This window comes from Lepus europaeus, chromosome 23 (assembly GCF_033115175.1).
Source record: "Lepus europaeus isolate LE1 chromosome 23, mLepTim1.pri, whole genome shotgun sequence".
NCBI lineage: Eukaryota > Metazoa > Chordata > Mammalia > Lagomorpha > Leporidae > Lepus > Lepus europaeus.
In genome coordinates, this window is record NC_084849.1 from 17,336,305 (window position 1) to 17,458,557 (window position 122,253).

A 122,253-nucleotide genomic window follows, 5' to 3' on the forward strand; every position below is an offset into this window, starting at 1 on the left:
GAGAGACAGAGAGAAAGGTCTTCCTTTTTGCCGTTGGTTCACCCTCCAATGGCCACTGCGGCCGGCGCATCGCGCTGATCCGAAGCCAGGAGCCAGGTGCTTCTCCTGGTCTCCCATGGGGTGCAGGGCCCAAGCACTTGGGCCATCCTCCACTGCACTCCCTGGCCACAGCAGAGAGCTGGACTGGAAGAGGGGCAACCGGGACAGAGTCTGGCGCCCTGACCGGGACTAGAACCCGGTGTGCTGCAAGGCGGAGGATTAGCCTGTTGAGCCACGGCGCCGGCCTTTTCACAGTTTCTAAAATGAAGATTTAGCCTAGTGCCACAGATACCGGCTAAGACGCCTGCATCCCCTAGCGGAGCACCTGGCTTCCATGCCCGGCTCCTGGCCCTCACCCCGGCTTCCTGCTGTGCACACCCTAGGAGGCAGTGGTGACGGCTCCTCCGGTGCCTGGGTCCCTGCCACCCACCTGGGGTCCTGGGCTGTTTCCAGCTCCTAGTCTCAGTCCCCGCCAGCTGCTGCAGACATTTGGAGAGTGAAGCAGCGAATGAGATCTCTCTCTGCCCACCCCCACACCCCACCCACCACTTGCTAATATATAAATTTAAAAATGCTTTCATTTAAACAAAATAGTTGAAAAATGCTCATGACCCAGTTAGGGCTCAGGTGGCAAGGGTGCAGTGTGACCGCACGCAGCCCCACGCGCTGCTGTGGGTGGACTGGGCGTGGCGGCTCTCCCGTCGCCAGGGCAGCGGGCAACCTTGTAATGAAAACACCTACCGCTTCCTGAGCCGCCGGTCCGGCAGCCCCAGAGCGGAGGGCTTGGTGTTTATCAGCTCGTGAAACCCGCACAGAAGTCTCGGCAAAGGAAGAAGCTGAGAGTCACAGAGAGCACAACGTGGCGGAGCCCAAGGCTCCCAGGCCGGCCCCAGCCAGACGAGGAGCAAGGTTCTAGAATCTTCCGTGGCATCCTGGGTCGGGCATGCCAGTGACTCTCCCACACGCGAGCGGCAGGTGAGCCGTTTCCAGGCAAGACTTGAGAGGGGCTGGGTTTGCTCACTAGAGCAGCAACGATTGCTGAATGGATGGCGGTTTGTGTCGTCTGTGTGGGTGACCGTGAAACCACAGCTCGCTGCACCTGACACCTGTGCGAGGCAAGCGTGCAAAGTGTGCAGGGGCCTGATTCTAGGAATCCTGCTGGGGAAGCGTGAGGGCTCAGACCAGGCCCAGCATGAACGACGGACGCGTGGCTGTCAAAATGAATGGCGATTGGAGGATGGCCCAAGTCCTTGGGCCCTGCACCTGCAAGGGAGACCAGGAGAAGCACCTGGCTCCTGGCTTCGGATCAGAGAGATGCGCCATCCGCAGCAGCCATTGGAGGGTGAACCAACGGCAAAAAGGAAGACCTTTCTCCCTGTCTCTCTCTCTCTCACTGTCCACTCTGCCTGTCAAAAAAAAAAAAAAAAGATTGGTGATAGCGCGTGGGCCTTGTGGCCCAGCAGGTTCGGCTGCCCCTCGGGGTGCCCACGGCCTGTAGCCCAGTGCCAGCTTGAGTCCCAGCTCCTCCGCTTCCCACCCAGCTCCCTGCGAAGGCAGCAAAACCATGGCTCAAGTCCCTGAGCCCCTGCCAGCCGCGTGGGAGACCGGATGGCGTTCCAGGCTCCGGGCTTTGGCCCCGGCTGTTGTGGGCATCTGGGGAGTGAATCATCAGATGGAGGGCCTCTCTCCCTCTCCCTGTCTCTCCTTCTCCCTCTGTCTCTCCGCTTTCCAAATACATAAAATAACTCTACAGAGAGAGAAGCCATGCCCCCGCGCCTGCCTGGGTGGTGGCTTAGTATCTGTTTTTTATCCAGGCCTGTCACAGTGGTGTGAATGCAGCCAGAGTCCGTGCGTTCATGAATGGGTGTGCCTGGGTACCAATTAGACTTTATTTACTAAACAAGTGGAGGGCCACGTTTGGCTCTTGGGCTACATAAGAAGGAGCAATGATGGATGCCACTGACGGGCAGAAGGGGATCCAGGGCAGCTCAAGGCTGACCCTGGGGCCGCGGGGTCAGCCACAGCCTGCAACGCCCATGTTCCGTGTCACAGGCCCAGCTTAAGACCCAGCTGCTCCGCTTCCAATCCAGCTCCCTGCTAATGCGCCTGGGAGACCTGGATGGAGCTCCAGGCTCCTGGCTTCGGCTTGGCCCAGCCCCGGCTATTGTGGCCATCTGAGGAGTGAACCAGTGGATGGATGCTCTCTCTCTCTCTCTCTGTCACTATGCCTTTCAAATAAAATAAATCTGAAGTAAACAAGACGGTGACACAGGCTTTCTCAGCACAGCACGGTTGCTGAGCCCGGACCAGGGCCAGGTGCCGGGTGAAGCCACAGACAGGCCGGACGCCACCCCTGCCCTCGTGGTTCAGCCCCCACGGCTCAGTGGCCAGGTCTAACGCCCCCAGCCGGGGCTCCTGAGTGGAAAACACAGGCTTGGGAATCAATTCACTTCTAGCTTCGAGTGTGCCGTGTGGCTCTGGGGTATCCACAGGGGTTCTCCGAGCTTGCATCGTATGGAAAACGAAGCTTTGACTACTCAGTGCCAAACAACACAGCAGTTGATGAAGGTGTGAGTGCAGGCTGGGATACGGACGTGGCCGCCGGCTCGTGGCTGCACTTCTGACTCCCTGGGGCAATCCCACCCCCGTGATGATGCAGAGACACTCATTTCTTTCTTTGAAAGTCAGAGCTATGGAGAGGGAGGGAGGAGAGGAGAGACAGATCTTCCACCTGCTGGTTCGCTCCGCCAGTGGCCAGAATGGCCAGGCGCCAGTTAGTTAGAGCTCCTTCCTGGTCTCCCAGGTGGGTGCAGGGGCCCAAGCACTTGGTCCCTCTGGCTGCACGGTGCTGCTTCTGAGTGGGGAGTGGGGTGGGACAAGTGCAGCTCTGATAAAACACCAGTGGGGCTGCAACCCGGTGTCACTGGACTTGGGCGGGTTGGCTGCCTCTTCTGTTACTGAGAAAACACGGGTGGTGGTGGTGGGGGGACACAAATTGAAGCCCTGTGGAATCCTGGAGATAAATGTGTATTTGACAGGCGGGGCTCAGCTTGACAGCTTCAAATCTATTAGCAGGTTCCCAGGACTACCTGTTGCCCCTCCCCCACAAGACACGAACAGGATCCCACCTGCCTCAGCAAGTGATCATGGCTCGGAGGACGCTGCGCTCGGTAAGGGGCTGTGGATTCCTGCCTCTCCTGTCACAGGGCCCACCGGTCAGCTGAGCAGACCTGGGAGGGAGCAGGGGCGGCACACCCAACTGCCTGGCCTCGCTGGCCCCCTTTGAGGCTAGGGGTTTGCCCACAGGATCGTCTAAAAGGGAAATGGACGCTCTGGGGCCCGTTGCAGCCAGGATTCAATTCCCCTTCTATGGGGATGGAGTTACGGGGAGGGGGGTAGGTTCTGGGCTGGAGATGGCAGCAGGAAGCTGCTTCCGTGGGGTCAGGGAGAGCAGGGTGCCCGCAGCTCACCTGGCCAGCCGGGGTGCAGGAGGGTGGCCCCAGACCTGGAGGACCAGAGGGCACACGAGGGGCAGCATGCTCCTGACCAGCAGTTTTGCATGGAGGGCTCACTGCCCCGGTGGCCACCCCCAAGCACCTGGCCCAGGCCCGGGCCTGGCCGTCCAGACCCGAACTCTGGACCTTGGATCTCAAGGGCTCCCAGGTCTGCTGAGGGAGCCAGCCCCTGGGCCCAGGACACGCAAGGCGTCTTGGTTGCAGACGGCTCCAGCACGAAGTTCAAGGTCAGAGACGCGCTGAACCTTGGGCGTGAACTCAACAAATATTCGACAGACAGTGCCAGATCTGGGAAATCTGCAGAAGGGAGTGAACTGGTGTCCCCGTGGAGTTGCCAGTCGATCTGGGGAGACAAACCAGGCTCAGTGAGCTGTTAGGTCAGGGGTAGCGTGTCATGGGGGGAAGACCACAGGGTCAGGATGCAGGATGGAGGGTGGAAGGGAGAACGGCCCAGAGAGGGCAGCAATTGCAGAAGCGGGAGGCCACCCAGGCGAGGGGTCTCAGGAGCGAGGCAGCAGGGCTGCTGCGAGGGTCTTAGCTTTTGTTCCGAGTCAGAATAAAGGGCTTGAACCTATGTGCTCAGGTCAACAAGCTCTATTTATTTATTTATTTGAAAGGCAGAGTTACAGAGATAGAGAGACAGAGAGAGTAGTGAGAGATAGGAGAGACAGAGAGAGGAATGTGAGAGAGATCTTCCATCAGCTGGTTCATTCCCCAAACGGTTCCAGCAGCCAGGAATGAGCCAGGCCGAAGCCAGGAGCTTCTTCCGGGTCTCCCACGTGGGTGCAGGGGCCCAAGGACTTGGATCATCTTCTACTGCTTTCCCAGGCCATAGCAGAGAGCTGGATTGGAAGTGGAGCAGCTGGGACTCAAACCAGTGCCCACATATGATTTGGGTGTTGCAGGCTGGGGCTTTAACCTGCTGAACTACAGCGCAGGCCCCAGTTAATTTTTTTTTTTTTTTTTTAAAGGCAGAGTTACAGATAGCGGGAGAGACAGAGAGACAGAGAGAGAGAGAGATCTTCCACCTGCTAGTTCACTCTTCCACATGGGTGCAGGAGCCGCAGGACCCGGGCCATCTTCTGCTTCTGTCCCAGGTCATCAGCAGTGAGCTGGATTGTCAATGGAGCAGCCGGGACTCATGACTTTACCCCCTACACCACAGTGCCAGCCCCAACAAGCTCTTTCTTTCTTTCTTTTTCAAGATTTATTCATTTATTTGAAAGTCAGAGTTACACAGAGAGAGAGACGGGTTGGGGGAGGTCTTCCATCTTCTGGTTCACTCCCCAGATGGTCACAACAGCCAGAGCAGTGCAGATCCGAAGCCAGGAGCCAGGAGCTTCTCCCGGGTCTCCCACGCGGGTGCAGGGGCCCAAGGACTTGGGCCATCTTCTACTGCTTTTCCAGGCCACAGCAGAGAGCTGTGAAGCAGCTGGGACTCGAACTGGTGCCCATAAGGGATGCCGGCACTGCAGGGCGGCAGCTTTACCTGCTATGCCACAGCGCCGGCCCCAAGAAACTCTTCTTTACGGGCTCTAAATATTCTATGCCCTGTGGCCAAGCAGCCTCCACTGCAACTACTTAAACATATAGCAAAGGCAGCCACAAGGCCCACGTTGAAATGCACTTTGCTGTGGACACAAAACTGTCAGATACACTTACTCTTCTTCAGGTTCTCCCCCACCACTTAAAAATGTAACACGCACCCTCGGCTTGGGCGCCTGTGGCTTTAGTTCTCCCCAACTTTACGTCTGAGAGTGTCACTCAGGGCCCAGGCTTGTGGCGCAGTGGGTTAAGCTGCTGCTTGTGACGCTGGCGTCCCCTATGGGAGCACCAGGTGGAGCCCCCCGCTGCTCCACTTCTGATCCGGCTCCCTGCTAATGCATCTAGTACTTGGGCCCCCCCCCACCCACCTGGGAGACCCGGATGAAGTTCCGGTCTCCTGGCTTTGGTCCGGACCAACCCAGCCATGGTGACCATTTGGGAAAGGAAGCAGTGGATGGACGCTCTGTCATTCTGCCTGCCAAGTAAGTAACTCCATCTTTATAAAGATTGTGATAGACTTGGGCTGCTGCCAGGCTGCGACACTCAGGCGAGGCGAGGCGGTGTGGGGAGGACGCTGGAGTGGCTCCTTCTGTCTGGCAACCTGGATGAGCGAGGAGCTCAGCTCTCGGCTAGGTGTTATCCTGGGTGTGTCTGCTCAAACGAACATGGACGGGCGTGGGCCACGGGCAGCAGAGCGCTCCCGGAACGAGGAGGCCGTGTCGGGACTTGGGGATTTTGCTGCCTTCGGACCTGACAGGAGAAGCAGCTCCTCTGTGCGGCCTGCAGACTCCCTGCCCCTAGGGGCCACTTCCTTATTATGCTCACAGATCGGCCTCCACCCTCCCCAGCCCCGCATTCCACGAGCACCCGGTCAGGTCTGTCTCTGACACAGAAGCTCTGCCCAGGCAGATGGGGACACACACGAGGAGGTCATGGCTGAGAGAAGAGCTGGGACATGGCGGAGTGTGCAGCCACAGCCAACACGCACGCGGCTGGCAGCCTGGGTGTGGGAGGCAGGGCTCTCATGAGGGTGCAGAGCGTGGGCGGCACCCTGTAGGCCAGGGGACACCCACTTGTCTCTCCTCTCAGAAAGGGGGCAGGGGGCTGTGCAGGTGAGGCTCTGCTTCCTGCACAATGGGAGGTCCCTGGCAGGTGCATGTCCCACCTCAGCACCCTTCACCGGGAAGACACTGGCCAGGGTGACAGTGCGCTGGTCCCTGGGAGCCTGTACCGAGGACGGTGACCTGCGGCCCAGGAGTCTGTCGTAATCATGAGGCACTTCTATCTGCCTTCCTCGAACCAAACACCGCCCTGGCACACAGATGAACCTGCAACCACTTCCGGTTGTCAGTGAGGCAACTGCCCGCTCCCAGACCTCAGCGCTATGGCCCACGCTTAGACCTGGGTGTCAGAATCCTGCCCCTGGGCTCTCAGCCCTCGAGACATGGAGCCTGGGCCTGAACATCTGCCTGTCAGAGCCTGGGCGCTGGGCCCGCTGGGGTCCTGCAGGCCCTTCTCCGTCCGGTGTCAGGACGAGCGTTCACTGGGGAATGCCTGCACGAACACTGGGTACCGGGGGACGACAATGCTGCTGTGAAGGCAGGGAAGTGATACACACGGCACCTGGGGCCAGGGGTGCTCCTTGCCCTTCCCCTTTGAAATACCGAGGGCTGCGGCCACCCAGAGCTTCCTCCGAAGCAGCGACCGTGTGCACAGCCTCCTTGTGAGCCATTCCTCCCTCCCTAGTGCTGCTGCCCACAGCCCCTTCCCGGGGCCAGTGCTGCGGCCTAGTAGGCTAAGCTCCACCTGCGGTGCCAGCGTCCCATATGGGCACCGGGTCGTGTCCTGGCTGCTTCACTACCGATCCAGATCCCAGCTGATGCGCCAGGTAAGCAGTGGAGGATGGCCCAGGTGCTAAGGCCCTGCACCCACATGGCAGACCAAGAAGCTCCTGGCTTTTGGCTGGCCTGGCCCAGCCCCGGCTGTTGTGGCCTCTCTGTCTCTCTCCCTTTAACTTTGCCTATCAAATAAATGAACCTTGAAAAAAAAATACCCTATAGTGCTATGACACCCAGAATTATTTATTCTACACCCAAGTACACATAGTATATGTATATATCCCTGAAAAGGTTTGCCGAAACCTTCTGTTCTGGGTGGTCCCAGGGCTAAGAACCCTCGACTTCCGGCTAGAAACTGCTCGGGTTTCAACTGAGTTCAATTTACTTGAAAGCCAGAGCGAGCGAGCATGCTCCCATCCACTGGTTCACGTCCCAGACGCCTGGGCCAGGCTGTAGCCAGAGCGTGGCAGCTCCGCCCAGGTCTCCCGCGTGGCGGCGGGGACTCAGCCACGGGCGCCGTCACGGCTGCCTCCCAGGTGCTGCACCAGCAGGAACCTGGGTCAGGACTGGAGCTGACACTCAAGCCCGGGCACTCTGGTGTGGCAGCCTAGCCACTGTCCCACACAGCCGCACCTTCTCTGGTGACATTAACCAAACAGTTCGCTGTGGGGCACATGGAGAATCCAGGTGGTGACGGATATCCAACACCCGGAAATCGTACACTTGGTGCTGAGGACTTAGGACGCCCCTGCCAGGCTGTCCCCTGTGCTTTCTCTCGCACAAACTCCTGCCAGGGGCTGAAGAAAGGACTCACCACCCCTGCATGCTCTGGGAGAGAGGGCCTTCCTTCTTCCTGTCTTTTAAAGATTTATTTATCTATTTGAAAGGCAGAGTTACAGAGCGAGAGGAAGAGAGACACCTTCCATCCTCTGGTTCTCTCCCCAAACCACCAGAGCTGGGCCAATCCAAAGCCAGGTGTCAGGAGCCACTTCCAGGTCTCCCACACGGGTGCAGGGCCCAAGCACTTGGGCCATCCTCCACTGCCCTCCCAGGTGCATGAGCAGGGAGCTGCACTGGAAGTGGAGCAGCGGGGACTGGACCCGGCACTGGCCCCTCTGGGGGAAGGGGGTGCCCTTGGTGGCGACTCCCACCGGGGACCAGGGATGACTTCGGGGGTTTTCTTGTGTCAGTAGTAAGAGAAAGGTCCACTGAGGGTTAACAGACCCTAGGAGCCAACTACGAGGTTTTCTGGACATGGAACATCAACTACAGCACGGGAAGTAACCTTAAAAAAAACCTGCAAGTTCTCCCTAGACAAGGTCTGGCCGGCTGGCTGGGGACAGCACAAGGACTGCTGGGTCTCCTGGCACAGACTCAAGGCGGCCCAAGCCGGAGCCCCGGTCCACTGTAAACAGACCACCACGCGCCTCCTGGCTGCCCACAGGCCTCGGCCAACTTCTGCTTCCTGTAACCTCGGGCACCCCAGGAACCCATTGCTGTTGTTCGCAGACGAAAACAACTTTAGGTTACGGTATTCGAGACGGGGGAACTCTGTGGTGATTACTCATCGTATTTATAAATGTAGTCAAAGTCAAAATGGAGTAAGTGTGACTAAATGCTAACTGCATTCCAGGGACTGAGGTATGGGGCCAATTCCAGGAACCGAGAAAAGGCCCAGCCCAGCGCTCTGCCTAAGATTAAAGAAATGTGCCTTGGGGCCTGCGCTGTGACGTGGCAAGTAAAGCCGCCACCTGCAGTGCCGGCATCCCATATGGACGCTGGTTCGAGTCCTGGCTGCTCCACTTCCGATCCAGCTCTCTGCTATGGCCTGGGAAAGCAGTGGAAGATGGCCCAGGTCCTTGGGCCCCTGCACCCATGTGGGAGACCTGGAAGAAGCTCCTGGCTCCTGGCTTCAGATCAGCACAGCTCCAGCCATTGCGGCCAACTGGGGATGGATGGAAGACTCTTCTCTCCCTCTCTCTGTGCAACTCTGACTTTCAAATAAATAAATCAATCTAAAAAAAAAAAAAAAAAAAGAAAAAAGAAAAAAGAAACATGCCTTGTCACATTTATCTTACAACCACATCCTGGTTCTGGTAACTGCGTGACAAGAGTCTCAAAATTGTAGCCCTAGTGGACAGAATTCCATAAAAGCGGTGTAACTCGCTGTAGGGGGCCGCACCCTGGTAAGGGTGTCGGTCCCGATCGGTTGCCTTGCCTCTCAAATAAAATTCTAGCGCGTGACTGTCACTGGCCTCTGTTTCAGTGAATGAGTGGATGTGACAATAAACACTCAGAAGAGGCAAACAGCAGATTCTTTGCTAGGACCACTTGAGTGTCGTGCGGCCTTGCCGTAACGCAAAACGGGAAGTGGAGAGGGGGCCGTGCAATCCACTGACGCTGGCGTAAAAACCACAGCCAGGCCCACGGAATTCCACTTCTACCGAAGAGAAAGCACTGGCAAAGGCCGTGCAGGGCATGACAGCAGCAACTGCGTGTGTGGCCACACACAGGTAGCTCTCGTCTGCCAAGGACAGGAGAGGGACCAGAGAGCTTAGGAGCCCCGCCCCGTCTCGCACTGCCGGCACAGGCCCGAGGCAGGACCCACACATCCGGGTACGCTGGGATCTGGAACGCAGCCCAGGCCTCTGCGGGGCCCCGGCCCGTTTCCCCTTTGCTGCAGCCAAGCGCCCGCCCACCCTGTACCACTTCCCTTGTGCTCGCCCACAGAAGGGGCCGAGGCGGAGCGGCTGTGTCCGGCAGAGCCGGCAGCTGTCTGACACAGCTGACGTGGGAAGGAGACACACACACCGACTTGTAATCAACGGTCTTTATCTTTGAAACACGGAAGCAAGTGTTCTGACAGAAAGCTACGGCCGCTCTATAAGAGCCGATCAGGAGTAATTCACTGTCCTCCTCAGGATGTCATCACTTTAATATAAGAAAACAAAACAAAACGAAACACAGAACAGGAAGAGCAACGCACAGCACTTGGTCGGGACCGACTCCCCGTGCCTTCCTTCCCCCCGGTGTTTCACCACCGTCAGCGACAACCGTGATTGCTTCGCGAACTGGACGTCAGAACCTTCACACGTTTCCGAGTTTGGAAACGAAGGCCCTCAGCAGGTTCCACGGATAGAGACATGCACCGGTCTGAATGAAAGTCACTCTACCGCTCATTATCCACTTCAGTGTCAGAAACACTGACAAACCACACCAGACACTCATATGCCTTCAAACTGTACACACGGCGACCCCAGCACTGCTGGCTGGCCGTGGCGCCTTCTCCTGGTGGACAGTACCCTGAGCCGGGCTGCGCGCAGCAAGGCGCTGTCACCACACCTGGTCCCTGTGCCTGTGCCCGTCGGCAGACACGTCCAGCCAGCCACGCCAGCACGGGCCTGGGCAGAGGACTCCCCTCGCGGCCCCAGGGGCACCATGCGTCCCACGTGCAATCACAGGCTCTCCGCCCTCCCCCCAGAGGCGCCGGACACCTTGGCTCTTAAGCAGGCAGTCTGAGGAAGGGGAGCCGGGTGGAGCTCTAAGCAGGCCTAGGAAGGAGCAGGGGACCAGAGCTCCGCGTCTGCCCCCTCCAGAACCAGGGAGCCTGTGCTTGGCGGCCTCGGTGCAGGCCGGAGAGGCAGAGCAGGCGGTCCCAGGGCGCCGAGGGCTGGCCTGTGTGTACTAAAGCGCCGGCAGGCTCTGCGCACCTGTGTGCTTGCCTCTGAACCACTCCCTTTCGTCTCCACGATGAGCAGCGCCCTCTGGCCTCCACTCAGCTGCGTGTGACTAGGACTGAAAGGCAAGAAGGACAGGAGCCCTGAGAGAGGTCGCGGCGCACAGCAGGAAGAGGCGAGGCAGGCGCTTGGCTGCTGCAAGTAGAGCCGCTGCTTCCCCCGCACACTCGGGGACAGCAGGGGCCACACAGGGCAACAGGATCCTCAGGGGCAGAGGCTCCCTTCCAAGTCCCCACCACGGCACTCGCGCACAAGGCCAGCCGCTGAGACGGCAAGAACGCGACAGCAGACAGTGTGCCTTCTCGTCCCAGACACCCTTCTCAAGTATCGACCAAGACCTGAAACACCGCGTTCGAAGTGACGAACGCGCAGACCCTACGCGTGTAACAAAACTGCAGAAACACGTGCTAGTTTGGGTTAGATTATAATCGTCTGAAGCACAGGATAACCAAGAAGCAAAATTCCATCCGGTACGACCACCCGGTTTTTAGAGAAGAGAAAGGAAAGGAAGGAAGAGATCCGGTGTGAGCTTTTTTGATCAGAAGACTCAGTGAAGCGAGAGGGGTGGTGCACGAACCCACGTGGTTTTTCAAGTCTTCCGTTTGTACAGTCATCAGATGACCGGGTTTGTGCTGTAAAGGAGCCAGCACCAAGTGGCTACTACTCTTGATTGTTCTCAGATGAATGTTTATACAAAATAATATCTTCATTTAGTTTATAAACATACACAGTGCTGTCCCTTTCAAATGAAGGAGAAAAAGGAAACCACACACAAATACTGCAAAGTAGCAAAATACAAAGGAGAAAAAGCTACTTTTGGTTTTGGCAACATTAAAAAAGAAAGAAATATAAAAAGCAATGTGGCATTGGTCCCTATTCATAAAAATAAAAAAAAAAAGGTACTTGGGCACGACATTGAATCGGAATTGGTTTGTTTTGTAAAATTCGGAATATCTGGGATTTTAAAAGTAGCACTTTTGTCTTTTAAAAGTTCAACAAGTCACGGAACACTTAAAACATCAAAAAGGCTTTCTGATAAAAAGCTCAGCTTTTGTTTTTGCAAATTTGGGAGACAAATTGAGTGGAATGCGGCCTAAGCTGGCTGACAGGTCTGGATGGAAGGTCTCCAGCGGCGGAGCCCGGGGCAGCCCTCCCTGGGACCACACCAACAACCAGCTCCCAAGCACAGGTTCTTGCTCCCGATTCTGGAGGGGCGGGGGTGGGACCTTCAGGCGGCGATCTTTGCCATCTGCTGTTCTAGCTTGGAAATGCGCTCATCTTGATTGCAGATTGTGTCTTTTATAGATTTGATCTCTTTTAAAATCTCATCCAACTTGGCTTCATTTTGCTACAAAAACAAAAAGGGGAGCCGTGATTAAAACGCAGCAAACAAACTTCATCACTGTGCAGAACTGGTGATACATCAAACTTCATCACTGTGCGGAACTGGTGATACATCAAATGCAATGTTCTATCTTCCACTGGCAAGTCTTAGCCACCAAGTGGAAGAGGAGGCAAAGCTCAGGCCTCTGGCCTGGGAGTGCAGCTGCAGCTGCTCCATCCACGTGAACCCAGCAGCAGGACGCCAGGGAGACCGGCCTGCCCACTTCTGGTCCCCAGGCCTGGGCACCCACCTGGGGCCAGCCGGGCTCCTTCAAGGCTGCCCTACAGCCCCACTCTGCCAGCTAGTGCACCTTCTATCTGCCCAGGGTGCCCGAGGAGTGACTCCGTGCAGAGGCCATGGAGCTGCCGCTGCCCAGCAGGAGTCAGGTCCCCCGTGCTGTCTACCACATCTTCCACGCAGGCCAGGGTCACGTGGCTCCCTCCACCACAGCCCCAGTGGTCAGCTCCTCTGGGCACTCTGCACCTCCACTCCTCTTCCTGTCTCAGGGATAACCCAGCACCTCCCTTCTCCCCTGGAGTCCCGTCCCATAGCCCACACGCCCCCTCCCTGGGGCCAGGCAGGACTGCACAGGCAGGCTCCTTCCCACCCCTCTGCCAGATCCCCTGTGCTGCCTGTTCCAGCCACTGCCAGTTCTGTCACTCTGCTACTCCCTCCTCCAGGGCTCTCCCTTCCTGGGCCTGCATCCCTCCACTCATACCCCTTCGTTTCTACCCAAGTCAGAGATGAGTTTAACCAGTTTGGGGAAAGACAGTTAAGAAAACCCCAAGAGACTCTTGTTCATTCTCAGAGGTGGAGATCAACGCCCACCAGACACCATGAAACACAGAGCGCGGCTCGGACTCGTCACGGCCACGAGCTCTAGGGCTCTCTCACGTACCACCATTTGCTGAACGCCCCCAGGTGGCCATGGCTGAGACAGAGCTTGCCAAGGCCCCTGACCACAAAGGGATTGCCAGTGGACAGGGCCCAGGCGTGGCCCCAGCTCCTGCTGCCCTTACCACACTGGCAGGGTCCGTGGTCTTCTTGGGGGTGTTGATTAGGTCGCACTTCTTGTTCGCACTGGGCTTGCTGTCCAGAATGTTCTTCTTGACCACCTTGAGGTCCCTGTTTTTGCCTGGAATATATCCGTGCTTCAAGGAGATGAGGATGGGGTCTGCGTCCTTCCCCTCGAACCACTCTTCGGCCTCCAGCGCGGCTTCCGGTCCTGCCGTGTCGGGATACAGGTCATCCTGGAAAAGGTCGGACTGCAAGAGACATTCAGGGGAAGCCTCGGGTGAGGAAGAGGAAGGTTCAGGGTTCGTTTTGTCTTAAATGTTGACTGCTAGAAAACCGGGCACTCACCTTCCTGGGGACAGTCATGATAATGGGCTCACACTTTCTCTCATGGAGCTTGAAGAATCTTCAGAGGGGAAACAAAGGGAAAGTTCCATTGAGTCAACCAGGAGGCTGCGTCGGAGAATTCGCTGTGGCCCGCAGTGCTACACGGCTAGCAAGTGCGGCTCCACCCTCACCTCGCCGACCCGCCCACTGCACAGAGAACACAGCTGCGAGGAAGCGTGCTCGGGCACGGCGGACTGGAGCCAAGCAGGGGGCGAGATCTGTGAATTACGGACAGCCTGCAGCACCACAGGGGCAGAAGCTGCCACGCCACAGGACAGCGAGCACACAGCTACACGCTGAGCGCACCTACGGCCCGTGCCGGGCTTTGCCAGCTTCAAATGGTCCAACGATTGTAAGCACAAATATGATTTTTACAACGGAAAAGAAACAATCCTGAGAACTGAGATCTTTATGTCCACGCAAAGCGCACCATGCGTGTACAAGTCAAAAACTGGCAGGATCCGAACAGCGGGAAGAGTGGGAATGGAAAGCAGCTTCTTACAGCAGAGGAGAGGGAGATGGATCCCCTCGGTTTAGAAAAAGGGACAGCGTTTTCTCATGCATCCTCAATAAGACAAAACAACCAAGCCAGAAATGTCTTCTCTTCCAAAAACCCTGATAAGGGGAAGGCCATTTTCCCCCAGCAAGAATGGAATCCAGAGTTCTTCCTAAAGGGCGGGCCTTGTGGCCCAGTGGGTTAAGCTGCCGGCTGCTTCAAGTCCTGGCTGCTCTGCTTCTGGTCCAGCTCCCTGCTGATGCGCCTGGGGAAGCAGGGGCTCCTGCCACGCAGATGGGAGACCTGGATGGAGTTCCAGTCTCCTGACCCAGTCCTGGCTGTTGTGGCCATTTGGGGAATGAACCAGCGGATGACAACTCTCTCTCTCTGTTACTCTGCATTTCTTTTTTTTAAAGAGTCCTTTCTAAAGCTCCTGCCAAGAGCGTGCAGTGAGCATTCTGACCAGAGTGGCAGACCCAGCCCGGCCATGGGTGAAGGGCAGCATTCAGCGGAGCTGCGGGAAGTGCACCCCTGTTCTGTCACACTTGCCTGTTGACTATTTGAACGAGAAAGTTCCACAGATAAAACAAAAAAAAATTTTTTTTAAAGAATTATTTATTTGAAAGACAGAGCTACAGGGCCAGCACCGTGGCGCAGTAGGTTAATCCTCCACCTGCAGCGCTGGCATCCCATATGGGCACGGCTTCTAGTCCTGGCTGCTCCTCTTCCAATCCAGCTCTCTGCTATGGCCTGGGAAAGCAGTACAAGATGGCCCAAGTGCTTGGGTCCTTGCACCCACATGGGAGACCTGGAAGAAGCTCCTGGCTTCGAATCAGTGCAGCGCTGGCCGTGGCGGCCATTTGGGGGGTGAAACAATGGAAGGAAGATCTTTGTCTCTCCCTCTTACTGTCTGTATTTCTTTATTTGAAAGGTAGAGTTACAATCTTAAAAAAAAAAAAAAGAGTTACAGATAGAAGTAGAGCCAGAGAGAGAGGTCTTCCATTCCATTCTGCTGATTCACTCCCTAAATGACCGTAACGGCCAGAGCTGAGCTGATCCAAAGCCAGGAGCCAGGAGTCTCTTCTGGGTCTCCCGTGAGAATGCAGGGGCCCAAGGAGCTGGACCATCCTCCACTGCTTTCCCAGGCCATAGCACAGAGCTGGATCAGAAGTGGAGCAGCTGGGACTCGAACCAGTGCCCACATGGGATGCTGGCACTGCAGGCCGGGGCTTGAACCTGTTGTGCCACAGCGTCAGCCCCAACAAAAATATTTCTTCAAGACTAATTTAATGAAAACTCTGCGGGAAGCATACTGGGGAAAAGACTGGCCTGAGTTTGAGTACCGTAACCTTTGAGGGCACAGCAATTCGTCAAGCCTCAAGTTCCTCGTCAGCAAAATGGGGATAAAAATGGCACTTTTCACACGCAGGATATGTAGGAGAAGTAAAGTAATTCAGGTATCATGTTTAGCACCCAATATATGAGGGTACTTCAAAATGAATTCTGCGTACTTTTAAAAAACTATGCATGGATTTCAAAATTTTTGCACCAAAATATACTTGTCTTGGGGCAGGCATTTGGCATAGTAGTTGTAGGCCATGTGGGATGGCCACATTCCACACAGGAGAGCCTGGTTTGAGTCCAGGTTTCACTGCTTCCAGTCAGCTCTCTCCTAGTGCGCACCACGGGAGGCACAGGTGAGGGCTCAAGCACGTGGGTCCCTGCCACCCACCTGGGTGACCCAGGTTGAGTTTTCAGCCCGGTCCAGTCTCAGCTGTTGGAAGTGTTTGGAGAGTGAATAACAGATGGAGGATCTCTGCTTATCTTTCTGCCTTTCAAATAAATAAAATTTTCAAATAAATAAAATTTGTGACACATTTATTTTATTTAAAAAATTGTTTATTTGGCCGGTGCCGTGGCTCACTTGGTTAATCTTCCGCCTGCAGCGCTGGCATCCCATGTGGGTGCCGGGTTCTAGTCCTGGTTGCTCCTCTTCCAGTCCATCTCTCTGCTGTGTCCCGGGAAGGCAGTGGAGGATGGCCCAGGTGCTTGGGTCCCTGCACCCACATGGGAGACCAGGAGGAGGCACCTGGCTCCTGGCTTTGGATTGGCGCAGCGCCGGCTATGGCGGCCATTTGGGGAATGAACCAATGGAGGGAAGACCTTTCTCTCTGTCTGTCTGTCTGTCTCTCTCTGTAACTCTACCTATCAAATAAATGAAAAAATAATAATTGTTTATTTACATTTCATTTGAAAGGTAGACATAGTCCAAATGTCCACAGTAGCCAGGGTGGGACCCAGAATGGACTAGGTCGAAGTCAGGGGCCCACACTCAACCCAGGTCTCCTAAGTGGGTGGCGGGGACCCAACCTGAGCTGTTACCTGCTGCACCCAGGATACACATTAGCAAGAGGCTGGAATCAGGAGTCAGAGGAGGGTACTGAAGCCAGGCCCTCTGATATGGACGCAGGCATCCCAAGCGGCCTCTTAATGACTGTACCTTAGTCGCTCCTTCAATTCCATTTTCCCAAACTTTCTGAGGTCCCTTGAATAATCAGTGCTCCAAAACAGAAAAAGGAGGTGTCCTGAATAACCATGCTTAGTCTTTTAAACTTCAGATGACAGTAAAATAAATGTTCCCAAGGACTGGAAATGATCTTAAGTTCAGATTCAATCCATTGTGCTATCTGTGACAGCTTTCCTTCATTACTCCAGTATTACACACAAAAAATGTATCATTTTTTAAACCATGTGATCAGAATACAGTGTCACATAAATATGTACAATGATCTTACATCTGATGACGTGGGACTGCTCTTTCTCCCTTTTTGAATATGTATTTATTTATTTGAAAAGCAGAGTTACAAGGAGAGACAGAAAGAGCTTCTATCCACTGGTTCACTCCCCAGATGACTGCCTCCGCCAGGGCGGGGCCAGGCTGAAGTCGGGAGTCGGGAGCTTCACCTGGGTCTCCCACGTGCATTAGCAGGGAGCCGGATTGGAAGTGGTTTAACCTGCTGTGCCACAGCACCAGCTCCAGTGTAGGAGTACTGTTGTTTAAATGCCCAGTGGTCACTGAGTCTCAGTATCTTTTGTTTACTAGGATGAGAAAAATGCCCGCCAGAAACTCCCTAGCCTCACAGGATGAAATCTAAACATCAGAGGTAGTACAGGCAGATGTAAGGTAGCACAGCTGGGCCTCCCCAGTGAGCTTAACCTAGTACCCCGGGTGGGCTCTTCGCCTCTGGGCTAGGACCAGCGGGGTCCCCCACTCAGTGTGGAACCCGGTTCTTCCTCTAAAGGGCATCCAAGGGCCAGGCGCTCCCCTGTCTGCCTTCTCAGCTAGAAGACAGGACACAGGGTCTCATTATTTCAGTGAGTGTGCAGTGCACCTCAGCCATGCCACTTAGCTGCTACGTTTCCAGCTGTGAGGGCAAAACTGATCGTCATGTCCCAGCACACCCCAGGGCAGAGGGACTTGGGCACTGCAGCATGACCTGTTGCGGTGCGCTGTACACAAGGACGGCGGGAACAAACGCAGTACTTTGTGACACCCACGCTTTACCTGGCAATCTCGCATTTGTTAACGTCAAGTCCCCTCTTGGGCATGTACCCCATGCCTCTCTGAGGCTCCTTGCTGCTGAATGTGTTGAGGTAGTGGACGTACGGGGATTCATCCGTGATCTCAAAATAGCGAATACTGCTGTCGCCCTGCAAAACATCAGAGACAAGCTTGTGTTTAATATCAACCGAAACGCTCGGCCTTGCCTCCCCTTCTACACACCCAGCAACAGCTGGGGCCGCGTGCTAGTGGCTGACCTGTTTCTCCCCACAAGGAAGCTCACCAAAGCATTCGACAGCTGCTCTGCCTGGTGGAGGAAGCCCCCACTTACCAAACACTAGCCTGCTCTTTAGGTGGTCTCCTCTGCCTCCCAAGCAGGTTGAGCCTGGACATCTGGCCAGAGTTAGGGTAAGAATCTTAATTCCTCTGCCAGACAACCACATTGCCACTCAAGTTCAAAAACCAAAGAGTAGAGGCTCGCTGAGAGCGCCATGACTGCTGTGAGGTTCACGCACTAGCGCAGGGCAGGGCGCCGTCGCCAGGCAGTGAGGAGATGAGAAGGGAGAGGCATCAATTTTAGCGAGTGTCCTGTAACTGCAGCAGGCCGCACCGTCCCATCACATCGTGTCAGCTTCCCTCATCTTGTTTAGAGCGGTCAGGGTTGAGATCTGCAGCCTGCAGCGTATGCAAGTCTAAATCCAAGTCACCGCTAACAGTGCCACCAGCGTGAATCCTGACGGCAATACTGTCTGTGGTGAGGACACACACGTCACATGCATGCACGCACAGGGAAGACAACACAATGGCGACATGGCATTATGCCCTGATATCACTTGCCATATTTTCCTTTTGTTTTATGATTTAGATCTCAAAGTAATGGAAAAACAGCTAAGCACTTATTAGTCATTTTCTAACCAAACTAATTTTCCATCTAGAGTTAATAACATCTGGGTCATTGCTCATTTTGTTCCAGGCTGCAGCAGCAGCAGCTGTTAACATCTGCACAGTGTCTGTCAAGGAAACACATGGACCTCCGTCTCCCTGAACAACCCCTGAAGTGGAGCACAAACAGCCGCCTGTGAGAAGTGAAACCGCGCCTGTGCGGGACCAGCTAACAGATCTGGGGATACAGAAACAATCCCCTTTCGTTTCTATCGACTACATAGAGTTCTAAGGAGAAAATTAAACCGATAAAGGAAAATGCGATTTGGAGGTTACCACCCCTAAAAAGTAAAGCAGTAGCAATGGAGCCACCGAGCGTGTAGTCAGGCGGAAGGGCTTTCAGCTCAGTGTGGGTCTTCCTGTCACGGCCATCACTCTCTGAACCTTCAGTCGGGCCCCAGCACTGAGCCCCGGGGACAGAAGCCTCCAGAGTCTTTGAGGACCTCACAAACTCACACCCACAAAGTTCTGTTTTCTTCCTAAGTCCAGGGTGGAGTAACTCACACCCTCGTGCCAATCTAGGGCTATCTGGTAAGACTGCAGCATCCTGGCAACAATGCAGCTAAATCTGAAATCACCAATCAGCCAGCGCTCATGGATGGAAGCCAAAGACCAGCAAGTCAAGTCCTCTCTCCCCTGAGAGGGCCTGTGTGACGGCCCCGTCAGCATCTGCCCCAGCGCCCCAGCGCCCCAGCCCAGGCCCCGTCCAGGAACAACAGCAAACACAGCATGTTGTGTTACCTGACAACTGGCCGGTCTCAGGGCCTAATCCATACCAAAACCACCTGTCGTCATCTTAGCTTAAGACACACAGACACACAAATTGGACAAGTCAAAATGACACAAGACATTCCCCATCCTCTAACGCCCTGAAGGGTAGACTTTCTTCTTAATTAAATTGATCAGGATTAAATTCACCTGAACCAAACATCCCAGTTACTGATTACCTTTCCGCATAAGTAAATGATACTGGTGTCAGGATCGTAGAAAGGCAGCAACACCCCATTGCTAGTATCCATTTCATGAAGAGCGATTGGTTCCTGCATATTTTTCTGGAAGAAAAAATAAATATATGTATGTGTGTGTGTGTGAGAGTGTATGCATTTTGTAAAGCTGGATTTTTTAAAGATATATATATTTATTTATTTATTTGAAAGTTGGAGTTACAGCAAGAGAGGGAAAGAGACAGAGACAGAGAGGAGAGAGATCTCCCATCCTTTGGTCCGCATGACCAGGGCTGGGCCAGGCCAAAGCCAGGAGCCAGAAGCTGCATCCGGGTCTCCCACATGGGTACAGGGGCCGAAGCACTTGGGCCGTCTTCTGCGCCTTTCCCAGGCCACAGCAGGGAACCAGCTTGGAAGTGGAGCAACTGGGACTCTTATCAGCACTGCAGACAGTGGCTTAACCTGCTGCACCACAGCGCCAGCCGCTATTATACATTCTTCTAACTTTCCTTAAGTGAGCCATTTTCCTGGAACCATAACACTTTGAGTGGCAGAAACTCTGCTTTGCCTGTTTCCCTACAATATACACACAGGTTGGGGCCACACCACAAATGCAAATGAGGTTTTCTCCACTTAGATTAAACATTATATTCTTCGTACATGCTTTGGAAAACAAACAAAAAAGCCAAGAGTCTCCTCGGGAGATCAAGCATGCATTTTTGAAATACAGGAAGTCTCCAGTGATGACATTCAAGTTCAGACAAGCTGGAGTTTAGAGATCTACAAGAAGAATCTAGAATCTACTTACCAACCCAAAGACCCATTCAGAACAGAGAGAAAGCCCAAGGGAAAGCGAGCGAAAAGGCGAGGTGGGGGGGAGCATACCGGATTCCAGAGCGCCAGCTGCCGTTCACTCATGCGGCTGAAGCCGGTGGTGAAGACGTTGCCGTCGGCCAGGAAGATGGCCCTCATGGGCCTTGCACCTTCGTGTGCTTTCTCCTTCTCCTGGGAGGGAGGGCAAAAAGGCACACCATGACACTTAAGCGGCAGGCAGTAACGTGCACTGCGAAACTCACCTGGAGCCCAACCTCACCCTAAGCCACGCTCTGAGGACACAGGGGTGGGGGCAGTCAGTGTGAACCACGCCCCCGCCCCATGAGGAAACAAGACACTCCCCTAGCTGGCCAGAACACCAGGACTGGACTCATCCTGCTTCCATCCCAAGTCCAGGCACCACAATTAAAACACACGAAAGGATTCCCCGGATGCCTGCTTCTCAAGAGGATAACGACCTGAGGGTTTGGTGTCACTGCCACTTCTGCAAAATCACGAGACAGAAAAGTCTGGTCCAGCCGCCGCCGGCTCAAACATCCACCCTGGAAGAGCCCGGGTGGAGAAGCACTCTGCCCAAGCCCAGGAAGTCCCCGGGGCTCGACAAGAACCAGTGCGACCACTGCTGTCAGCCCATGGCCTCCAAGTGCAGCCCCAGCCCTGCCTGAGGACACGAATGTCCCCTTTTGTCAGGACCTGGGATCTCGCTGGGGCCCAGTCTGGGCTGATGTAAGAGCCTGGGGCTTCTCTGTGAGACACCTAAGCAAACTGCTGGGATGGAGGGAGGGCAACAGTTAACTCGTATTTGGTGCTCGGCCCGAGACCTGGAACGTGTCTGCCTTCCCTGATGCAGGCTCATAAACTCCGAAGGACTCTAGTGAACCAATAAAAACTATTTCCTTGTGAAAAGGGACCACCGAGTGAGACCGAGAGTTGAGGGAAGGCTGGGAACATTCAGCTCTGCGAGAAGCGTGACTGGAGGCGGTGAGAGCCTGTGCGAGCCTCCCCTTATTCTCAGCTGGAGCCTGCACAGAGCGAGGCCCCCGACCAACACTGCCACCTGCCTCCCAGAGCAGCGCCCGCCTACGGGGGTCCTGGCCGCGTGCACACTCACAGCAACGATCTCCTGCTTCCTGGGATCGATCACTCTGACTTTCTTGTCTTTGGAGGCTGTGCAGATGAGGCTGCCGTTCCTGTTCCAGCTCACGTTGTAAATCATGTCCGAGTGCATCTCGTCCAGGTTTATGAGGGCTTCCCCCGTCCCCACGTTCCAGATGATGATGGCATTATCACAGCCTAGAACCAACAAAACCAAGCCCTCCAAGGTTAGAAACTCCTAGAGAACGACAGACAGGAAAACTAAAAATACAGTGAGGATAGCTGGAAATGCAAAGAAAGGGGCTGGTTATAAGATGCTCTGCCTACTGGGAGTTTAAAAAACTGAAAAGAAATTGGTGTGAGAAATAAATGTGTTGGGGCTGGTGCTGTGGTGCAGTGGGTTAACGCCCTGGCCTGAAGCGTCGGCATCCCATATGGACGTTGATTCCCGTGAGACCTAGCTGCTCCACTTCCTGTCCAGCTCTCTGCTATGGCCTGGGAAAGCAGTAGAAGACGGTCTAAGTCCTTGGGCCCTGCACCCGCGTGGGAGACCCAGAAGAAGCTCCTGGCTTCGGATCGGCACAGCTCCGGTCGTTGCAGCCATCTGAGGCGTGAACCATCAGATGGAAGACCTCTCCTCTCTCTGCCTCTCCTTTCTCTGTGTAACTCTGACTTTCAAATAAAGGAAGGAAGGAAGGAAGGAAGGAAGGAAGGAAGGAAGGAAGGAAGGAAGGAAGGAAGGAAGGAAGGAGAAAGAAATGTGTTGGGGCCGGCATCCCATATGAGTGCTGGTTCAAGTCCTGGCTGCTCAACTTCCAATCCAGCTCTGCTGTGGCCTGGGAAAGCACTAGAAGTCGGCCCAAGTCCTTGGGCCCCCGCACCCATGTGGGAGACCTGGAAGAAGCTCTGGCCGTTGTAGCCAATTGGGGAGTGAACCGGCGGATGGAAGACCTCTCTCTCTCTCTCTCTCTCTCTGCCTCTCCTTCTCTCTGTGCAATTCTGACTTTCACATAAATGAATAAATCTTTACAAAAAAAAAAAAGTGTTAAAAGAAAAGCACAGCTTGTTAGGTTTGGATTCATATGGAATAGCCAAACAAACACAACACCAAAGCACTGTACTCTTTTAGAATCCTGGGTTGTTGTTTTTAAATTAACTGGGTTGGTGAACCTGAGTCATTCAAGTTTCCTTTTCTAGAACAAGTATCAGAATGAATGTAGCCCAGTTCTTTCCCAAGGGGACTGTGAGTGACAGATTATTCAAATCGGTGATGCTGGAAGACATGGGCTCAGTACACGAGAACATGGTAAACTCTAACAACAGAGGGAAACGTAAGGGCTGGCCTGATGCTCACAACAGATCTTTAGAGGAGGAGGAAAATGGGCCAAGAGTGGCCAGGGCAAGGACCCAAGCATACTTGGTTCAGAAACTGCTTCCCAAGAGGCCCCAGCCCTGGCTCACCACAGCCCCCAGCTCTCCAGTGCTGCCCTTCCTTCCAAGGTCTGCTCCAAGCCCCCAGAGCCCCTTACAAAAGACAAAAAGTGCTATATGTTGTTTCAAAGTCATTGGTTCAAAGAGAAAGCAAATAAGGAAAAGCAGCCTACAAGTGAATTCTTGCCAATAAAGCTACTGTCTACGTGCTTTAGAAAAACTAGCCACTGTGTTTGGCGCGGCGGTTAAGACGCTGCTTGGGGTTCCTGCATCCTGTGTTGGGGGTGCCTGGTTCCACATCTGGCTCATCTGCTTCTATTCCAACTTCCTGCTGATGCGCACCCTGGGAGACAGCAGGTGACGGCTCCAGTACTCTGGTCCCTGCCACCCACATGGGAGACCCAGGCTCAGTCTGGGCTCCTGGCTTTGGCCTGGCCCTACCCCTGCTATTGCAGGCATTTGGGGAGTGAACCAACAGACAGATCTGTCTCTCTGCCTTTCAAACAAAATTAAAATAATAAATAATAATAAATTTAAAATAATAAAATAATAATAATAAAATTAAACACAAAATCCCAAGATATACAAGTTACCTAAAGATCAAAAGTCAGAAATTGGTGGGGGAAAACCTGCATAATGACATCAAAAGCTGAAGCTAAACTGTGGGACACAGGTGACCTTTCTCTGCCTTGCTCCCTGCAGCCAGACAGGTACTCCAGGCACGGCGGGCAGACCACACGGTCTTGAGCTTGAACCAGGGAGAATGGGGAGCCACAAGGGAGAGACCTTCGCCCATTCTACCCCAACATTAGTACTGCTTTTCTACAAGCCAACGGTCGGGGCAGGATTCACAATTAAGTCTGGACAGACAAGTATGAGTACACACAGTGAAGACCCAGCACCACGATGGAGACACTACACATGCTCACCACCTAACAGCGCCGTGTGGCTTTTGTACAAGAAAACAAAATGTCATGTCTTGGACAAAGGAAAAAGCTCCTGTAAGATGGAAACACTCAAGTGAGAAACCAGTAAGAACGGGAAGGTGCAGGCGCTAGGGTTCAGTACGGCACCGTTGAACATCAGAGACAGGGGACTAACAACCCAGCAGAGGCTGCCCGGGGCATGCTCACGAACACCTTAGCAAGGCCGCTCAGTGGCCCAGGGCAAGGCCACGACCCCAGATCACTGACGGACGTGCTCGTCCCAGGTCTCCCGGTGATCTGCTTCAGAACTGCACGCCCACAACCACGACGCGCTGCTGGGCCCTTCCTCACCCAGGGTGTGAGAAGTGAAGGCAAGGAGCAAGGGGGCACCATGAGGCTCCTACCTGCACTAAGAAGCACGTTGCGGGCCGTCGGATGCCAGGCCACGATGCCAACTCTCTTGGAGTGACCTTCTAAAACCACCACAGGTTCGGTCAGGGACAGGGTGAGTCCATTCTCAGGGATCTGCCACACCTGTTGGAAAGGGAAGAGAGATGACTCAGCTGAAAGCCACGGCCTCTCGCAGTCACACTGACTGCCTACCAGGTCTGAAAGCTCGCTCTGTCCGCACAGAACACACGACCACACTGGCTGAAAGGCCTCGGCCACTGCGCCGCGCCGCGCCATGCAGCAGTGTGGTCAGAACTCCAATGCGGCCTACACTCAGCTCCTGAAGCTCCTTGTCAAGTTCTGCACTGGCTGCTTAGAAGCAGGCAAAGGACCGAAGCAGTCGTGAAAAGACAGCCTGCAGTCAAGACACTGAGCCAAGCCCGTGTTCTTCCGGGGACGGTGCAGTTCATAAACGAATCGTCAAGTAACTTTCCACTTGGAAAACGAAAATACATGTCACATACATTATTACACAGAGCAAATTTTACAAAAGGAAAATAGCTAAACAGGATTTCACCAAAATAAAAGGCTTGTGATTTAAAGGGCCTATCAAGAAAGTTAAGGAGTGGGCACTGTCATAGAATAGACGGGTTGGGGCCGGCGCCGTGGCTCAACAGGCTAATCCTCCACCTTGCGGCGCCGGCACACCGGGTTCTAGTCCCATTTGGGGCGCCGGATTCTATCCCGGTTGCCCCTCTTCCAGGCCAGCTCTCTGCTATGGCCTGGGAATGCAATGGAGGATGGCCCAAGTCCTTGGGCCCTGCACCCCATGGGAGACCAGGAGAAGCACCTGGCTCCTGGCTTTGGATCAGCGTGATGCGCCGGCCGCAGCGGCCATTGGAGGGTGAACCAACGGCAAAAAGGAAGACCTTTCTCTCTGTCTCTCTCTCTCTCACTGTCCACTCTGCCTGTCAATAAAATAAAATAAAATAAAGAATAGACGGGTTGGAATACCACATCCCGTGTCAGATCAAGTTCTGGCTATTCCTCCCAATCCAGCTCCCTACTGATGCATCCTGGAAGACAGCAGATCTTAGCTTCAGTGCTTGGGCCTCTGCAAACCATGTGGGAGACCCACGTGGAGTTCTGGGTTCAGAACTTCAGCCTGGCCCAGTCTTAGCTGTTATAGGCATCTGGGGAGTGAACCAATTGTTCTGCCTTTCAGATAGATAACAATAAATAAAAACATTTGTTAAAAAGATTTATTTATTTGAAAAGAGTGAGAGACCTTCCAGCTACTGGTTTATTTCCCAAACAGCTGGAAGGTCCAGCCAAAGCCAGAAGCCAGGAAGGACTCCATCCTGATCTCCCATGTGGGTGGCAGGGGCCAAGGCCAGCCGCCGCCTTCCTAGGCACATTGGCAGGGAGCTGGATCAGCAGTAAACAGCCAGGGCTTCAGCCAGGGCTTCCACATGGGATTCCAGAGTTGCAAGCAGTGGCTTAACCCCCTGTACCACATTGCCAGCTCAGATAAAAATATTTTGTGAGAAAGAAAGTGAAAACATGCAAAATGGGAGAGAATAATCTGCCAGCCGTAAACCTGATAAGGCACTTGTACCGGAATGTATGAAGAACGCTTACACCGCAGCAGGACAAACAACCCAGTTTACAAATGGGCAGCGGGGAGTGGGTGGGCAGTGGTCTGGTGCCCACATCCTATACCTGAGCACTGAGTTCAAGTCCCTGCTCCACTCCTGATTCCAGCTTCCTGCCAATGCACACCCTGGGAGGCAGCAGGTGATGGCTTAAGTACTTGGGTCCCTGCCATTTCACTTAGACCTGGATGGAGCCCCAGGCTCCCAGCTTCTGACTAGCCCAGCCCTGGTCATTGTGGGCATTCAGGGCATGAACCAGCAAATGGGAATTGTGTCTCTTGCTCTGTTTCTCAGCCTCTCAATAAATTTAGGGGGAAAAGAAAGGTTAATGGGCAAGGAATCTAAATAGACATTTCTAGAGAAAGATATATAAGTGGGGGTGGGGAGAAACCCATATGAAAGGATGCTTGACATTATTAGCCAAAAGGTGGAAGCAAAACCCAGCTAGGGCTCAATGGCTGTCCCACGTGTGACACATCCATACGATGGAGTACTGCAACCCCGAGACAACACTGGGGAAGCCTGCAGAAAAATGCTGAGTGAAAGAAGCCAGGCCCCAAAGACCACCTCCTCTAGGATGCCATGTCTGAGACGTTCAGAACAGGAAATGACAGCGGGACAAGTGGTTGGCAGTTGCTTAGTGTTGAGGAGCAGGGGAGGCGGTGATAGACAGGAGGTGGGATTTCTTTCTGAGGTGATGAAAGCATTGTACAACTGCCTGTGGTGACGGCTGTCCACATCCGGGACTATCCCCAAAGTCACCGGACCATGCATGTGACACGTGTGACCCCGGTGTGAGCTAGGGCTCAGCAGGCTGTTTTACAAATCTGCTTACAGGTGAAGGCACGCGGGGGTGGGAAAGGTGTCAGCCTGGGAGGGGCAGGAGACGCCTTAACCACGGAGGACCAAGCAGATGGAAGGCTAAGAAACAGAAACAGCCGCCCAGGTAAAAGGAGCGATTACTAGGGAGCCGGGCAGCACCAGGGCTCTATGGAAGACGGCCATACTGAATAATATGTATGTTTATGAAAAGGCTGAGTCTGAGATAACTGTCTTCTTTAATAGGAAGCTTAGAGTGCATTTACTGTCACACGCAGATTTTAAGGAACCAGCTCATGAGAGATTTAGAAACTGCCAGAGAAAAATCACATTTAGCAGTGGAACAAGTGAGAGAATTTTCCTTGTGGGGATTTTTCGAAGGAGACAAACAACTGCCTGTTTTCCATCCCTGGGCGGAAGGGAGAGACGTGGCTCACAGGGGTGTTGAAAGCTTAGCTCAGCTCTGCATCTCGTGCAAACGAGGACAGAGGCTGCCATCCCCAAGAGTGGGAAGAAGTCGTGAGCCGAGTGAGTCACTCCTTTTACAGCCAAATGCTGCCCAAGCTAAATATCACCTCTTATGCAAATCATGGCAAAATAAACCTGCCTTCTGGGGGTCTCAGCCTAGCTGCCACGGAATTTCCCACGGACACGCCCGGCCCCTGCCCACCCCTCGGCAGGTTGCACATGCGCAAGGTGGGAACCTCCCCCTGTGCAGCCAGCCTTCCCTCCGCCGGGGGACGTGGCCACTGCTTCCCCCAGAAGTGTAAGCTTGCGTTCACCCTGCCATGCGTTCTTTTTATTCAAGGGTTTACAATTAGTAAAACATCTCCAAACTGAACTTGGCTATTTGAATTTAAAGCAGGTTTGAAATCTTACACAGAACAACACAGAAAGCAATGGCTACTGACTTGAGCAGAATGAAGCTGACAGAGAAACAATTATGAAATGGGGTCTTAGCCATTCAAGAGGAAATGCATTTTGTAGGATAAAGTCTGACCCATGCGTAGAACGGAAAGAAAAGCAATACCACCCACCGCCTTCAGGTGGCAGCCTAACCACACACTGCTGGGTTTTCTCCCAACTGAAAACTGCCTACCTCAGACCAGGACTGAACAGTGCATTTTGAGAGCCCTGCAGAGGTGCGAAGGCATGGGAGACTTTGCTTATAATCAGCATTCCAACTTTAATTACCAGGGCAGAAGCAGAGCTTCTCCATCCACCTTTTTCTTGGACTGAAACCAAATTTTAATGGAATAAAACATTCATTGTATAACTGTTAAAATGAGGAAACTCTCTTCCTTTCTCACCTAACTTCTGGTGGCTCTAAGGATCCCCTCAACTAGGTTCATGCATTGGACACAGCACCTCAGCCATGTCACTCTCCTAGCCACACACTCACGACTGAATGCCAGCACAAGAGCAGTCTAGTGTGGTGCTGAGACACGGGCCCTGCTCGGGAGGAGTTAAAAGCTAACAGCAAACACAGGGCTTCTATTAGACTGAAGATCAAAGAGAGCAAATATACATGTGATGGCAGAGGGGTGGCCAATCCTGCCTGGCCCTGGGCAAACAACCCAGCAACCGTGCACATCACCATGTACACATCCCAGGGTTGCTGTGGGGATTACAGGAGTTGTTAAAACCCTTGGAACTGAGCCTGGCACACAAACAGTGCTTCCAAAATGTGGAGTCAGTATAGCCAAACTGATGGCTCAGTCCCCAAGGCCGCCACTTATTAGCAGTGTGGCCTGGGGCACTCACCTGACTGTTGGGCCTCATCTAGGAAACAGGGATACTCGTGAACTTGCCCATGGCTTGGTGGCTGGAGGAATCCAAGACCCTCACTCAGCAAGAATTGGCTACTCTCATTATTTGTATTATTTGCCAGGAAACCATACAGCGTAAGCCATGCCATGCTGGCAAAGCCAGATGCTAAATAAGAACGCAAATGTCCTGGGGTTACCTCCTTGCTAATAACCCAGAGGGGTCCAGCCAGGAGGGTTCCTTGAGGACAGAACCTCTAAGGACAAACAGGAGTTAAAGGAAAGAAAAGAAAGGAAGAAAATCGAGTACCCAGTCTCAGAACACAGATGCACAAGGCAGTTTGCTGAAAAGTGCACGGAGCATCTAACAATGCCACGAGACGACTGGCTGAGGAGCCACAGGGAACAGCACCAGACTGACAAAGACAACGCCACAGGCAGGGACACGGCTGTGGGAGGAGGAAGTGATGGAGACCATCTGCGGGGCAGACTGAAGAGAAGACAAGCCTCGGGGGCGCTGGCCGTGAGAGGTGCATGGCTCTGCGGAGGGCAATGAGAGGTGCGTGGCTCCGCGGAGGGCCGCGAGAGGTGCGTGGCTCCGCGGAGGGCAGCGGGAGGTGCGTGGCTCCGCGGAGGGCCGCGGGAGGTGCGTGGCTCCGCGGAGGGCCGCGGGAGGTGCGTGGCTCCGCGGAGGGCCGCGGGAGGTGCGAGGCTCCGCGGAGGGCCGCGGGAGGTGCGTGGCTCCGCGGAGGGCCGCGGGAGGTGCGAGGTTCCGCGGAGGGCCAGGACGGCGTGGGGGAGGATCTCGGAGTCCTCCACACGGGGACCACCCTCCTCTCGGGCCCGCAGCATGTGGCTCACTGCCCTTTCTGGTCTGCCCTGCTGGGGAAGCCCACCAGCTTGGACTGAAGGTCGTGTTTGCTGCAGCTCAGAGACAGAGCAGAGGCGCCACTGGGGGGGTGCAGGCTTGGTTCCGAGTGAATCTGGGCACTGGTCCTGGTGTCAGATGGCCCAGGCTCCTGTGAGAGCTGGGAGACAGACGAGCCCCAGGGGTGCTCACATGGTGCTGGAAGAGCAGCAGGCTGTGCTTGGGTGAGGGTTACCGGAAGGATCAAACGGCAGGAAACATTTCACATAGCGCTACCCTAATGGCAAACCCTGCCGATACAAGGGTCTGGCCGTGCCCCTCACCAGCTATGCAACCCCTGACAACACTGCCATTCCAGGCCTGTGTTTCCTGCTCACGGGGCTGTTTCAACGGCAAGACCTAATCATACGCACAAAGGCTCAGAACAGCGAAAACAAGTGTCCCGGCCAAGCTCATGCTTGCTCTCTGGCTGTTACTACAGCCACATGACCCCACACGTATGTTTAGGTCTGATCATCAAGGTCTCTTGGGCTGAGTCTTCAGGTGTGAAAGCTCTGGTTTACACCAAGGCCAATGAGCACAGCGAGGACGGATCTGATCTCTGAATGGGCCCGTTAGTGCTTTCTCTGCTGTGGCCACAGGCTGGCGTGCTAATACAATCAGCTTTCTCAGAAACATATGTGGCGGGGCTGGCACTGTGGTGTAGCAGGTAAACCCGCTGCCTGTAGTGCCAGCATCCCATATGGGTGCCGGTTCAAGTCCCAGCTGCTCCACTTCTGATCCAGCTCTCTGCTATGGCCTGGGAAAGCAGTAGAAGATGGCCCAACTCCCTGGGCCTCTGCCCACGTGGGAGACCCAGGGGAAGCTCCTGGTTCCTGGCTTCAGATCGGCGCAGCTCTGGCAGTTGCAGCCAATTGGGGAGTGAACCAGCGGATGGAAGACCTCTCTCTCTGCCTCTCCTCCTTTCTCTGTGTAACTCTGATTTTCAAGTAAATAAATAAATCTTAAAAAAATATTAGGTGGTAGAGCTGGTATTATGGCACAGTGGGCTAAGCTATTGCCTGTAACACCAGCATCCCATAAAGACACCAGTTCAAGTCCCAGCTATTCCGCTTCTGATCCAGCTCCCTGCTGATGCATCTGGGAAAGCAGAGGAAGATGGCCCCAGTGCTTGGCCTCTGCTACCCACGTGAGAGACCAGATGAAATTCCTGGGGAGTGAAGCAGCAAATGGAAGATCTCTGTCTCTCCCTCTATCTCTGTGACTGCCTTTCAAATATATAAGTAAATCTTTAAAAAAAGAAAAAAGTACGCGGCGAATAGAACAGGGACCAACATCCTCTGCATGCCACAGCGGCCATCTCAGCACAGCACAACTACGAGCTCTCCCCTCCCACTGTGTTTCCGCACGTCCCGCGCGGACCCCACATTACTATGGCAATGCTCTGCTGTTTGGAAAGGCTGGAAAGGCAATCGGTCCCAAGGGATCCCAGATGAAAAGGTGAATCAGTCTGTGAAAAAAACAACTGGAAGCGCGTGTCTGGGACGACTGTGTCACTGGCATCCCTTTCATGTGTGCAGCTCGGGATACGGAGAGACAGCTTGACGGCACATTCCAACAAGAAAAGAGGAGAGGACAATTAAGACACTTGGATCCTCTCCAGCAGCAATTTTGAAGTACAATTCATTTCCAAACACCATGACAATTTAAAGCACACACCAAGGGCTTCCACACCCTGCTCCTCTGTTTTTAATCACCATCGTGAACTTGCTACTGGGACGGACAGCAGAGTCACAGCCATAAAAGGGGCGGTTCTCCAGAGAGGTCACGTGCTTGGAAGGTAAGGCGACCTCAGGAAACACAGGACAGGCACACAGCTCCCGGCAGCGGCTGCAGAGCAGCACAATCCGCCCAGAAACCCCCCAGGGAGTGTGCCCCGCACTGGGACAGTTCTCTGGGCTCTGGGCTCGGCAAAGTCAAGCATCAGGTACAGCATCCACTGACAAAGCGTCCTCAGGCACTCTGCATAAAGTGGGAGCGACAAGAAGCCCTGCTGGAGGACCCAGAGGAACCACACACCACCTCTACATTCATTTCAAGGCAAAACAATTTCAAGAAAATTTAAAATAGTAAGTGAGTAACACAGGGAGTTCACTCTTGCTGTTTGCTGCAGGAGAACAAACTAATTTGGGAGAAGGGAAAGTGTTCATTCCAACCTAATTAACTGGGGACCATTCAGGACACAAAGCTGGAAGCCGTGAAGGGGATCATGCTTGTGAGACCTTTCCCTCTCCCAGATTCTAGAAGAAATAAGTATGCAATCGCAGCTTCTGAATTTTTTAGCCAATTTTTCTGTAAGGCGGAAAGAAAGAGAGAGACACATAGAAACCAGTAGCCCAGAATTCCATCCAGGTCTCCCTTGAGGGTGGCAGGGACTCAAGGACTTGAGTCATCACCTGCTGCCTCCCAGGGTGTGCATCAACAGGAAGCTGGAACTGGGAGCACAGGCAGGACTCGAACCCAGGCACTGCGCTGTGGGATGTGCGTGTTCCAAGTGGTGTCTTAACCCCTGTACCAGATGTCTTCCCTGAACCAGTCATTTTTTGCTTTTGTGTTTGATCACTGCCCTACAGATAACGAACAATGTTGAATCAATAACATTCGCTAAACTTAAGTTGGCTGTTCTCTGGACTATTATTTTCTTAAAGTTTAAATTTCCCCAAATAAAATACTTGGTAGTCACAATTTTTAAAGCTCTATGTGACAATATCATCCAACAAATGAACTCAAACTTCAAAAAAACAAAATTTTGGAAAATCTAGGAGCAAAATGTAGTTCCTGGGAATAGAGTTCACATAATTGCTCTTTGCTGATGCCAAACGTTGCTTTAAATGGTAGCACCTGAGAGGTGCCACTTCTAAAAGTCTGAGAAATAGCCATGCAGATTGGCAGCCCCTCTCCTAAAACCGCAGCTCAAAGAGACACTGCTGTCACCGAATAAACGCTCACGTTAACAAATCAATGCTTAACTGCTCTGGACTTAAGGGACTTAAAAGTCACTCAAAAAGCAGTTCGTAAAATTAATTTTATTCTCTCACACAGTTCATTGGATGCACTGGTTCTACTGTATTTTTCTACCATACGCCTGTTAAAGGTGTTCGTGCTGCACTACAGACACATGTCAAAGCTCATCCCACACGTGCATCTGCTGTTCGAGTCTCAGCAGGCATTGTGAGCATCGAGCCTCGGGCTCTCCTTGGTACCCTTCCTTTACTGGGCCTGGGCCTTGCTACTCCTCCTTCCCCTTTCAGCTCCCGAGTTAGCACCAACAGCCTCAGCTTGCGAAACTACACAGAACGTTTCTGGTACCAGCAACAACAAAAAGTGTCGCTGGAAACCACTTGATCTGTGGTACAGTGTTCGTTTACCTTCAAGAGAGCAAAGTGGAAAATGAGGTACTACAAAACAAGTAGGGTAGGAGAAGATCAAATATTTCTTTAAAATTTCATTTCAACTGCTAAGCTATAAGTTTAAATTACCTTAATAATAACATGATTTGGGAGACACTGTAAATGATTAATGAGTGATAAAGTAAATATCAGCTCCATACTTAAGGATTTTTTTTAAATAAAAGAATTTACCCCAATATATTATTTAATCAACAAAAGATTCACTCCAGAAAGACCAAGAAAAGGGGTGACACTGGAGGGTTCTGTGAGGCCTCAGGGCAGCACAGTTCTGGGATTTCCCCAAATCCTTCCATAAAAACTCAGAGCAAATAACAAGATCCAGGGATAATACTTCTACAAAACTAGGCATTTCCCAAAAATCAAGTGGGTATTTTCACACTGATTCTGCTGTATGAGCAAGAACACTTCCAAACAGTCATGGAAAATGGAATTAAAAGATACACTTATTTTGGAGCAAAAAATTTGAGATACAAAACCCTTTTTCAGGATACACATTTCCATGAACTTTCTAAAGCACCCTCATCTAACGCAATGAACCACTGAGACAGCTCAGGCTATTCTAATTCATCTAACTCATCTGCATCCTGGAGCACCAGGGTTACTAGTAAGGAAGAACATGGAGATATAATTTTTAAAAAAAGATTTACTGATTTGAGAGGCAGAGTTACAGAGGTCTTCTATCTGCAGGTTCACTCCCCAAATGGCCTCAGCAGCCAGAGCTGGGACCATGCAAAGCCAGGAGCCAGCAGCTTCTTTTTGGTCTCCCATGTGGGTGCAAGGTCCAAGGACTTGGGCCAACTTCTACTGCTTTCCCAGGCCATAGCAGAGAGCTGGACTGGAAGTGGAGCAGCCAGGGCTCAAACCGGTGCCCATATGGGATGCCGACACCACAGGCGGAGGCTTAACCCACTATATCACAGTGCTGGCCCAAGAGATGAAACATTAAAGAGGCCAGGTAACCATTCCTCAGTCCTGAATTTGAACTGGAAATACAAGGATGAAATCTCTTTCTTTAAATACGCACATATTTTCCAGCCCCACTTACTTGATCATTAAAAATAATGATCAGAGGCGTGGGTAGTGTGGCACAGCAGGTTAAGCTGCCACGTTGGACAGCCACATTCCATATCAGAGGACCAGTCTGAGTTCTGGCTACTGTTTCTGATCCAGCTCCTTGCTAATGCACACAGGAAGCTCCAATACTTGGGCCCCTGTGACCCACATGAAGGACCAGAATGGAGCTCTTGTCTCCCTGGTTTCAGCCTGGCCAAGCCCTCACTGTTTGAGCCATTTGGGAAGTGGACCAGCAGATGGAAGATAACTGTCTCTCTGTGTCACTCTACCTTTCAACTAAATAAGTCAGTTTAAAAAATAATAATAATCAGGAGTACGTGTTTAGCCCAGTGGTTAGGTCACCATTTGAGATGTCCATATTACATATCGGACAGCTACCTTCTGATCCATACCCTAGGAGGCAGCAGAGGATGGTTTAAGTGTTTGGGTCCCTGCAACCCAAAGGGGAAACCTGGCTTGAGTTGTGCTTCCTGGCTTTGGCCTGGTCCAGCCCAGGCTATTGCAGGCATTTGGAGAGTGAACCAGCAGATGGAAGACCTCTCTCCATCTGTTTCTCTGCCTTTCAAATAAAAATAAAAATTTTAAAATAATGATGACTATCCTTAGCACCCAGACTGTGATCTAGAAATATCATTTTCCCAAAGAAACCAGAACACTGAAAGAAATGGCTGGCTCAAGTCTGGGCAGAGAGGCCCAAGGTGAGCACCACACCTCTTAACATATGGGACAGCAAGGAAGCTATAGGCTACACGGGTCATTTCAAAAGGACTTGGCAATCTCAAAGAGGTTCCCACGGCAAAGACAGGACAACGTGAGCTTTGGGAAAGGAACTTTAATGACTAGAACCCATCAAATATGTTCAAATCCAAGAGATCAAAATGAAATGAAGGGGCTTGGCACTGTGATGCAGCAGCCTGCAACAACAGTGTCCCTTATGAGTGCTGGTTTGATTCCTCGCTGCTTTACTTTCCAGCTCCCTGATGATGGCCTGGGAAGAGCAGTGGACAATGGCCCAGATGCTTAGGCCCCTGCACCCAGGGGAGACCTGGAAAAAGGCTCCCAACTCCTGGCTTTGTAATGGCCCAGCCCTGGCCATTGCGGACATCTGGGGAGTGAGCCAGGGGACGGAAGATCTCTGTCTTTCTGACTTTCAAATAAATAAATAAATACATCTTTTTTAAAAAAAAAAAAAAAAGAAAGAAAGAAAAAGAAAGTTGAGGAGTGGGAGGTTACTGAGAGAGGGGAGGAAGGAGGTTAATGACAGGAATGCGGCACACAGAGGGCTCTGGGGAGACCAGGAGAACCCTACTTCATGACCTGGAAGGTGGCTGCAGGCTGTTCACTGCATTGTAAACCACTCAATTCACTCAATCCACTTTTTCACTTAACTCACTTTGCTTTTCACATAACTCATGATTTTGTGTTTTCTAATACAAAAGCATTTTGAAAAGGCAGCATGGCCTGTAAGGCTGACCAACAGCTAGAGCCAGGTCAGAAAGGACGGACTATATCCGCTTCTTCAGAAGAGGCCAGCCGTAATCTCATCTTCTCACGCCTGTATAACGCTCCTTTTCCGTAACAACGTGTGCCCGTAGCCGCTGAGATGACCAATCTAGCACGCACAGTACACAAAACCATTCCTGCAAACAGCAGTATTTCTTTAATACGCTTTGGCTGCCAAAATTATGAGATCACAGGAGGAATCATCCTCCGCCAGAAGCCCATGCGGAAAAGCGGTCAATGTTTAAATGGCACAGTTTAGGAATCAATCTGTGTTCATGAAAAAGACTAATTAAGCAAGCATTCCAAACAACGTTCCAGTCCACAGACCACAACAGGAAAATAGAAGTGGCAAGGCTCTCCTAGCTCTCCTCCTGAGGTACCTGAGACTGCTAATAAATTCACTAAGGATCACCTGTCCTTGTTTCAGGGGCACCCACACCTCCAGTCTGGTTTGCGCCTGAACTTTCCAACACACGTTGGGTTCATATGATAAATGGATCCAAGCCAATCATAATTTAAAGCTAGAGATCGTAATCAAGGAACAAGATCTTTACATTAAAAAGTTTCACACAAAACCTACTTTAGGAATCTCAATGAGAGAAATAAAGCACCCGATCTTTCAAGTCTCTGTGCAACTTCATGAAATGGACTTTCCTAACCAGCGCCCACTGAACAGAACATACCTTCTGACGTCAGCTTGGGAACAAGCACTTGCTAAAACTCTTACTAACTCTCAATACCTGTTACCCATCCCTTTTAATCTGTAAAACCATTGGCATCTCATTTCACCATAATTTGTGCCAGTAGTTTTTCCTCTGCTTAGAGAGGGGGCATCATGTGGTCAGGGGGTACTCACAGAATTACTGGAAAGTTGTTTACTTTCCCTACAATCTTCCCACATAGCAGATGTCAACTGTCTGTAAGCATGCACACACACACATTCACATGACAGGAGAAGATGCCAATACACAGTCTCTTTTTATGGGGTTTTAAAAAGCTTATCTGCAGTTAAACGTTAACGAAGTTAAAACCTTGTACAGTCTGCTGGGCAAAGCTGCTATGATTGTCAAGCCTCCGTGCACACACACGTGCACACACGCACGGACGCATGCACACATACACACACACACTTATGAAAGAATTGAGACCCACTGGGCTGTCTGCCTGTGGTGCCCCTGTGAGCTTACCATAACCGTGCAGTCCTCTGACCCGCTGGCAATGACCTGATCGTTATGTGGGCACCAGTCTATATCCAGCACTGGTCCTGTGTGGCCACATACTGTAGGGTAGGATTTGTCAATTCGACCAGTCTGAAAGAAGAGAGAGACAAAGATATCATGTAACATAAACACCACAGTCATCACATGCTTTCTTAGGCCTATTTTTCCTCGACAGCCTCCACCTAAGATTCGCAACTGTTTGTGTAACCTGACATTCATGAGTCAGTGCCAACCCAAGAACTGTCAATTCTCCTCAGAAACAGCTATTCCAAAGGACACGCCATCAAATCACCAAGATCCACATTTCTAGAAATTTCTAAAACCACAGAGATTTTGTTTACTCAAGTCCATTAGTAGACTTAAGATAACAGAAACATCTTTTTACTAAAATACAGTACTATAATAGCCAAAATAGCCAAGTCTAGGTATGTTTTTATTGGGGGGAAAACATTATTTAAGATGTGAAATATAACTCAATAATACACTTGATTATACAAATTAACAATTCTAGAAATGAATGGCACTGTTAAAAGTAAAAAAAGTTATAGTAAAAAACAAAAAAGAAAAGCTTTAGTTATTGATTAGGAGCTATATTTTTTCTTTCTTTTCTTTTTTTTAAAGATTATTTAGTTGAGAGACAGAGACAGAGCAAGGCAGCAAACTGTTATCTATAGATATACTCCCCAGAAAAATGCAACAGCTGGGATTGGGCCAGGCCAAAGCAGGGAGCTGGGAACTCAATCCAGGTCTCCCACATGGGTATCAAGAACTTAGTTACTTGAATAGCAAGTCATCCAGGAAGCTTGATTTAGGAGCTAGACCCAGGAACTGTACTCCAACATGTGATGTGAGCACCTTAACAGCTAAGCTGGCCCACCCTACACACTGCATTTTAATGTCTCGATCTCTGCTGTCTTTAACCAATAGACATGCTAGTCAGTCTAATTAACACCAACTTGGACCATTAAGAATAAAATGTTGTTAATATTGTTCATAAATAATCACCGCAGGGGCCGGCGCTGTGGCATAGTGGGTAAAGCCGCTGCCTGCAGTGCCAGCATCCCATATGGGTGCTGGTTCGGGTCCCAGCTGCTCCACTTCTGATCCAACTCTCTGCTATGGCCTGGGAAAGCAGTAGAAGCTGGCCCAGGTCCTTGGGACCCTGAATTCACATGGGAGACTGGAGGAAGCTCCTGCCTTCGGATCAGCACAACTCCAGCCATTGCAGCCACCTAGGAGTGAACCAGTGGATGGAAGACCTCTCTCTTTCTCTCTCTCTCTCTCTCTCTGCCTTTCAAAGAAATTTCTTAAAAAAGAAATCACCACAATTTGTTCATGTACACATCTGAACAAGCCAGCCTGGCTTATCAGATCATTTGTGCGTCAACTAAGATAACTGCTATTGTAACATCAGGTGTAAAGAACTATTTCCTTTTTAAAACAGGTTAGTATCAGCCCATGTTAAGGCTGTAAATGTTCTGAGAGCAGATGTGCAAAAATTGCTGTAATGTGTAACGGAACCCAGTTTCTGCTGTTATTCTCTTAATATGGCAAACTGTCCCAATACTGGGGCAGGCTTCTGGGCAGTTTTTCAAGATCAGTAAATCCTATGATTTCTCCAATTCGGCTCCGCCATGGTAATCTCAAAAAGTAGTATGCTGATGTGCTAAGACCACAGGCTCTAGGGCTTAAACAGTGGATGACCTTAGACAAGTCATGTAATCTCTCTAAGCTCTAGCTCATCATCTATGAAACATGGGAACAACTCTTATCTTCCAGGATTATGGTGGGTATTAAATGGTATTGTCCCAGCACCTGACATGCTCAATAACATTACCTAAAACTTAACAAATGTCAGAATATTCTCTGACATCTCCAATGTGTCTCATTTAAAAGAAGGAAGCTTTAAAAAATCATGTGAGGGGGTTGGCACTGTGGCATAGCAGATAAAGTTGACACCTATATTGCCAGCATCCTGTGTGGATGCCGGTTCAGGTCCCGGCAGCTCCAATTCCAATCCAGCTCTCTGCTAGTGTGCCTGGGAAAGCTGTGGAGGATGATCCAGGTCCTTGGGCCCCTGCACCCAAGTGGGGGACCTGGAGGAAGCTCCAGGCTCCTGACTTCAGATTGGCCCAGCTCCAGCCATTGCGGCCATCTGGGGAGTGAGCCAGCAGATGGAAGACCTCTCTCTGTCTCTCGCTCTGCCTCTCTGTAGCTCTGCCTTTCAAATGAATAAATCAATCTTAAAAATCATGTGTGATGGTTATTTCCTTTAATAATTTTATTTATTTATTTATTTATTGGAAGGCAGAGTGACAGAGACAGAGAGAGACAGAAAGAGATCTTCCATCTGCTGGTTTACTCCCTAAATGGCTGCAACAGCTGGGGCTAAGCCAGGCCAAAAGCAGGAACCAGGAACTCCATCCCAGTCTCCCATGCAGATGGCAGGAACTCATGTACTTCAGCTATCATCAGCTGCTTCCCAGGCACTTTAGCAGGAAGCTCGACAAAAAGAGGAGCAGCCAGGACTCCAACCAGCTCTCCAATAGGGGATGCGGGCATCCCAAGCGGCAGCTTCACCTGCAGCGCCACAATGCCAGCCCCTAGATGGTTATTCCACTGGTTCACCTGGAGTTACTACGCCAGCTAATGTTCTGTTGCTCAAGTTGGGAGGTGATGGTCTCAAGGATTCATTTAATGTAATTATTCATTATATTATTATTCAAACTGCAGATACAGTTACTGTTGAATATGTGATATCTCATAATTTATTTATTCATTTATTTATTTATTTGACAGGTAGAGTCACAGACAGTGAGAGAGAGAGAGAGAGAAAGGTCTTCCTTCTGTTGGTTCACTCCCCAAATGGCCGCTATGGCCAGCACTGCGCCGATCCGAAGCCAGGAGCCAGGTGCCTCCTCCTGGTCTCCCATGTGGTGCAGGGGCCCAAGCACTCAGGCCATCCTCCACTGCCCTCCTGGACCACAGCAGAGAGCTGGCCTGGAAGAGGAGCAACCAGGACTAGAACACGGCGCCCATATGGGATGCCAGTGCTGCAGGCGGAGGATTAACCAAGTGAGCCATAGCACCGGCCCCTGATATCTCATAATTTTTTAACAATCTAAGACAGGAAGGTCTGACATACATTTAAATAGGCATTCCAGAAAGAGAGAATAAAAAGAATGGAACAGAGGCAAAAATTTTATTTTTATTTTATTTTTTAATTCATAAATGTGAATTTACAAAGTGCAACTTTTGTATTGTTGTGGCTTCCCCCCCAACCTCCCTCCCTCCTGTGGCCCTCCCCTCTCCCTCTCCCATCCCGCCCTTTATCGAGTTTCATTTTCAATTACCTTCATATACTGAAGATCAACTTAGTATATACTAAGCAAGGATTTCAACAGGCTGCATTCACACAACCGCACAAGGTATAGGGTATTGTTCGACTAGTAGTGTTTTTAAGTTACATAGTAAAACACATTAAGGACAGAGATCCTACGTGGGGAGCATGTACCCAGTGACTCCCGTTGTTGATTTAACAATTGGCACTTTTATATATGATGTCAACAATCACCCGAGACTCTTGCTATGAGCTGTCTAGGCTATGGAAGTCCCTTGAGTTCACCGACTCTGAACTTGTTTAGTCAAGGCCGTGTCACAGTGGAGGTTCCTTCCTCCCTTCAGAGAAAGGCGGGAACAGAGGCAAAAATTAAAGCAATAATGGCCAAAGTTTTCCAAGCTTAGTTAAGGGCATATGGCTTAAGAGACACAAATCTCAAGTAGTATAAGTGAAAATAAATGCCTATCTATTCACACACTAGCACAATTTAATACCTAACACAAACAGAGAATCTCAAAGCAATCCACAGAAAGGACAGGCTCCCTACAGAGTGTGTAATTAGACTGTGAGCAGACTTCTCAAAAGCAATTATAGAAACAAAGAAACAGGGACATATCTTGCAAATACCAAGAAAAACAATCAATAACCCCTAAATTCTATACCCAGATAAACTATCACCTAAGAGTGATGACATTAAAAAAAAAAAAACAGCAAACTAACAAGAGACACTTTACCATGTATCATGTATAGATATTTATTAAAAGAATTAAACTATTGGATTTATCACAAAGATTTCAAAATTAATCTCAAAGAATTGTATTCAAGGAGTTCAGGAAAAGAAAGTGAGCTAGGAGAGGACTGGGCTACAAAGCAACAGTGAGCTCCCGAGGGGTAAATACAAATAGATACTGACTGTGAAACATCAGTAACAGTGACCAGCTGGGGCACAGGTGAAAACAGCAGAAATGTCACACAGCAAGAATGCGCGCCACAAAAGGGCGAGGATTAGAGTCAAAGGCTTCAGGACCCTTCTCAAGAGAAAAGCAGCAAAATCGGCTCATTTTAGACTTTAAAAGCATTTTAAAGTTAAGGGCAAACACTAAAAGGAAAGAAAGTGTGTAGCTTCCAAAAAGGCAAACAGGGAGAGAAGATGGGGAGAGCATTAGAATAAATTTAAAAAACTCATTAAATCAAAAGGGGGGGCATAAGAAAAAAGAAAGAAAGAAAACTAGAAAGCACAAAATAAGATGAAAATAAAACCAGTCATCAATCATGACTGTAGCAAATGCAAATGGATTAAACATAGGAGAACACAAAACATATCTCAAAATATACCAAGGAATCAATATCATGTTGAGTATGTTCTGAGTAGAATGCAATACTACTTTTAATAGAAAGATATAAATTCCAAATTCCAAAACATTCTAAAGTTTTAAAATTTATTAAATAATTCAGACTGAAAAAAAATCACAATGGATAACAGAAAAGCTAAAAGTGAACAATAAATTCATGACATCAGAATGTACGGGATACAGGAGTGGGCAATGAGGCACAGCGGGTTAAGCTGCCACTTGGGAAATCCACAACACACATCAGAGTCCCTCATTTGAGTCTTGGCTATTCCATGATTCTTTAAAAAAAAGAATTATTTATTCTGAAAGTCGGAGTTACAGAGAGAGAGACAGAGAGATCTTCCATCTGCTGGTTCACTCCCCAGATGGCCACAATGGCTAGCGCTGGGCTAGGCCAAAGTCAGGAGCCAGGAGCTTCATTTGGGTCTCCCACATAGGTGGCAGGGACCCAAACACTTGGGCCATCTTCCACTGCTTTTCTCAGGCCATTAGCAGGGAGCTGGATCAGAAGTGGAGCAGCCCAGATATGAACAGGCATCTATATGGAACACTGGATTGCAGGCAACAGCTTAACCTGCTATTCCACAAAAAAATGCAGCCTCTACCCCATGGGTTTTTTTTTGTTGTTCGTTTGTTTGTTTTTTGTTTTTTGGTTTTTTTTGACAGGCAGAGTTAGACAGTGAGAGAGAGAGACAGAGAGAAAAGTCTTTCTTTTCCGTTGGTTCACCCCGCAATGGCTGCTGCTACTGGCATGCTGCACCGATCCAAAGCCAGGAGCCAGGTGCTTCCTCCTGGTCTCCCATGGGAGTGCAGAACCCAAGCACTTGGGCCATCCTCCACTGCTTTCTCAGGCCACAGCAGAGAGCTGGCCTGGAAGAGGAGCAACTGGGACAGAATCCGGTGCCCCAACCAGGACTAGAACCCAGGGTGCCAGTGCCACAGGCGGAGGATTAGCCAAGTGAGCCGCGGCGCCGGCCTCTCCCATGCTTCTGATTCAGCTTCCTGCTAATGCGCCTGGGAAAGCAGTAGATAACGGCTCAATTGCTTGGGCCCCTGCACCCACATGGGAGACCCAGAAGAAGCTCCTGGCTCCTGACTTTGGCTTGGCCCAGCCCCAGCCATTTATTTGAGGACTGAACCAGCGGATGGAAGACCTCCCTGTTGTCTCTCCCTCTCTCTCTGTAACTCAGCCTTTCAAATAAATAAAATAAATATTTAGAAAAAAATTATCACCCTGATAAAAAGTAGTTTGAGAGAAAATTTTAAGCTCATAAGGTTTACAAATATCGATGCAAACTCCTTTTAAAAAAGAAAAAAAGGTAAACCAAATTCACCAATGTGAGTTGCTCTCTAAAAACATAAGCAAAGTGAAAAGGCAAGTTACAAACTGTGAGAAGATACACGCACCAAACACACCCAACAAAGCCAACAATAAACCTGACAGAATAGAGGCCATAGGACATGAGCCGGGAATTTATTTGCAAGAAAGAGATCTAGGAAGCCAACAGATGTAGAAAAAGACACAAATCTCACTGGGCAATTAAACACATGCGCTGGCAAAGGTGTCAGGCAGAGGAACTCACGCCAGCTGCTTGCAGGAGACTAGCTCATTACAACTTCCTGGGAGGGCAATTTGGTAGCAGGCAGAGGTGGGGGCGTTGACCCCAGCGGCACCACTTCTGGGTGCTCTGCATGAGGGAGATGCGCCCATATTTTGCACAGGAAGAATACTGCAGCATTGTTGGGAACAGTGGCAAAAGCAAATGCAATTTCACAGCCCTTCAGTATAGGAATACATATCTCGTAAAAGCTTGACACAGAATAAAAATGTAAAAGATACACACATCATAAAAACATGACACCTGTTTGAGGAAATGATGACCCTTAGGGAAGGAAAAGGGGACGTGCTCTTTTAGGTACGTCTGTTATGCTTTACTTTTTTTCAAAACAGGGATATGAAACAAACGTGGCAAAATGTTAACAACCTCTGTTTAATCTTGTGAGACGTGGGTGCCCTATTATTTGATATGCTTATTTTGAAAAAAGGGGTAACTATATAATAAAGAAGAGAAACATACCAATGAACTGTCTGCCGACTTTACCTTTAAAAGTATTTTGCTTCCAGGAAAACAAGTGCTCCTAGCCATCTCAGGGTCTCTGCATTCTTAGGCTCTCCAGAAAGCCACGTTTGGCAGCCTGGATGGCAAACGGTTGTGCTGAACTCTGAACTTCGGACAACAACAAGCGGGCTTTTTCTGTCTGAGCTAGGAGTTTCTGCTCAGATACAAAGCAATTTTGAGGGGAATCTGGAAGTCCTAGGACTAGTTGTTCTTAATTACATACTAACAAGCTTACTGAGTGACTTTTTTTCCAAGTCAAAGCTAAACAACCCTAGCTAAAAGTTAATGGCCATTCACTGGTATTCTTCAGTTGAGTAAGATGTTTGAAAATCATAAAGAATACTTCTGTGTCCCCACCTTAGCTTAGACAATTCTACCATGTAAAGCACTTCAGTACATCATTTTCCCAGGAACATGAATGTCATTAAATGGGCAACCCAGTTCCATCCTTTCTATCAAAACCAGCAATAACAAGAGCTAACACTTTCAGACTACTTTTTTTAAGATTTATTTTATTTACTTGAAAGGCAGAGTTAGAGAGAGAGGTAGAGCCAGAGAGAGAGAAGTCTTCCATCTGCTGGTTCATTCCCCAAATGACCGCTACAGCCGGAATTGAGCTGATCCGAAGCCAGGAGCTTCTTCTGGATCTCCCACATGGGCGCAGGGGCCTAACGACTTGGGCCATCTTCCACTGCTTTCCTGAGCCATAGCACAGAGCTAGATCGGATGTGGAGCAGCCGGGACTCGAACTGGCACCCATATGGGATGCCGGCACTACAAGCCGGGGCTTTACCCCACTGTGCCACAGCGCCAGCCCCTCAGAGTACTTACATTACATGCCAGGAGCTGTCTGAAGACATGTATCTGTGTTGTCACAACTCTCTATGAAACAAGAACTTTATTACTCCCATTTTCTAAACAGAGAAACTGAGGCACAAGAAGTCAAGACTCAAAGCTCTGAAACATCATTGATCATCTGGACTAGATTTGGATAGGGAGAGAAAATTTCCACCATGCCATGGGTTGTGAACAAGGCACAAGAGCATTGTGGAAACTCTTGGCAGCTGGCCATCAGAAACACAGAGTTAGTAAAAAAATGACACTGTGCGAGCAGCTGCTTCCTCTGGTGGTGACGTCACCATAACATCTTACAGCAAATCACAGTGGCTTTGTATTGCAGCATGGAAGAAAGGGAACTGAGCACGCCTCTGACTGTGATAAAGGAACAAAAGTGAGGAGAAAGTCGGAGGGGAGAATGGCTTTTACGTGGACACTGATCATTTGACAAACACCGCTGGGCGTTTGTCCTGCTTTCAAGGGCTGTACCTCTGAACAGCTTCTTATCCACAGCAAAATCACCAAAATAAAAACACAACACCACATTCCACCAAGCACGGATGACTGGAGATGTGGAGCTGCGCACTATATACTGTCGAGAGCTGAGCTCGAGCACATGGAGACGGAAGAAAACCATACTAACGTCGGCCTTATAAGGTCAAGATGAGGAGACAGCATTCTGAACGCATCGCACACTAGATCTAATGAGAATGTAGTTTTCATTCATCTCCATGACACATACTCATTTATCATTCAGGGAATAAACCGAGGAATCCATGTCTAATTCACTCCATGGTGAAAGGCCATTCAGAAAGACGTCCACCACATGTCACGGTGACAACACAGTTCACCTGCCTCTCTAAGCAGCAAATGTAAATGAATGCTGACAATGCAAGGAAAGTTTATGAGAATATAATGCCAGCTTTCAGACATCTTTTTTGTCTAAAAAGTGATTTATTTTATCTTAAACCCCCCCCCCCCCCATTAATTTTCAAAGGCATTTAGTAGCATAGCTTCGTTTTGCTGGCCAACGGGCCCACTGTTTCAGAGAGGATCAGGCACCTCAGCTGCATCACCAGGAGCGTTACCTCTCCTTCTGCACAGAACTGGAGCTTTAGCTGGGAAGGTGATAAACAGCCACTTAGACTTTCAGTCATTTTTGTTGATTCACTGATTACTCACTGGTCCTGATCACATGTCACATGATAGCTTTTACTGCACCTCTCGACCTAAAACTCAGCAAGTGGTGAAAATGACCAACACAAGATTCCGAAATGCACTGGCCCAGGGCCCAGTTCATAAACTCATGGGACCTGGGGGAAATAGGTCAGGACGCTGGCTTACAGACACTACTATCTGAAAGATCCAGTGGCCAGCACCAGAGCCAAGCAACATGAACCCAGGGGAAAACTCGGCCTCTGGAGTGTGTGACTGCTGGCACAGGAGAGGTGTAACAGCACAATTTCCACGTGGCTGGCCAGAGCTGAAGGCAATGGGTTCTGAGTCTGTTCCAGCCAGCAACCCTAACTGCTTTAGAAAACACCCTAGATACTAGTGTTAGCATCTGCTTTGGGTTTGGGAAAGTCCTTAAAAATTTCAAAGCAGCCAAAAATCCCAGCAGAGCTCCTCAAGACCAGTTGGGTAACATTCTCCTCCAGTGGGGACTGGGGGAAAAGGCGAGGTAGCACTGGGGAGGGGTCAAAACAGCAGCTCTAGTGAATACACAGCTTTAACTGCTCCAGAAAGAAATGCTTCCAACTTTACAAAGACATCCTCTTAAGGCACACAAAATTCAGTAATTCTCAAGAAATGATATTTCTACTTGTAAAGATATTTCCCACTAATTTTCAATGGAAAGCCACAGGGCTGGCTGGCGCCGCGGCTCGATAGGCTAATCTTCTGCCTTGCAGTGCCGGCACCCCAGGTTCTAGTCCCAGTCGGAGTGCCGGATTCTGTCCTGGCTGCTCCTCTTCCAGTCCAGCTCTCTGCTGTGGCCTGGGAGTACAGTGGAGGATGGCCCAAGTCCTTGGACCCTGCACCTGCATGGGAGACCAGGAGAAGCACCTGGCTCCTGGCTTCAGATCAGCGCAGCGCGCCAGCCACAGTGGCCACTGGGGGGTGAACCAACGGAAAAATGAAGACCTTTCTCTCTCTCTCTCTCTCTCTCCACTCTGCCTGTCAAAAAAAAAGAAAGAAAGAAAGAAAGAAAGCCACAGGGCTGCCACTGATAAGTTGATAAGTGCCTCTTACTTGCCTGTCTCACACCTTATTAGAAAAAGGGATCCATATTTTAAAAAGTGTACTCACTCAACACGCTGAGGGCAGTACTATGCAATCGAAGTTTGAAATGTACACAAACATGTTGTAGAGAATTTCTCACAGATGCCTTTCAACACAGCAGTTCCACTCAGCGGTGTGTTTGGTTTGGTTTTTACATTTTTGCTTATTTGAGAGGCAGGGCGACACAGAAAAGCTCCCGTCAGCTAGCTCACTCTCCGACAGGTCTCCCGCATGAATGGCAGGAACCTGAACTACTTGAGCCACTACCATTGCCTCTCAGTGTCTGTATTAAAAGGAAGTTAGAGTCAGGAACCAGAGCCAGAAACTGCAGCCAGGCACTCCAAAGTGAAACACAGGAATCCTAACCAGAGGCTTAACCACTAAGCCAAATGTCCATTCCTGGGGTGTTTTTCAGGGAGAGAATGGCATATTACGTATGTACCTACATACACTTTTACTTTCCCAAACTCTCAAAATTCAGCACTCAGATGCTTCCAGAATGTCCTATATATCACACAGAAAAAAATTTGTTTTTTTTTTTTAAGATTTATGTATTTATTTGAAAGGCAGTGTTAAAGAGAGGAAGAGGCAGAGAGAGAGAGAGAGAGAGAGAGAGAGAGAGAGGTCTTCCATCTGCTGGTTCACTCCTCAAATGGCTGGCAACAGCAGGAGCTGCGCCAATCTGAAGCCAGGAGCCAGGAGTTTCTTCTGGGTCTCCCACATGGGTGCAGCTTACACTGCTTTCCCAGGCCATAGCAGAGAGCTGGATCAGAAGTGGAGCAGCCGGGACACGAACCAGAGCCCATATGGGATGCTACGCCACAGCACTGGCCCAACCAAATCGTTCTAAGGAGGGTTCCTTCCAAAGTGGAAACAGGGCTAGCGCACTGGCCTAGAGGGTATAGCTGCCACGTGCAATGACAGCATCACATATGGGCCATAGTTTGAGACCTGGCTACTCCACTTCCTATCCACCTCCCTGCTAATGTGCCTGGGAAAGCAGCAGAGGATGGTCCAAATGCTTGGACCCTGCACCCATGTGGGAGACCCAGAAGAAGCTCCTGGCTCCTGGCTTCATCCTGGCTCAGCCCCAGCTGTTGCAGCCATTTGGGGAGTGAGCCAGTGGATGGAAGATTCTCTTTATCTCTCCTTCTCTGTATGTAACTCTGCCTTTCAAACAAAAAAAAAAAATCTTTTAAAAAAGAAAGAGCAGAGACAGGTAACATTTTGTTTAAGTCTCATAGTGGTACACTTTCATGTTCTCACAATAACATCTTTTCACAAAGTTAATAAACTCCCATGGTAACAAAAGTGACAAGGATCAGTCAAATCAAACCTTCTCTCTTAAGAAGCTCAAAGTATTCCACACTTTCCTTCGAGTCCACACTCTGGAGTATATCATACACCCAACCTTTCCAGAGAGTGCCGAATCCAGGCCACTTTCCACACTGTCTCCCTTATCTAATCCTGCACAGGCAGCTGTCTCACTTCCCAGTACTTTTCCAGTTCCAATCTGCAGTCAGCGGCGTCTGGGATCCAGACTGGTCACACCACCCTCAGAGGAGGGGCCCAAGCAGTCCCACCCACCCGGGGGAGGGTAAGGAAAGACACTTACGTTGCCTGACAACAGATAAAGATTTGCTCACCTCTACTTTGTATTTATCCAAATTTTAAATTAGTATCAAAATCAATTCAAGTGTGCAAATTTTAATAAATACTCAATTCTGGGTTTGAGGCAATGTACCAAGAATTCCTGAACTCCCAGCGAAGAGAATCAAAAGTCAAACATGTGCTCGGGAGCAGAGGAAAGTTTTCAGCCCAAGCATAAGGGCTCCATTCACACTGCAGAGTTCAAAGCAATGAGAAAGGATATCTATTGAAGTGGGTTTCCCCTTTTTCCCAACTTCCTTTTTCTTATGACAGTATTACTTATGTGGAGACATATTCCGTAGGAAGCTCTTAGCCCCTGCTGCTCCACAGGGAGGAGCTATAGAGCTCGTGGTCTTAGGACAGGGGAGTGTGGCCTGGATAACAAGACAGGGACGCAGCAGTAGACCAGAAAGACACCATAATATACGACTTAGTGACAGGCTGCTCACTGAGAGAGACAGTTCATGGTGCAGGAATAAGACGTACCAAGGTTTTACCGTAGGGACACCAGAAACTCCAACCTTGACTTTGAGAAGGTATTCCAGAATAAAACATACACGCTGAGTGACCCTGTGCGGTAAGGCAGGGGGGCCCCTAAAGCTGCCAGGGAGAGGCAATGTCATCCTGCAGAGGCCTCATCTGTCTGTGAGTAAGAAGAACAGTGCAGGGCTGGCACTGTGGTATAGCGGGTAAAGCTGCAGCCTGCAGTGTTGGCTTCAGTGCAGTCCTGGATGCTCCACTTCCGATCCAGCTCCCTGCTAATGCACCTGGGAAAGCAGCAGCAGATGGCCCAAGTGCTTGGGCCCCTGCACTCACATGGGAGACCCAGAAGAAGCTCCTGGATCCTGGCTTTGGCCTGGCCCAGCCATTGCAGATATTTGTGGAGTGAACCAGAGGACAAAAGATCTTTCTGTGTCCCTCCCTCTTTGTAACTCTGCCTTTCAGATAAAGGAAATAAATCTTTGTTTTAAAGATTCATTTATTTTATTTGAAAGGCAGAGTCACAGAGAAAAAGGTCTTCCATTGGCTGCTTCACTCTGCATATGGCTGCAACAGCTGGAGCTGGGCTGATCTGAAGCCAGGAGCCAAGAGCTTCTTCTTCTGGGTTCCCCAGGTGGGTGCAGGGCCCCAAGCACTTGGGCCATCTTCCACTGCTTTCCCAGGCCACAAACAGGGAGCTGGATCAGAAGTGGAGCAGCCGGGATCCGAATCAGCACCCATATGGGATGCCGGCACTGCAGGCGGCGGCTTTACCCACCACACCACAGTGCCAGCCCCAGAAATAAATCTTATGGGGGCATGGGGTGCTGTGGCTAGGTGGGTAAAGCCACTGCCTGCGGTGCCAGCATCCCATATGGGCACTGGTTCAAGTTCTGGCTGCTCCACTTCCTTGGCACAGCTCTGGCCACTGAAGCCAACTGGGGAGTGAAACAGCGGGTAGAGGACACCTCTCTCTCTCTCCCTCTCCCTCTCTTCTCTGTATAACATTTTCAAATAAATAAATAAATCTTTAAAAAAATAAAGGCAATTTGTATAGGGAGAAGTGACAATGCCACCCAAATAATTTTGGTACCACAGGTCTTCTCTGAAAACTAGGTTTAACATTGAAGAGACCATATTTATTTACTTAATCAATCAAGAACCTGGGGGGAAGTTTCTGTAAAACTATGAATATTATCAGAAAGTTAACAAGCGGAAAAAATATTTCCTACTCAACCATGCCTAAATAGGCACTAGCAACCAAAAGAGACCGTATCTCCTAACTTCCTGACTTAACAAAAAATCTACCAAGTGAAAACCTAAGACTTCCTGCTCAGCGTTGCAGGCAAGTAATTCCATGTGATGCTCTGTGCTGGGAACAAAACCCAGGAACCCCAGACGAGGCAGAACCTAGTCAAAACAAAACTCAGCTTGAAAGGAGAAGCTGAAGAGCACAAGAGTTACAGATGGAAGTGCAAAGTAGGACATTAAAGCCCTCAATGTCAGATCAGAGAACTGAGCAGTTGGTTGCCCAATTTCTCCCAGTGAACAAATGGCACCGGAAAATTCTTCACATGGGCCCTCTGTGAGTGAGCATGAGGTCCAGGGCCACCCCCTACAACCACAGCTCTGAACTGGCTTATCCAGCCTCAGAGCCAAAGTCCACCTTCCCTCCAGTGGGGATAAGAAACAGGAAAACACAACAACTTTTTTTTTTTTAGGTGAATGCCCTGGGCTCTGTGGCCATGCAGCTCAGCTCTTCAGCAGTTGTAACCAGACATGAGGACTGTAGTGTAGACCCAATTCAGTAGCCTGTATCAGTTACTCCTCACTTAAAAGCTCAGCCAGCAATGAAACCCAAGTCACCGCTGCTCGGAGAAGACAGGCACGTGCTCCAGGACTCACCCTCCCAGCTCAGCCTTCCCTGGACGCATTCAGGTCTCGGCCCAACCAGCACAGGCACTGGACTGGGCAGGAGCACAGTCTTTGCTACGCACGGTTACAAGGGGGCTGTCTGGAGAAATCATGAAGGCAGAAATATGCCCGGGACACCTGAAGTCTCTTTCGGAGTGACCTGTTCTCAGAGCCCTTCCTGGCGGGACAGCCTCTTAGACCTCAGAGGCATTCCCCCGGCCGAGTGCCTGCGGGCTTGTCCCAGCAGCACTTGCCTGCAGGCTGCCCACAAGCTCAGCCTGGACTCTGCACTCAGAGACCCAGGAAAGAGTTAAGCGTTCTTTGCACTTGACTCGGTGGCTTCTCTTCACCACACACTCCCAGATCCCACCATTCTCTTGAGCCGCTGTGCAGCCAATCAAAGCAAAGGAAGGAAATTATCCTGGCCGGCTGACAGCCACAGAGCGCTGATGGCCATATATGGTAAAAACCACTGTCAGCCCCGTCAGGCCTGCGGGCCGGCTGCTGTGGACATATCAGTGAACTGCAGCGGCAGGAGCACAAAGGGACAGGCCGCCTGCTCATCTCCGGGGGGGGGAGGGGGGAGAGCACGGTGAGCCGAGCCGTCATCTGCCAGGGCACACTCCCTGTGAGTCACAGCCACTCACTGTCATCAAAAATAGCCCCAGGGTACATTGTGAGGTTTCTCCTGCCAGGACTCAGTGCGCCATTGTTAACTGGGGGTGAATAGGGTGTGTCCCCTCCCCCTCCCCCAGGCACCAGGGAAAGATGAAAAGGCCTGCTGTGGCACTTCATGTGGTAATGAGGCCGTGCGGTGCTCCTGGGCTGGCAGCCATTGTTCGGCAGCTGGTGCCCTCCCCCTGCACACACCCCCCCCCAGTCCATCTCCCAGCCTTTCAGGGCCCAGACACTTGACAGTTTAAGGTGCTCTGTGCATCAGATGGAATCTATTTTAGGAGGCAGAGAACTGGCATCCCAGAACACACAGGACACCAGCACTGAGAAAGTCCTCTGCCCCTGCCCACGACACCAAAGCTACCAAGTGCCAAACGTCCACATCTGTGCAAAGGACTCCCGCCATGGCCACCTCTGTCCTACACAGAGCACCGCTATTTGCAGCAGTGGAAAAGCGCCTGTCAGCAGTCTACAGTGAGGCGGCAATGCAGCCAATGCAGATCCAGCAGGTGCTGGCAGTGAGCACAGATCACACAGAACAGCACCATCAGGAGACTGCCACTCGCTTTGAACTCGCCCATGAAAGAAGGCACTTAGCAGCACGGCGCCCGGCACTTGCAGGGAGCCTCCGTGAATGCCCCAGCTCCCTCTCAAGCAGGGTACAGACCAAGTGCTTCCCAAGCCTTCAGACCATTCCCCAAGCTAAGGGAATCAAAGCTGTGACGGGCTACTGGTTTTAGTATTAAGCTTTCAACCCAGAAAAAGAAGGCAGAGGATTAAGTATCAATTAGATCACAGTTTCTATACCCCCAAAAAATCCTTCACACTTAGTAGGAAAAATACGTTAATAAAATATACATGTACAAATCAAACAAAGGCTCACAGCCCAAGCTCTGCTCCACAAACGACCCAGAGTTGGGGACAATCGCTCCATCTGAGCTTCAGCTGCTGCCACTGTAGAACAGAGAATGACAGGAACCCTTCCAAGTGCAAAGCTGAGACGCTGCTTACAGAGGGGCCCCTCCAACCACCATCTGAGGTTCTGTGAAGTCTCCATTATGAACATGACACACGCCACTGCCTTTCCTGAGGCTAACACAAAGGAAGGTGCCGTTCTGATCCAGCTATAACGACGACTCTAAAACGTACAACAGTCCTTATTCCGGTTCTTCTCCACGTAGCAATTAAGGAAAATACCAATCCTGCACCATTCACACTGGAAGTAAAGGGGCGAAAAGAGCCAGGAAATGTGTGATTTTCCACCAAAAAACTATCCTTTGGTTTCATTTAACTCACAATGTTAGTTGACACAATGCATCAACTATTTGTTTCTGCTCCAATCAAACATCCCATTTCTCCAGTACCAAAAAGTCCATCTAAACCCCCAGAGCCCCCGGGTCTGGAAGAGAAATGCTGTGCCCTCATCCTCCAGCTCCCAGTGTGGGGACCGGCTGTGCTGCTCTGCTGCTTCATCTCTAGCTCCCACACACAGGAGGGATCTGAACTCACACAGAACCGCCTCTGGCCGCGTCCTTGCCTTTTAGATCTCAGGGTGGAACTCACCTCCTCACTGCCACGTCCCGTCACTCATGCATACACCAAGCTCCCCACGGGAAAGATCAAGGGCAGATGTCCCAAAAGCATTTTTAAGCCAAGAACCCAACATAGGTCCTGGTACAGAGCAGGCACTCAAATGTCTCAAAAATGAGTATGTGAAAGAAAGAATATGATTTTGAAAAAGTACTGTTTTAAATTTAACTAATGGCCGGCGCCACGGCTCAATAGGCTAATCCTCCGCCTTGCGGCACCGGCACACCGGGTTCTAGTCCCGGTCGGGGCACCGGATTCTGTCCTGGTTGCCCCTCTTCCAGGCCAGCTCTCTGCTGTGGCCAGGGAGTGCAGTGGAGGATGGCCCAAGTGCTTGGGCCCTGCACCCCATGGGAGACCAGGAGAAGCACCTGGCTCCTGCCTTCAGATCAGCGCAATGTGCCGGCCGCAGCGGCCATTGGAGGGTGAACCAACTGCAAAGGAAGACCTTTCTCTCTGTCTCTCTCACTGTCCACTCTGCTTGTCAAAAAAAAAAAAAAATTTAACTAAAGTTTAAGCAACAATTAGCTTTAAATATGCACTAACACTGATGATACTTCTTAAAAATAATCTATATGTAATAAATTAGTTATAAAATATTTCAAAAAAGTACAAGTAATAATAACATTTATTTTTATTTGAAAAACAAAGAGACAGAGACAGTCAGAGATCTTCCATCCTCTGGTACACTTCCCAAAAGCCCGCAAAAATCGGGGCTGGGTTGGCCAAACTTGGGAGCCTGGAACTCAACCAAGTCTCCACACGGTGGCAGGGACTCAAGTATTCGAGCCATTACCTGCTGCTTCCCTGGGCGTGCAGCAGCAGGAAACTGGAATTGGAAGCACAGGCGCTCAACTATGGGCTGCAGGTGCCCCAATCAGCGACTTAACCACTTGCCAAATACCTGCCCCAGTACACAGGCAATTATAAAGAATAAAAACTGCCCCAGGACTGGCCCTGTGGTATAACAGATAAAGCATCCCATTTGGGCACCGGTTCGAGGCCGGGCTACTTCATTCCCCTATTTCATGCTCCCTGCTAATGTACCTGGGAAAGCAGTAGAAGATGGTCCAAGTGTTTGCACCCATGTGGGAGATCTGGAAGAAGCTCCTGACTCCTGGCTTTGGCCTGGCCCAGCCCCAGCCACTGTGGCCATTTGAGGAGTGAACCAGTGGATGGAAGTTATCTCCCCCTCTCCCTCCCTCCCTTTCTCCCTCCCTCCCTCCCTCTCTCTCTCCCCCTCTACCTCCCTCACTCTCTTTCTTTAACTCTTTCAAATAAATAATCTTTAAAAAGGAAAAAAAAAAAAAACACCTGCCTTTAGTCCCATCAGAATCAACATTCCAGACTTTTCTTTAAAAACCAATAACATAACTAACGTTAAACATAAGATAATGACCATGACCGTTTAATACCTTTGGTTATATGTAGGCATAATGAGACCCAGGATGTTAAAATCTTGATACCTACCTTTCTGTTGCTACTGGTACAGAATCCCTCAGGTATTCATTGAGGATTAAAGAACATATGTATTTATTTAGATTTGTTTAAAGGCGAGGTGGAAAAATAATGCTCAAAACTATCTGATGGGGGCCAGCACTGTAGTACAGCAAGTAAAGCCGCCACCTATAGCACCGGCATCCCATAAGGGTGCCAGTTCAAGTCCTGGCTGCTCCGTTTTTTATCCAGCTCCCTGCTAATGCACCTGGGAAAGCAGAGGAAGATGGCCCACGTACTTGGGCCCTGTCATCCATACGGAAGACTCAGATGAAGCTCTTGGTTCCTGGCTTCTGCCTGGACCAGCCCTCGCCACTGCAGCCATCTGGGGAGTGAACCAGCATATGGAAGATCTGTGTGTGTGTGTGTGTGTGTAACTGTGCCTTTCAAATAAATAAATAAATCTTAAAAAAAAAACAAACAAAAACAAAACAAAAAAAAAACTACCTGATGGGTCATCTTTCATAAAAGTCAAGTACCGTGGCTGGCACTGTAGCATAGCGGGTTAACCAGCTGCCTGCAATGCCAGCTTCCCAAATGGGTGCTGGCTTGAGTCCCAGCTGCTCCTCTTTCGATCCAGCTCTCTGCTAATGTGCCTGGGAAAGCAGCAGAAGACGGCCCAATTCCTTGGACCCCTCCACCCATGTGGGAGAACCAGATGAAGTTCCTGGCTTTGGTTATGGCCCAACCCTGGCCACTGTGGTCATCTGGGGAGTGAACCAAAGGATGAAAAATCTCTGTGTTTCCTTCTCTCTCTGTAACTCTGCCTTTCAAATAAATAAATAAAAAACTTTTATTAAATTTTAAGTCAAGTACTATAGACTGAGAATACATGTATTAATTCTCAATTGCTGCTTAATAGGTTACTCCAAAACCCAACTGCTTACAACAGTAAATATCTACTATCCCACATAGTTTCCGAGGATCAGGAGTTCACAAACATCTTATCTGGGCGGTTTTGGCCCAGGGTCTCTCATGAGTCAAGACTGCCAGCCAGAGTTCCAGCAGGTTTAGGCAGGGCTGCCGTAGAGTTCCAGTAGGTTCAGGATGGCACATTTACATGGTTCTGGCTGTTGGCAGGAGGTCCTAGGAACTCGCCACAGAGCTGCCTGAGTATTCTCACAAGGCAGCTCCAGAAGAGACAAAGTAGATGCCAGTAGGCTGTTATGACCCAGTCCCAGAACTCACACTCCGTCAGTCTGCCACTCTCTGTGCTCACACAGGTCAGTCCTACTTGACGTACAAGCAAACCACACACAGCATCAACACCAGGAGATGAGGCTCCCTGGAACCCATCTGTGGCTGCTTACCACAATACAGTAAGGTGGATTTTGGAAAACCTGTAAAAAAGGCTACCATAAAAATAATCATCCAGGGGCCAGCACTGTGGCAAAGTGGGTAAACCACTGCCTGCAGTGCCGGCATCCCATATGGGTGACAGTTTGAGTCCTGGCTGATCCACTTCCGATCCAGCTCTCTGCCATGGCCTGGGAAAGCAGTAGAAGATGGCCCAAGTCCTTGGACTCCTGCACCTGTGTGACAGACTCGGAAGAAGCTCTTGGCTCCCAGCCTTGGATCAGCCCAGCCCTGGCTGTTGCAGACATTTGGGGAGTGAACCTCTCCCTCTCTCTCTCTGCCTCTGCCTCTCTGGAACTCTGCCTTTCAAATAATAAATAAATAAATCTTTAAAAAATTAATCATCCAGCTTGGATAAGAAAATAATTACAATACAATGTAAAAATGCAGCCTGTGGCACTAGTCATTAGGCCAAGCAACTAAGAGAGCCCAAAAGGAGATCTCCTCTGAGCAAATCAGAGTTAACAGCTGAACTGACTCCTGAACGCTAAGAAACCACCAAGTACCATCATTAGGCACTCAGAACAGCAACTGAACTGAATCAAGATTGCAGAACCACTCTAACGGAGCCCTTGTCACCCAGATTCTTCAAGAGTTAAGTTCTAATGCCCTAAGGCAACTTTTATATATAATAAATTACTTTCTCTCCTATGCATCTAGAAGGCACTGGCAAATGTACCATCATTGGGATAACTTATAAAAGTCATTCAATTGATTGTCTACAGGGCTGAATTTTTCCACAATACCCTCGTGTAAAAAGACTGCCAAATGAGTTGAAAAGTCAGTTCACAGACATAGCAGTGGAAGATTCCAAATACCAGCTCCTAAAGAAAGAACTGCACAGCTACACCAAAGGAGTAAGAAGGAAAGAGGAAGAGATAGTGGCCCAAAGGTTGACAGAGACATAGTCACAGTCATTCCATCAGGGCCCAGAGCAAAGCCTGTCAAGGCAGTTGAGAGAATGAAAGAAGCCATTGCCATTACATGAACACTCGAGAGGAAAGGAGGAAGCAGTTAGGAAAGAAGACAGCAGCCATCCAGTTGGCTTCCCCAATCCAAGTGATGAGAGCACATAATTCTAACCAGCTCCTCCCCACTCGTCTTTTAAGGCAGGATCTGCAGGTTCACTGTGAGCTCAACCAGAAACATGGTATGGACCTCCCTGGTCCACAACAAGGAGGGAGTGCCGTAGTCCCACATCACAAGTGTGGCTACTCCACAAGGGAGAGGTTATTCTCATCAACATGGTAGCCTGCACAGGGAGCTAAAGACCTGTGAGCTGGAGACAAGGCAGCTCGTGCAGCTGTGGCAAAATAAGTAAATAAATAAAAGTACCTCTTATAGCCAAAACCACAAAGCCAACTTGTGTTCAGCAAGACTGCTATTTCTTATTCATCCCCTGAAAGACTAAGGAAGAAGATGTACTACACCACACCTTGAAGAGTCACTGCACAGGGCAAGCAGCAGCTTGAGGAAGCATTACAGAAGAGATCAGGATCACGTGTGCTGAGCTCCTTCACCCCACCTAGGTACTTCCTCCAGCAGTGACCTCTTGGAATGCCACTTTCTCTACCCACCTGTACTTACAAGCGTGCATTCATTCTGAAGTGTGCATGCATGAGTGCTTACCTATGAGCATGCACGGCTGTTGTATGTTTTCATGTATTTGTCCCAGTTACTCTTCCCATTGTAGATTTAAGTCCTGGAAGACAGAAACTATGTCTAACTTATTTTACATTCTCCCAGATTCTAGCCCCAAGCCTCATGAATAATGAGCTATAATAGGCCCTATTTACTGCTAATACTGACAAGCTTAAGAGAAATTCACGGAGAGCCATGCATTTAAATGGAATCTTTCTGAAGGATCTCAGAATGTGCATAGTCAATACTATCAGGTACAGAGAGCCCCCAAAGCATCACCAGAAACCAACCTGCTTGTCTATATAGCCAGAAACAAAAAACACATCTAGGGGCCAGTGCTGTGGCACAGTGGGTTAACACCCTGGCCTAAAGTGCCGGCATCCCAAATGGGAGCCGGTTCTAGTCTCGGCTGCTCCTCTTCCGATCCAGCTCTCTGCTATGGCCTGGGATAGCAGCAGAAGATGGCCCAAATCCTTGGGCCCCTGCACCCACGCGGGAGACCTGGAGGAAGCTCCTGGCTCCTGGCTTCGGATCGGTGCAGCTCCAGCCATTGCAGCCAATTGGGGAGTGAACCATCAGATAGATGGAAGGCCTCTCTCTCTGTCTGTCTCTCTTCTCTCTGTGTAACTCTGACTCTCAAGTAAAATAAGTAAATCTTTAAACACACACACACACACACATCTAGCACATAACCTGTTGCTATCTGGATCTCAGGCATAACTGCCTATTATATTTGAGAATCTGGATTTTCTCTGCTTTTAAACCAAAGCAATGCATCATTATAAAACTGTCTTGCAGTTGTTAAGACACTAAAGTTGTGAGAATCCCTTTTTCAGGGCAAAGCACACTGTATCAGGACCAATGGGCACAGCATGTTCTTGGGGTCCTCATCATACTTCTCTGTCAAGGCCACACGTCTGCAGGGAGGCCAAACACCTGAGTGCCAGCGATCCAGCAAGAGGCTTTCTGGGGCCGATGAGGGAACCACCACAACAAAAGCTGGATGCAGCTGGATCCAGAGATGCCACCCTCAGGGGCACTCAGCTTACAGAGGGTCACACTAACTAACCACTGGGAACAAAGAACAAGGAAGACTAGCCTTTACTGTATAAACAAATACCATCTGTAAAAATGTAGAACTTACCATCTTCATTCAAACAGTCATGATTATACCAAAATTACAAGGAGGTACTAAGAGGTTCAGTGACCCCAGAAAGCAGACTGAAGTGCAGGCTACCTGACAACCTGGAGGAAGGAGGCACCGTTGGCTGTCAGTTACCAGCCCGCATCTTCGGTAAGGAGTTAAGAAGCCACTGAGAAAGTGGCCGGGCTCAGCCTTGGTCTTGAGGGAAAGGCAGCCACCGCTGAAAAAGCATCTACTACTCCACTGGACCAAGAAGGGAGACTAAAGGACAGCAGTATTCGCTTCGCTGGATTTTGGGCACCAAATCAATTGCATGAGAAATCACTTCATAGTTTTTTCTGGTAGCAGAATCCAGCGAAGATGTGCAGAAATGGCCCTCGCAAGGGGAAGCAAAAGAAGGGAGAGCAGGCCATCAGCCTTGGGCCTCAGGAGGCTGAAGGAGAGACTGCCACTGGTGTCTGCCGCACCCACACGGCCGTCAGCGACACCCTTGCTGATCTTTTTGGTCAGAGAACCATCTGCTGGGTGATTGGTGGGCTGAAGATGAAGGCTGACCAAGAGGAGTCCTCACCATATGCTGCCATGTTGGCTGCCCAGGACATGGCCCAGAGGTACAAGGAGCTGGGCGTCATTGCCCTACACATCAAGCTCCAGGCCAAGGAGGAAACAGGACCAAGAGCCCTGGGCCTGGGGCCCACTCGGGTACGAAAATCAGGTGACTTGAAGATGTTGCCCCATCCCCTCCGACAGCACCCATAGGAAGGGGGCTTGCTGTGGTCCCTGCCTGTGAACAGGACTCCCCAGATTATCTTTTTTTTTTTTTTTTTTGACAGGCAGAGTGGATAGTGAGAGAGAGAGACAGAGAGAAAGGTCTTCCTTTTTGCCGTTGGTTCAACCTCTAATGGCCGCCGCGGCCGGCTCATCGTGCTGATCTGAAGCCAGGAGCCAGGTGCTTATCCTGGTCTCCCATGCGGGTGCAGGGCCCAAGCACTTGGGCCATCCTCCTCTGCACTCCCGGGCCACAGCAGAGAGCTGGCCTGGAAGAGGGGCAACCGGGACAGAATCCGGCGCCCTAACCGGGACTAGAACCCGGTGTGCTGGCGCTGCAAGGCAGAGGATTAGCCTGTTAAGCCACGGCGCCGGCCCCCCAGATTATCTTTTATGTTAATAAATTGCCATCGTGTCCAAAAAAAATCACTGTATAACTGAGAGCTATGAGGAGATGAGAAGCACTTTGAAGTTCACCTAGAATTACCACACAAAAAATCATTCTTATATACAAGTACATACAGAGAAACGAAGAGCAGGATAGAGTGACACATGCGTGTCCCACGTAAAGCCAGCGACTGAGAGGACTGCACGCTCAGTTCCCAGGTCCATGCTTCCCCTCCACGCCACACTGACACCACAGGCTAAACACACATACCAGCACATGTGCACCTATGCATGAACAGGCCAATAACCAACTATTGACCTTATTTCCAATGGCTGGCCCAGGGCTTAGTTTACACATGTATCATGTCCTCCAAAACAAATTAAATTTTAAGGAGCGAAGCCACACAATCAGCATTACAGCCTGGGAAAGACAGACTGTGAAGGTTCCTACAGCAAGCAACACTTCATCCACACACAATGCTTTGCATAGCAAGTTATTCTACCCCAGTGTCTGTAAGGCTGGTTAAAGAACAAAATACTATTTTAGTATCTGTTAAGTATAGGCCATCTCATCCAAGTGAAAACCAAATCCAAGGCTCGGTTAGCGTAGGAACTGCATACAGTCTCCCTTAAATGGTACAAGGGAAATCCAGAGTTTCCCGTGGTTTGCAGAGCAAAGATGGACTCAGCCTTTTGTGGACATGAAGACTGAAGAGCACTAGCTGAACTCACCGGAAGATTAGCCACTCAAAAGTTTATTTGGGTCTCTTAATAGGTTTGTTCCATTTCTTTGAAGAAAAAAAAAATGCTCTTAGTCTATAAAAGGGGAAATGAGAACTCAACTCCAAAACAGAATGTGGCATTCCAGTGCCTGGCCTGGGCTGACAGGCTGTGGTGTATGTGCAGCAGGCTAACACAAAAACACCAGTACACGGCCAAGTCTCTACAGGCTCCTTGCTCTGAGTGAAGGAATAAACTAAACACCATGGAAACCAAATGTAGCCTGCAGCACGCCCAAACCTCCACTCTGGGATCAGGTACAATTATTAGCAGCAACTTTCCTTTTTTTTTTTTTTTTTTTGACAGGCAGAGTTAGACAGTGAGAGAGAGAGACAGAAAGGTCTTCTTTCCGTTGATTCACCCCCAAAATGGCTGCTATGGCTGCACTGTGCCAATCCAAAGCCAGGAGCCAGGTGCTTCCTCCCGGTCTCCTATGCAGGTGCAGGGCCCAAGGACTTGGGCCATCCTTCACTGCCTTCCCGGGCCACAGCAGAGAGCTGGACTGGAAGAGGAGCAACTGGGACAAAATCCGGCGCCCCAACTGGAATAGAACCTGGGGTACCAGCGCCACAGGCAGAGGATTAGCCTAGTGAGCCATGGCACCAGCCAAGCAGCAACTTTCATCACAGAAATAAAAGCATCTCAGTAGAAAATGAAATTTTTATTGAATGAGAAAGATAATTTTGCCAAGAAGACGACACATTTGACAACACATGTCAAATCTATTCTGTGTAACAGCATATTAACCCAGGGACTAAAATAAAAATCAGACATTAAAATAAAACAAGTTGGGGGCTGGTATTGTGGCACAGCAACTTAAGCTGCCACTTGCCTCACAGGCATCCCATACTGAAGAGCTGGTTTGAATCCCCACTGCTCCAATTATGATCCAGCTCTCTGCTGTGACCTGGGAAAGCAGTGGAAGATGGCCCAGGTCCTTGGGCTCCTGCGCCTGTGTGGGAGACCTGGAAGAAGCTCCTGGCTCCTGGCTTCGGATCAGCGCAGCTCAAGCCGTTGCGGCCAATTGGGGAGTGAACCATCCGATGGAAGACCTCTCTCTCTCTCTATGCCTCTCCTCTCTCTGTGTAACTCTGACTTTCAAATAAACAAATAAATCTTAAAGAAAAAATACAATGGGAAACAATACTTTGACAGAAAATCACTTCATTGTGAGCACATTCAGAATCCATGGGCTACAATGAAGAGGAGCTCCCTAACAGGCATGGCCGGCAGTGGGCTTCCACTTCCCTGTTTCTAGCACAGCGGAAACAGCTGTCCTGTGAGTCAATACCTGCTTCCTCCCAGCCCTGGGCCCTGGCCTGAGCTCAGGACTCACAGGCTGATCCTCTCCTAAAAGCCAACCAGAAGACAACTCTCAGGTACCTTGCTTTTTCCTTCATCATTTGCAATTCTGGGACTTGCTGAGTAAGCGGGGGTAGATCTGGATCTGACTGGTCAGCAAATGCACAGAATTCCTATCTTATCTCCCACCTCGGAGGACTCTCCAGCAGGATAACGTAAAAAGAGAGGACTCAGAAATCCACTCAAGTTGAAGGACACACAGAGTTACTCTCAGTAGAGAGCCTTTACATTCACCACTTTTTTAACAGTTTAAATCCTATGCGTTTAAAACTCAGGGCTGTCCAGAATTTAAATATATGTTGGTTTGGAACATTTTCTTGAGCTCTCATTCCACTTACTATTCAAAAAACCAAGAAGTTTGGGTCCTCATGACTTCATAAAAATGGGAACATTATCTTACAAATTTCTACCCATTTAAAAATATGTCTGTTTTTAACACTTTAATTTGGAGTAAAAACATAACCGTTTTTAGAATTATACTCCAATAAAGGAAACCTTTCATGAGAAGTAGATGACTACAAACCAAATCATAAAATTCCCAAGCCTGTCCCAGTTCACAGCATCAGAATAATCTTTCTCAACCATAGAGGGCACAGCCAGAGCAGAGGTCGCCGCTCTGTTTAATGATTCTGTCACAGAGAAACTGACGTGGTGAGTCGGGCGTGTGGAACTTCACCTCAGCACATCAGAGTCTCAGCAAACACACAATCCTAGAGAACTGTCAATCTGTTAAGGACAAAATAAGAAACCGTCAGAGGGTGTCTAAGAGAACGAAGCTCAAATTACTTACCTTGTGCAAAGGGAGCACAAGGAAGGCTCCTCCCCCACTTGCTTCTACGATTATGGCAACAAATCTGGGATTGACAGCACAAAAAGAACTATCCCAGGTCACTCGAGACACCCGGATGTCATCATAGCACTGGTCATTTTTCACTGCTTGTCCAAACACATGCCGAAACTTGCTCTGTCGTACCACCCGCCTCATGGTGTCTGCAGAAGAACAAGAAATACGTTAGAATTACACACCACACTGAAAGGCTCACTTTTTTTTTTTTAAAGAATTATTTTATTTATTTGAAAAAGAGAGAGAGAGAGATTGATTCCATTCCACTGGTTCACTCCCCAAATGACCGCAACGGCCAGAGCTGAGCTGATCCAAAGCCAGGAGCCAAGAGCCAGGAGCTTCTCCAACGCAGGTGCAGGAACCCAAGGAGTTGGGCCATCTTCTACTGCTTTCCTAGGCCATAGCAGAGAGCTGGATTGGAAGTGGAGCAGCTGGGACTCGAACCAGCACCCATATGGGATGCCGGCGCTGCAGATGGCTCTACCCGCTACACCACAGCACCAGCCCCATGACTCACTTTTACAAATGAAAAGTTCCAAGGAGGAAAAACAGAATGGCCTGGCCTTCTGTCCACTCCCCTAAAATGTAGCCAAATCACAAATCCAAATTTCCTTCATTAGCAGATACCCCAAGAACTCTGCAAAGTGCATCAGGGAAAGCGGTACAAAGAAATGAAAAGATTCACAATACGAGATCCAGCAATGGCTCATCAAGTTTAACTTCAAGAGGAACATTAAAGGTGAAGAACAAAGGAGAATCAGCCTTTTCAGGGTTGAGTGTGAACTGAGAGATAATCCACTCCAGCCTTGCCCCATGACAGATGAGAAAACTCTGAAGCTGTAGACACAAAGCTGAAGAAAGCCCCAAAACAAATGATACTGCTGCTGTTTCCTCAGCCTGCCAAGGTAATGTTTCAGTTTTTCAACATTTCCCCCAGATATCGGCACTCTGCTAAGAACCGTGCCTACACACCAGAGTGTTTTCGCAAGTCCTACAGTGTACAGTAAGGAATTCAAAAGACACAACCAACCACCCTTGTCTTCAAGAGCCTTCCAATCTCCAACACAGGTATCCCAAGTGGAGAAACTCCGCAGCAAACTGCCTAGCGCTACGTGATACACGGTGAGAAACAGAACAGGCACGCAGGAAGCACTGGATGAATGCAGAGCCACATCTTGAAGAGAGAAGCCAGGATTTAAATGGGAAGCAATGGGATCAAAGCAAGTGATGTTTAGTATGATAGTGTGTCTGGCAGTAGCATGCTGGACAAATCAGGAAGAAATCAGGCAATGGGCTAGAAAGCTGTGGCGTAACGCAGGCCTGAGAAAGGCCCGGACGACACAGCAGTAGCAGCTGGACGTAAGAGGAAAACTTCAGGGCTCCAGCGGAGGGAAATGACCCCAGGATGAGCTTTCAGGCTGGAGCTGACCATTCACCATAGGTACTTCCTGAGGAAACCGGAAGATCGAGGGGGAGGGGACGTAGCACAGAGCTGGGATCCGACTTCCTCATGGGTCATTTCAGACTGCAGATTCCACTAGGTTGTCCCATAGACAAGGGCACTGAAAGCTTGGTGCTTAAGGATCACTGCTGTCTGATTCAGATTTCTTAGGCAGCACCCCACTGCAGGACAGTATGTTCCTATTGGTTAGCATAGAAGAAGCTGGCATAAACCCAAGTGGGAATGGGACATGGTCAGACTTCGACAATGCAGACTGAAAACCAGATCACCGTGTAGAGAGGAGGGCTAACCCTTGGCCACTCCTGCCAGATGGGACACATGGTGAGCTGTTACTCATTCCTTTCCTCCAATTCCCTGCCTCATGGCCCTGGTGTTAGGAAAATGGCGCCATCTACACCCTGACGCCATCCTAGGCTCCAGCCCCCGCCGCCACTGCTGATAGCCAGGTGGCCACATGGCCCAACCATGGTTGTCAAGCTCCACCCCTATCCTAATGGGATTCAGGGCTCCTGCTTCCCTGCCCGCCCTCCAGCAAAGTTTTAAAAGGGCCTGTTCCTGAACACGTGGCTCTCGGCTTCTCTCCTCTCTCCTCTCTTGCTCACTCTCTGCTCTCTCGGTTCCTCTCTCCGCTTGCTCTCGTCTCCCCGCTCCTCTCTTCTCTCTCTCTTCCTTCCTCTCCACCTCCTGACCTCCATCTCTGTCTCTCTTACACTCTCCTCTCTCTCTCTTCCTTCCTCTCCACCTCCTGATCTCCATCTCTGTCTCTCTCTTACACTCTCCTCTCTCTCTCTTCCTTCCTCGCCCCTTCCCTCCAGCCTGCTGGGTTTTCCCCAATAAACCCTTCCCTTGCCCCGGTGTCGGGTGTGTTTTGTGGCGGCCTTATACCTGGGCCCACTGCTAAGTGCAGAGAGAACTTCTCCTTGCCAGGCTTCCTTCCACCACCCTTCCAAGACATGTGCAAAAGTGGCCTCTCTCTGAGCAAGGGCATTGAGCTGGGCTGAGGCAACAGACTCTTGGCAGGCCGCCGGAAGTCTGTGCTCCTTAGCCCAGCTGTTGCCAGACCTTTTCAGCTGACTGCTAGGTCCATACATTCCAGCATCTGGTAGGGGAGATGGCAAATGACACACTTCCACTTGGTCGTGGCCCTTCTTTTGTATCCTTTTCAAGCAGGACTTTCATGAAATAGTGAAAAACCAACAGAAAGCACACCAAAAGCCAAGGAACAGCCAGCTCTTATCAGGAGTCCCTTCCCTACACAACCACATTCGCAGAAGCAGGAACCCCCACCTGCACCCACCTGCATATGTTTCAAAAGTGAGCTGACATAGAAGAAAAAGGAAAACTCATGTCTAAAAGGTAACATCCTTCATGTATAAAAAGTTCTCACAAATTCAAACAATATAAAATTAGGTAAAGGACATGAAGACATAATTTACAAAAATAGAAATAAATGGCACTTATGGCCACAGCTTCCTGAAATCCTAATAAAATAACAGTAAAGGAACAAAAGCAGGTATAAACACCAAAGCATCACAAGCGAGCATAGGTGTGAGCAGGTCCACCTCACCATCTCCTGCCCCTTGTTCCTCCTTGCTCCCAAGATACCAGGATGCTCCCCTGTAGAAAATTAAACCTCACTGCCCTCCACCAGCTCCTCCACCCAGGAAGGCATCAGGTCAGCCTTAACAACCTCATTTTTAAAGGTGAATGGACATTTGAGAAAAGCCTTTAACTTGAAAAATAGAGACACTTTTCTCCAGCACTCAAATAAGCTTGACACCAACTAACTTCATTACAATATGAAGACTAATATAAATAGGTAAAGTGGCCAGCACTGTGGCTCAACAGGCTAATCCTCCGCCTTGCGGCACCGGCACACCAGGTTCTAGTCCCGGTTGGGGCGCCGGATTCTATCCCAGTTGCCCCTCTTCCAGGCCAGCTCTCTGCTGTGGCCCGGGAGTGCAGTGGAGAATGGCCCAGGTCCTTGGGCCCTGCACCCGCATGGGAGACCAGGAGAAGCACCTGGCTCCTGGCTTCGGATCAGCACAATGCGCCAGCCGCAGCGGCCATTGGAGGGTGAACCAACGGCAAAAAGGAAGACCTTTCTCTCTGTCTCTCTCTCTCTCACTATCCACTCTGCCTGTCAAAAAAAAAAAAAAAAAAAAGAAAAGAAAAGAAAAAAGAAAAAAAGAAAAGAAAATAGGTAAAGTGCTTTGATTCTCTTTTTATACAAATCTGCAGGCTGACTTACATACTGAAATACCTTAAGGGTGGGCGGCTGGCCTAGCACTTCAGATGCCAATCAGGACACGGATTTCCCACGCTGGAGTACCTGGGTTTGACTTTCAGTTCCAGCTCCTGATTCCAGCTCCCTGCTAAGGCAGATCCTGGGAGGCAACAGTGATGGCATAAGTAGTTAGGGGTCTTCAACATCCATGTGGGAGACCTCGATTGGGTTCCTTGCTCCTAGCTTTAGCCCCACCCCCTGCTCTCCTTTCCTGTCAGCATTTGGGGAGTGAACCAGCAAATGGGAGTGTAAGGAGTTAGCAGGGCTGTTAGGTCAGGTCCCTGTTGGAATGAGAAAAGGGCCAGAACCCCTTTAAGAATGGACAAAACACTTGCTTCCTCCCATAGGCTGCAAGTAGCAACATTTATTTATTTTTTATCATGATATTAGGCTTGACAAGGTTACCAATCCCCACCCCTCTAATGGGTTTTTAGTTTAACAGCAGCAAGCTAGGCAGGACTACAGTTCCAATCCTCTGATCGATTTTTGTCCTTGCCTCTTATTGGCTGCTACCCCAGGCCTCGGAATGATCATTAGCTGTTACTCCGCTTCTCCCCTGATTGGCTAAATCAAGGGAGCCTCTTTCATGTATAAAAGACTCAGCTCCCTTGGGGCACTCCCTCCTGACTGCTGTGGCAGGAGGTTTATCACTTAAATAAATCTTGCTGTGCTCGCTCTCCCTGTCTCTGTGGAAATTCTTTTTCAAAGTGAGACAAGAGCCAAGATCGCCTTCATAGTCCCGTAACAGGAGTGTACTTGCTCTCTCTCCTCAAATAAAAATAAACATGTAAGATACCTTAAAAATCAGTGTTATACGATGCATAATGACTACTCATTTTCATCCTAACTACTATTGAATGAAAGAGATTGTTTTGCTAAACTCACACAGCAGGTTAGCTACAGAGCAGAATGAGAAAACTCTGCTATGCTAAGTCAGGCACAGGTGAAGTGGAGCTTGAGGGACAGGGTGAACCCGTTCACAGCCAAGGTCGACCCCGATCTGGGTTCAGCTGTCCACATGTGGCACAGCTGCTTTTGCCACAGACAATGTCTCGGCCTCCCAAGCACACAATAGACTAGCAACTGCCGGAGCAAGCCGCAGTCAGAGTCTCATGAGTGAGAGGCACAGCTGTACCACTTACTTTCTGGCCATGGTGCACTAGGGCAACCTCTGTGTCAGATTCTCTATCTGAAAATGGATACAATGCATATAAGCTCAAGGGAACACTAAATGTTACAGTTAGCTACAGGATGGTGACGGAGGCTACTGTGTTATAGCACCTTGCACAGTAAGACACACAAAACCAATTAGTGCCAACTATTGTCATCATCCTATTAATTGACAAAAAGTAATCTGGATTCGAACTCCAGCTGTGCCATGTATAATTAGCTAATTAATCTCTCTGAATTCTCTCAATCTCAGTTTCTTCATCTAGAAAACAAAGATAAGGGCCGGTGCCATGGCGTAGTGGGTTAAGCTATCTGCGGTAGCGGCATCCCACGTGGGCGCTGGTTTGATCCTGGCTGCTCCAATTCAGATTCAGCTCCCTGTTAGTGTGCCTAGGAAAGCAGTGCTTTTCTAGGATGGAGAAGGCATCTGGACCTGGATTTTCTTTGTCAGTTATTGGTTTAAATTCTTATTATAAGTATCATTATCTTTTTTTTTTTAAAGATTTATTCATTTATTTGAAAGGCAGAAATACAGTAAAGGAGAGAGTGAGAGCAAGAGCGAGAATCTTACATCCACTGGTTCACTCCCCAGATGGCCAAAACAGCTGGGGCTGGGCCAGGGGGAAGCCAGGAGCATCATCTGGGTTTCCCACGTGGTTGCAGGATCCCAGGCACCTGAGTCATCTTCCACTGCTTTCTTAGGTGCATTAGCAGGAAGGTGGATCGGAAGTGTAGCAGCTGGGACTTGAACTGGCACCTTATATGGGATGTTGGCACTGCAGGTAGCCGCTTAATCCACTATGCCATAACACTGGCCCTAAGACCAGTATCTTTTATGAATGTGGATGCAAAAATCCTCAGCAAAATACTAGCAAACTAAATCCAGCAATAAATTAAAAAATTATAGGCCATGACCAACTGGGATTTATCCCAGGAATGTAAGGTTGGTTCAACACCAATACAATACACCTTTATCAAACAAAAAAAAAATTGCTTGATCATCTGACACACAAAGGTGGCATTGGACAAAATCCAGCAGCCTTTCAAGATAAAAGACTCAACAAACTAAGAATAGAAGGAAATTTCTTCAAACTGATAAAGGAAATCAATGAGAACATCAAACCTCTGGCCAGTGCTGTGCCACAGAGAGTTAAGCTGCTGCCTGCAATGCAAGCATCCCATATGAGCACTGGTTTGAGTCCTGGCTGCTCCACTTTTGATCCGGCTCCCTGCTAATGCTCCTGGGAAAGCAGCAGAAGATAGTTCAAGTACTTGGCCTCTACCACCCATGTGGGAGACCTGGATGGAGTTCCAGGCTCCTGGTTTTGGCCTGGCCTTTGCAGCCCTTGGGGAGTGACCTAGTGGATGGAAGCTCTCCCTCTCTGTAACTCTGCCTTTCAAATAAACAAATCAGAACCCTCATACACTGCTCATGGGAATGTAAAATGGTGCAACTACTTGAAAATAAATATCTGAGCAAGAATGCTAACAGCAGCATTATTCACAATGGTCAAAGTGTAGAAACAACCCAAATGCTGGTTATCCATTAGATGAATAGATAAACCAAGTATGATATTGTTCATACAATGGAATATTATTCAGCAATAAAAAGTAATATAGTATTAATACATGCTATAACCCAGACGAACTTTAAAAATATTACAAGTGGAAAAAAAGTTAGAAAACTACATATGATTCCATTATATAAAATCCAGAATAGGCCAATCTATAGAGACAGTAAATAATTAGTTGTTGGTTAGAGCTAAAGAGTAAAAGAGAAATAGGACCACAGGGCCAGCGCCGTGGCTTAACAGGCTATCCTCCGCCTTGCAGCGCCGGCACACCGGGTTCTAGTCCCGGTTGGGGCACCGGATTCTATCCCGGTTGCCCCTCTTCCAGGCCAGCTCTCTGCTATGGCCTGGGAAGGCAGTGGAGGATGGCCCAAGTCCTTGGGCCCTGCACCCGCATGGGAGACCAGGAGAAGCACCTGGCTCCTGGCTTTGGATCAGCGTGATGCACCGGCCGCAGCGGCCACTGGAGGGTGAACCAATGGCAAAAAGGAAGACCTTTCTCTCTGTCTCTCTCTCTCACTGTCCTCTCTGCCTGTCAAAAAAAAAAAAGAAAAAAAGAAATAGGACCACAGGAGGTACAGCTAAAGTTGAAGGGGACAGGGTTTCTGTCTGAGAAAATAAAAATTTGTAATACAGACTCTGGTAATGATGGCACATTGTTTGTGATCACACTAAAAACCACTGAACCACACACTTTAAATGACTGAATCACATAGAATAGGGATAACATCAACAAAACTTTTTTTTTAAAAGTCTCTAAAATGTCTGAATCTAAAGCATAGTATACAGTCTGATAAACGTCAGACTTGACGTTGCTTGAGAACCCACTAACAGGTTTCCCTACCAAGGAGGAAAACCCAATCAATGAGCTCCGAGTATGATTTTCAAGTAAGAAAAACAGCATCAGTTATCAGTTGCTGGCTTTGTGGCACAGCAGGTTAAGGCACCACCTGCAACGCCGACCTCCCCTATGGATGCCAGTTTGTGTCTTGGTTGCTCCACTTCCAATCCCTGGTAATGTGCCCCAGAAAGCAGCTGAAGATGGCCTACGTGCTTTGAGAACTGTGTGAAACAAGGGTGAAACTTCTGGCTCCTGGCTTCCAGCCTGGTCCAGCCCTGGCTTTGTAACTCTGACTTTCAAATAAAATACATAAATCTTAAATTTATGTTCTCCCACCTCAGCAAGGTATTTACAAACTTTAATTTCTTCAAAGGAAAAGAAAATAAGAAGTATCCCAAACACAAAAATTTCCCTATTCTTGACAGTTTCCTGTGTTGTCAAATGGCATTACTGTTTCACCAAGTTAAAAAATGTTCAGTTTAAATGTTCAAATTAAGATGTCATATCATCAAACTTGGGAGTTCTTGTTTTGTTTTTTAAGATTATATATTCACTTATTTGAAAGGCAGAGTGACAAAGAAAGAGGAAAAGAGAGAGAGATCTTCCATTCACTGGTTCATTCCCCAAATGCCCACAACAGCCAGAGCTGGGCCAGGCCAAAGCCAGGAGCCAAAACTCCACCTGGGTCTTCCCGTGGGTGTCAGGGCCATCACCCACGGCCTCCCACATGCATTAGCAGCAAGTGGGATCAGAATCATGGACTAGCTGGGACTCAAACTGGTGCTCAGATTTGGAATGCAGGCATCCCCAGTGGTGGCTTAATCCACTTACTTCCCACCACAGTGTCCACTTTTATTACCTACTGTGCCTTAAAACTAACCAAACCAAACTAGGCAACTAGTTTTCTCTCAACACTAAAGCAATAAAAGAATCTAATTCTCAAACACATCAAAAGAGTAAATGAAAAATTCCTTAACTAATATGTAACAGGCACAAAGTCCACAACGGATCATCTCAGCAATGAAGTGGGAGACGACGTGACAGAAAGCTATCCAGACAAGGCAATATGGCTTTAAATTTCATTAAAATGTGGAGACAAACCTTACCTAAGACCTCAGTAAGATGTAATTTATCACCCTACCCACAGTTTCAACAAGACTGGCACGGTCAGGCAGGCATGTGGCACGGCTTGTGACACCTGCTTTCCCGGGTCCACGTCCCTGCTCTGCCAACCCAGCTTCCTGCTGATGCCACCCTGGAAGAAGCTCCTGGCTCCTGGCTTTGGCCTGGCCCAGCTCCAGCTGCTGCAGCCAGCTGGGGAGTGAACCAGAGATGGAAGACCTTTCTCTCCAGTGAACCAGCAGATGAAAGACAGCTCTCTGTCTCTCTGTGTTCTGCCTCTCAACAAATAAATAAACCTTAAAAAAAAAAAAAAAAAAAAAAAAAAAAAGATTATGGGTTAGGCTTTGACTGTCCAGCACTATAATAATTAAAATTTTATTTTTGTTAAGATTTTATTATTTATATGAGAGCAGAGTTACAGTGAGAGGGAGAGACAGAGAGAAAGGTCTTCCTCCCGCTGGTTCACTCCCCAAATGGCCGCAATGGCCAGAAGCTGGGCCCATCTGAAGCCAGGAGCCTGAAGCTTCCTCCAGGTCTCCCACACAGGTGCAGGGGCCCAAGCCCCAGGCCATCTTCCATTGCTTTCCCAGGAGAGAGCGCGATTGGAAGAGGAGCAGCCAGGACTAGAACTGGCACCCATATGGGATGCCAATGTCCGTAGGCGGAGGATTAACCCACTGAGCCATGGCGCTGGCCACATAATTAAAATGTTAATAAGCAGATAACATACTCTTGTTTTTTAGTTGAAGAGCAAGCAAGCCCCCACCCTCTCATTTACTAACCAAAACAATAGCCCCTGCCTACAGCCAAAGGCAGCAGCCAATGACTTAACCCAGGTCTCCCAAGTTGGTGGCAGGAATCGAAACACCATCACCACTGCCTCCAAGGTCTGTAGGAATGGAGCACAGTATCAAACCCAAGAACTCCAATATGGGAGGCGGGCATCTTAACCATTAGACCAAACACCTTGCCCCTCCTTCTGTCTTTTTTTTTTTTTTAAAGATTTTATTTATTTATTGAAAGGCAGAGTTACAGAGGCAGCGGTAGAGAGAGATCTTCCATCCCCAATTGGCTACAACGGCCGGAGCTGCACCAATTCAAAGCCAGGAGCCAGGAGATTCCTCCAGGTCTCCCACACAGGGCCATCCTCTACTGCTTTCTCAGGCCATAGCAGAGAGCTGGATTGGAAGTGGAGCAGCCGGGTCTCTAACCAGCACCCATATGGGATGCTGGTACTGCAGGTGGCAGCTTTACCTGCTATGCCACAGCGCTGGCTCCCCTCCTTCTGTCTTTAGCTTCTAATAAAGTGAATCTAAAAGCTGCTAACCAGGGTGTACATTTGGTCCAGTGATTAAGATGCTGGTTTGGTTTGATAACCTTTGGTTCCTATTTCCAGTTTCCTGCAAATGTGCACCCTGAGTGGCAACTCAAGTAATTGGCCTCTTGCTCAAGTGACTGCCTCAAGTGATTTGCTTCTTGTAAACCAGATGGGACATCTGAATTAAGTCCCAGGCTCCGACTCCAGTTAAGCCCTGGCTGCTGGGGGCGTTTAGGGATTCAATCAGTGGATGCGAGCACTCTCTGTATCTTTCTCTCTAATAAAAAATTTTTAAATAAAAATTAATAAAATCTAGTCACTGATATTCATGATACTAGACATCTAACGAAACAAAAACCCAATTAAATTTCCTTTACATGTTGGCTGAACATCTTAGCCTAAAACAACCAGTAAATGTAAGTCTACCTCTATGGTTTAAGGACTTATTTCATATGCCAGGAAAAGGTTTGCTGAAATGACTATTATAATAAAATCCCCCTTACAGTCAAGTGATACCCCAAAATGCAGAAGAGCACGATGGCATGCTTCCTGCGGCACTGCCAGCCCAAGTTACACAGCAGCACTCCGTATCCACGAGTTCTGCATATGTGGACTCAACCAACCGTGGAATGAAATTAAGAAAAAAAAAAAAAAAAAAGAGCAAAGTTTAACTGTACATGCAGACTTTTTTCCTGTCATTATTCTCAAAACAATACAGCATAAGAACATTCTACATAACATTTACATTGTATGAGATGCTGTAAGTAATCTAGAGGTGATCTAAAGTGTATGGGAAGGTTACATGCAAATATTACTCCATTTTATATGAGACTTGAGCACCTAAGGATCTTGGTGTCTGCTCGGTGTCCTCAAATTACGAAGGACGGGTTAAAACAGGAAATTTATGTAGGAGGAAACAATGTAAACAGGCATTTATACAGTAATGGCACGCAGAACATCTGACTAAATGTTACTCCTATTCTTCTATTCTCTGTCAACTTCCATCAGTCTCATAAAAAATGGCAACTCTGACATTTTCCTGTTTATTGAAAAGCTATCTGTTTAAAGACTCCAGCAGCTGTACTTCTATGGTTCAAACGAAAGGAAACACATCCTGCTAGGAACATATCCAGGAAAACCCCTACTAGCAGCAAAATCCTGCTCAGCCCATTTGCTGAGACCATTCCCGGGCATCACAGAATTATTCCAGTGCTCAGCAGGCCAAGAAGGCCCCTCAGCCCGCAGCAATCGGATGGTTCCAAAATGCCCCACTAGGGAAAGGACAGTAACTAACCTCTGAGCTCCGCCTGACCTTACAGAGAGCTTCCTCCCATGATTCACCCAGATAAATGGGTAAATGGGTCTCATGGAAATCTGGGCTGGACAGGATCCCAGAGCTCTTCCATTCCAGGCCTGCCATTTTTTTTCAATCCTGAGACATCATGTGACTCATCCAAACAATTTCTGAAGGGCAGGTATTTGGTGCAACACTTAAGACATGGCTTGGAGGCCTGCCCCGCAGCTCACTTGGTTAATCCTCTACCTGCGGCGCAGGCATCCTGGTTCTAGACCCGGTTGCTCCTCTTCCAGTCCAGCTCTCTGCTGTGGCCCGGGAAGGCAGTGGAGGATGGCCCAAGTGCTTGGGCCCTGCACCTGCATGGGAGACCAGGAGGAAGCACCTGGCTCATGGCTTCAGATTAACTCAATGCACCGGCCATAGCGACCATTTGGGGGGTGAACCAACGGAAGGAAGACCTTTCTCTCTGTCTTTCTCTCTCTCACTGTTTAACTCTGCCTGGCCAAAAAAAAAAAAGACATGGCTTGGGACACTGGCAAACATATGTGGGTTCCTGGGTTTGAGTCCCAGCTCCACTTCTGAATCCAGCTTCCTGCTAATGTGCACCACGGGAGGCAGCAGGTGATGGGTCAAGCACTGCCCACATGGAAGACTCAGATTGAGTCCTGGCTCCAGCATGGCCCAGTCCTAGCTGCTGCAGACATCTGGGAAGTGAACCAGCAAACAGAAGACTTCGTCATGCTCTCTCTCTCTCTCTGACTTTTAAATAAATAAATATAAATGTTAGAAAACAAAATAGGTGTTTAAAAAGTTTCTGAGACACAATTGCCTTGAACCACAAAGTACAAAGAAGTTCAACTTTTCACCCCATGAACTTTTATACTTTTCCAATCATTGTCCCAATTCACCCATACAGATCACCTTCTAGAAGTCAGTCAACAACACTAGGGGCTCCGTTGTGGGGGTACTGCCTCCATAGCCCATAGGTTTATATGACCAGCTTGTACAATTCTTAAGTATGAAATTACTTTTGCCAATACTTTATAAGCATAAAAAAATGGAAAATCAAAATATAGAAACTGACTGTAAGCATTCTATACGAGACAAACAACAGAGAGAAAGAGGTGTGTCCAAGGAAGTAATCTTTACTTCTAGTCGAAAACCTTTAGGATTAAGCCAGGTCTATGTACTCAACCATCTGAGAAGAAAACAACACGGAAACACACATAAAACACTGGAAATATATACATCAAAGAGAGTTTTTTAAATGTGAGGGTTAATGAAGATGTTTTATACTTTTAAAATCTTTCTAAGAAGAATAAACTCTGGCTTTTCTATTTTCCCGACTATACGCATTCTCACAGACAAACTGGGGACGACCATTATCATCACTCATCAGCACTCACTGATAACTCAAAGAATGTGAAGCTATGAAAAGCACGGCTAAAAATCGTCTGACAAGAAATGAGTGTGGAATGAACAGCAAAACACACAAAGATCCTAAAGACAGGGGCCAGTGGTGTGGCACAGCAGGCTAAGCTGCCATCTGCAGTATCAGCAATCCCATATAAACACGGGTTCAAGTCCTGGCTGCTCTACTTCCGGTCCAGCTCCTGCTAATGTGCCCAGGAAAGCAGTGGAAGATGGCCCAAGTACTTGGACCCCTCCACCAACATAGGAGAACTGGATGAAGCTCCTGGCTTTGGCCTGGCGAAGCCCTGGCCATTGTAGCCATCTGGGGAATGAACCAATGGATGGAAGATGTCTGTCTCTGCCTTGCCCTCTAACTCTTCCAAATAAATAAATAAATCTTTTAAGAATACATATTTTTACTACAGAGATAATGTATAAGGATGATATGTCTGTAGTTCCTTACAACTCCCAGTTTCCTGTTTCTCTCAGGCACCTGTATAATCCCCATTACTTCCCCCCGTCCTGGGAGCTCTGAAGGGCTGAATAAACCATCATTGTGAGGACAGAGGTAGGCACTGCCTGCCCCAGAGAACACTGTGCAACCACGGGAAATCCCAAAGCAGCAGCATCTCCCTAAAGGGCACCATGGGAGACCAGAATCAGAGCTCAATTCTGTCTCTGTTCAGAGAGCAGAACACAACTCACTCAAATTCTCAAGCCAACTGCAGAATTTGCACAGAAATGAACGAATCAGCAATCTCACTGAAAAATTAATCCATGAGTGTGCTTCAAAATATTTTCAATACTAATGACCTAGTTTTCTTATCAATAACAAGTTAAAAAAAAAAAAAAACCTGTGTATGACTGTTTAAACTTGCTGAGTCTGTTTTCCACTATTGAGTCAAATAGATTTCTCTTGGAATAAAATTTCAATAATTCTTGGGCAATTTTCTTATACCAAGAAATGAAATTACTGAACTTTTTTTAAAAAGCCATTTTTATAAGGAAATGTAAGACTAGTTAGTCATGGGGAAAACCAGCCATAACAAAAACTAAAATAATTGGTGCCAGCATTGTGGCCCAGTGGGTAAAGTCGCCACCTGTGACCCCAGTATCCCATATGGGTGCTGGTTCAAGTCCTAGCTGCTCCATTTCCGATCCAGTTCCCTGCTCATGGCCTGGAAAAAGCAGTGGAAAATGGCTCAAGTGTTTAGGCCCCTGCCATCTGTGCGGGAGGCTCAGATGAAGCTCTTGGTTCTTGGCTTTGACCTGGCCTACCACTGGTTGTACAGTCATCTGGGGAGTGAACCAGAGGATGGAAGATAGATAGATAGATCTCTCTCTCTCTCTGTAACTCTTTCAAAATAAATATATCTTTAGAAAATACATAATAATTACCTTCAACTAAAGAATTTCTGTGGGGCTGACACTGTGGTGTAGTGGGTAAAGCCACCACCTGCAGTGCTAGCATCCAATGGGTGCCAGTTCAAGTCCCAGCTGCTCCACTTCCAATCCCGCTCTCTGCTATGGCCTGGGAAAGCAGTAGAAGACGGCCCAAGATCTTGGACCCCTGCACCCATGTGGGAGATCCAGAAGAAGCTCCTAACTCTTGGCTTTGGATTGGCCCAGCTCCGGCCATTGCAGCCATTTGGGGAGTGAACCAGAGGATGGAAGACCTCTCTCTCTCTCTCCAATTCTATCTTCCAAGTAAATAAATAAATCTTTAAAACAAAAACAAAACAACAAAAAACATGCACTCCTGACAATGTTTCAAGGAAAGAGTAAGGGAGACAGGACCGCTAGACCTAAGTTTATCCTGACAGTCACCCACCCATTTACATCACTCCTGGGCCTCTTCAGGTGTAAAATAAGTGATTTAGAGTACCACCATAATCCAAAGGCTGAGTCTAGAGACTCCTCCTTTCACTGGAATCCAGTCCACTTCTCCCCAGTAACACACACACCACAAGGAGAACCAAACCAGCTGCCAGCATCTGCGGGTTACCACACACACTCAGCTGGGAATGCCGAAGGCGTCCTTGGTCCCGGCTGTTCATTTACTGAACCTGACTACGCAGCTGGAGCCATGCTCGCCTCTGTGGGCACAACCGTGAGCAGCAGACCTGGCCCCGGTTCTCATGGAGCTCGCAGGATGTTCTCAGACATGCGACTGTGCTGCTACAACAAGGGTTGGGATGCAGGAGCACATGAGCCAAAGGAGTCCATCATCAGGGCAACAGCCCCGGTCTGAGGGCTCAGGGAAGTGCCACTTCAGCCAAAGCCAAAGCACACCCAGACACTAATTAAGAGAAAAGTGAGTCCCAGCAGGGAGGAGCAACAGGTGTAAAGCATCAGTCAAGCACTCCTTGAACCTGGGCCAATAAAGCCAGGAGGAACTGCAGCCAGAGTCAGGCTAGAAGAGGCCAGGGAGTCAGCAGGGCCCAACCACGCAGGGCCATGGCGCAGGGGCAGGGCCCCGAAGGCCGTGTCAAGGACTTCACCTGTACCTGAAAACTCCTGGAACCACAGGAAATTTTTTAAAGTGTGAGTGTGTGGCAAAATCAGATTTGCATTGAAAAATGTCCCTCAGAATGCTACTGGAGAATGCATGTGCAGGTGGGAGGATCTGAGCGGATTCGGGGACGGCAGTCAGGAAGTCACTGCACTCGTCCAGGCCGGAAATGACCGTCCCAGTGGCAACAGGGGTAACTGGCCGAGCTGGCAGACCCGATGTCAACTGGATCTGAAACTTTCAGATGTGGAGCAGGCATCCACTGTGATGCTGGTTCTGACTGGGGCGGCCACGTGGCTGAAGACCAGTCTCTTTATGAGTAGAATGCCTACGAGTAAAATCTAGGGAAGATGTTTTTAAATATAAAAAAAAGTTTTCCTTCTTAGATTAATACCTGCATGTGTGGCTTTAAAGTTATGGCAGATTACTTGCAAAGGTGTCTGGAGCTTGAAGAAAAACATGAGCATTCTATTGGAAAATGAAAGTAACACCATTTGTAATAAAAATCTTATGATTCCAGAATTTTGAGAAATCCTATTTAAATAGGAAAGTATACCCCTTCCAATTTTATGGCACCTTAGGAAAAATCTTTTAGTCTGCCTCATCTTTTTTTTTAAAGATCTATTTTTATTTATTTGAAAGTCAGAGTTACAGGCCGGCGCCGTGGCTTAACACAGCCTTCCCGGGCCATAGCAGAGAGCTGGCCTGGAAGAGGGGCAACCGGGATAGAATCCGGCACCCCGACCAGGACTAGAACCCGGTGTGCTGGCGCCGCAGGTGGAGGATGGCCCAAGTGCTTGGGCCCTGCACCCGCATGGGAGACCAGGAGAAGCACCTGGCTCCTGGCTTCGGATCGGCGAGATGCGCCAGCTGCAGCGGCCATTGGAGGGTGAACCAACGGCAAAATGGAAGACCTTTCTCTCTCTCACTGTCCACTCTGCCTGTCCAAAAAAAAAAAAAAAAAAAAAGTCAGAGTTACAGAGAGGTAGAAGCAGAGAGAGAGAGAGAGGTCTTCCATCCACTCCACTGGTTCATGCCCCAGATGGCGCAACGGCCGAAGCTAAGCTGATCCGAAGCCAGGAGTCAGGAGCTTCCTCTGGATCTCCCACAAGGGTGCAGGGGCCCAAGGACTTGGACCATCTTCTACAGCTTTCCCAGGCCACAGCAGAGAGCTGGATTGGAAGTGGAGCAGCCGGGACTCAAACCAGCGCCCATATGGGATGCCGGCACTGCAGGCTTCAGCTTTACCCATTATGCTACAGTGCCGGCCCCTGCCTCATCCTTTTGAGGAAACTTACAAACCATCTCCCCAGCAGTACACCACTCTAAAGGTTGGTGTGTGTGTGTGTGTGTGTGTGTGTGAAAACACAGTATCACTGTCCACAACAGGGTACAAGAAACTGTAAGAACGTAACTAGCTGGAGAGAATGCAGTTACTACCAAATAAATGCTGCACCACCACCCAATAACTTTAAATGTCTCAGGCTCCAATAAAATGGAAATACCTCCAGGGAAGTGGAAACAAATAAATAAAGCCCACTTTCAGGAGGAAACAGTTGAGCTAAGTATTCTCAGAGTCAATGGTCTATTCCAAGATGCTTCCAGTAGCTGGAGCTGGTAAAACTGTAACCCCAAGCGATCCCAATTCCATTTTCCTCCCAAACTCCATCAAGACTTGCAACTACCATGTTTACTTCTCTGTTAGATTAATTAAACTATAAAATAGTAACTAACAGAGAAATACCCTACACACAAATGAAAGCAGGAAGAATCATTTTTAAGAAAATGGGGGGAGTTTTCCATCCTCTAATCCTTTTAGGCAGCCAGCTACATTCACAGTTTGCAGTTATCTCTAAGGTCTCTCTCTCTCTCACACCAACACACACATGCATACACAAGAATCACAAAACACTTTTTGTGGCCATTTATAATATCTAATAGATGGCCAGCGCCACGGCTCACTAGGCTAATCCTCCGCCTGTGCCACCGGTACCCCAGGTTCTAGTCCCGGCTGGGGCACCGGATTCTGTCCCGGTTGCTCCTCTTCAGTCCAGCTCTCTGCTATGGCCTGGGAGGGCAGTGGAGGATGGCCCAAGTGCTTGGGCCCTGCACCTGCATGGGAGACCAGGAGGAAGCACCTGGCTCCTGGCTTTGGATCAGCACAGTGCGCTGGCTGTAGTGGCCATTTGGGGAGTGAACCAACGGAAGGAAGACCTTTTTCTCTGTCTCTCTCTCTCACTGTCTAACTCTGCCTGTCAAAAAACAAAAACAAAAAATATATATATATATATAATATATATCTAATAGAAACAAAGCCTTCATTTTCAAATTTTTATACAAACGTATCCTTAAAAGATGAGATCATTTAACAGTTGAAATGGTACCAAATTTTTCCTGTCTTCTCAGTTCTTGTGAAATTGAGTCAAAGGAATTCCAAACACATTAGATCCTTGGAGCGCCAGGAGTCACTCAAATGCCCTGAGAGCTGCCTGGTGTTCCTCTAGGGTGGGCCTGGAGCCTCTCTGGGTCCACCAGACCAATCCCCACACCCTCCTCCAGGGAGAATGGGGATGACATCACTCTAGTTAGTCAATGCACTGAAGAACCAGAAACTCAAGAAAAAAACAGCAAAGAGAAATTCAGGTTTGTCAATGCTTCACTTTATATCTTCATCTTGATGCAAATTATTGTTCTTCCCTCATCAATTTTTGTAAAGACTTGTTTATTTCTAAGTCAGAGCTACAGAGAGATGTTCCATTTGCTTGTTCACTCCCCAGATGGCCGCAACAGCCAGGGTTGGGCCAAGGCAAAGCCAGGACCTTCATCAGGGTCTTCCCCATGGGTGACAGGGACCCAAAATTTTGGGCCATCTTCTGCTGCTTTTCCCATGCCATTAGCAGGGAGCTGAATCAAAGTGGAGCAGCCAGGACATGAACCAGTGCCCATATGGGATGACGGAGTCACAGGCGGTGGCTTTACCTGCTACAACACAACACCACCACCACCCCTATCAATTTTAACAGTCTCAATGAAAGCATGTTTCCACTAGGATGTTATTTCATTGATTCTTTCTAAAATCAGATCTACTAACATGATCTACAAAGCAAAGCCATAAGAACTCTATGCTACTGACATGTTCAATTTATTCAAGAAATTAGTTAAATAAATTTACAGTAAAGTCCATAATGTAAGGTTAACCTGTTTTCCATCAGAATTTATATTTTAAATAAGCAAAATTCTTTGCTTCAATAAACAAATGTGTATATGTATATACACACACCTTGCTTACATTTATAATCAGAATTATGAGGCTAGCTTCTCATAATTTTTTTGTATAGATTTATTTATTTATTTATTTATTTGAAAGGCAGAGTTACAGAGGGAGAGAGGGAAGAGACAGAGAGATCTTCCATCCACTGGTTTACTTCCCAAATGGCTGCAGTGGCCAGAGCTGGGTCGATCCAAAGCCAGGATCCAGGAGCCTCTTCCAGGTCTCTCACTTGGGTGCACAGCTTAATAAGCAAACATTTACAATTAGTAGTCCCTCTGTACCACAGGAAACTGGAAAGACCGAAGATCTCTACCCCCAGGATATCGTATCAAATTGAAATTCAATTATTCAGCTCACGTTTACTAAACACCTACTATGCACCAGGCAGTATATTAAGAAATGGGGGCACAAAAAAATGCAAGACATTCTCTGCCCTTAAAAAGGAATTGAGAGGGGCCGACGCTGTGGCACACGCTGTGGCCTGAAGTGCCATATGGGCGCCAGTTCGAGTCCCAGCTGCTCCACATCTGATCCAGCTCTCTGCTATGAACTGGGAAAGCAGCAGAAGATGGCCCAAGTCCTTGGATCCCTGCACCCACATGGGAGACCTGGAAGAAGCTTCTGGCTCCTGGCTTCGGATCAGCTCAGCTCTGGCTGTTGCGGTCATTTGGGGAGTGAACCAGAGGATGAAGACCTCTCTCTCTCTCTGGCTCTACCTCTCTCTGTAACTCTGCCTTTCAAGTAAATAAAATAAACCTTAAAAAAAAAAAAAAGTACTCTGAAAATATTAGCTCTTGTTATTGCTGTTTTTGATAGAAAGCATGGAACTAGGTTGCCCTTTCAATGACATTCAGGTTCCTGAGAAAATGCTTTCAAATAAATAAAATAAATCTTTTAAAAAAAAAAGGAATTCAGAGGGGGATGGTGTTTCAGTGGGTTAAGCTGCCATGCCACCTGCAACACTGACATCCCACATGGACACTGGTTCCAGTCCTGGCTGCTCCACTTTCAATCCAGCTCCTTGATAATGAACCTGGGAAAGCAAAATAGAGGGTAACCCAGGAGCTTGGGGCCCTGTACCCATATGGGAGACCCAGAGGAAGCTCTTAACGCCTGGATTTGGCTTGGTCCGGTCATTGCAGCCATTTGTGGAGTGAACCATCAGATGGAAAAGATTCTCTCTCTCTCCCCTCTCTCTAAGTCTTTCAAGTAAACAAATAAAGCTTTAAAAAAAAAAAAATCAATGGTGTGCCTCTTAAAAGGTTAAAGGACCTGGGTGAAACAATACAAAGCCCGTAGCCATCCTAACACTGAATAACAGTGGTAGTCTCGTGATAACCATAACCGTGATAACCATAACCGTGATAACCGAGACTACCACTGAAATGCATTTGAACCATTGTTTTACTCCAACTATTTAAAGCAGGTCAGCTGAACCAGGGGAGCAGAACTTCAAATCAGGAGATGAAGGACCATGAAGAACTTGAAAGGTTAGTGCAGATCAGAAGAGCTGTGGTGCCCCCAGGCTCTGGACACCACCAGGCCTGCAGAGGGCTGGCAGGGTGGATCACGGTTCCTGGCCTCTTCACATGATTTCCAGTCAGAATTCCAAGGTCACCATTCCCAGTGTTTTAAAACAACTGTGCTGTGAATTAAAGAGATTCCTTCAGTCTAGGCTGAGAACTTTCCCACCAGTTAGAATGCTGGATCTATTTTTTTTTCTAAGTGGTTATCTTACTTGGACTCTGGAACCTAACTCAATCCCAAGTGGGAAATCAAAGGTACACAACTCCCTCCAAACAGGAACGGCATCTGGGCTCTCACCATTCACATTCGGAGACACATGTGCTTCACCACCACGTGGGTGCCACACATACAGCACATGTTCCACTTGACAGTGTAGTTCAGCCCAGTGAATTCACCACATCACTATACTAAGAAAGTCAAATGGGCAGCCTTGGAGGAGAGGGGATTGGGAAAAAATTTCAACTTAGCTAACCTTGTCCTACAAGTGGTACTATAAAGCAACAGTGGTCCACCTAAGAGACGGCCTAAGCACAGTTACTCTATTTCTAAAACAGACAATCGCATTTTAGTAAATACTTACTCCTATCACCCTAAAGAGCTGTGGCCAGCCCTTCTTGGCTCCAGCCTCTCTCTAACTTGCCAAGAAAAATTAGGATGACAGTTTTAAGCTGAAGATACTACTAACCACAAAATTACTTTACCATCTAGCTTGTAAAGTGACTAGCCTCCTCATAAAGCCCTCTGCTTAACACAGATGATAGCTCCAGTCCACATGGATTTCCCAGGCACCACTCAGGCAACAGTCGAGGTTTCATATTAATAAATCAGTCTCAGTTCTTTAAGTTCCTAAGAATGAAAGGAATTAGAACCTTTAACTAGAAAAGAATGCTTGACCATTATGGAAAGGAATTTAAGTATCTTTCATGTGAAGTAAGCAAATAATGGTGATTAAACATTTGTCAGAGAGAGGAGGTGATTATGAATTTTGTCAAGCACCCCTACAATGTCAAGAGTGGGAAACAGCAGCTGGTGCTGTGGCACAGTGGGTTAAGCCACCACTTGTGACACTGGCATCCCGTAAAGGAGTGCCAGTTCAAGTCCCGGCTGCTCTGCTTCTGGTCCAGCTCCCTGCTAATGCACCTGGAAAAGCAGCAGAGGACGGCCCAAGTGCTTGGGCCCCTGCCCCCAACAAGGGAGACGCAGATGAGTACCAGAGATAGCCCTTACTATTGTGAGCATCTGGGTAATGAGCCAGCAGATGGAAGTTTGCACTCTCTCTCTGTTTCTTCCTGTCACTTTGTCTTTTGAATTCATTTTTTTTAAAAGAGTGAGAAATATACCCCAAAAGTTTCACTCTTTCAATACTTTCTTTCCTACATGTGTCTATTATAGTCTCACAAAATTAAAAAAAAAAAAAACAACAACAGCAGCTTTGTTTATCCAGATGAAGGTCTCTGTTGTCAGGGATGGGGACACACATCCAGTTCTTCGATGGTGCAAGAAAGGTTCTCACAGCAAACCACCAGACTTGCAGTCTCTCTTGGATCTCCAGAGACAGAATGACTACTTTTGTTAATCTTAAGTGGTTTTCATTATGCCCCTTAAAATCTGCATGGTCCCAGGCACAGATGGCCTACTAGTGTTGATTATTCTTTTTTTTCAAGATTTTATTATTCACTTGAAAGTCAGAGTTACACAAGAGTTAGAGAGAGAGACACAGAGATCTTCCATCTGCTGTTTCACTTCCCAGATGGCCACAATGGCAAGGGCAGGGCCAGGATGAAGCCAGGAAATCCATCCGGGTCTCCCACGTGTACAGTGGGGGCTCAAGCACTTGGGCCATCTTCCACTGCTTTTCCCAGAACATTAGCAGGGAACTGGATTGCAAGTGGAACATCCAGGACTCGAACTGGTGCCAAAATATGATGCTAGCATCACAGGTGGCAGAGGAACTGGCTACACCACAACGCCGGCCCTTGATTTTTCTGAAGACTCAATACAAGAGCACGTTTGTAATATTAACTGGTCTTTGAAAAACCTGAGAAAAGTCCTGTCAACCACTGCTTACTAAAGGTCAGATCATAAGCATGAAAAAACAAAAAAGGATCAACAAATATTGTCAAGGAATTTTACATTAAAAACAGGAAATCCAATCTACCAAAGGGTTACCTTAGAGACTCCATATACTGTCAAGTTTCCAAAAATCCATCTAAAAATGCTTTTGAAAGCCCAAACAAAATGTCTGGCTGGGGCCAGCGCTGTAGCTTGGGGGAAAAGCTGCTGCCTGCAGTGCTGGCATCCCATATGGGCGCTGGTTCTAATCCCAGCTGCTCCTCTTCTGATCCAGCTCTCTGCCATGGCCTGGGAAAGCAGTAGAAGATGGCCCAATGTGGGAAGACCCAGAAGAAGCTCCTGGCTCCTGGCTTCAGATCAGCACAGCTCCAGCCATTACGGCTAATTGGGGAGGGAACCAGCAGATGGAAAACCTCTGTCTCTCTGCCTCTCCTCTCTCTGTGAAACTCTTTCAAATAAATAAATAAATCTTAAAAAAAAAAAAGTCATGGTTTCATACCAGAACAAGCTGAGCATATGGGAAAACACAGCAACAGCACAAGTACGAGCTCCCAACTGTGGTGATGATGAACCGCAGAGATAAAGCCTGGGAGCAGGCTGTTTGCAGACCTGGCAAAAGATCACGGTGGAAGGTTAGGAGAATGGAACCGCTGCACTGGGTCAAAGACTATTTAAAAAGGGCTGGGGCCGGCGCTGTGGCACAGCAGGTTAAAGCCCTGACCTGCAGTAATGACATCCCATATGGGGACCAGTTCAAGTCCCAGCTGCTCCACTTTTGATTCAATTCTCTGCTATGGCCTGGGAAAGCAGTAGAAGATGGTCCAAGTCCTTGGGCCCCTGCACCGTATGGGAGACCCAGAAGAAGCTCCTGGCTCCTGGCTTCGGATCAGCACAGCTCCAGCTGTTGCAGCCAATCAGGAAGTGAACCAGCGGATGGAAGACCTCTCTCTCTCTCTCTCTCTGCAACTCTTTCAAATAAATAAGTAAATCTTTAAAAAAAAAAAAATGCACTGGTTCACTCCCCCAAATGCCCACAACAGTCTGACCAGGCTGAAGTCAAGAGCCAGGAACTCAACCTAGGTCTCTCTGTGGGTGGAGGACACAAGTGCTTGAGCCATCACCTCCTGCCTCTCCAAGGTGTACATTAGTAGGAAGCTGGAATCGGAAGTGGAGCCAGGACTTGAACTAGGTGCTCTGAAATGGAACGCAGCCAACCCAAGCAGTGTCTTAGCCACTACACCAAACACCTACACCTGCTCCTTAATTTTTTTTTTTTTTTAATTTGGAAGTCGGGAAGCCAGACTTTGGGCATAGAAAGGGAAGGCAGAACAGAGGGCTCTGATCTGGACATCATTTTCTTTTTTTTAAAGATTCATTTACTCGAAAGTCAGTGGGCCAGTGCTGGGGTTCTGCTGGTTAAAGTGGCGGCCTGCAGCGCAGGCATCCCATGTGGACGCCAGCTGGAGTCCCAACTGCTCCACGTCCAATTCAGCTCCCTGCTGATGCACCTGGGAAAGCAGCAGAGGCCCCTGCACCCACCCATGTGGGAGACCCAGAAGAAGCTCCTAGCTTTGGCCTGGCCCGGCCCGGCCCAGCCCTGGTCTTTGTGGCCATTTGGATGAACCAGTGGATAGAAGATATCTATCTCTCTGTCTCTCTGTTTATCCTTGTCTCTCTGTAACTCTGTCTCTCAAATAAATAAAAATTTTTTTTTAAAAAAGTCAGAGTTACATAAAGAGAGAGGGAGAGACAGAGAGACAAGGATCTTCGATCTCCTGGTTCACACTGCAGATGGCTGCAACAGCAAGTTCTGGACCAGGCCGAAGCCAGGAACTAAGAGATTCATCTAGGACTGCCACATGGATAGCAGAGGCTCAAGCACTTGGACTGTCTTCCACTGCTTTTCCCAGGCCATTAGAAGGGAGCTAGGGGCCAGCGCCGCGGCTCACTAGGCTAATCCTCCACCTGCAGCGCCAGCACTTGGGTTCTAGTCCCGGTTGGGATGCCAGATTCTGTCCCGGTTGTTCCTCTTCCAGTCCAGCTCTCTGCTGTGGCCCAGGAAGGCAGTGGAGGACGGCCCAAGTCCTTGGGCCCTACACCCACATGGGCGACCAGGAGGAAGCACCTGGCTCCTGGCTTTGGATCAGCGCAACGCGTCGGCCATAGCAGCCATTTGGGGGTGAACCAACGAAAAGAAGACCTTTCTCTCTGCCTCTCTCTCACTGTCTAACTCTGTCCAAAAAAAAAGGAGTTAGATTGCTAGATTGGAAATAGAACAACTGGGACATGAACTGGTGCCCATACAGGATGCTTGTGCCGCAAGCAGTAGCTTAACCTGCTACACCAACACTGGTCCCAAATTTTGTTTTAAGAAAACAGTGTAGGGGTAGGCATTTGGTACAACAGTTAAGATACCACTTGGGACCCAAGCATCCCATATCTGAGTGCCTAGATTCAAGTCACAGCTCCACTCTGCCTCCTGATTCCAGCTTCCTGCTAATATACACCCTAGGAGGTGGCAGGTAATGACTCAAGTACTTAGGTCCTTTCCACCCACGTGGAAAATGCAGATTGAATTCCTAGGCTCTGGTCCCAGCCAGGAGCCACTGCAGGCATTTGTAGAGTGAACCAGCAGATGGGAGGTCTCTCTCTCTCTCTGCCTCTCAAACAAAATGTTGTTAAGAAATGAAATGTAGAGGCAGGCATTGTGGGGCCGGTGCTGCCGAGTAGCAGGTAAAGCCACCACCTGCAGTGCCAGCATCCCATATGGGTGCTGGTTGAGTCTGGCTGCTCCACTTCTGATCCTGCTCTCTGCTATGGCCTGGGAAAGCAGGGGAAGATGGCCCAAGTCCTTGGGCTCCTGCACCTGTATGAGAGACCCAGAAGAAGCTACCGGCTCCTGGCTTTGGATCAGCACAGCTCCGGCCATTGCAGCCATCTAGGGAGTAAACCAGTGAGACCTCTCTCTTTCTCTCTCTCTCTGCCTCTCTGTAACTGTGTAACTTTGCCTTTCAAGCAAATAAATAAATCTTTAAAAAAAAGAAGCAGCAGCAGCAGCAGCAGCAGGCATTGTGGCACAACTAGTTAAGATGTATCCCTGGGGAGCTGGCCCTGTGGCACAGCGGGTTAAAGCCCCAGCCTGCAGCACCAGCATTCCATATGGGCACCGGTTCACTTACTGGCTGCTCCACTTCTGATCCAGCTCCCTGCTAATGTGCCTGGGAAAGCAGCAGCAGATGGCCCAAGTGCTTAGGCTCCTGCACCCATGTGGGAGACCTGGAAGAAGCTCCGGGCTCCTGGCTTTGGCCTGGCATAACCTGACCACTACAGCCATTTGGGGAGTGAACCAGCAGGTGGAAGGCCTCTCTGTCTCTCTTTCTCTCTCTTTAACTCTGCCTTTCATAGAAACAAGTAAACCTAAAAAAAAAAGGGGGGTGGGGAGACAGCACTGTGGCATAGCGGGTAAAGCCGCTGCCTGCAGTGCTGGCATCCCATATGGGCACCAGTTCATATCCCTGCTGCTCCATCTGATCCAGCTCTCTGCTGTGGTCCAGGAAAGCAGTACAAGACGGCCCAAGTGCTTGGGCCCCTGCACCCACATAGGACACCCAGAGGAAGCAGATTCAGCTTCCTGCTAATGTGCCTGGGAAGCAACAGATGATGGCCCCAAGTCCTTGAGTCCCCATCATGCAAGTAGGAGACCTGAATAGATTACCTGGCCCAGCCCTGGCTGTTACACACATGTGGGCAGTGAAATGGGATGAAAAATCTCTCTCTGTCATACTGTCTTTCAAATAAATAAATCTTTTTTTAAAAAATGAAATGTAGGCCGGCGCCGCGGCTCACTAGGCTAATCCTCCGCCTTGCGGCGCCGGCACACCGGGTTCTAGTCCCGGTCGGGGCACCGATCCTGTCCCGGTTGCCCCTCTTCCAGGCCAGCTCTCTGCTGTGGCCAGGGAGCGCAGTGGAGGATGGCCCAAGTCCTTGGGCCCTGCAACCCATGGGAGACCAGGAGAAGCATCTGGCTCCTGCCATCGGAACAGCGCGGTGCGCCGGCCGCAGCGCGCTACCCCGGCGGCCATTGGAGGGTGAACCAACGGCAAAAGGAAGACCTTTCTCTCTGTCTCTCTCTCTCACTATCCACTCTGCCTGTCAAAAAAAAAAAAAAAAAAAAAAAAATGAAATGTAGATAAGCGTATAAGCAAAGGGAAAAAAATCACTATGTATCCTGAAACCACAGCCTTCAGTCTCATCATACATAGGCTTTTCCATTTATATTCCAGTTTCTCTTCCTCTGACCTTTGCATTATTTTGATTCGATTTCTTATTGCTGCGGCAAACAGGGGGAATCATCTGTTGTGATTAATGTGAGAGCCAAACGACAGGCCTAATTTAACATCCCCTGAGCCCCTGGCAGCTCTTTTCCTGCACAGAATGGTACACTCATCACAACGTGGCCAGTCACATCACAACCAGGTAAGTATCTCAAGCACTGCAGTGCTAGCTCTTTCCAAATCCCCAAAGATCAATCTTTTGCCAGGCACTAAACCATTTTCTTCAAAACAAGCAGATCAACAGAGTACAAGTAGAAAGCTTGAATAAGGGAAGCTTGACTGAAGAGACATTTCCAGTTCTGACAAATGTAAAAAACAGTGTCTCATTTTTACCACCACCTTTCCATCCTAAAATTAGACATTTTTTTTCCCTGTTCTGCAATTCAACTCTGATTCATCCTAAAATCCTCAAGTGGAAGTGAGAATCTATATTCAACAGCTTAACATCAGAAATAAACTACAGACGTACTCTATTTGATTTTCAGCAGCTGCACTCACTAACAGACATTTGAAAGGAAGAGGAATGTATTCGGTGCCTACGGCATTACTAGGCTCCTTACATACTCTTCCTCATTTGGTCTTGACAATGACCCTGTGAAGCAGCCATTAGCATCACCATACTACAGAAGGGGGAAGTAGGGCTCTGGCAGCCATGGCCAGCAAGCAGTGGAGCTGAGAGTGAAATCCAGCTCGCCTGGCTCTGAGGGCCTGCACCTTTGCAGCCTCAGCTCCTGAAAACAGAACACTAAGAAGCTAAGACGCCCACAGTCGCTAAGCCTAGTGAGACAAAGAAGAAATTTGAAATTCATGTTTTTTCTCTCCCTTACTACCTTCTCACAACCTTAATGAACACAGAAGAAAAAGCATCCCAAGGGTTGGGCCCCTGTGGCCAAAGGGGTTCACCTGTATGCCATATCAGAGTGCCTGGGATCAGGCTGGATCCAGCTTCCTGCTAATCTGAACCCTGGTGGGCAGCAGAAGATAGCTCGAGTCCTTGGGCCCCTGCACCCACGTGGGAGACCCGGAAGAAGCTCCAGGCTTCGGATCAGCACAGTTCCAACCGTTGTGGGGAGTGAACCAGCAGATGGGAAGACCTCTCTCTCTGTAAGTCTTTCAAATAAATAAAATAAATCTTTTTAAAAAATGAAGATAAAGAGTACAAAATATAACTCAAGAATACTAACAAGTCAGATGAGAAGAAAGTATGTGCCCCTAAAATTAGACTTACAGCCATTCTCACGAGGGCCTGAGGGCAGCTCCATCACTACCTCAGTACCTTCAGGGTGGCCCACATGCATGTGGTATGGCTAAATCACACCCCACTAACTGTGCTCGCCCTGGCCAACTGCCCCACTGAGAAGGCTGCGCATCAGTCATTACTGTTCACTGGGGGAGCAAATCTAGGCAAGAATATTTTGCCCTCAGAAAAATGTTTTAAGCACTGGGTTTTACACCTGAACACTGTTGGTAAGAACCAGAGCTGGATGCCACGAAGGCAGAGGGGAATTACCAATGACCTCTGCTCTCCTTTTATTAGTTTTTAAAATGTTTACTTATTGACTGTTTTTTGAGAGAGAGAGAAATTGCAAGACAGACTGTCCCTCTATTGGTCCATTCCCAAAATGCCTGCAACAGCCAGGGCTTAGCACGCGTGAGAGTCACCACTACTGCCTTCCAGGTGTACATCAGTAGGAAGCTGAAACTGGCTTGCTTGTTTGAGGAGAGCGAGCTTCTATCTGCTTGTTCATGGAGCAGTAAACCAGAACTCAGTCCAGGTCGCTCACGTGGGTGGCAAGAACCCAATTCACAGGAGTGGGAACCTTTTTTCTGCCAAGGGCCATTTGGATATTTATAACATCACCTGTGAGTCATACAAAATTATCAACTTAAAAATTAGCATGCCATAGATTCACTGAATTTCGAGTCCCACCTGCGGTTGCCTGGGCAAGACCAACCAGGATTCTGCAGGCCTTACTGGCCCATTTTCAGGACACTCCCTACCCCTAAGCCATCCCCAAAGCCTCCCAGGGTCTGCATTAGAAGGAAGTTGGAGTCAGAAACCAGAGCCAGTTATTGAACCCAGACACTCTGATACGGGGTGCAGGCATCTCAACTCCAAAGTCAAACACCACACATATTCATGCTACTTTAACATAAGCAGTTAAAGACATTAATAATAATCAGAGGGGCCAGTGCTATGGCATAGAAGGTTAAGCCTCTACCTGCAGTGCTGGCACCCCATAGGGGCACTGGTTTGAGCCTGGCTGCTCCATTTCCAATCCAGCTCTCTGCTAACGCACCTGGGAAAAGCAGCTGAAGATGGCCCAAGTTCTTAGGCCCTTGCACCCATGTGGGAGATCTGGAAGAAGCTCCTGGCTCCTAGTTTCGGACTGGCCCAGTCCCAGCCATTGCAACCATTTGGCAAGTGAACCAGTGGATGAAAGATTCTCATTCTCTCATTTTCTCTCTCTCTCTCTCTCACTCTCACTCTCATTCTCCCTCCTATGTATCTCTGCCTTTCAAATAAATAAATCTTAAAAATACTACTACTAGGCCAGCGCGGCAGCTCAACAGGCTAATCCTCTGCCTGTAGCACCAGCACACCGGGTTCTAGTCCCGGTCGGGGTGCCGGATTCTGTCCTGGTTGCCCTTCTTCCAGGCCATCTCTCTGCTGTGACCTGGGAGGGCAGTGGAGGATGGCCCAAGTGCTTGGGCCCTGCACCTGCATGGGAGACCAGGATAAGCACCTGGCTCCTGCCTTCAGACCAGCGCGGTGCGCCGGCCGCAGTGGCCATTGGGGGTGAACCAACAGTAAAGGAAGACCTTTCTCTCTGTCTCTCTCTCTCACTGTCCACTCTGCCTGTCCAAAAAAAAAAAATACTACTACTAATAATAATCTTAAAAAAACTACTGATCCCAGGATCTTTTCAGTTAACTTCAATAAATAATGATTCATTATGCAAATAATTAGTAGGTGATGGCAACCAGAGCTACTGGATGGAGACTCTCAGTGTGGCTTCCCTGGGAATTTCTCACCTGCATTCTGCTGTTTATAGGGACGGGCCTTTCACGCTGTGACCTCAAATGCAGGTCCACTTCCTTGTAGAAGACCGCAGTGACGAATGCACAGCCCACGAGGGCAGGGACAACGTCTACTGATGTGATGAGGAAGTTCTCCAGAGGGAAAAAAACCTTGCAAGCTGGATCCCAAAGGTCAAGTGGGATTGGGAAAGTGGAAAGGAGGCAGAATGGTAAGCGCACAAGATTTAAAAGGTGTGACCTTTCCGGGAACAGCAACAAAGATAAACACATGGGAAGAGCAGTGCTGAGAGAGAAAGCAGGCTGAATCGGAAACTGCTGTGATCCACACCCACATTAAGAAGTATGACTTAGATGTCATTAAATGTAAAATGTTTGTGTTTCAAAGGACACCATCAAGAAAGTGAAAAGACACCTTGCAGAATGGGAAAAAAAAAATTTAAGTCATGTATCTGATAAGGTGTTTGCATCTAGGATACATAAACAAATCTTACAACAATCAAGACAACCTACTAAAAAATGGGTAAAGCATCTGAAGACATTTCTCCAGAGAAGATATACAAATGTCCACTGATCACATGCAATGGTGTGCAACATCATTAGCTACCAGGAAAATGCAAATCAAAAGCATAATGAGGTCCCCTCCCGCCACCCCTCCCCAGCCTTTGTGGCTCAACAGGTTAAGCTACCACCTTGGAAGCCAGCATCCCATATGAGCTCCAGCTGGAGTCTCAGCTGCTCTACTTCCGCCCCAGTTCCCTGCTAATGCACCTGGGAAAGCAGTGGAAGATGTTCCAAGTCCCTGCTACTCACATGGGAGACCAAGATGGAGTTTCAGCCTGGCTCAGCGCTGACTACTGTGGCCATTTGGGGAGTGAATCAACAGATGGAAGATCTCTTAGTCTCTCTCGCTCTCTCTCTCTCTCTCTCTAACTCTGCCTTTCTAATAAAATAAATAAATCTGCCTGCAATGCTGGAATCCTATATGGGCACCAGTTCAAGTCCTGGCTGCTCCACTTTTGATCCAGCTCCCTGCTAACATGCCTGGGAAAGCAGGATGGCCCAAGTACCAAGTCCATGGTTCTTCCAGCAGTTAAACATAGTTACCATCTGGCCTGGCAACTTCACTCCTATATACTCACAAGAAATGAAAACCTCTGTTTACCACAATCCGGTACATGAACATTCACAGCAGGATCATTCGTAATAGCCAAAAATGGGAAACACTCAAATGCTCATCAACTGTTAAACGGATAAATATGGTAAATCCATACAATGGAGAATTACTCAACCAGAAAAAAAAGGATAAGATACTATACTTGCTAAAACACATAAACCTCAAAAGCATGTTAAATTATACAAGCTACACCACATGACTTCACCTATTAAATGTCCAGAGGCCAGCACTGTGGCACAGATGGTTAAAGCACTGGCCTGCAGCGCTGGCATACCATATGGGCCCTGGTTCAAGTCCCAGCTGTTCCACTTCTGATCAAGCTCTCTGCTAATGTGCCTGGGAAAGCAGTGGAGGATGGCCCAAGACTTTGGGCCCCTACACCCACATGGGAGATTTGGAAGAAGCTTTTGGATTCGGATTGGATTAGCTCTGGCATTGTAGCCATTTGGGGAGTGAACCAGCAGATACAAGACCCTCCCCCCCCCCACCTCTCTCTCTACCTCTCTCTGTAACTCTTTCAAATAAATAAAATATTTAAAAAAAATAAAATAAAATGTCCAAAAGAGGCAAATCCATACAGCAAGTAGACTAGGGGCTGCCTCAGGATAAAGAGAGAGGGGGATGGTGAGGGAGGACCAATTCTGTGGGGTTTCTTTTGGGAGTTGATGAAAATGTTCTAAAATGGACTGTGGTGATAGCCGCATAACTCTGTAAACATCCAAAAAAACCACTGAATTGTGTGCTTTAAGTGGGTGAACTGTATGATATGTGAATTATATCTCAGTACATCTGTTATAAACAAAAAAGATTCCATTATACACCGCTGAAACACAAAGTGAATGCGTTGCGTATAGAATCTTGTTCACTCACTTTAAAGGACCTGAACTAGGGCAATGAAAACCCAGGGAGATTCTATTACTTAACATTCTAGGGACTAGGTCATACTGAAATATTCATGAAGAATTCTATGTTTTCATACAAAAAAAGGCACCTTATGTTTAAAATGACGTAACTCAGGGCTAGGGTACCAGGGAAGTCATCAAATGGAAAAACCAGCTTAAGAGGTTTCACCATGAGCATAAGAAAGTAGCACTCCAATCTGTTATTGCCCCACCCACAAAATTATTATTGTTCCACCTTTGAAAGAGGTCAAAGGTAAAACTATCAACTAATATTTTCTAAAGTACCTGTTTGTGGCAAAAGAAAATGTTAAGAAGTGAATATTTTGCCATCATAAAGAAGGACTCTTCCATATCCCACTTACTTAACTAATAATGTATCCTTTTGAACATTCCACCAGAGGCATCGGACCCTCCTCCCCATGGCTGGAGTGGACCCCAGAAGTGACAGATGCCGTAAACATAAAACTTGTATCAAAAATATTCAACAATGTTTAAGAAATGCTCTTTGCCAACTCTGAATCTAAACCTCAACATAAAGACATAAATGCTGATTAGCACAACCTGCAGGCAAAGCAACAATGATCGTGAGAAATTCAGCATTGTGTGCAGTTATATTCATGGCAAGTATATTAAAATCCGTCAGGTTTAATGTATCTTCCACAAGTAATCAAAAACAAGCACAAAGCATATTCTAGATCTGTCAGAAATATCCGATTTTTATACCAAGTGTTGGTTCAATCTTCAGGACACAACCATCACCTACTACGAAACATTTCACTTTGAAGCCTAAGATACAATACAATTCCCTATTTCTGAACTGTCAGGTGCAATGCTGACTACTAAGACTTCACACTCAAATATCATGACTTTGAAACAAACCCCAAACCAAAATATCAGTTTCCTTAAATCAGCTTCTGAAATGTATAGAATGAAATCCAAAACAGACTTTTGCCCATGTATTCGGTTTTGTAGAGAATGCAAAAAAGTAAATTAATATTGAACAGATACCTATTTGTCTTCACAACTGAACAGACGGTACAAAGCAACTGCTCAGACTTAATCACGTTTCCGTCTACTCTCGCAGGCCCTGGGGATGGGACAGAGTTCTGCCACACAAGGACAATGAGATGCATTATTATATAGAGTGAGTGAGAATCCCACCGTCTTAGAACGTAATTCCAGGCAAGAAGGCTGCGGGAAGAGGGCCCAACACTTTGGGCTACTTCCTAAAGCACTACATATTCGCCACCCGGGACCAGTTTCTAAACGCTGTCTTCTTTTTCAATGTCTTTTAAGAAGGAAAAAAGCCTTTGTGTCTTGTTATCCTGGGGGAGGGTGAACAACTTGCAATTTGCTCCTCACTCTAAATCCCACGTTTGCAACATGTAGAGCAAGCACTTCAGGCACCACAAAACAAGGGCAGCCTACATTAAAGCCAAATATAGGATGTGATTCTGAACCACGATGCAGCGAAGTCGACGTTTCCTTTTCCAGAGCTCAAAACCCTTTGAACACTCCCAAAAAAGGACGGCAGGGCCAGCACCTCCCTGCCAGAGGAAGCCCCTTTCTTCTCGGCTCTCCCCGCAGCCTGCCACTTCCCCCAGCACGCCAGATCCTTGGAGAGACCCCGCACCGGTGCGGGAGGGCTCGGGTCGTCCATTGCCACCCGCAACATCTGACTTCGGCCTCAGTCGATTCGAGCCCCACCTGCACCCAGCGCCTGCTCACCGCGTCCCCGGCCAGCGGCTCCGCTGTTAGGGGCGCACATCTCTCAATCACCCAGCTCCCTCGGGCGCCCCAGGGGCCCCGACCCGGCCGGGTTCTTCCTCTCTCCACCCCCCCCACCCCCACCCGGCCGCCAGTCCCGGCGCGGCCACTTCCCAAGCCGCCCCCACCCACGTTGCTCCAGCGCTAGCCCTGCCCCGCCCTGCCTGGCCCCCAACCCAGACCTTCGGGGGCCCAAAGCCAAGCAACCCCCAGGCCAGCCGGCCGCCCTCGCCCCTCCCAGGCAGGGCCCAGCTCCCCCGGCCCCAGCCCACCCCCCACCCCCCACCCCCTCGCTCCCTAGGGCGGCTGAAACCCCGCCCCCGGGCCTGGCGCCCCGGGGCGCAGCGCCCTAGCCTCGGGGGCCTCTCCCCACCCAGCACCGCACCCAACCGGGCGGCCGGCCTCCGACCCCGAGAAACCGTTCGGGACCAGCCGCGTCCCGTCGGCCCCCACTCGGCCACGGCTCCTCAGCCGACCAGGAAAGCCCTCCCCACAGGGACCCCGCCTCACGCCCCCCGGACCCACTGGTTCTGCCCCCAACTCCCCTCCCCCCAGACCCCGCGCCTCGGGCAGCACCCCCAGCCCCGAGGCTCCGCGCCCCGCGCGCCCACGCCAGCCCTCTCCCCGCCACCGGGCCGGGCCCCTCGCCCCGCCGGCTCCTGTCAGCCGGCGCCGGCACATGCCGGGAGGACAGGTCCGCCCGCCCGGCTCGCTCCCGAGCGGCCCCGCCGGGCGCGCGCCGCTCACCAGGGCCGAGGTGCCTCAGGCGCCGCCGCCTCCACCGCCGCCGAAGTCCCAGCTGCAAAGCCCGGCGAAGCCTCCAACCGCTGCCGCCTCCCGCCTGGCACTGAGCGCCGCGCGGGGGAGGGGCACGGGCAGCCGCCGCCGCCCCGGCCGCCGCGCTCCAGCCCCGCCCCCGCGCCGCGCCGGAGCCAACCAGGGCCGCGGGGCTGGGGCGCGCCACGCCCACTTCCGGAGGGGAATCCCGCTTCCCACCCTGCGTTCCACGCCTCCGCCTCCCTGGCGCCCCCTCTGGTCGCGCTGAGCTGTGCAGGCGGGCCGCGGAGGAAGGCGATGCCCAAGCTCAGTTCTCTGAGTGGCTGCAGGGCCACGCCCACAGGCGCCTCCGAGCCACGCCCACTGCTCCTTAGAATCTGGAGCGGGGTTCTTAGAGCTCCGCCCACTGATTCCCCGGCTCCGCAAGGCCGGCTTCTCAAAGACGGTCCTAGAGACGCTTAAAAACTGGGACGTCAGTTTCTCCTAGCCCCGCCCACTGCCCGGCCAAGCCCTCGAACCCGCGTCCCGGCTCCCTAAGCCCCGCGGCCCTTTCATTGCCTCGGAACAGCGGCCGCCCGACTTCCAGAAGCCCCGCCCACTGTCCGTCTGAGCGCCGGTCGCCCAGGCCACGCCCCGAATTCGCGAACTCCCGCCCCTGCCCCCTCGGGCGGCCGCAGCCCTGCGCCCCCTGGCCATTGTCGCTGCCCGCGCGAGGCGGCCTGTGCGGGGCCGGGCAGCACCGCCGGAGCCTCCCACTCACTGACCGACCGCGTTCCGCAGACGAGGACAAATGGAGCCTCCGAGGCCGCTCCCCTCCTGCCCTGGCCAGAATCCCTGTAATGGCTGGGCACCAGCTGCTGCCCGGCTGCCTGACCCGGGCTCGGGCGCCCCAGCCCTGAACGTGGCAAGAGTCGCTCTGTTGAAAACGCAGAGACCCCTTCTGCAAAGCCAGGCCCGGGGGCTGGGGTTCCTCTTCAGCATGAGCCTCGGAAACCTATGTTAGGTAGGTCAAGATCCGCTGGAACCAAAGCAGCTCTCCGGCAAATGACCCGTCCTCCCTGAGGCTCAGTTTCTGCATCTGTGAAATGGGGACGACAGCAGCAGCCCCTCCCTCCCAGGCGTAGGCAGGTGGCCGGCCATCTTTGGATGCCAGGGGACGGGTCCCATGTTGCCCCGGAGCAGCCCCTTCCCGGCCTGGCTTGCCACTCGCTTCCTTGCGGTGAGATAAAGGTGGCCAAGTGACGCTGGAGGCAGTTTGCTGTTGTGATGAGCCCTGGCTTTAATTAAACAAGGCAGGTGGTCACCACGGGTTTAGAGTGGTTTCGGGAGGAGGAAGACAGAAAAGGCTTGGAGATGGCCCCGCAGGCCGCTGAGTAAGCTGTTAGGTTCCGGACATTAGTTTGTGTGTTGCCCAAAGGCCCGTGTAGTGGGCGCTTCCCAGTCTTCTGTTTTTTTTGTTTTTTTGTTTTTTTGTTTTTTATGAAAAGCAGAGATAGGGTGGGGGGAGGAGGGAGACCGTCCATCCACTTTCACTCCCCGAATGCCCACAACATCCAGAGCTGGGCTGGGGCAAAGCCAGAAGCCGACAAATGATTCTGGGGCTCCCACGTGGGTGGCAGGGACCCAAGCACTTGAGCTGTCATCTGCTGTCTCCCTGGGTGCACTAGCAGGGAGCTGGAAGGGAAGGCAGAGCTGGACTCAAACCCAGGGGCTCAGTCAGGCATCCCACGAGGTGTCTTAACTGCTGAACCACATGCCTGCCCTCCCACAGCCTTATGTTAGTGGATGGACATCAATGCTTAGTGGATTGAGTGGAGAACTGGGGCCAGCGCTGTGGTGTAGCAGGTAAAGCCACTGCCTACGGCGCTGGCATCCCATATGGGTGCCAGTTCCAGTCCCGGCTGCTCCACTTCTGATCCAGCTCTCGGCTATGGCTTGGGAAAGCAGTGGAGGATGGCCCACGTGCTTGGGCCCCTGCTCTCCTGTGGGAGACCTGGAGGAGTCTCCTGGCTCCTGGCTTTGGATCAGTGCAGCTCCGGCTGTTGTGGCCAGTTGGGGAGTGAACCGGGAGTGAACCAAGAGATGGAAGACCTCTCTCTCTCTCTCTGCCTCTGCTTCTCTCTCTGTGTAACTCTAACTTTCAAATAAATAAATCCTTAAAAAAAAAAAAAAAAAAGACTGATGTGATTGTGGCATCCAGGTAAGCCTAGTGGGACCTCTTTAGGGCATTGGAGCAGTTCTCCCAACAGGTCTGGTTATATAGACCTGAGTCAGGCCCAGTCTCTCTCTCTCTCTCTCTCTCTCTTTCTCTCTCTCTCTCTCTCTTTCTCTATTCCTCTCTTTCTCTCTCTCTCTCCTTCTGGGCTTGCCTGTGATCCTTCCCCACACATTCCACCATGCATCATACTCATCAGACACTGTGAACCTCCAAATGTGTAGACCAAAACAACCCTTCTTCCTCCCTCAGTAGCTGCTCTTAGGTATTTTGCTTATAGTAACAAAAAGCTGAGTAATGAATGCCCTGACTTACTCCTTGGAAACAGATAATATCTGCTTTATCGGAGGTTTATATATGTCAGGAACCATGTGACTGCTGTATGTACAAAGTCTTATGCAATCTCTGTTGAGAGAATTCTCAACTCCCAACCATGAAGGTGAAGAAATACAGAGAGTCAGAGAAGCTAAATTACCTGTGCAGGGGCACACGACGTGAACCAGGTAGAATGCACAGCCTTCTAATTGCAGACCCTACACTCTTAGCCAGCAAGTCATTACTTTTAACTGCTCCCGTGGCAGCATAACAGAATTTAAAAAAACAAACAAACAAACAAAAAAACTGTGGACTTTGGATTCTACAGACTTGGGTTTAAAATGGGGCCCCACCACTGACTCACTCTGCAACTCTGGGTGAGTCACTTTTGCTCACTCAACCTGACTCTCCTCATCTGGACAGTGAAAGTCATGTAAATGCTTATTTCAGGGGGTGGTTCTGAAGAGTCAGGAGATCTGATTTGATGGATGAAGGCAAAATAACCAACACAGTGCCGAGCGCACAGTAGGTACTCAAAATATGCTGACTTCCTCCTCCTCTTTCTTCTGTTTGTTTGTTTGTTTTATTCTTATTATCATTATTTTACTATTATTGTTATGGGAGAGATGAGAGAGAGAGAGCTCCCAAATACTGGCTCACTCCCCCAGTGTTTGCAACAGCCAAGATGAGCCAGACTGAAGCCAAGAGCGAGGAACTCACTCACTCACTCACCATGAGGGGCAAGGCCCAACTACTTGAGTAATCACTGCTGCATTAGCAGGGAGCCAGAACTGGGAGCAGAGCTAGGACTTGAACCCAGGGACTCTGTTATGGGACTCAGGCATCTCAACCCGTGTGTGAACCACTAAGCCAAACACCTACCCCTCCTCTTTCTTTAGGTGATGGAAATAAAAAATAAAATTTCCCTTAACACCAGTCCCTTCCTGATAACAGCACCACAGAGTACCGGAGAATGTACTGAAAAAGAAAAATCCCGAGGCCTTCTCCTTCCTGGTGCCTGTCTCAGTTCCCAGTTTTATCCCTGGGTTGTTGGAAATGACCGCTGCCCAGGAAGCTGCCAAAGCTAAGAAGCAGTACGGAGCCACCGCCTCGCTCCACACCCACCCCAAATGCAGTCAGCCAGGAGCTACTGCTCCCAGAAACAGCAGGAAAACTGCATGACCCTTTGCTGGGTAACCCCCCCCCCCCCCATAATCTCACCGTTCTCGAACCTACAGATGGGCCTGGAGGAAACCTTGGCTGTGTGTACGTTGGCCCTAAAAGGAGATGTGGGCCCAGCTCAGATGCTGGATTTGAGAACCTTTTCCTGCTCTCAAATGCTGATGTAATTTCCAAAGTGGCCAAAGACAGATGCTAGATGGAGAGGAATTCAGTGATCAGGAAAAACAGGAGTGCTTCCCAGCCCCACGTATACACCTGCTCATGCATGAAGAGAAAGAATCCTGGAGCCTGCATTCAGAGGCTCCTCCACAGATAATTTTTCCGTTTTCTTTCAGAACCAAATGGAGACATTAGTCTTAGGTTGCCAGGGCAACCTGGAAGTAGATGAATTAGCCCTGTGGAAGCATTAACAAATAACAATAATGTTAAATAGATGAGAGGAGAGACCGGAAGCCCCGAGAGTAATCTCAGTAGTCAAGACTGAATTGAGTGACTGAAGGGGACAAAGCTTGAAGAATCTGAAAATTCACCCGCCAGGGGTTGGGGGATGGGGGCTTTTGGTCTCACAGTTGGCGTGCCCACATCCCACATTAGAATGCTTGGGTTGTTCTCAGCTCTGGCTCCTGGTTCCAGTTTCCTGCTAATAAGCACCCTGAGAGGCAGCAGGGATGGCTCAAGTAGCTGGTCCCTAACACTCATTGGAAGACCTGGCTTGAGTCCCTGGCTCCAAGCTTTGCCACCCCAAAACTCCAAGGTAGGCCCCCCTTCCTCCAAGGTAGGCCATTGAAGTCATTTTGGGGCGTGAATTGGTGAATACAAGCTCTCTCTCTCTCTCTCTCTCTCTGTTTCTCTCTCTCTCTCCCCTGCCCCCCAAATTAATAAAGAAAAACTCATCCTGCATTGATAAATCTGGATTCTTTCTGCTTTGAGTGTTTCATTCTGCAAAATAGGAAAAGTGCTAAATGACCAGCTACAGATGGGATACCTTTTTTAATTGAAATTTTTACTGTGAGGAAATTACAGATTCACAATAGGTGCAAAAAAATAATACAAAGAGGCCGGCGCTGCAGCTCACTAGGCTAATCCTCCACCTGCAGCGCTGGCACCCCGGGTTCTAGTCCCGGTTGGGGCGCCAGATTCTGTCCCGGTTGCTCCTCTTCCAGTCCAGCTCTCTGCTGTGGCCCGGGAAGGCAGTGGAGGATGGCCCAAGTCCTTGGGCCCTGCAGCCGCATGGGAGACCAGGAGGAAGCACCTGGCTCCTGGCTTCGGATCAGCGCAGCGTGCTGCCTGCAACGTGCCGGCTGCAACGTGCCAGCTGTAGTGGCCACTTGGGGGGTGAACCAACGGAAAAGGAAGACCTTTCTGTCTCTGTCTCTCTCACTGTCTAACTGCTGTCAAAAAAAAAAATAATAATAATAATACAAAGAAATCACATGTATCCTTTACCCAGCTTCTCCCGATAATAACAATCTTGCAAAACTATAAAACAATGTAATAATCTGGATCTCGACATTGATACAGTCAAGACACAAAATTTCCATTCCCACAAGGATCCTTCTTGTTGCTATTCTAAAGCCCCACCCACTTCCGTCCTGATCTCACGGGCTCTAAGTTTTGGCACCCACTCATCTGGTCTGTGTTTCCATAACTCTCAGCAACGTTACATAATTGGAATTGTATGGAATGCAGCATTTGGGGGTTGGCTTTTTTTTTTTTTTTTTTTTCATGCAGCATAAATCTCTAGAGAAGCATGCAGGTTGCTGCACGCTTGAATAGGGTGTTCCTGATTAGTGTGGACTCCCGTGCCATAGTGTGTTTAACCTTTCACCCACTGAAGGACATCCAGGGTCTTTCCAGTTTAGGGCTATTATAAGTAAAGCTGCTCTACACATTATCACCATTCATGTACAGGTTTTTGCATGAGCATAGCTTCCCGCTCTGAAAAACCCCTAGCAGCACAGTTGCTGGGTTGGATGGCAACTGTGTATTTAGTATGCGAAGAAATAGCTAACCTGCTTCCCTGAGTGAGTGTGCCATGTGTCACCTGCCCCTACCAGCAACCTGAGTGACCCGGTTTCTTCACATCTTTGCCAACACTTGGTGTTATCATTCTATTGTATTTCTTAGCCATTCTATTCAGTATATAATGACATCTCATTGTGATTTCAATTCACATTTCTTGACAGCTAACAATATTGAATACCTTTTCGTGTTTGTATGTCTCTTCATGTCTTTTGTTTGTTTTCTAATTGAACTGTTTGGGGTTTTATTGTTTGTTTACTATTGAGTTTTGCAAGTCCCTTGTCTAGCTTACATGCTTATCTTTTATCAGATATATGGTATGCAAATATTTTTCCCATCTGTAATTTGCTCATCTTTTTTCACTCTTTTTATTTATTTATTTATTTGACAGGTAGAGCTGTAGACAGTGAGACAGAGACAGACAGAGAGAAGGTCTTCCTTCATTGGTTCACTCCCCAAATGGCCGCTACAGCTGGCACTGCGCCGATCTGAAGCCAGGAGCCAGGTGCCTCCTCCTGGTCTCCCATGTGGGTGCAGGGACCCAAGCACTTGGGCCATCCTCCACTGCCTTCCTAGGCCATAGCAGAGAGCTGGACTGGAAGAGGAGCAACCGGGACTAGAACCCAGCACCCATATGGGATGCCAGCACCGCAGGCGGAGGATTAACCAAGTGAGCCATGGCGCTGGCCCCTGCTCATCTTAATGGAGTCTATCACCAAGAAGATGTTTTTAATTTTGATTAAGTCCAATTTTTCAATTTGCTTGCCTTTTATGGGTCATGCTTTTGGTGTCTGATATAAGAGTGCTTTTCTGGTATGCAAAATACTTTCTTCTACACTTTCCTTGGATTCATATTTATTTATTTATTTTATTTTATTTAAAAGCCAGAGTGACAGAGAGATATGTTTTCTGCCAGGTCACTCCTCAAATTCTTGCAATAGTCAGGGCTGGGTCAGGCCAATCCAGGAACCACTTCAGGTCTCCCATGTGAGTGGCAGGGACTGAACCACTTGAGCCACCACCCGCTGTCTCCCAGAATGCACATTATTGGGAAGCTAGAGTTGAATCCCAGGCATTCTGATATGGGACACAGGTTCTCAACGGCTGTCTTTAAAAAAAATGATTTATAATTTGAAAGATGGAGAGAGAGAGAGAGAGAAAGAAAAGGCTTCCATATGCTGGTTCACTCCCCAAAATGCCCACAACAGCTGGGATTAGGCCAGACTAAAGCCAAGAGCCAGGAACTCCATCCAGGTCTTTCATGTGGATCACAGGGACCCAGGAACTGCTTCTCGGGGTGCACATTAGCAGGAAGCTAGATCAGAAGCGGAGCTGGGACTCCATCTGAGGCATTCTGCTAAGGGGTGCAGTCATGCCAGGGTCTTCACCAAGGTGCTAAACATCAACCCTGTCTTATGATTTTACTGAACATCTTGTAGTTTTACATTACACACCTAAGTCTGTGATGCAAGTTGAGTTAATTTTTATGGAAAGTGTGACTTAGTGTTGACGTTCATTTCTTGTGCTTGCAGATATACCATCTCCCCAGCACGATTTGTTGAAAAAGCACTTTCCTCCATTGAATCAAGCTGGCACCCTTGTCAAAAAATCAGGGGGGTGGGGGCCAGTGTTGTGATGCCACGGGTTAAGCTACTGCCAGCAGCACCAGCATTCCCTACGAGCGCCGGTTCAAGTCCCAACTTCTCCAGCTTCAGATCCAGCTCCCTGCTAATACACCTGGAAAAGCAGCAGAAAGTGGGCCCAAGCTTGGGCCCCTGCCACCCACGTGCGAGACCCGGATGGAGTTCTTGGCTCCTGGCTTCAGCCTGGCCCAGCCCTGGCCATTGTGGGCATTTGGAGAGTGATCCAGTAGATAAACAACACTTCTCTCTCTGTCTCTCCCTCTCTGTAACTCTGCCTTTCAAACAAATAAAATAATTTTTAAACACACACACACACACACACACCTGGGTGAGCATATTTGCATGGACCTATTCCTAGGTTCTGATCCACTGATCTGTACATCTACCCTCCACCATTGTCACAGAGCCCTGGCTACTGCCGCTGGATAATAAATCTTGAAATTGGACTGACTGCTTCCTCTCATTTTATTCTCTTTAAAAATTGCTGTAGTTATTCTAGTTTCTCTGCCATTTCATATAAATTTTAGAATACTCCTGTCTGTATCTACAAAACATTCTTGCTAGGATTTGACAGTAGTTGTGTCAAAGCTGTAAATCAGCTTGGGGTGAGCTGACATCTTTACCATGTTGTCTTCCAATTCATGAACGCAGTATGTCTCTCCATTTGTTTAGATCCTTGATTTGTTTCATTGTATTGTGCAGTTTTGTGTATCAAGTCCCAGACTTGCTTTGCTAGATCTACAGGTAAATTTTGAGTAATTGTAAATAGCATTATATATTTCATGTCAGGGTCTGTGAATTCATTGCTAGTGTATCGAAATGTAATCGATTTTTATCTGCACATCTTATATCCTTGGGCATTGCAGAACTCACTAGTGTAGATTCCTTGGGGTTTGATGATCATGTCACCTGCAGATATAAACAATTTTCATTTTTTTTCTTTTTCAATCTGTATGTCTTTTATTCCCTTTCTTGCCTTATTGTACTGGCCATCACCTGCAGCACTATGTTGAATAAATAACGAAAGAAAGCATACTCGCCTTGTTCTTGACTTTAGGTAGGAAATATTCAGCCTTCCAGCATGCAAATGTAGTGGGGAGACTGCGGCCAAGGGGTTAGATGGCCATGTCCCAGAGAGCAGTGCCTCCAGCCCCTGACTCCGGCTTCCTGCTAACGCAGCCCTTGGGAGGCTCAAGCACCTCATTCATGTCTCCCAGGAGGACACCATGGGCAACTGGGAAAGTCCTGACTCTCCGTTATATTTCCTCTGCCAACACCAGTGGGGAGAGAGAGGAGCAGGTCCTCTTCAGTGTCAGATAGGGGTAAAAATCCAGACGCCCCACCTGGTCTCCACTGAACCAGGGGGAAAGGGCCTCAAGCCACTTGTTGGAATAAAGTCCCCACCCCTCCCCACTCAGCCTCTCCGACAGCACTCATGGTGCTGTGGGGGCAGCCACGAGACCAGGCAGGTTGCATGCTTGGCACTGGGGCTGGCCCATGCTGCCGGTAGAGCCCAGTAGTCATCATGGGTTAGGGTGATGGTGGGAGCTCTGGTGTGACAACTGGCCCTGCCATCTACGATCATGGGCAGGTCACATCAGCTCTGTGGGCCTCAGGTTTCTTAGCTCTTTCCTGGGGGCAGGGGGGCAATGCTCACCCGAGCTTATGTTTGCAAGCACACCTGCCACAGATCTTTAGCACAAATGAGTACTATGATGGGGCTGGTACTCACTCACACCAACTGCTTACCAGGCTCTATTATCAATTTCCCAGGCATTAACTCAATGGTGATTTTTTGAAAAGATTTATTTATTTATTTGAAAGTCAGAGTTACACAGAAAAAGGTCTTCCATCCAATGGTTCACTCCTCAATTGGCCGCGATGGACAGAGCTGTGCTGATCCAAAGCCAGGAGCCAGGAGCTTCTTCCTGGTCTCCCGCACGGGTGCAGGGGCCCAAGGACTTGGGCCATCTTCTACTGCTTTCCCAGGCCATAGCAGAGAGCTGGACTGGAGGAGGAGCAACCAGGACTAGAACCAGTGCCCATATGGGATGCTGGTGCTTCAGGCCAGGGTGTTAACCCCCTGCGCCACAGTGCCAGCCCCAATGGTGATCTTTTAAAATGCCTTTTTTGGGGAGGCAGGAATTTGGCATAGCAGTTAAGACACTCTTGGGATTTCTGCAACCCATATCAGAGTGCCAGTATTCCAGTCCCTGCTCTGCTCCTGATTCCAGCTTCCTCCTAATGCACACCATGGAAGGCAACATATGATGATTCAAGTGCTTGGGTCCCTGGCACCCACATGGGAGACCCAGGTGGAGTTCCTGGCTCCTGGCTTCAGCCTAGCCCAGCCTCAGGGGTGTGTGCATTCAGGAGGGAGCCAGAGGATGGAAAATTTCTCTCTGTCTGCTCTGTCTCTGACTTTCAAATAAAAATAAATAGATAACTTTTTAAAAATACTTATGTATTTATTTGAAAGGCAGAGTTACACAGAGAGAGGAGAGGCAGAGAGAGAGAGTGACAGAGATCTTCCATTCGCTGGTTCACTCCCCAATTGGCTGCAATGGCCGGAACTGTGCTGATCCAAAGCCAGGAACCAGGAGCCAGGAGCTTCCTCCAGGTCTCCCACGTGGATGCAGGGGCACAAGGACCTGGGCCATCTTCCACTGCTTTCCCAGGCCATAGCAGAGAGCTGGATTGGAAGTGGAGCAGTTGGAACTTGAACCGGTGCCCATATGGTATGTCGGCATTGCAAGTGGTGGCTTTACCTGCTATGTCACAGCACCAGCCCCTCTTCCTTTCTTTTCTCTTTCTTTCTTCCTTTCTTTTCTCTTTCTTTCTTTCTTTCTTTCTTTCTTTCTTTCTTTCTTTCTTTCTTTCTTTCTTTCTTTCTCTCTCTCTCTTCCTTTCTTTCTTTCTCTCTCTCTCTCTCTTTCTTTCTGTGTGTCTCTCTGCCTTTCAAATAAAGTGAAAGTAAATTATAAAGAAAGATTTATATAAAAAATATCACATTTAAAAATAATTCCGGGCTGGCGCCGCGGCTCACTAGGCTAATCCTCCGCCTGCGGCGCCGGCACCCCGGGTTCTAGTCCTGGTCGGGGCGCCGGATTCTGTCCCGGTTGCCCCTCTTCCAGGCCAGCTCTCTGCTGTGGCCCGGGAGTGCAGTGGAGGATGGCCCAAGTGCTTGGGCCCTGCACCCGCATGGGAGACCAGGAGAAGCACCTGGCTCCTGGCTTCGGATCAGCACGGTGCGCTGGCAGCAGCGGCCATTGGAGGGTGAACCAACGGCAAAAGGAAGACCTTTATCTCTCTCTCTCTCTCACTGTCCACTCTGCCTGTCAAAAAAAAAAAAAATTCCAATGGAGGAATATCCCAAAAGTACACGACCAGTGCTCTCAACACTGCCAAGGTCACCAACAGCAAGGGCAGTCGGAGGAACTGTCACCCCCCGGAGTTCTGGAACCATGATGAGTGAATGGCAGGCGGTGTCCTGGATGGGGCCTGGGGCAGGGAAGCTGAGCCCATAGCAGATGCACAGTCAGGTGAGGGCCCGTTTCCTGGTTCAAGGAGGGTGCTGTCTCACCCAGTCAAAGGGTGAGGGTCTCTCTAGGGTCCCTATTATCAGGGCACTAATCCTAATCACTAAGGCTCCACCCCAATGACCTAATTACCTCTTATGAGGGGTCCTCAAAAGCTTTGTGGAAAATACAGAAAAACCATGCATGGATTTCAAACACTTTGACACCAAATAAACAGCATTTCATTCCATCTTCCAGGAACTTTTTTTTTTTTTTTTTGACAGAGTGGACAGTGAGAAAGAGACAGAGAAAAAGGTCTTCCTTTTTTTCCATGGGTTCACCCCCCAGTGGCTGCTGTGGCCGGTGCACTGCGGCCGGTGTACCACCCTGATCTGAAGCCAGGAGCCAGGTGCTTCCTCCTGGTCTCCCATGGGGTGCAGGGCCCAAGCACTTGGGCCATCCTCCACTGCCCTCCCGGGCCACAGCAGAGAGCTGGCCTGGAAGAGGAGCAACCGGGACAGAATCCGGTGCCCCGACCGGGACTAGAACCTGGGGTGCCAGCGCCGCAAGGCGGAGGATTAGCCTGTTGGGCCCTGGCGCCAGCCCCAGGAACTTTTTGAAGTATCCTTGTATTAGTCTGTTTTCTGTTACTATAACAAAATACTCAAAACCGGTTCCTTTATAAATAAAGATGGTGGCTGGCACTGTGGCTTAACAGGCTAATCCTCTGCCTAGTTGCACCGGCACACCAGGTTCTAGTCCCGGTCGGGGCGCCGGATTCTATCCCGGTTGCCCCTCTTCCAGGCCAGCTCTCTGCTGTGGCCCGGGAGTGCAGTAGAGGATGGCCCAAGTGCTTGGGCCCTGCACCCCATGGGAGACCAGGAGAAGCTCCTGGCTTCGGATCAGTGTAGTGCACCGGCCACAGCGCGCCAGCCGCAGCAGCCATTGTAGGGTGAACCAACGGCAAAGAAGACCTTTCTCTCTGTGTCTCTCTCTCTCACTGCCCACTCTGCCTGTCAAAAAAAAAAAAAAAAAAAAAAAAAAAAGGCTTTTTAGCTCACAAGATCTTTTTTGTTTTTGTTTTTTAAAGATGCATTCATTTATTTGAGAGGTAGAGTTAGTAGAGTTACAGAGAAAGACAGAGAGACAGAGATCTTCCATCCACTGATTCACCCTGCCAATGGCAGCAACAGCCAGGGCTGGGCCAGGCAGAAGTTAGGAGCCTGAAACTCCATCTGGGTCTCCCATGTGGGTGACTGGGGCCCTAGGACTTGGAGCCTCACCTGTGGCTTTCTCAGGCCCATGTTGCAGCTCTCAGAAGCAGAGCATCCAGGGCTCTAACTGGTGCTCTGCTACGGGACGCCGCTGTTCCAAGTGCAGGCTTTGCCCACAGCACCTCCCACAGGCAAGGGCGTGAATTTGCAAATGCGGTGCCCACAGGCAGGAAGCACCAACTGTGTATGTGGAAGAACACATGCCACACTTGCTGGCTGCGGGAACAGCTCTCGTTGCCTGATGAGAGGAGCTGCACCCCCACCACCACACACCCCACAGCCACTGGAAAGAACGCTGTAAAATGGGGGACAGGATCCGAAGGACAAGCTAAGTCTGCACACTGCAGAGAATGAGGAGCTGCTAAAAATGTCTGCACCACATCCTGGAGACACAGGTGACTTCGCAGTCCCCACCCTCGGAGCTCGCCCCTCGGGAGGCCAGCCCGTGATCTCCAGTGTCTGCGCCCCCAGGGAAGACTGTAAAGGACCATGGTTCAACAGAAGCAAAGAGTGTGACATCCGTCTGTTCCCTTCGTATCACCTGCCTCTTCCTAGGTCCCAGAGAGCTTAGGAAGTTTCCATAAAAAAAAAAAAAAAGATTATTTTTTTGAAAGGCAGAGAGAGAGAGATGGAGAGAGAGAAGTGTGTGTGTGTGGGGGGTCTTCCAACTGCTGGTTCACTCCCCAAATGGCCAGGGCTGGGCCAGGCTAAAGCCAGGAGTCAGAAAGTCCATCTGGGTCTCCCGCGTGAGTGCAGGGGTCCAAGCACTTGGACCATCTTCTTCTGCTTTTTCCCAGGCATATTAGCAGGGAGTTGGATAGGAAGTGGAGCAGCCAGGGCTTGAACCAGTGCTCGTATGGGATGCTGGCATTTCAGGCAGCAGCTTAACCCACTACAAAACAATACTGGCTACTGGAAGTTTCTTAATCAGGAAAAATAAGAGGATTTTGTGGAAGGAGATTTGCTAGTGAATGCAGTGTAAACATATCCCCAGTTGTGTTGTGACATGGAAAAGGCAGGTGGGAAGACAGTGAGACCGTTTTGATGAAATGCACACACCTGCTGTAATGGAGATGATGTCTGGGGGATAGGATTAGAATTAGGGATATGTCGGGGCCGGTGCTATGGCGCAGCTGGTTAACGCCCTGGTCTGAAGCGCCAGTTCAAGACCCGGCTGCCCAACTTCCAATCCAGCTCTCTGCTATGGCCCGGGAAAGCAGTGGAAGATGGCCCAAGTCCTTGGGCCCTTGCACCTGCGTGGGAGACCAGGAAGAGGCTCCTGGCTCCTGGCTCCCAGCTTCGGATTGGCACAGCTCCAGCTGTTGAGGCCAATTGGGGTGTGAACCATCAGATGGAAGACCTCTCTCTGCCTCTCCTCTCTCTGTGTAACTCTGACTTTCAAATAAATAAATAAATCTTAAAAAAAAAAAAAAAAGAATTAGGGATATGTCACAGGGTGCTCCAGAGAAGCAGAACTGGTGTGTGTGTATGCCTGTGTGTAAGTGTGTGTTGTGTGCATTTGTGTTTGTATGTATGTATGTATGTATGTGTATATGGGTGTGCATACCTGTATGTATGTGTGCCTGTTTGTAGGTGTGTGTGTGCATGTGTGTGTGTGTAAGCTGAGAAGTTCCACAACCTGCTATCTGCAAACTGGAGACTCAGGGCCCGGCATTGTGGCACAGCTAAGTCTCTGCTCCTGACCCCAGCATCCTACATCGGAGTTTGAGTCCCAGCTGTTCCACTTCCCATCCAGCTCCCTGCCAACGTGTCTGGGAGAACACAGATGACGGCCTGGGTACTTGGGCCCCTGCCACCCATGTAGCTGTTATCTCCTAGCTTCAGATTGGGCCAGCCTTGGCCATTTCGGCCATTGTGGTATGAACCAGCAGATGGAAGATCGATATCTCTCCCTCTCTTTCTCTCTCTCTCTCTCCCTCTGTTTCTTTCAAATCAATCAATAAATCTTGAGGTGGGGGGCTGAGGGCCAGAGAGCTGATGGTGTAGACTCCAACCCAAGTCAGGAGATCAGAGAGCAGGAGCTCTGCAGACAGACAGAGCCTCAGCTCCGGGGATGGAAATGATGTCTGGGGGATAGGGTTAGAATTAGGGCTGCCTTCCTTGGCCTTTTTGATCTAGAGAGGTCCTCGACAGGTTAGCTGGTTTCCAACTGCTTTGAGGAGGTTCACCAAGTTCAGTGTGAATGTCTTCTGGAAGCATCTTCCCAGACACACCCCAACACGATGTTTAAGCAGTTGCCTGGGCACGCAGTGGCTCAGTCACGTCAACACATACAACTTCTCACAATGGGTATGTTTCCTTTCCACATTTTCTCTTCCGCATTCTGTAATATTTCTGCAAACAACATTCAATGGTTAGAGATCATAAAATGTACCAGCTTTTTTAAAAATGGGAGTATAGGAAAGAATTCTAGAAACTTGAGCTATTCTATCAAGACCCTAGGCCCCTATACTTACCTGGCAGGGGAGATACCATGATCACGAAGGTGGTTTTCCCAGGGCGAGGCTCATCCATTGCACTCCGGATGTGCTGACCCCTGCGATTTCCCCAAATGTGGGAAACTCGACTGCATAATTTGTGGTAGTGGGGGACTGCGTTCGCGCTCTCCCCTAAGAAAAAAAAAAGACCCTAGGCCCAAACTTACCATTGGATGACCTCAGCAGAGCCCCAAACCAGCACTCCGACATGGGATGTGGGTGTCCCTAGCAACCGTTTAACCCACTGTGCCAACAAAGCCTGCCCCGTTGTTGTTTTAAATTATGGAAACTTTCCGGAATAAACAAAAGAAAAGAATCCAATTCAACAAATCCCCAGGACCTGCGACTCCACCGCACAGCTCCAGGCCAGCTCTGGGGACAGCAAAGCGCTTCCTTCGGGCGGCTGGAAAATTCATCCCTTCTCCTGGGCAGGTTCCCATCACAGCCTCCATCAGCCGCTGCCTGGCCCAGCAGGGGAGCTGGATGTAAGATTGTCTGTTCTCTCCCCAGTGGAGCACCCCCACCCTTCTCCGAGAGACGAGCAAATGGCTTTTCCCAAAGGAACACCGAGATGGAAACACTTCCACCAATATTGTGAGTGGCAGAAAGGAAGTATACGCGACGTGGGACCCGGAGCAGCTGTCGCTCCAGGTCTGCATACATGCACAGCCTCCTACGGGAATAGGAGGCAATGTCTTTCATGCCCACAAGTGCTCTCTGGTTCCCACTTGATGCCAGGCTCAGCTGCACTGAACCTGGTATACAGACGGTGAGCACAGCAGTGTGCTGGCTTCCTGCAAATGAAGCCACATCTTCGTGGTAGGAGGGGAGAAACCGCGCTTGCAGCCCGGGGAGGGGCTCCCATTCATTCCTATTCATGTTCGAACTTTGTTACATGTGCTGGGAAGGCGGCAGAAGGGGCTGCCGTGAACATGAACTTGGGAATCAGCTCTGCGTTTGAAGTGTAGCTCTCACTAATTCACTGTGTAACTCTAGGTTATTCTCTGTAATAAGAGGTATGTATGTATGTATGTATGTATGTATTTAACAGTGAGAGAGAGAGAGACAGAGAGCAAAAGAGAGACAGAGATCTTCCATCCAGGGGTTCACTCTCCAAAAGGTCACAACAGCTAAGACTGGGCCAGGCTGAAGCCAGGAGCCCAGAACTCCACGCAGATGGCTCTGCTGGGCCATCTTCCGCTGCTTTCCCAGCTGCATTAGCAGGGAGCTGGACGGGAAGTTGGGCAGCCGGGACTGCAGCCGGCACTCCAATATGGGACGCTGGCGTCACGAGTGGTGGCTTCACTGGCTGTACCACAATGCTGCCCCCGACCCCGTGTAAGTTACTCAACCTCTCTGCTTCCCAATTCTCTACCTAGGAAGCCAAGATTGTTCTGCAACATGTTTCAGCCTCACCTGTGTGCCAACAAATACTTACCATTATTTTTATTCTTGCTCAGAACCCTGCCACTTTCCATTTGTTCTTCCCAGTATCTCTGCCAGGGCCATGGTGGTGAACTGCAGAAGGGGCCACAAATTACTAAATTCTGCTCCTCCCTGTAGCCAGGTCTGTCGTGTTGCCTTCCTCCCTGACTGTGGGCTTGCCCCTGGGCCATGTCTGAGCCAATGGGATACCGGCACGGTGACACAGTGGCTTGTGGAGAGCTTGAGTGTGGGACACTTGAATCTCAGCAGATGAAGCAGCTCAGGCTGTCCTGCCGGGTGACGTGAGGCCCAGCTGCACCCTATCACCCCAGCCAGCAGCTGCCAGCCAGAAGACACATGAGGGGGACACCCTAGATCAGCCATGGGCTGACCTGCCAGCTGACCACAGAGGCAAGCAAAAGACCTTAGCCGAGGGTGGCGCTGTGGCATAGCAGGTAAAGCCACTACCTGCAGTGCCAGCATCCCATATGGGCGCCGGTTCGAGTCCTGGTTGCTCTACTTCTGATCTAGCTCTCTGCTATGGCCTGGGAAAGCAGTAGAAGATGGCCCAAGTTCTCTGGTCTCTGCACCCACATGGGAGACCCGGAAGAAGCTCCTGGCTCCTGGCTTTGGATCGGTGCAGCTCCGGCCATTGTGGCCAATTGGGGAGTGAACCAGTGGATGGAAGACCTCTCTCTTTCTCTGCCTCTCCTTCTTTCTGTGTGTTAACTCTTTCAAATAAATAAATCTTAAAAAAAAAAGCTCTTAGCCAAGCCAGCTAAAACCAATATGTATTGGTATAAAAACCAGTGTAAAACCCAATATGGGGCCATTTTGCACAGCAGTAGGTGGCTGGGACATGACCCTTCTCCTCCCACTTGACAGATCAAGAAACAAGTTCAGGGAAGTCTACCCAGGGCCGTGGAACTAACACCCAGATGCTCTCCCCTACACCATGTCGTGAGGTCCCTGCTGCCATCTGCAGCTCCCGGGGGGCCGGGCCATGCATGAGGGAGACAACTGATAGGGCAAGGGCTGTGTTCAGTTCAGGGACCCATTGGAAGGCCTGGGCCATGACCTTGGCCTCACTGGCCCATCAGATCCACAATCAGCTGCTCAAAAGCTCTGCAGAAATCCCCCCAGCCTGGTGCACGGGGTGGAGAGCCACACAGCCAGCTAGAGAAGGCAGCCCCCTCAAGCAAACACCAAGGGTGCGTCTGACTCCACCAAGGCCCCGTCATTTGCTCTGTCCATCTGAAGGCCAGCAAGGGGGCCACGGCCGCGTGACCCTTCTAGAAGATGTAGGAATGGATGAATACTTTCCTTGCACAAGACATAGGAAGAAGAACAATCAAGCCCCCTACGCCTCCCTCTCCTCAGTGTGCCCTACGTTGCAGGCACTGGGTTCAGCGCTGTATTTGCACCGTCTGGTCTTCTCCTCCACCAAACTCCACCAAGGGGATGCAAAGCTTCCGAGGTAAAAGTTAAACAGCCTACACTGAGCTCTCAGACTGCCTGAGTTTTAATCTTGGCTGAGTCACGTACCACTGCGTGACCTAACTTCTGCGTGCCACACCTCCCTCATCAACAAGATGGGGATGCGATGGGACCAACTTCCCGTGGCTGTTGTGAGGACTCAGTGGACGAATGGATGCAAAGTGCTTTTTTTTTTTTTTTAAAAAAAAAGGATTTATTTATTTAATCGAAAGGCAGAGTTACAGAGAGGCAGTGAGAGAGAGAGAGAGAGAGAGAGAGAGAAAGAGAGAAACAGAGAAAGAGAGAGAGGGGTCTTCCATCCACTGGTTCACTCCCCAAATGGCCACGATGGCCAGAGCTTTGCTCTGATCTGAAGCCAGGAACCTGGAGCTTCTTCCAGGTCTCCCCCGCTGGTACAGGGGCCCAAGGACTTGGGCCATCTTCTGCTGCTTTCCCAGGCCATAGCAGAGAGTGGGATGGGAAGTGGAGCAGCCGGGACTTGAACTGGTGCCCATATGGGATGCCAGCACTGCAGGCGGCAGCTTTACCTGCTACGCCACAGTGTCAGCCAGCTCTCAATGGGGCTGACTGGCATCAGAGGTGCTCTTGTACAGAAGAGGACTCTGGGGCCCAAAGGGGTGAGCGTGTTGATCAGTTTCATCAAGCAAAGTCAACCATGGAGTGAATTCTGGATCCTGGTCTGACCATCTCAATCTCTCTCTCTTCTCTCTCTCTCTCCCCTCCACCAAGACTTATTTATGGGGCCAGTGCTGTGGCATAGCGCAAAGCCACTGCCTGCAGTGCCACATCTCATATGAGCACTAGTTCAAGTCCCAGCCGCTACACTTCCGATCCAGCTCTCTGTTAATGCACCTGGGAAAGCAGCAGAAGATGACCCAAGTCCTTGGGCTCCTGTACCCATGTGGGAGACCTGGAAGAAGCTTCTGGCTCCTGGCTTCAGATGGGCCCAGCTCTGGCCGTTGTGGCCATTTGGGGAGTGAACCGGCAGATGGAAGACCTCTCTGTTTGTCTCTTGCCTTCTCTCTGTCACTCTGCCTTTCAAATACATAAATAAATCTTTACAAAAAAATTTTTTTTAAAAAGACTTATTTGAAAGGGAGAGAGAGAGAGAGAGAGAGAGAGAGAGAGAGAGAGAGGAAAGGAAGGAAGGGAGGGAGGGAGGGCGTATTCCTATTCGTTGATTTCCTCCTCAAATGACCACAACAGCCAGGGCTCGACCAGGCTGTGAGTAATTGACACTGTGGAAAAGGAAACCACAGATAAGAGGGGACTGCTGTATTCTAGATCACGGGTTTTAAGAGCCTTCTGGCCTTTGATCTCAGGTCTTATCTATGTCTGTGAAACATATCACCCCCCACACACTGGCTTAAAATTGCAAATTCATTTACCATCATCTGTGTGCCCAGAGTTTGGGAGCAGCCTGCCTGTGTGGTTCTGGCACAGGGTGCCTCCTGAGAGACCAGCGCTGAAGTCAGCCGTAGTCCTGACCCAGTCCCTTCTTCCACTTCCGCAGCAGCTCCCTCCACGTGGCTGCCTAGCTGCGCCTGGCTGTTGGCCAGAAGCTTTGGTTCCTCACCAGGGGAGGCGTCTCTGCAGGCTGTGGGAGCATCCTCGGGACCTGGCAGCCGGCTGTCCCCATTTAAGAAATTCCAGGGATCAAGGGGGAAGCTGCGGTGTCACTTGTGACCTAGCCTAGAAAGTCACTTCCACCAAGTCCTATGGTCTGCCCCAACTCGGTGTGGATGGTTCCTGCATAAGGACACCATCCCGTCCAGTCTGGGCTGCTGCAGCAGAGTACGGTAAACTGGTGGCTGAAACAACGCACGTTTACTTCTCGCCGATATGGAGGCTGGAAGGCTGAGATCTGGGGTCAGCATGGTGGGGCTGTGGGAGGGCACCCTTCCTGGTATACTGATCCTGCCTTTTCGTTGTGTCCTTACATGGTGGTGGTGGGGGGAGAGTTCCTTTTGGTCTCTTCATTCTCTATTTTTAAAAAATATTTATTTATTTGTTTGAAAGGTAGAGCAAGAGAGAGAGAGAGAGAAAGAGAGAGAGAGAGAGAGAGAGAGAGGGAAACTCTTCCATCCACTGCCAGAGCTGCGCCAATCTGAAGCCAGGACCAAGGAGCTTCCTTTGGGTCTCCTATGTGGGTGCAGGGGACCAAGCACTTGGGCCATCTTCCACTGCTTTCCCAGGCTATAGCAGAGAGCTGCGTTGGAAATGGAACAGCTGGAGGCTGGCACCATGGCTCAACAGGCTAATCCTCCGCCTGTGGCGCCGGCACACCGGGTTCTAGTCCCGGTCGGGGTGCTGGATTCTGTCCCGGTTGCTCCTCTTCCAGTCCAGCTCTCTTCTGTGGCCCGGGAGTGCAGTGGAGGATGGCCCAAGTCCTTGGGTCCTGCACCCCATGGGAGACCAGGAGAACCACCTGGCTCCTGCCTTCAGATCAGCGCAGCGTGCCAGCCGCGGTGGCCAATGGAGGGTGAACCAACGGCAAAGGAAGACCTTTCTCTCTCTGTCTCTCTCTCACTGTCCACTCTGCCTGTCAAAAAAAAGAAATGGAACAGCCGGGACTTGAACCGGTGCCCATATGGGATGCCAGCACTGCAGACGGAAGCTTAGCCTACTGTGTCACACCACCGGCCCCAGATTAAATTTTTTTTTTAAAATATTTATTTATTTGAAAGGCAGAGAAACAGAGACAGTAAGAGAGAGAGATATCTTCCATCTACTGGTTCATTTCCAAAAGCGTGCAACAGCAGGGGCTAAACCAGGATAAAGTCAGGAGCCTGGAACTCAATCCAGACCTCCCTCGTGGGTGGCAGGGGGTCAGTCACTCGAGCCATCACCTGCTGCTCCCTAGGGTACACATTAGCAGGAAGCAAGGCTTAGGAGAGCAGCAAGGCTGGGACTTGAACGTGGGCAGTGCAGTGTGGGATCCACCCCAAGCAAGTGTTCAGATTAAATAGCCATCTCTTCAGAGTTAGGGGGAGGGGCTTCCTGGACGAAGGGGCTCCGGACTTCTGTCTTCTAGTGGGCCATCTGGGTAAATCATTTCGCTTCTCAGTCTGTTCATCGGCAAGGCCACCTTGTCCAGTTTGGCACATTCGTAACTGCGGTCACAGTCCCAGCTGCGGCCCACTGCAGGGGCAGCACAGGGAGTGGGCAGGGAGGGAAGGGCGAGCGGATGCTGCCAAAGGCCAGGTTGTGGGAGAGGACAGGTAGAGGGGGCCACAGACCCTCAGAGCCCAGGAACACGGCCAACCAGGGACAAGAATGTGCACAGGCTGCAGACGGGGTGTGGCCTCAGGGAGGCCAGATCCAAACTGTGACCTCAGCTGGGCCCAGGCCTCCAGCAGGAGCGAGGTCAGGCCCAGGGCACGGGGCCTGAGCGGGGGGGACTCCCAGGTTAGAGCCTGAGTGAATGAATGCGTGGAACTGATTTATTTGAAAGGCCGAAAAATGGGACCAGAGAAACAGACAGCTCCCGCCTGCCGGCTCAGTCCCCACAAATGCCTTCAACGACTGCGGCTGGACCAGGCTGAAGTCAGAGCTGGGAACTCAATCCTTGCCTCCCACAAGGGCAGCAGGGACCCACGTACTTGACCCATCACCTGCTGCCTCCATGGTGCACATTAGCAGGAAGCTGGAGCCAGAAGGGGAGCCGGGACTTGAACCCAGGTGTGCTGTTAGGGGATGTGGGCTTTCCAAGTGACGTCTTAACACCTGTGCCAAATGCCTGTCCCCTCCCACTCCTCTCCCCCTACCCTGGCTTTGACCTTCAGCATCCGTGTAATGTGGGTTTAACTCCTAAGACACACCTTAGGCAGGCCATGTCACCTCTTGGAGTTTCAGTTTCTCTTAAGAAAATGTGTTATTGGGGCTGGCGCTGTGGCGCAGTGGGTTAATGCCCTGGCCTGAAGAACCGGCATTCCATATGGCCGCCGGTTCGAGACACGGCTTCTCCACTTCCGATCCAGCTCTCTGCTCTGGCCTGGGAAAGCAGTAGAAGATGGCCCAGGTCCTTGGGCCCCTGCACTGGCATGGGAGACCCAGAAGAAGTTCCCGGCTCCTGACTTCAGGTTGGCGCAGCTCTGGCCATTGTGGCCAATTGGGGAGTAAACCAGCGAATGAAAGACCTCTCTCTCTCTTTGCTTCTCCTCTCTCTGTGTAACTCTGACTTTCAAATAATCTTTAAAAAAAAAAAAAAAAAGAAAATGTGTCACCAACAGGAGGGGCCTTCGAAAAGTTCGTGGACATTTCAGAATTCAAAGATATGCTTATTTTGGTGCAAAACCATTTTTGAAATCTATCCATGGGTCTGCAGGGTCTTCAAAAAGCTCACAGAAAATGTCTACTATGAAAAGACTGGGTGTTTCTACCTTTTTTTTTTTTTTTCATTATCTTTCATCTTTCTAGATTTTGTATCTTTATCTTTTTAATTTCTTGTATTTCTGGGTATGTTTCAATTCCATTTTCCCCCCCAACTTGTTGAAGTACTCTCCTATCTGCATCACCAGCTTGTCATATAGAATCAAGTAATCTGGCATTCATTGCATTTAGCTTGGGAATACTGCCCCTGAGTGTACGGTTAGCAAAAGGCACAGGCCCCAGCTGGGGCTCAGCCCGGGTCAGCGGCACGCCTCACATCACATGTTCTGGTTAGGATGCCTGGGTTTTACTCTCTCATCAGGAAAAGCAACAGTAACAACATCCGGAAAAGCAAATCCCATCTGGGGAGCAGGGTGGGGCCTGGGGCCGTTCTGTGGGCCTGGCTAGGGGCTTAGACCAAGAAAGAGAATCGGGAGGTGGGGGGCCCTGTCCCACCAGGGCTGTGTGCAGGGGTCCCCTCTCAGGACCTCCACACAGAGCCTCACGAGTTAGGGCACCTGCCCCCGTGGGAAACCGGCCAGAGCTGCAAGGCCAGCTCGCTCCCCAGCTAGAACATACAGGCGTGTGCATGCGTGTGAATGCATGAGAGCCGGGGGAAGTTTCCCAAACCTCTGCCCAGCTCCAGGCTTAGCTCAGCGTGGAGCGCTCTCCAGCCCCGCCCCTGGTGCCCAGCCCACCCAGGCCCTTGCCCGTCCACGGCCCTGCTGCCAGCCGCCAGCCCCAGCCGTCTGTTGTGGCAGATGTTTTTGGCTGTGCCATGGCAACGCCAGAACAGGATGTACCTCTGGGCCGCAGCAGGGACGAGCCCACGTGCACAGGCCGCCCGTGCGTTCCCCTCCCTGGAGGCTTTGCTGGGAAGGGCTGATCGGGTCCAGGTCTGGGACTGGTGGTGTTTGTGTCTGGAGAGAGGCAGCCCCGTCTCTGCCACGGGGTCAGTGGAGGACGCACCGGCAAACACTAGCCGAGGCCTCCTTCTCAAAGGGCTTGCGCTCACATCCTGCGGCCCTTCCCGGAGATGCTGGGGGAGCAGGACGGGAAGCCAGCCGGGGCCCGTCGGGGGCGGCTGGCCAAGGTCTTCCCCACTGCTCGGCGACTGCTCACATCGGGCCTGCCCTGTGCCAGGACTGGGCTAAGTGCTTTCTGTAGGAAACAACACTAAGACTCCGGGGTATCTGCGTTGTGCTAACTGTACAGCGCTCACCTTCCAGCCAGGGCTGCGAGGTTCACCCTGGTTTTCAAGGGAGGAAATGGAGACACAGAGATTAGATCACTTGTCCTGGGCTTCTGCGTGCATGTGCTAGGGGCCAGGGTTGGGACTCACAGGTGTCTAAAACCCTTGATCCAACCATGATACTGCCAAGGCCTGCTACATCATCTGCTAGGCCCAGTGCACAGTGAGGAGGCTGAGCCCATTGAGGAATTACAAGGGGATTTGTTTTATGTATATAAAAAATATTTATCTATTTGAAAGGGAGAGTGAGAGAGATTTTTCCCGTCCGCTGGTTCCCCTGCCAACAGCTGGGGCTGGGCTGGGCCAGGCCCAAACCAGGAGCCAGCAATTCTCTCCAGGTCTCCCACACGATGGCAGGAACTCAAGCACTTGGGCTGCCCCCTGCTGCCTACCAGGTACCACAGCAGGAAGCTGGACTGGAAGCCAGGAGTAGCCAGGATGCAATCCAGGCACGAGGGAAGAACCGTAACGGATGGATGTGACATAGGAGCTCCCCCAAACTCAGGATTCTTGCATACACAGATGCCTGGCGTGACCCCAGGGTTCAGCCCCAGCATACTAGGCTCTGGCTGGGACTCCCAAAGAGACGGAGACACAGCCCCTGCTCCAGGGCAACTGGCTTAGGCAGTCTGGTGTCCCCACTCTCCAAGCCTTGATGAGGGAGCAGGGACTGTGGCATAGCATGTGTCACGCACTGTTGGCCCTGCACCTCGCACATCAGGGCTATCTTCTTTGCCCCTTCCTTGCTGTGTGGCCCTGACCCTTACTCCTTAACTTCTCTGAGGATCTCTAAAAGTCACATCTGCTATGATGACCAACTCGGAAATATCCAGCCAGTCCTTGGGGTCTGTGGATTCCATCAACTGCAGATGGAAAAACATTAAAAAAAAAAAAAAAAAAAAAAAACAAAACACTTCATCTGTACTTCTCATGTGCAGTGTTTTTGGGTCATTATTCCCTAAACATGATAGAGAATTTATATATATATTTTTTTATTTGACAGGCAGAGTTAGACAGTGAAAGAGAGAGAGAGAGAGAGAAAGGTCTTCCTTCTGTTGGTTCACCCCCCAAATGGCCGCTACGGCCGGAGCTACGCTGATCTGAAGCCAGGAGCCAGATGCTTCCTCCTGGTCTCCCATGCAGGTGCAGGGGCCCAAGCAGCTGGGCCATCCTCCACTGCCTTCCCGGGCCACAGCAGAGAGCTGGACTGGAAGAGCAACCGGGACTAGAACCCAGTGCCCATATGGGATGCCGGCGCCGCAGGTGGAGGATTAGCCAAGTGAGCCACGCGCCGGCCCGAGAGAATTTCCATTGTATTAGATAGGACTCTGGAGACAATTCAAAATGTGTGGGAAAGGGCATCCACTTGAGACGCCTGCATTCCACACTGGAATGCCTGGGTTTGAATCCCAGCTCGGATCCCAACCGCCTCCAGCTTCCTGTTCACGCACACCCTGGGGAGCAGCAGGTGACGAAGTAAGTGGTTGGGTCCCTGCCTCCTATGGGAGACCAGCACAGAGCTCCTGGCTCCCCGCTTTGGCCTAGCTCAGCCCTGGCTGTTGTGGGCATTTGGAGAGAGACCCAGCATATGGAAGATCTGTCTCTCACATAAAATAAACAAACAAGACTTTACAAATAAGTGTTTGGGAGGCTGTGAGTTACGTGCCAACACCACGGCATTTTATGTAACAGCCTTGAGCATCGTAACGGGGACAACCTTCTGTCAACCCCTTGCAGCGAGCTCTCAGTTTATTTCCCTTCCTCCCTCTCCTCTCCTCATCCCTGCCAGCACCAACAGCAGCCAGCGCTTAGTCAGCACGTACTGTGCGCCAGGCCAAAGGGGTTTGCATTCACCATCGGCTCTCAAATGATCAGCGCCACGAGGCTTGGGTGATCCTGTGGTTCCAGAACCAGAGGCGCTCCCCACGGCAGCACAGCACTTCCGGGAGGGTCTGTCTCAGCGGCCGGCGCCCGCACACCCTCTCCTGGTCGGAGGCCGCTGCTGTCAGTGCCGCCCTTCCACTTGCTGGGGAGAGTTTACAAGGAAAGGAATTCCAGGCTGACACCGGACTCTTTGACAAGCAGGCTTCGGGAGGCACGAGCATTTTCCCTTTAAAGGCAAAATATGGCGAAGAGGACGTGGGGGAGGGAGCACACCTGTGTCCATCCTCCCCCACCTTGCAGTGCATCGGATTGTCCAGAGGCTGGGAGCTTCATCTCTTTTTTTAAAGTTTTTTTTTTGTTTGCTTTTTTTTTTTTTTTTTAATTCAAAAGATAGACTCAACACACACACACACACACACATACGGGGTAGAGAGCCAGCTTGCCACATTCCATACTGCCACGGGTTCGAGTCCTGGCTGCTCTGCTTCCAATTCAACTCCGCCAAAGCACCTGGGAAAGCAGCAGCAGACGGCCCAAGTGCTTGGGCCCCTGCACCCACGTGGCAGACCCGGAAGCTCGTGGCTTTGGCCTGGGCCAGCCCTGGCCATTGCAGACATTTGGGGAGTGGATCAGTGAACCAGCAGATGGAAGATTTCTCTTTTTCTCTCCCTCTAATTCTTTCAAATAAATAAATAAATCTTTAAAAAAAAATGGTCCCAAGAGCTGGGCCTGGGTAAGGCCAAAGGAAGCCCAGGAGCCCAGCACTCTATCCAGGTCTCCCATGTGGGTGGCATATACATGTGTATCTATCTATCTATCTATGTATCTA

At 49.7% G+C, this 122,253-nt stretch overlaps 1 protein-coding gene, 1 non-coding gene and 1 pseudogene across 4 annotated transcripts; 2 read left to right on the forward strand and 1 right to left on the reverse strand.

Annotated features, from left to right (window-relative positions):
* Positions 1-11,082: 11,082 nt before the first annotated feature.
* CORO1C (coronin 1C) lies at positions 11,083-96,397 on the reverse strand. 3 transcript variants are annotated; one of them, XM_062181940.1, is made up of 11 exons: positions 96,299-96,397; positions 62,415-62,614; positions 36,422-36,544; positions 24,094-24,223; positions 21,349-21,530; positions 20,289-20,408; positions 19,407-19,511; positions 17,521-17,666; positions 13,421-13,478; positions 13,078-13,323; positions 11,083-12,022 (listed from the first exon to the last, which is right to left on the reverse strand). In XM_062181940.1, exons 2-11 carry the CDS (start codon positions 62,607-62,609, stop codon positions 11,903-11,905), a joined length of 1,425 nt encoding a protein of 474 aa, XP_062037924.1. In that variant the 5' UTR covers positions 62,610-62,614; positions 96,299-96,397; the 3' UTR covers positions 11,083-11,902. The 3 variants fall into 3 exon arrangements, with proteins under 3 accessions (XP_062037924.1, XP_062037923.1, XP_062037922.1); XM_062181939.1 differs by lacking the exon at positions 96,299-96,397 and adding an exon at positions 84,832-84,852; XM_062181938.1 differs by lacking the exon at positions 96,299-96,397 and adding an exon at positions 66,194-66,301.
* LOC133752322 (small ribosomal subunit protein uS11-like) lies at positions 58,688-59,117 on the forward strand (annotated as a pseudogene).
* A 14,569-nt stretch (positions 96,398-110,966) lies between the features above and the next one.
* On the forward strand, positions 110,967-111,130 carry LOC133752382 (U1 spliceosomal RNA). Its single transcript, XR_009864928.1, has one exon. It is a non-coding gene; the product is annotated as a U1 spliceosomal RNA (small nuclear RNA).
* The last annotated feature ends 11,123 nt before the right edge of the window (positions 111,131-122,253 follow it).

Excerpts from the sequence above, each read along its gene's own strand:
- CORO1C (XM_062181940.1), bottom strand. The coding sequence starts at position 62,609 with ATGAGGCGGGTGGTACGACAGAGCAAGTTTCGGCATGTGTTTGGACAA. Across the intron at positions 36,545-62,414 it reads TTGTGCTCCCTTTGCACAAG|ACTGGTCGAATTGACAAATC; the intron begins GTAAGTAATTTG and ends CTCTTCTTTCAG. Across the intron at positions 13,479-17,520 it reads AACAAATGCGAGATTGCCAG|ATTCTTCAAGCTCCATGAGA; the intron begins GTAAAGCGTGGG and ends TCCCCTCTGAAG.